The sequence below is a fragment of the Castor canadensis genome, chromosome 4 (assembly GCF_047511655.1).
Source record: "Castor canadensis chromosome 4, mCasCan1.hap1v2, whole genome shotgun sequence".
Classification (NCBI taxonomy): Eukaryota; Metazoa; Chordata; class Mammalia; order Rodentia; family Castoridae; genus Castor; species Castor canadensis.
Genome location: NC_133389.1, coordinates 76,022,484 through 76,166,662, shown reverse-complemented (window position 1 = coordinate 76,166,662; position 144,179 = coordinate 76,022,484). Strand labels below are relative to the sequence as shown.

Here is a 144,179-nt window from a genome sequence, read left to right as displayed (position 1 = left end):
CTGGCTCCAAGTGGCAAAAGCAAGTCCACCTGAGACCAGCACAGTCACACAGTCCAGCCCAGCCAAGACCAGCCAGCCCTCACCTGTTCCTAAAATGCAGAAACCAGCAGAGCTACTCTCCTAGAGTTGCCCCAGGGCCCAACAGCACCACTGACACTGGGTTGATACCAGAGCCAAACAGCTTACCCACCAGCTCAAGCCAACCAGCCCAAACCATCCAAGCCCCAAGTAACCACAAACTTGCTGTCAATAAAACTGAGCTGGTTGGTGAGATGGACAAAGCCTTGGGTCTCAACACAGGTCTCAGCTTCAAGAGCTCAGGTGACTCTTAAAGAAAGCTCCATTGTCATCTTATAGCCCCAAGAGCATCTCCAAACAGCAGTGTCCTGAAGGACTTCTGTGTCATTAAACATTTCCCTCCATTCAGGAAGAACTTGAAAATCCTGATTGCCTTGCTCATAGTTGGATGGCACATGTTTAAATGTGAAAAGTGGACATTCCATTTACTTCTTCCTTATTTTTCAAAAGAGAAATTACAGAAGTTGAAATCCTCAGTAGAGCCTTCCAGGGCCATCACCCACCCTTTCCATGCAAATCCAATACACATCAAGGAGGTGCTGAGGGTTCTGTGGCCCTTGTGGCCAGGAGGGGGCCACCAGTGCTGCAGAATGGTAAGCTGATCCATGAGTTTAAGGGACATCAACCAGTATTGACAGCCTACAAATTCTCCAAAACCTTCCCAAACCCTGAATGGGTTAGAGGTGTGCAATACATTGATTCCTCAGGACAGCTGGCCAGGGCCTAGGGTGGCTAAAGAACTAAGCTCTCATCTCAGCCTCCAGCAACCTGTCCTTGTCCCTGGGGTTGGAGTCATGTGAAATTTATGAGTCTGTGATGTGGCTATATGAGTAAGGTTTGGCAGTATCTTTCACCATACTAGTCCCTCTTCTCCACCTCCTCTAAGGTCTTGCCTAACACATCTCAGTCACGGACTCTGGGCCGCGGAGGGTCTACAAATAGCATGAGATTTTCATCACCTTGGTCCTGCAGAGGCTGTGCTAGGAGCAGTCAGCTGTGCAGGGGATGCTGGACTGGAGCAGAGCCCAGCGGACTGTGTGGAAGATGACAGAAGAAGGAAAGAATAAACTAATGAAGCCATACTCCACAAGACAAAATCTCTCATAATTTTTTTTATGGTACTGGGGTTTGAACTCAGGGTCTCACACTTGCTAGGCAGGCACTCTACCACTTGAGCCACTGTTCCAGCCCTTTTCTGTGTGTGCATGTATTGGATATTTTCAAGATAGGGACCCGTGAACTATTTGCCCAGGCTGGCTTCAAACTGCCATTCTCCTGATCTCTGCATCCTGAGTAAGCAGAGATTATAGGTGCCTAGAAAGGCTAAATCACTTGAGGACAGTGGTATTGCTTTGGGGGGTGTATTTTAAATCTCCCTTGAAACTAGCTGGTCATGAGCATCCTGTTAGATGATTTGGAAGGTGTAAAAAGGAGGCTCTTCCATGGATCAACAGGGTGGGTAGAACAAGACCAGCCCTTCCTGCCAAAGTCCTATCCCATCCCAAAAGCCATCCCTCTTTCCTCAGGTCACACTCTGAGTTTCAAAAACACTGCTTTGCACTGGAACTGCCAGGTTTTAGGACGTTCATATATCAATCTTCTCTTTTTAGAATGATCAGGTGTTTCCTATCTGCCATATTCTTACTGAGGCTAAGCATCTTCTACTGATAAACCACTGTGAATTATTCATTCATACCCTTTGCCTGGTTTTTAAAAATTCTTCTACCTCCTCTACCTCTTATGTGACATTTCATAAAAATAAATTTTCCATATCGTCATGGTTGTTTTTCTAAACTTTGGATTTTGAAAACATTCCAGTGTACGGGGAACTTGAAGTGATAGTGCAATGACATCCCTCCACCTGTCATCTGGAATCGCTCACTGTTGACAGAGTAGCTTTATCTTGTACCACATTTACTCACACACACATTGTTTTTCTGAACCATTTGAAAGAAAGTTTATCATCATAGTGCTTTACCCTTAAATACTTCAGAATGCATCTCTTAAAAATAAGAATGTTCTCCAACATAGTCCTACTACTGCTATCACACTAGAAAAATTAATAATGATTTCATAATATGTACCACCCAAATTTAAAATTTCCTAGCATTTCCCAAAAAATGTCTTAAAGGTGAGAGTATCTGGCTGTGAGTAGAAAGAGAGAAGAGGATATGAAGAAAAAGAAACAGGCTATAGGTCAAATTCTGGAAGGCCTTACAAATCAGGGAGTTTTGAACTTATTCCAAGGGTCAGGGGGAGCCCATTTTGGGGGTTGGAGAGAAGGTAAGATCAGAGGTAAGGAACTGCACTTCGAAATCAGTCTAAATGACGTAGGCTGAGCTCTTCACATAGAGAAGCCATGAGGATACAGGAGGGACAGCTGCAGATTAGAAGTTCATCCCACAGGAACTCACAATTTCTGAGCTCCCCAATTCCTCATTCCCAGAGAGTACTAAGAGCATCCCTATTCATATCTGTCTTTAGGAAGCACTACAAATTCTCCAGCCAAAAACATCCCAACCTTTGACCCTGAATGGGTTACAAGTGTGACAATACATTAACTTCTCATTCTGCAGGGTAGTTGACCAGGGGCTTGGGTGGCCAGAGGGCCAAGCCATCAGCTCAGCCTCCAGCAGCCTATCCTTATCCCTGGGGATGGAGTCAGGTAAAATTGATCAGAGTCTGTCATGTCATCTTATGAGCCAGGTTTGGTGGTATCTTTCATTGCACTTCACTGTTAAGTTTCTGGCTTCCCCAGGCCCATGGTAGAGTGTGGCCAGCCCAGGCGTCCAGTTCACAGGCTGACAGGGCTGCTCAAATAGCATTGCCATTGCTGTGAGGTAAACTCCAAGTAGCCTGGCGAAGGTCATGGGTTCATTCTCACATTAAAAGCACAGTTCTTGCTGGTGGAGTGGCTCAAGTGGTAGAGCGCCCACCTAGCAAGCATGAGGCCAAGTTCAAACCCCAGTACTGCCAAAAAAAGTTGAAATCTCAGTTCTTCCCAAGAAAAAGAGACCTGTTAGGGGTATAAAAGGTGTTTGCCTGCATGGGCCAGATTAACACTGTGCGGGGTACTAGTTGTGTAAAACAGCAGAAAGGATTCTGCACTGCAGAGTTTGTGGCTCCTGCCCAGAATTAACTAACTCCATTGAGGTAGAATCCAGCTTACCTATGGCTCTGATGTGAGATTAGCCATATCACCTTGACTATGGTGTGAGAAGTGGCACTAGAAAATGCTAACGTTAACATTAAAATCCTTTCTAACCCCTTGGTTGAAAACTTTTTTTTTTCTTTTCAAAATCTAGATCAGTTTATGTCATATGAAAAGTGCACAAAGAAGTTTTCAAAGCTATTTACAAAGACACCATTTCTAACAGTGACAAGGTATAACAAGAAAGAAATACAACATGGAGGAGCAGGAAAGCATTTTTTTAAATAGAAAGAAAGTAGTTCTTTTTTTTTTATCTTTTTTTTTCTTTTATTATTCATATGTGCATACAAGGCTTGGTTCATTTCTCCCCCCTGCCCCCACCCCCTTCCTTACCACCCACTCCGCCCCCTCCCTCTCCCCTCCCCTCAATACCCAGCAGAAACTATTTTGCCCTTATTTCTAATTTTGTTGTAGAGAGAGTATAAGCAATAATAGGAAGGAACAAGGCTTTTGCTGGTTGAGATAAGGATAGCTATACAGAGCATTGACTCACATTGATTTCCTGTGCGTGGGTGTTACCTTCTAGGTTAATTCTTTTTGATCTAACCTTTTCTCTAGTACCTGTTCCCCTTTTCCTATTGGCCTCAGTTGCTTTAAGGTATCTGCTTTAGTTTCTCTGCATTAAGGGCAACAAATGCTAAAAAGAATATATTTGCCAAAAGACAAAATTACAATGATTTAGTCTAAGAATTTTAATTGGCCTTATTTTTTGATTCTAGAATCAGATAATACTTTGTTCCATAAAATAGGATAGGTGTTATTTTTCTTATTGTGATTACTGGAGTTTGAACTCAGGGCCTTGTGCTTGCTAGGCAGGCGCTCTACCACTTGAGCCTCTCCACCAACCCTGTTTTGGGTTGGATATTTTCGAGATAGGGTCTTGTGATCTATTTGCCCGGGGCTGGCTTCAAACCAAGATCCTCCTGATCTCTGCCTCCAAAATAGCTAGGATTATAGGCATGAGCCACTGGGTGCCTGGCAGAATATGTGTTCTGATAGTCTGAGTAAAAAAGACTGGTTTGATAGACAGCAAGTGCTTTAAAGAGCAGAAACAAAAAACAGAAAGAGGACTGGTCATTTCCAAGTTCCTCCAAAGTGAGGACAGGGAAACACGAATAGAAAATTAACTGATTAGATAACATGGGGTAACTTCCAGGTACTTTTTTGGGTAAAGATTAGAACTGATGGAATTTCATTATTAAGCCCACTGAATCTGGCCTATTTGAGGACTGTGGTTGTTTTCTTCTAATACCGATTTCATATAAAGAGCTTAGTTTCAGCTTGGTGATAACGAAACTTTGGCATGAGTGGATCCATTTTGGTTTCTAGCCTGGTCTGTACAGGAGCTTAATCCAAAGCAATGGACTCCTGTGGCTTTTATATAACACACTGTCATTTTCTTTTTTGGTATTACTTTATTAAGTATTTGTTGTTGGGGGGTGGGATGAGGAGGGTTGTACCTCTCTAGTTATAATGTGCAGTTTTGTAGGTCCCAATATACATTTTGGAATTGTTCTCCAAAAGCTAGTACCATCACATAGACATATTCTAGTGTGTGTGATCCATATCACCTGACTTGCCATCACCTTGACAGGACCGGGCATCACCATCCTTCAAACATCAGCGCATTAGAGAGGACACACAGTTGTCTGTTCAGTGTTTGTTTTGCATTTCTTTGATGACCAGCGACACATAACCATAGAGCAGGAAGTGACTGTCAAGAAATACTTAGGCTTCCTGAATGTTTGCTACCATTCAAAAATTGACAGCGAAGATAGAAGATGCAAAAGGCAAATTTCTAAGTTCCTCGCTAACTCACCAGGAAAAATTAGAGCTCCTGAGAGGTCATCTTCTATATTCAGATGGACCCTTTCTCCCAATATGAATCACATGAAAAACGTAGCAAAGTGAAGAAAAAGCCATCATTTGAATGCAATGTAGGCCTAAAATTTCTCACAGCAAGTACAGGAGGGACAAACAACTCTGGCTTCCTCCTGCTTTCACTCTTGGCAACCAAACTTCACTGGAGATTTTTCAAGTTCTTGAGCCAAGCATATTTTTCCTCCCACACTTTGCTTAAAGTGTAATTCCACCAAGAAGGGCATCACAGCATGGCAAAGAAAGTCCTGGCGTTTAAGAGATGCATGCTGAAGCATTTAAAAAAGTGACACATGCCTGCAGTTGACTTTTGTATGGGGCAAACACACACACATACCCACGCAGATGCATGCTTGTGAACACACAGCCATTCATGTACTCACAGGTACCCAGTGTGGAGAAGACATTAAGCAGATGTGGCCAAAAGTTAACAAGCAGTGGCGCTAGGTGAGGGAGAGGCAGGTGTTGGTTGTTCTATTCTTTTACTTTTCTGCAGGCTTGGAGTTTTTAAAATTAAAGTAACAGGGAAAAGAAAATCTGAATCCTTCAGCTCTCGGGTGGTGTCTATCAATGGAAGCTGGGCTTAAGCACCATCCTCCTGTGTCTTCCTGGGCCACCCACCTTCCAGGGCCATCCACCTTCCAGAGCCTCCCAAGGCTGCAACTGTTGAGCAGTCAAAATGTTGCTCATGAGGCAGGACATCCAAGGCCCTTCAGACTCCAGTCCCCTCTGCATCCCAGCACCATGCAAACCCTATCCCCTGTTGGTGGCTTCCTGGGGGCTGCAGAGGACTCCCCTAGAGTGGCTGGAGGAGCCCTGCACACTGGCCACCCTCGGTCCTGGCCCAGGATGGCTGAGTGATCAGCGCCACCTAGCGGTAGGACAGCAGCAAGCCTGCCCATCCCTCTCCAGACCCCACTGCACTGTGGCCTGAGAAGGAGCAGGTGGCATAGGCAAGCAGACAGCATGAAGTAGGAACTCAATAAATGCCAGTGAATGCATGAGTGGCACGGGTTCAAACAGAGACCAGAAAGTTTACATCACTATGGTTTTGAGAAACCCATTTGACCTCTGGAAAATGGAGGTAACGACAGCATTTTGGGTGTTGGACGTGCAAGTTCATGGGTGACAGACCCAGAAAAAGGCAGCCTTCCCTCAGCAGGGGTATCAGAGAAGCTCCAGAGATGGTGACCTTTGTGCAGGACCCCTCTCCTGCAGGGGAGAAGGGAAGGTAGAAAGTGAGGTGTCAATGCCCTAATTTCAAAGACTCAGGTGCAAGGACAAGATGGGCCCAGAGTGGGGGAAAGGAGCCTTGTCCTCATTTCTACACCAAACCTGGCAGAGCATTACTGAGACAGAGATGGTGTCACTTTCCAGACTGTGGTGAGTCACGGTCCTAAAGAAGGGTCCAGAGAACAGTGACTCCCAGAGCTCTGCCTACAAACTAGGGTGAACTGGGAGGCCCAGCAGGGAGGGGCAAATGCAAGCAGTTAGGGAGACTGAGCAAAGGAACGTGGGGGATAAGTGTCAAGGAACAAAGGAGGGGAGCTGGGAAGGGATGCAGCACTGAGTTTGGCAGCCTTTTACCAATGATACACAAACAGGATCCTGTCATAACTATGGACAGCCCAACGCCAGCCAAGGGGTTTCATATTTGAGTTAACCAAACAAGGATACAAAGATGATCCAGCAGGCAGAACCACAGGCTCAAACCAGCAAAAATAAGGTCAGGTAGAAACAAATAAAAAGCCCAAGATTCAGGATGCAGTCCCTACATGTGGAAAATAGGCGCTGGATTTTTCTCAAACTCTACTGCATCCAGCTCTGATGTCATGCTCTGACTCTTAGATGCTTAATCTCACTCACCATGAGGAAGAGAAGGTGTGCAAGTCCATCCATGCATGCAGAGCATGGTGACTATGGTTTATAATACTGGATGTGGACTTGAAATTTGCTAAGAGAGTAGATCTAAAGCACCTTCACCACAAAAAATAAAATGTAACTATGTGAGGTGGGAGATGTGTTAATTATCTTGATTGTGGCTCACTCCTGTAATCTCAGCTACTTAGGAGATGGAGATAGGAGGATCCGGGTTTGAGGCCAGGCAAAAACAAAGACCTTATCTAAAAAAATAACTAAAAACAAAAGAACAGAGAAGTGTGGTTCAAGTGGTAGAGTTCAATGTCCAGAGTTCAATGGCCTAGCAAGCTCAATGTCCAGAATTCAAACCCCAGAACCATCAAAAAATTTTTAATTTAATGCAGTACTCACCTCACTATATGTGAATATGTACACTTTGAATTTTCAAAGTATTCCTCAATAAAATTGGGGAGAAGGCTCATGCTCTTAAGCAATCTTTCCATCCTATAAATTATCCTAACTTGTTAAACTAAAGCAATGTAGTCAGGAAGGGCAGTTAGGGCCTGTCATATGGAATTCTTAAGCAATATAAATCATAGGCACCCACAAAGGTGTTGCCCAGCTCTCCCTGGGTCATCCTGTAGAAAAGATTACATGGCCAAATACATTTGGAAAAGTTTCAACTTTTAGAGATTTCAAAGGATGTTAGCATATTAAAGGCTCTGAGAAGTCACAGTGAAGAAACTTGACTGTTCCCAAAATGTTTCTGACTTTGGATAACTTTGATATACACCAGATTTTGAAGACTTTGAAGGAAGAATATAAAATATCTCATTAGTAATCTTTACACTGATTACATATTGAAATGATTATATTTGGATATACTAGGTTACATAAAATGTATCATTAAAATTAATTTAGCTATTTCTTTGTACTTCTGGTTTCATTTTTTTGAGACAGAATCTCTGTATCCCAAATTAACCTCAAACTCCCAATCTTCCTGAATCAACCTCCCAAATGCTGGAATTACAGGCATGTGTCATCACACTGGGCTTATCTGTACTTTTTTAACGTGCTAATAAAGCTTTGAATTGCATGTGTGGTTCACATTTTGTTTCTGTTGGATAGCACTATCCCTCTCCCTCAGGATCTAGTAGATAGTAGAAGCATCACAACATTGTCATTTTTAAGATAACTATGATGGATGTCTTTATTTCTGGAAATCCACCCAATCCAGGCTTCTCTACCTCAGCTTTAGCATAGTGAACTGCAAGTGGAAAAAAAAAAATCACAGTCCAGTGCAAATGTGGCACAAGCCTGAGAATGCTGGTGTTAAATTATTTTAAAAAAGAAAGAGAGAAAAGATAGGTCTCTCCTCAGAGAAGTGTGCGATGTCAAGGGGCCTACAGAGGACCCAAAATTAAAGCCACCCCAGCTGACCCCTTATGAGCATTGCCCCCCTCGTGCAGATAGGCCAACCGGGCACTGTGCTAGACAGCTTTCTATCACTGACAAATCAACCTACAGGAGGAAAGGTTTAGTGTGGCTCATGGTTTCAGATGTTTTAGTCCATGGTCACTTGACCCACTACCTTTGGATCTGTGGTGGCACTGTACATCTTGGCAGGAACACAAGACTGAGGAGGCCTACTTACCTGGTGGTGGCACAGAAGCAAAGAGAGAAGCAGGAGGGGCTGAGATTACCATATCCCCTTAAGACCACGCCCCCAATGACCTAACTTCCTCTTTCTAAGCCTCACCTCCTAAAGGTTTCACCACCTTCCAATAGCAGACTGAATGCCATCTCTTGAACACATGTCCTTTGGGGGACATTTATCCCAACCAGGACAGGGGCCACTGCTCCTGGAGCCTGATAAAGGGAAATTGCTGGTCCAGGTTAAGAGTAGGTGGTCAGGGAGGCATCAAATGGCTCATTCCTATCCCCCAATTCCATCCCAGCCTCACTCACTGTGAAGGACTGAAGGACAGACTGCGGGACTGAAGGACAGACTGTGGGAAGTCCCAAAAGGGCGATAAGTGGTCAAGGAGACACTTCTCCTCCCTAAGAAATGCCTGTTTGCATTTGAAAGGCATCTCCACCCTTAGGCAATGCAAACTAGGCTATAAAACCCACTCCCCACCCTGACCTACGGGATCACCAGTTTCCGGGTCCCCCTGCATTTTCCAATATGCAGTCTTTCTCCTCTCTTTTCTCCAACTAAATTCTCTGCAAATAAAATCTTCCCGACCTCTGCTGTTAGAGTCTGTGCTTTCATTCTCAGAGCAGGCTCAAGAACCCTGAGCATCTGAAATTCCTGCGCCTGTCATCCGTGCATTAACTGGGTTAGGTGGCACCTGACCAGAGGCTGGCTACCAATCTGTGGCATTGCCTGCTGGGAAAAAGATGAGTGTGATTTAGTGTCTGTTCTCAGATACAAGACTTGGAACAGGGAATCACGGAACAAAGAATTTGGCTGATCACTGTTCATTCCAGGTCTCTGCACCTTTAGAATTTTCCTAATGTTATTCATGGTGGTTACCTTGGGCCACAGCTGACAGTTTATGCTAATAAGGTGACTCAGGATCGGTCTGGTCACATTTGAAAGACCAACAATCATCAGCCTGACCAGAGATTGAGTCACATGGACAATGGAGACCCCAATAAAACTCTGGACAACAAGGATCAGGTGAGCTTCCCTGTCCAGCAAAACTGCGTATTATCATACACTGACATGCTGGGAGATGTATGCCTGGGGAGGATGAATCCTCATCTTTGGGGTGCCTTGACCTCATGCCAATGCATCTGTCTGTCCCTTCAGGTCTGGTTTGTATCTTTTTTCTTTAAGTGAACCAACTGTCAATTTATTGGCATCATTAATTTATGAACAGACAGGTAAATCCCCCCAAGAAGAGAGATAATTTCAATCTGCCATAACTTGCTCATAGTCCTCACTTTGAAAACATAGCATTTCTTGCTTTGGTGGGGTGGATTATTCCTTTTTCACTTTCACAATTCTTATGCTGCTGCCAGAAGTCTTCTCGGCATTTGCTTTGAATTCTGTCTTCAGTGCATCCCTCACTGCCTTTGCACAGATATGGGAATATCAGATGTAGCTGAATCCAGCCTGTCTCTAGTACACCCCCATGGTGCCTCCAGTTCGATGTGTTGGGCTGGATCGTGAGGAAGCTGCATAAGGGGCCTAGCCCGGTTTGTGTCCTTGTGTTAAATAAAACTGCAGTCCTTCCTGCTGTGGTTTCCTGAGTTCTGTGAGTCGTTCTAGAAAATGAAGGAACCTGAGGGGTGGTGGGAATCTGAAGGGAGGGTGGATTGGGGACTCCCCTCGCCCAGATCCCTCCTCCCCATGGCTGGGTCTGAAGGAAGGGCAGCCTAATGGCTGACTATGCTTCAGCCTGTGGAGTTTGGCCCCACTGGTCATTGGTAGCAGAAGTCAGTGTTTGCCAACCCAGCTGTGCAGATTCTCCTGCTACAGCTTCCCCACGGCAGAGCTGTGGGGGTGGTGTGTGCTCAGGAACCCCGTGCTCCTCTGGAATCATCTATTTATGGAAATGGTTTCTACACCCTGGAGGAGGGTGAAATTCATCTCTCTAATTTCCACCAAAGGCTGAAACATCTTTTGTTTTTGTTTTCTTCTTTAAAATAATCTTATTTTAGGGGGCTGGAGGCATGACTCAGGAAGTAAAGCAGCTGCCTAGCAAAATCAAGGCCCTGAGTTCAAACCCCAGTCCTGCCAAAAAAACAACAAAACAAACAAAAAAAGCTTATGTTTTAGTTTGACCATATTTTCTTGCCCACAGATGACAATTTGGAACATCCCCAGGGTCCCTTGGGGAGTCATCTTAAGGTCACATGCCAACAGCAGCCCACTGTCATAATAGACCCAAGCCACCTACAACAATTATGACTCAGGCGTAGGGTGTGGGAGAGGTGGGTACCAGAAGGGACTGCTGAAGCCACATGGTAATCCTAGGTTTTCACTAAGCATGTAATTTAAAAATCCATGTGTGGTGATATTAACACCACTGCCTACTACACATCTGACACTCAAAAGCCCATGCTGGGCCCTTAGGGAGCACTCACCTTTGGTCATGGGGGCTGGGGGTGACTTGTGGGGCTCTTTCCTCCTAAATTAGCCTCCAGCCAAAGCCAGACTGGCTCAGGTAGAGTCTGAGATGAAAGGAGCCAGTAGGGGGCTCTGGGAAGGTTTTTATTATGTAACAGCCAAAACAAAACAGATGCACAGCTGGTGCTCTGGGTCAGGTCCTTGTGTCACACCAACCAGCCCTGTTCAGAGCTTACCTGCCCTGCTTAAATCTGTCTGTCCCCAGACATGTCTTGTGTCTTGTGTGAGAGACTGGGGCTGCTCTCCTCACTCTGCATCCTGAAAGTACTGACAGAAAATATTGGTGGACTGGGAAGGAGAAAAGCAATGGAGGAACCCAAACAAAAGAGGCCTGGGATGAATGACATTAGGAAACATTCTCAAGCGAAGTCTGGCCCAAATACGGTGGACAGAGGTATGAAAACCCTTGCATTACAAAACACCTAAAAATGTAAGAGGCGCTCAAACTGCTTTTGCTTAAAAGTACTGACTCCTTACTTGGGCCCATAAATTAACTAAAAACGGGAGAACCTTGGCATCCGTGCCTCTATTTTGTATCTGTCTTTGCTCTAAAGCCATTCTCTTTGCAGTCACTTTTCAATCACCTTGGATTCCAGAAAGGACAGACTGATAATATCTTTATGATAAGGGACTGAAACTTCCCATAAGGAACAGTGGAGACTTGCAGGGCAGACCACCCCTCCAAAAGAGGACACTTTCCTGTAATGATGAGGCTGCACCCTGGAGCAGGAATATTCATCTCATGGGACCAGATTGCTCCCCTCAAGTGATGACAGCGATAACATCTTCTCTAGATGCTTCTCGGGGACCCTTGGACTGAGATAATGGCCAATCAGAACACACCTGTGACCGGGACTGCTTAACTATGCATTCCTTTGTCCCCTGCTCCCAGTTATTTTGTCTACTTAAACCTATAACTCATGCCTATACCCCAAAGATGGCTGAAGATGAGCCGAGTGTTCACTCTGCCTCTTCCCACGGCATGTCCCGGCCATGCATTAAACCTCCTTTCTCTGCCTTCACCATGCTTCTTTATTTGGCATTTAGGGGGCAGTGGCCAGACCTGGCATATGGAACCTCAGGAGTTTGGGCCTTGGGTCCAAACTCCAGCTTTGTATATCTGAATAAAATTAAGTGTCCTTTCAAATGAGTGGATGAGTTCACAGAAAAGAAAGGAAGGCTAGAGAGCGTGTTAGTTTTCTATCACCACCATAACAAATGCCTCCAAACTTATTGGCTTACCACAACACAAATTCAGTTCCTTACAGTTCTGGAGGGCAAAAGTGTAATGTTAGTGTCACTGGCTGCATTCCCTCAGGGAGAATCTGTCGCTATAGAATTTTCTGATTGTAGAAGCCCCTCGTAGTCCTTAGCTGTGCCCCTTCCTCCAGCTGCAAGGCCAGCAACATTGCATCCCCAGCTGCTCTCATGTAGGTGCTGCCTTCATCCCCTCTTTTCCCCTCCCTTCCGTACGTAGGGACCTTTGTGATGGCATTGGTCGCACTCAGATAAGGCAGGGTACTCATCCAGTCTTAAAGTCAACTGATGAGTAACTATAATTTCATCTATAGGCTTAATTCCCCTTTTCTGTGCCAAAGGAGATCTAGAGAATTCTCCAAAGACTAGGATGTGGAAGTCCTAGGGGTGGGAGGGGATGACCCTTCCTACCAGAGGGGTTTTGAAGAAACCAAGAGTTTTAAAGAAATTTCCCAGAAGGTCACTCAAAAGAGATGAAGAGACGAAAATTTCTGAAAGAAAAGATAAGGTATATGGAATGAGAAAATCAACTTATGTTTAGTATAAGCTCCTGTAAGAGAACATAGAGAGAGAAGAAAAGCAATATCCAAGATAATGACAGAGAACTTTCCAGAACCGATAAAGGACATGAATCTTCCCATACAGAAATACAGGGAGCATAATAAACTGTAAGTCAGATAAGTAAAAATAATGAAATTGGAGAACTTCAAAATCAAGGACACGGATAGCCAGAGAGAAAATGACAGAGTGCCTACAAGATAAAAAGAGACTGACGTCACACTTCCTGATAGCAATAACCAACTCCTACAGACAACAGACTAATATCTTCAAAGTTCTAAGAGAAAAAGCCCAACACACTGGGGTTTCTTAGCCAATCAACATTGTGATTTTGATTTTACAAATGGATGGGTTTCACTATGACGCTTCCATACAGGCAAACATCATGCATTGGTCATGTCCACTTCCTCCCGCCCTCCCTGCTGTCTCCCCACTTGTCCCTTTGCCCTTCCCTACTAGTCCCTCTTTCACTTTCAGGCCATCTTTGTTGTTGCTGTATTGTGTTGTTTTGTTAGTTTCCACATATCAGGAAAAAACATGTGATACTTGTCTTTGTGTGTCTTGCATAATATGGCAATCTCCAATTACATCCATTTTCTTATAAACAACATAATTTCATTATATTCCATAGTGAATTATACCACATTTTCTTTATCTATTCATATGTTGACAGAACTGTAGGTTTTCTGTTTTTGTTTCTTCTCAGAAGACCGTAATTTCTGTATGTCTTTGTTTAAATCGTTTTTACATTTACTCACATGTGTATACATTATTTGTGTCACCATTCCCCCCTCCCTCTGCTTCTGGGCAGAACTTGTTCCACCATCCTGTTCTCTGATTTTGTTGAAAGAGAAAACATAGGAGATAATAAGAAAGACATAGCATTTTTGCTAGTTTGAGATAAAGATAGTTATACAGAGAGATTCCTGGCATTGTTTCCATGCACTTGTGTATTGCAACTCACAACACAGAGCTGTCATCTCTGCCAGACAACTTCACTACTTCCTGGTCACCTTCCCATAGTGGCCTCTGTCAGTTTAAGATTACTTTATTTACTCCTCTACAGTGGGCCCATCAACCACTTTGAAGTTTTAGGTTTCCTTCCCTTTCCCTATTCCTTCTGTATGTATTCTCCCCTTAGCGTGTGACCCATGTCCAATATTACTGCATTTGTTTTAGATCTAAAGTCCACATATGAGGGAGAACATGTGATTTTTGGCCTTCTGAACCTGGCTAATCTCGCTTAGGATGAGATGGTGTTCTCCAATTCCATCCATTTACTTGCAAATGAGGAACCAGAGGTTTATTCCATAACTTGATTATTGTGAACAGGCCACAATAAATATGAGTGTGCAGATATCTGTATTATATGCTGACTTTATAATATAGTTTCATACGCAACTAAATTACTCAGGAATGGGAGTGATTTCCAGGTCTAGCTAAAACAAAGAAAACCAGGGGACAGAAGGATATGCTTTTAAATGATACCTGAATTAAGATTAGCAACACAGTGGGATTAAGATCACAGAATTAAGATCAGCAACATAGTGGGAAATTCTATAGGACTGCTCAGTTTCTTCAACAAATCAAATGAATTATAAGGAATTAGATAGAGACCGAGAAGAGAGAGAATACAAGATCTGTAAGAAGTGCAACAGTCCATCAAAAGGAGAAAGTACAATAATGGTATGGAGGGAATAATGACGGAGGAGATTCCATTTTGATGGGGGAGACATTTTAGAAGCAGACATCTGAAGGAGCATGAGAAACAACAGGTTTCTCAGAGGAATAACAGGCCTTTTATCAAGATAACAGAATGCAGCTGCAAAATGTGGGTGGTGGGCCCCAAGGCCAGGATGAGCTGACCAGACCTTTTTGGAATGTTCTGTTCTGTAAGGATGGGGACAGGCAGGTGGCTGGGTTCAGTGGGGCGTTGACTAGGCACCAACCAATCACAAACATAGTTTCAAGGTAGAGTAGTTGGAACCAAGCCAGGCAGAGCCCTATTGCACTCCTAGACTTCAGCTATTCTACAGCATAGCTTTTCCTAAATCCTCCCACATGGGAGCTTTGCTGTCTTTTCAATAAACTTTGTACTTGCTTCACTCAGATCCTGGTCCAGCATCTTCAATCATCAACTTCATTAGGACATAAACTCAGGCTCAGCAATCCAGTATCAATGGGAAAGGAATGCACACCAATAAAGTTGTAGTAACCAAACTAATGTCAGATAAAAATAGACTTAAAGGCAAAGTATCTAGAGGGATAAGGAGAGTCACTCTATAGTGATAAATGGGATGATTCACCAAGAAGATACATCACCAAGAAGATACAGCAATACTTTACTTGGATACACCTATAACATGGCCTTGAAATATATTAAGCAAAAGTTGATTATTCTACAAGTATAGTAGCAACTGTTTTTTCGGGAAGTTTGTCAAGGCAGAATAAAGTAGGAAGAAAGAGTAGATGGGAAGAGAATCTCTTCCTGCTTGACACACAACAGATAGGAGCAGAGAGGCTCAAAATGGTGGTCCTTGCCCTAGGCATACTTGTACCTTTTGAGCTGGGGGATTCCAGCTTGAACCCTTACCTAGACACGTGGTCACATCACTACCTCATCAACTTCCTAATGTCTGTACTGGGAACTTTTAACACACCTTTCTTCATAACTGGTAGGCATAGGAGCTCTACACCCAATAATTGGAGGATACTCATCCTTCACAAGCCCATGTGCACATTTTCAAAACTTAACCCTGCATGAGACACAAAGCAAATTTCAAAGAATCAGCATTAGATGGACACGATGCTATTAAATTAGGCATTTACATGAGAGAAAGGTCATGTCGCTAGGAAACATGACAATAGGTGAGGGGATGCATTCCCCTCTGGCTCTCAACGACGGCTATCAAAAACTGCCACCCCTCCAAATCCTCACACTGCCCATTCTAGGGAGTGCTCTGAACCTTGACGGCAGCCTGGCACAGTGGCTGGTTCCCAGGGTGTGCCTGACTTGTCCCTAGACCAGCCCCACAGGCTTGCTGGAGGGCTGTTGAAGAAATACAAACCAACGCAGGACTATGGGAAGAACCAGCAGAGGCAGCCAAGCTGTCTCATTTCAGCTAGAACCTCAAAGGCTATGAATGAAACAGATGGTGGTGAGTTCCCCAGTTCTCCCTCACCACTCCCATCCTTTAGGGCTGCATCCCCCAGGCTGAGTGAGAGAAGCCTCCAGAGCCAATAAGAGAAGAAGCCTGACCTCTGACACCTGGTGTGTGGGGTACTGAAGCTAGAGTACAACCTATACCTGAAGGAGCTCACATAAAAGATAGGGCACAGTCCATGGGTGGGGACAAAGTAGCAGACTACATAGGAAGAACAGATGAGAGGATTTGCCCAAGAAGAGAGCTTGGAGGAGCCTGGGACCCTGGATGCCCCAGGGCTGTAGGGTTGGTTGTAAAAAAATCACCTGGAGGGGATGCACTGCCTGTTTGGGGGAAGTAGGTTAAAAGCTCTCTGTTTAGGACAACCCCAGAATATCAGTTAAGGGACCCCTTTCTCATCTTCAGAGAAGCCAGGAGCCCGTGGTGGGCATCAGGTGGAATGGAGGAAAGGCAGGAAACAAAGGAAATGTCAGCATCACCCCCATTCCACTGCAGGCTACCAGCCTCAGGCCACCCTAAACTGAGGAAGGAGAGATGCAGGGCATTAAGTGAAGTACTGAGTGCATTTATTTGCACTGGACAGAATGTTTTCATTATTAGTTTAATAATGAGAGTGCAATGGTGACTGAAAGTCACTGGAGAATTTTTTTATTTTCTAGAAGTGACCAAAGATGTTTTGGAAGCTGTCCAAGGTTTCTTCCAAAGTGAGGGAGCAGCCATATAGGCTACAAAAGACTATAAACAGGTCTTCATGGTTTCCCATCTGCTCCCCACACACTCTTCCCAGTGACTAGTGATTCTGACCCAGTAGACAACTGTGACTGGCCAACTCAGCAACCAATTGAATGACTCACAGAAATGTGAATCTTGGCCCCTGCAGGCTAAGTCCTGGGACAGCATTTCCTGATGTTTGGCTATTCTTTCAGTTGAAAGAATGACCCAGTACTCTCTGGCAGGTCCCTCTTGACTAAAACGGGCCAGTCTGTTGCTGATGGTCATGCCTACCGTGGCTGTGAGGAGTGCCACAGAGGGGCACCATTCTGAGTACTTCCAGGTGTTGGTCCCACACTCTTACCTGTGTCCTGGGCCTCACTGATAACCTCTGGCCAGTCTCTGAGACCTGGCCAGAGGCTAAGCCCTTTTCTTTGACCAGCACATTTTTTAAATGAAATTTGAAAAGCTCCAGGCAAAGAGCACCCTAGCAAGCTCCCCCACCTCACCTTATGTCTGACCCACCCCAATCACCTGCTTGGTTCGCAGGGCCTGGCCCTAGGTCTCCTTTCCTCACTACTATCTCTGGATTTGTCCTCTGCCTTTCCGTCTCACCTGCAAAGGCCAGCAGATTCCTTTCTCTGTTTCTTATTTGTGCAAGATAAATATTACCTGCTGATTGAATATTTGATAAGACTTACCAATAAAACTTGTAGGTCTGGAACATGTTGAGTGTAGGGATTTGGTTTTTTTTTTTTTCCATTCACTCTACCTTAGGTCTACTCTTTTTCCTTCAAGTCAAATTGGGTAATATGTTTTTCTGGCAAATTGTATGTTTTATCCAAATGCTATTGTTTGGATCTAGAATGTCCCCCAGATGCTCATGTCAACAGCTCAGTCCTCAGTTCATGTAGTATTGGGAGTTGGTGGAACCATTCAGAGGTGGGCCCTAGTGGGAGGTATGCAGGTCATCAGAGGTGTGACCTCAAAGCAGATTGTGGAACCCAAGACCCTCCCTTTTTCTCCTTTTGTCTTTGCAACCATGAGATGAACAGCTTTGCTCTAGCCATGGTATGCTGCCCCAGGCCCAAAAACAACAAGGCCTGTCAATGTGGAGGTTTGGACAGGAACCTCAAAAACTGTGAGCCAAAATGAACCTGTCCTTTTTTTTGTGGTACCAGAGTTTGAGCTCAGGACCTCTGCCTGAGCCACACCCCCAGCCCTTTTTTCTTTAGTTTATTTTGACATAGGATGTCATACTTTTGGTCAGAGCTGGCCTCAGACCGCATCCCTCCTACCACCACCTTCTCAGTAGCTGGGATTAGAGACTTGGGTCCACAACACCAACCTTATTCTTTGAGATGGGGTCATGTGAACTTTTTGCCCAGGCTGGCCTCCCAGGTAGCTAGGATTACAGACTTGAACCAGCACCTCACCAAACATCCCATTTCTAACCCTCTCCCATTCTCCACCTTCTGAGAGCACCCCAACTGACTCCTCTTGCTCTTGGATGTCTCCCCAACTCACTAGGCAGTCAGAGCAGGAGGTTGTGAGCCCCACAACGCTGATTAACACCTCCCAATAAAAATATTTCTGACTGTCAACACATAGCTGTGGAACATACAGCAACATTTAGGGGAGCTAAGACCATCCTCAAAACACTTCCCAAGGCAAGTGCTTAGGAAAGGTGCCCAGAGAACAGCACCAGCTTCCATTCTTCGGTACAGACTCTGTGCATTGACTAGTTCTAATTCTCATGCCCTTATGAGACAGGGGTTTGGCCCTTTTAATGGATGCAGTAAAAGACTCAGGGTGGCTGAGATGGCTGCCCAAGGTCCCAGGCCAGTGAAGGACAGACCTGGGATTAGTGTCCATTTGCCCTGAGTTCCCTACACAATACCTTGAATTTCCCTTCACATTGAACCTGACAGGGCCTGGCCCAGGGGCAGCTGTGCCACCCATATTCCAACATGGTGGATGGCCACTTGAAACTGCCAGCCCCACCCCAGCAGAACCTTGCTGATTACCTGTGCTTCCCAAACATGACCAGCCTGGGCTAGGGCTGCTGTGCCCATACCTCCTGTGCCTCCTCCCTGAGCAGGAGCCTCTCACCCTCTCTTGCCATCACTATATCACCAGGCCAGGCAATCAGGAACCCCTCCCTTTTTCCAGCTGGCCAGGTTTCTGTGTCTCTTATGCTCCTCATGCCATCTCCCCTAAAGGTGCTAATCCCTTAGTGCTATACCCAGAGCTCTCTGTGATCCTGGATGAAGGCCCCTGCATGACATGGAGAGAATGCTAGGAGTCCAGACATCTGGATGTCATACTGCACCTGCACTGTGGCAAGTAGCTCCCACTTTGAGACTCAGTTCCCTCATCAGTTAAATGGGGATGGGGAAGCCAGCAAGGTCCACAGAGACCCAGGAAGGATGCTCCCCCTACTCTTCCTCTCCCTGCCCCCCTCACCAATGCAGCTGCTGAGAAGATGATTCAAGCCCTTCAGGAACCCTCTAGAGGAGAGCCTGTGCTTCCTCATGGCAGGACTTGGGGAGGGGGCTCAGGCTGCAGAATTATCTGCTTTGATTTTGAACAGTGACTTTCCAGAGCAGTCAGACCACACAGTCCACCAACTTGTTCCTAAAGTCCCATCTTCATAAATAAATGCAGAAGAAAAGGCCACCTGGGGATCTTCGATAAGGACAGACTGGAGAAGATTTCTGATGCTACCCCACCCCATGACCCTGCCCCGCCCCCAGGGCCACCAAACCCACACCCTTGGGAATCAGATACCAGCCAATAGCCAGGTCTTCATGGATAAATGGATTTTTCCCTGGTAGCACTGGAAAGGGACCGATGGGCAGGAGTGGATGGTGACTTTTAAAATATTTTGTTAAACATTTAGAAATCTGGATATAGTGCCATTTCCATTAAAAACTCTAAAAAGTAACACATAGTACAGTTTCAGTGAAAATATTCTGTAAAGACGTTTGTGGCCTCTAAAGACAGCGTTACTGGTGAGTATCCTAAAGAATGTGGGAAAAATCTCAAGGTCAAAAACGTTTGCAAAATACAAAACATAGCTTTAATATGCTACTTTCTTCCCAAGAGGGAAATTTTCATTTCTGAAATTTTATGTGACCACAGGACTACTTTATCAAAGAATAATTCATAGGACTTAAGAGCTCCTGAGATAAATTTTGAGAAATGATACTTCAGCTCTTGGATTGTCCTGGAGAAACAAACCTAAGAAAACTTTGACTCATGCCAGTAAATCACATAGCTGACTACTTCTTCTTCTTTTTTTCTCTTTCTTTTTTTCTAAGTATGCTATAGGTTGAGGATGAAATACAAATTGAAGTTATTATCATCAAATCAGGTTTGAAAGAATTTAGTGTATACTATGGGAAATCACCTTTGCTCTTTGTCACAGAGAAATGCTGTGTTTGGGGTCCCTGAACCACAGAAGGGAAGGAAATTTCACTGATTATCTAATCCCACTTCCCACCACAACCATCCTCCCACTCAAGACAGCCCATGTCTCTCTTACTTCAGCTTTTCCAATTGTCACTATAGCCCTGAACAGGAGTAAGTGAGCCTTACTGTGGAATCCACACCAGTAGGACATTCACACAAGGACCACAGGATTCTGTAAACAAGTCTGGTAATTAGCCAAATAGCCAGTGTTTTCCTGACAAATCAGTCTTCCTCTGCCTTATCTCCAGAGAACAGAGTCAAAGGTAATGATCTCCAAACATACTGGAAACCCTTGATAAACCAATTGGCTAAAGCAGGAACAGTGTGACATGACAATGAATGTTCATAAAACAGAAGAGCTTTTCTGCCAGTCTGACAAGAGCAGAGAGGAAAGAAAGATAGTTTTGAACATTCTCTTCGTAAACAGTTCAGTCACTGAGGGTAGCTGGAGATTTGTTATGATAAAAAGTCAGATTTAGTTGGGTGTGGAGGGGTTGTCAGGGAAATGTCAATGGGTATGGGGGGGTCATGCAAAGGCCAATGAGTACAAAATTTAATTGAAGGAGGAATAAGTACTGGTGTTCTATTGCACAGCAAGAGGACTATAATTAACAATATTGTCTATTTCAAAATAGCTAAAAGATAGGATTTTAAATGTTCTCACCACAAAGAAATAAATATTTGAGCTAATTACCATGATTTGATCATTCCACATTGTATACTTGTGCTGAAATATCACATCATATCCTACAAATGTATATTCTATAATTATTTGTCAATTAAAAATAAGGTAGAGAATTAGAGGCATAAAGAACACATCTGGTTAACTTGAATTTGGGTGAGCACTTTACCTGAAGAGAGCTCTGACCAGCAGGATGTTGGGGAACATCAGCTGGAGTTGGAACATGCCTTTCCCCAGGTTCCTAACTGTCTCCTGGTACACCCTGCCAGGATACACACTGCCCAGGATGACGTGAACACCATCTGATAAGAGAAACTGCCAGACACAGACACATTGGTGACTGAAACCAAAGGTTTGCACACCAGTCAGCATCAGATATGATGGCCCTCAAGAACCAGAATAAGGACACAATCATATCAGGAAATTCTATCATTACACTTGATATGTTACCCAACCAAAATATTTTTTTCTTAATTCATGCCAGAAAAACCATTTTTGGGAAGTAACGTCAACTCTTTGATTCAAGTCGTTTGTCGTGAAGAGCCATAGGAACAACCATTTTTAAAATATTCAAGAACATGGCTCCTCTACAGGGGAGTCTGAGGGATGCAGAGGACGGTGGTCAAGCCTGCAAGTTCTACCTGGAATTTTGTGTGATCTTCTTTGCAGAGGTGACCCAGTTTTTGCTAGAAAGGGCCTGAGTCTGCCCATGAAGGCCTTCATGGAACTATCTGACCTCTGGCTTCCCACAGGCCCAAGATGGCTGGGCTCAGCCTGCTCTGGCTCCCCTCATCTAGAGACTGGGAGTGTTCAAAGGATTACTAGTCAGCCATTGTTCCCATCACTTACCACATAAAGTTTTCATATAATCAGTGAGTTATTCATCTGTGCAAAGCAGTCTCATCTCTTTTTTTGAGACAGGGTTCCAATATGTAGCCCAGGCTGAGCTTGAGCTTGTGATCCTCCTGTTACCAGTGGGAAATCTCAGAAGACACTGATCAAGAAGATCTCAAGTCCTTGGCATCCAAAACACAGAGTTGGACAGAGACACACAGATTGCAATATAGCAGCAGAGTTTTATTGAGTGTGAGAGAGGCCACCTGTTCCCCATGACCTGGTTTGGGTACTTTCTCTAAACTTCCTCACTCAGCCTCCTGAGTGCTGAGATTACAGATATTTACCACCATGCCCAGCTTATCATTTTAACATATCACTTCATTTCCAATTATTGAGAATAATTTTATTTTATTCTCCTATATCCCAAGATTTCCACTGAAATCTATAGTATCATCTATGTGACTGTATTTCACTTTCTTATAAATAACAAAATCCCACAGAATTGCCCTTTATTTCATCTAAAAAAATCAAATTTAATTAGATCATATTGGAGCTGGAGATGTGGCTCAGTGGTGGAGTGCTTACCTAGCATGCACAAGGCTCTGGGTTCAATCTCCAGCACTTTAAAAAATAAAAATGAACAGACCATATTGATATCATTTTTGTGTAATAGGTATTACATGTTTATAGAAATAGACACCCCTGTAATCTATAATAGTAGTGTGAGTATCTTCCTTATAAAAGAAGGATGCTGCCTATTAACAGAACAGAAACATTCTATTAAAATAATATTCTTATAGGAAAACAAAATGTGGTATACAACAGACTACTACTCAGTAGTAGAATAGATAATAAAATAATGAATAATAAAATACTATTATATGATACCACCTGGATGAATATAAAAGTCACTGTGCTGAGAGAAGGAAGCCAGATTCAAAAGAATGCATACTCTATAGTTCTTTTGATATATATTTTTAGAAAAATGTGGTGGTTTCAAAAATTATTGCATCTGTCAACAATCTGTAGCAAATTATACAGTTAAAATAGTTTGTTTAGGTATAAGTTATACTGAATTAAAGCTAATATTTTTAGTGGCACTGGAAGAAGGGCCTGCACTTCTACTTGAGCCATGCCTCCATCCCTCTAAAGTTGATTTTGAAAAGTGAGTATGAAGTCATAAGTATCTGTCTACTGGTTTCCATACTTGGATGCTGAAAGAGAACAGGTCCCATCTCAACTCCACTTCACTGTGATGCTCCTAGTTACCACCAGGGGATAAGGCACAAGTGCACCCAGATTGGCTGTGAGTGACAGTTCAAGTGGTGACAATTTAAGCAAATTCATCACATTCATATAGTCAATTAGAAGTGTCATTGATGGGCTGGGTGCATGGCTCAAGAAGTAAAGCACTTGCCTAGCAAGCACAAGGCCCTGAGTTCAAAACCCATATAAACATACACTATATATCCATATCTAGTTATAGATATACAGTCTATATACAGACCATATATATATGAGGTCTCTATATATACATATACATATGTATAGATACATACATAAAAGATGTATATGGGAGATTCAAAGATGGTTGCTAGAGGGAGGGAGCAGAAAGCATGCCTCCTGAAGTAAAATCTTGGAGAGACACTGGAAATACACCTTACAGGAAAAACCACTGAGAAGAGGCAAAACTTTTACCCCTCCACACCTCCAGCCTGCGCATAGCATTCCCACTTCACGTTAAATGGAGAAACCAGGAGGGCTCCCACACTGCCGCTGACAGCAGTGCCCAGATGGCTTGGGAAGATGCGGACCACAAGGTGAGTTAAGCAACATGCGGTACTCCCACAGACAACCCTGGGCCAGATCAGCATAGCCCCCTGGACAGACCGACCTCCACCAGGGAAAAAAGAAAAAAAACTGAATAATAAGCACAATCAACAAAAAAGACACATAGCAAAGAGGGCGGGGTGCCCTGAGCACTGAAGAGAGGAGGAGGGGAAATCCCTCACAACAAGCCAGCTGGAGAAGGCCGGAGCGGCAGCACACACCCAGCAACCAGAAGTGGGAAAGCTTGTAAAAGCGACAGAGGGAGGAAAACTCCACAGGAGAGGGGGGAGGACCCACTTCCCACGTGAGCTGTAAACAAACACGCAGGTCTGAGAAGGCAGGTGCAGTGTCACCTCCCCCAGTGTGCTTGGAAAGGGGAAAGCTTGTAGCACTGGCATCGTGCCCAGGAGAACTCTAAGTAAACAAAGCCTGCAGGGCCAGGTGAGTGCTAAGCTCACCCCAGAGATCTGCATAAATAAAGCCTCCAGCAACAGCAAGCTGACAGCAGCAGACAGGTGAGCCACAGCCACAGATAGCCATCCACAGACCTGTCTCCAGACTTTTTTTTTTTTTCTCTCTCCCTACCTTTGATGAGAAAACAACTGAACTACACTTGCATGCTGAAAAACTTACTGAAACTGTATTGCATTTGAACTTGGGACACTTTGGGGTTTTTTTTTTTTTTTGCTTTTGCTGTTTTGTTTTGTTTTTAGTTTTTGTTCCCCTTTGATGAGACAACAATAGAACTACTTTCGAGACACCGTCTCCAGGATTGGAGGCTGAGGGACGAACACCAAAATTATTAAGACTGAAACTTTATTGCATTTGAACTTGGAGATTTATATATATTTATATAAATATAAATATATATATACATATTTTTTTCTTTTATTTATTTTTTATTTTCAATCCTCTTTCTGTCTCTTTAATGCCTGTTCAGCTTACTGTTGATTAGTACACTATCTCTCCCTGTGAATATCTTTGAAACTTTTTTTGTTGTTTGTTATGGATTTTATTCTACTTGTTTATTTGTTTTTACCTTTTTCTTTAACTTCTTTGCTTTCCATCTCCTCTCACCCTTCCATTCTAAATATCACCATTGTTATTATTACAAGCTAGAAAATACTTAATTGCACACAGTACAGGGACAATAACAACACCAAGGGCAATGACGGGAAGACAGAAAAAACAGGGAAACCAGTTTCCCCACAGCAAAAAATTAGTACAGGAACCAGAGGGGAATGAAGAAAACAGATACTCAGATCCAGACTCCAACAAAATGAAGATAAACTATGCCAAAGAACCCAATGAAGCCGACAAGAACAATCTAAAAGAAGAAATACTACATGTAATCAATGAGAATTTTATAGAGATGAAACTGGATAGGGTCAACCAGAATGTACAGGAGACACTCAAGACAACAAAAATAAAGAATTTAAAAAAGCACAAGAAGAAATAAAAGAAACCATAGAAGCACTGTATAAACACCAAAGTGAAATGAAGAACATGATTAACAAAGAGATAAATGAACTCAGGACAAAAATAGACAACATTAAAGAGGAAATGACCCAGGATATGGAAAACCTCAGAAAAAAGAATGAAACAGAACTGCAAAACAAAATGGAAGGCCAATCCAGCAGAATAGAGCAAACAGAAGACAGAATCTCAGAATTCAAAGATGAAATGGTAATTCAAGGAAAAAACAAAGAACTATTAGTTAAACAACTCAAGACCTGTGGAAAAAAAATGCAAGAACTCACCGACTCCATCAAAAGACCAGACCTGAGAATCATGGGCATTGAAGAAGGAGAAGAGTGCAAGCAAAGGGAATGCGTAATATATTCAACAAAATAATAACAGAAAATTTCACAATCTAGAGAAATCTATTCCCATAGATTCCCATAGATGCAAGAGGCCTCCAGAACACCAAACAGACCAGATCAAAAGGAACAACCCCATGGCATATCATCATTAAAACAAGTTCAGAAACTAAGGAAAGAATATTGAAGGCTATAAGAGAGAAAAAACAAGTAACATACAAAGATAAACCCATCAAAATCACAGCAGACTTCTCAACAGAAACATTAAAAGCAAGAAGAGCTTGGGGTGAGATCTTCTGGGCACTGAATGAAAATAACTTCAACCCCAGGATACTCTACCCAGCAAAACTATCATTCAAAATAGATGGAGCAATAAAAGTCTTCCATGATAAGCAGAAACTAAAACAATATGTGACCACAAAGCCACCACTACAAAAGATCCTTCAAGGGATTCTGCACACAGAAAGTGAAACCCAACATAACCATGAAAGGGCAGGCAGCACCAAACTACAGGAAAAGAAAAAGCTAGAAAGTAGAGAGTAACCTCAATTTAGGTACACACAATCAAACCTTCAAACAAGTAAGACAATTAAATGACAGGAATCACCACATACCTATCAGTACTAACACTTAATGTTAATGGACTTAATTCCCCATCAAAAGGCACCGTTTGACGAAATGGATTAAAAAGGAAGATCCAACAATTTGTTGCTTACAGGAGGCCCATCTCACTGACAGAAATAAGCATAGGGTTAGGATGAAAGGCTGGAAGAAGATTTACCAAGCCAATGGCCCCTGAAAACAGGCAGGAGTAGCAATACTTATCTCTGACAAAGTAGACTTCAAACCTACATTGATCAAACGAGATAAAGAAGGACATTACATACTAATAAAAGGGGAAACAGACCAAAAGGAAATAACAGTTATCAACCTATATGCACCCAATGTCAATGCACCCAATTTCATCATACATACCATGAAGGACCTAAAGGCATATATTAACTCCAACACAATGGTGTGGGAGACTTCAACACACCATTATCATCAATAGATAGGTCATCCAAACAAAAAATCAATAAAGAAATCCTAGATCTAAAATACACAATAGATCAAATGGACCTAGTTGATGTCTACAGAACATTTCATCCAACTTCTACACAATATACATTCTTCTCAGCAGCCCACAGAACCTTCTCCAAAATAGATCATATCCTAGGGCACAAAGCAAGCCTCAGCAAATGTAAGACAACAGAAATTATACCATGCATTCTATCTGATCACAATGCAATAAAACTAGAACTCAACAACAAAAGTAAAGACAAAAAACATACAAACAGCTGGAAACTGAATAACTCAGTACTTAATGAACAATGGGTCACTGATGAAATAAAAGAGGAAATTAAAAAGTTCCTGGAAGTCAATGAAAATGAAAAGACAACCTACCGGAACCTATGGGACACAGCAAAGGCAGTCCTGACAGGAAAGTTTATAGCCATGAGTGCATATATTAAAAAGACTGAAAGATCCCAAATCAATGACCTAATGATACATCTCAAACTCCTAGAAAAACAAGAACAAGCAAATCCCAAAACAAATAGGAGAAAAATAATAAAAATAAGAGCTTAAATCAATGAAATAGAAACCAAAAAATCCATACAAAGAATCAATGAAACAAAAAGTTGTTTCTTTGAAAAAATAAACAAGATCGACAGACCCCTGGTAAACCTGACTAAAATGAGGAGAGAAAAAACCCAAATTAATAGAATCAGGAATGCAAAAGGGGAGATATCAACAAACACCATGGAAGTCCAGAAAATCATCAGAGACTATTTTGAGAACCTATATTCAAATAAATTTGAAAATCTTAAACAAATGGACAGATTTCTAGATACATATGATCATCCAAAACTGAACCAAGAAGATATTAATCACCTGAATAGATCTGTAACACAAAATGAAATTGAAGCAGGAATCAAGAATATCCCCAAAAAGAAAAGTTCAGGACTTGATGGATTCTCTGCTGAATTCTATCAGACCTTTAAAGAAGAACTGATACCAACCCTCCTTAAACTGTTCCACGAAATAGAAAGGGAAGGAAAACTGTCTAACACGTTTTATGAAGCCAGTATTACACTTATCCCAAAACCAGGCAAAGACACCTCCAAAAAGGAGAACTATAGGCCAATCTCCTTAATGAACATTGATGCAAAAATCCTCAACAAAATAATGGCAAAACAAATTCAACAACACATCAAAAAGATCATTCACCACAACCAAGTAGGCTGCATCAAAAGGAATGCAAAGGTGGTTCAACTTACGAAGATCAATAAATGTAATAAACCACATTAACAGAAGCAAAGACAAAAACCACTTGATCATCTCAATAGATGCAGAAGAAGCCTTTGATAAGATCCAACACCATTTCATGATAAAAGCTCTAAGAAAACTAGGAATAGAAGGAAAGTATCTCAACATTATAAAAGCTATGTATGACAAACCTACAGCCAGCATTATACTTAACAGAGAAAAACTGAAACCATTCTCTCTAAAATCAGGAACTAGACAAGGATGCTCACTATCTCTACTCCTATTCAACATAGTACTGGGATTCCTAGCCAGAGCAATTAGGCAAGGAGGAATAAAAGGAATACAAATAGGTAAAGAAACTGTCAAAATATCCCTATTTGCAGATGATCTGACCCTATACCTTAAAGACCCAAAAAACTCTACTCAAAAGCTCCTAGACACAATAGCTATAGCAAGGTAGCAGGATATAAAATCAACATAGAAAAATCATTAGCATTTCTATACACTAATAATGAACAAACTGAGAAAGAAGACATGAAAACAATTCCATTTACAATAGCCTCAAAAAAAATCAAATACCTACCTGTAAACTAACAAAAGATGTGAATGACCTCTACAAGGAAAACTATAAACTTCTGAAGAAAGAGATTGAGGAAGACTATAAAAAGTGGAGAGATCTCCCATGCTTATGGATTGGTAGAATCAACATAGTAAAAATGTCTATACTCCCAAAAGTAATCTACATGTTTAATGCAATTCCCATCAAAATTCCAATGACATTCATTAAAGAGATTGAAAAATCTGCCGTTAAATTTATATGGAAACACAAGAGGTCACAAACAGCCAAGGCAATACTCAGTCAAAAGAACAATGCAGGAGGTATCACGATACCTGACTTCAAACTATATTACAAAGCAATAACAATAAAAACAGCATGGTACTGGCACAAAAACAGACATGAAGACCAGTGGAACAGAATAGAGGACCCAGATATGAAGCCACACAACTATAACCAACTTGTCTTTGACAAAGGTGCTAAAAATATATGATGGAGAAATAGCAGCCTCTTCAACAAAAACTGCTGGGAAAACTGGGTAGCAGTCTGCAAAAAACTGATACTAGATCCATGTATATCACCCTATACCAATATTAACTCAAAATGGATCAAAGATCTTAATATCAGACCCAAAACTCTAAAGTTGGTATAGGAAAGAGTAGGAAATACTCTGGAGTTAGTAGGTATAGGTAAGAATTTTCTCAATGGAACCCCAGAAGCATAGCAACTAAGAGATAGCATAGATAAATGGGATTTCATAAAACTAAAAAGCTTCTGCTCAACAAAAGAAATGGTCTCTAAACTGAAGAGAACACACACAGAATGGGAGAAAATATTTGCAGCTACACATCAAAGGACTGATAACCAGAATATATAGGGAACTTAAAAAACTAAATTCTCCCCAAATTAATGAACCAATAAAGAAATGGGCAAGCAAACTAAACAGAACTTTCTCAAAAGAAGAAATTCAAATGGCCAAAAAACACATGAAAAAATGCTCACCATCTCTAGCAATAAAGGAAATGCAAATTAAAACCACACTAAGATTCCACCTCACCCCTGTTAGAATAGCCATCATCAGCAACACCAACGACAACAGGTGTTGGCGAGAATGTGGGGAAAAAGGAACCCTCTTACACTGCTGGTGGGAATATGAACTAGTACAACCACTCTGGAAAAAAATTTGGATGCTACGTAAAAAGCTAAACATTGATCTACCATATGATCCAGCAATACCACTCGGGGATATACCCAAAAGACTGTGACACAGGTTACTCCAGAGGCGCCTGCACACCCATGTTTATTGTAGCACTATTCACAATAGCCAAGTTATGGAAACAGCCAAGATGCCCCACTACTGACGAATGGATTAAGAAAATGTTGTATTTATACACAATCGAATTTTACGCAGCCATGAAGAACGAAATGTTATCATTCACTGGTAAATGGATGGAATTGGAGAACATCATTCTGAGTGAGGTTAGCCTGGCCCAAAAGACCAAAAATGGTTTCGTTCTCCCTCATATGCAGACATTAGATCAAGGACAAACACAACAAGGGGATTGGACTTTGAGCACATGATAAAAGCAAGAGCACACAAAGGAGGTATGAAGATAGGTAAGACACCTAAAAAACCAGATAGCATTTGTTGGCCTCAACACAGAGAAATTAAAGCAGATACCTTAAAAGCAACTGAGGCCAATAGGAGAAGGGGACCAGGATCTAGACAAAAGGTTAGATCAAAAAGAATTAACCTAGAAGGTAACACACATGCACAGGAAATCAATGCGAGTCAACTCCCTGTATAGCTATCCTTATCTCAACTAGCAAAAACCCTTGTTCCTTCCTATTATTGCTTATACTCTCTCTACAACAAAATTAGAGATAAGGGCAAAATAGTTTCTGCCCGGTAGCGAGGGTGTGGAGGGGGAGAGAGGGAGTGAGGGGAGGCATAAGGGAGGGGGTAGGGAGAGGGGTGAGAAATGACCCAAACATTGTATGCACATATGAATAAAAATAAATAAATAAAATGTGTATAATACATAATATGTATATATCATATATATGTATATTTGTATAATTTACCTTGTATCAATTCAAGTCTTTTGTTTTGTTCTTGCAAAACATCCAGAAGAATAGTTTGCACTGTTTTTTGCTTTTACACGTTTAAGTGACATTATAATAAAAATAAGTTGATCCTTTTTTTTCTTTCTTTCTTTAAAATAGAGCTCTGTGCCTTATTCAAGGTTGAGCAGCACTCGTTTCAAGGCAAAACTTGAACTGACAAGCTTGACTGCTGAGTTTTCCCACTGCTCAGTGAATCCAGTGACCCCTCTCTGCCGTTAAGAGACAGTGAGACCAGGTGTTCCCTGAAGTGCTTTGCAAACAGTATAGCATGGTAAAACCTTGTTCGTACTTTCCAGCCACCCCATCAGAAGCACCCGCTCCAGCTCAGCACTCCCCTGCCTTCCTGCCAGAGACTTCATCTGACTGATTTGTCTTCTACTTGGTGCTTTCAGCATGAGCCTACATTTTTCTCTTTCACCACTTCCTTTCAGCAAATTAAATAACTGCTCTGGGGCTGGGGCTGGAGCTCAGTGGTAAAACGCTTGGTCAACATGTGTGAAAAATAACAAATAAATAGCCAGGTTCCCATGGCTTCTGCCTTAATCCTAGCTACTCAGGAGAAAGGTCAAAAAGATCAAGATAGGAAACCAATCCTGGGCAAATAGTTCTCAAGACCCTATCTTGAAAAAAACGCAACACAAAAAAGGACTGGCAGAGTGGCTCAAGTGGTAGAGTACCTGCCTAGTGAGCATGAGGCCCTGAGCTCAAACACAATGCCACCAGAAATAAAACAAGAGATAGAAATTGCTCTACACTTACGCTCATGTGTATCATTTTTCTGAAATATATATAACATATTAGACATGTTTTTGGAAGAAACTTGACTCCTCAGCTCCTGACCTGAGCCAAGAAACCACATTAACAACCCAGAGCACACCCTCCACACTCTGCATACATGACAGACTATGTACATGCACAGAGGTGGGGTGGAGCAGTGCCCTTGTGTCTTTCTGTCGGGAACAGGGCACACTCTCTACTGCATCTTTGTTTCTCACTTAACAGCATGTAGGATTCCCTCCAAGTCAATGGGCAGAGCTGCTTCATTCAACTACACTAATGGATTCTATTCACTAGGACTCATTTGACATGTCTACACATGTGCACACACACGTTCATAACTCAGGTTTTTGGTTTAAAGTTATCCTGGTTGTATAAAACAAATTCCATAACCAGGCATATTTTAAATGATAAATAATAGTGTTTTTAATGTTATTAGGAAACAGCAGACAAAATGCTTACAAACCAGGAATGATTTTCAGCTTTAAAACTTCATTACTTAATGTGTGTGATGACAGAATTGTGGTCAATGCCTTTCACAGAATTCATTGTGTACTTTAGTTTTGCATTTTATGTTAGATGTAGCTCCTCCTGGGGACCTTTACCATGGAGGCAGGCCTTCGGCTAGCACAGGTGTCCCTTGGTATCCAAAGGGATTATTTCCAGGACCCTCCATGGATACCAAAGCCCAGGATGATAAAACAATGGTGTAGCATTTGCATAGAACCTACATACCTCCCCCATATTCTTTCAGTCATCTAACCCAATGTAAATACTATGCAAAAAAGCTGTTTATACGGTATTATTTAGGAAATCATGGCAAGGAAAAGGTGGTATAGTGTTCAGTACATGTTAACTGGAGATTTGTGTAGGACCAAGAGCCTTCACCAACCTTGCTGGCTTAGGTAAGTGATTAGCCAGAGAAAGGGTCAGAGCTCTAGGTTTTTATCTCACAAAGCTGAAGAATGAACTTCACAGACAAAGAAGGGTGAGCATAGAGATAGTAAAGCTTAGTAAATCTTTACTTAGTAAAGGAAGGGAGGGGTCCTGAGGGGGTTACCAGAGAAGTGACATGGTCTGAGGTTTTTATCCATTTTCTCCAGAGTGCTGTTCAATCTCTATGCTAATTAGGTGTGCAGAAAGCAGCATTCTTGTTGGCTGTTTCCTAATCCTCATACTGTCCTTATTCTGGTCCATTCTTTTTTTGTTTCCACTTTTAAAGTTATAGGGAGGTAGGTCATAATGGAGGTTTCCAGGGCCCTTCTTTTTCATACAGATGCAGTTTCTTTCACTGTCCCCCATCCCCGCCCCCCTTGGTTGGAGCTGCAGGTATGGCACCCTCAGATATGAAGGGCCCACCACATAAACATATATGGTGTGCTTAAAGTATCTGCTTTGCAGGTAAACACTCCCATTGGAGTATGAGGAAAGGGGAGCAGTGGTTCATTTATTGAGACACCAGGACCCACAGGTTCATCGAGCAGACACTGGCCAGCAGCACCTCCAGCATGAACAACTGGCTAAAGAAGAGTTTGTGAGAAGTTCCCTCTTACCGTCGCCTCAGTGTATTTGGTACCATATTTGGTGCTCAACTGGTCAACATGAATTTGGGCTCTTTGAAAACATTTCTTCTGAAAGAAGTTTGGGTTGAAAGAAATTTACAGTATTGAGTAGCTTAACTAAACCAGAGACAGGTGACAGAGGCTAAGGATCCCCAGATTTACCTTTTGACAACCTTGGGCTTTGTTCATAACCTCCTGTCTACCCAGGTGAAAAAGGTAAAGACAAGTAGACATTTCTCCCTTTCTGAAAATAAACTAGAAGTTATATACAAATATTTGCTTTAATATTTGCTTTACTAATCCAATAATCAAAGTTATTCATACAATATAGAGCTATAAGTATATGCAAATTCCAGACGGGTGCAGTGGCTCAAGCCTGTAATCCTAGCTACATGGGAGGCAGAGACTGGGAGGATCAAGGTTTGAGGCCAGTCCAGGAGATTCCATATCAACCAATGACTGGATGCAGTGGAGCACATCTGTCATTACAGCTGGGCCAGGAAACACAAATAGGAGGATTGCTATCCAGGCCCACCTGGGCCTAAAGCAAGACCCTGCCTCAAAAACAACCCATGAGGGCTGGGGATGTAGCTCAAGTGATAGTGTGCCTGCTTAGCAACCTGTTTAGCAAGTGTGAAGCCCTGAGTTCAAACCCCAGTACTGCCAAAAAAAAAAAATCCTTTTTTTTGCTTCCAAAAAAGATAACGAACCAAGGAATGGAAAAGGCCATGTGTTATTATCTGGGATGCTAACAGACAATAGAAGCATGTAACCTTTAAAAGACATGTCTTTCAATGTTAGCATTGTTTTAAAAACACATTTTTCTAAACATTTTGGCATTTATATTCTTTTTTGGAAATATCTTATAGTAAGTTTTTTAGCCAAATAAGAAAATTAATTTCCTTACTTTGTGTTTTGTTTGTTTTGAACAAAAATTGTTCTTCCTAGCTTGCTTTCACCAAGTAAAACACAAATCAATTTGCATCTTTCCAAAAGCTGCAACTGACAATGTTCAAATGAATGCACTTGGGCCTAAAACTCTCCACATTTTAGGTGCTGACAGATTTATTAGATTATAGACATGACCTCCCATGGAGATTTACTTGCATGTGTCACTGCTAGCACAGTTAAGAATTGTAAGATGAAAGATCAGTTGTATTACTTGTGGTCACATCCCACATGCCTTTTTGCCTATTTGAGAAACAGATGGGAAACTTATGAGCACAAATAACACCACAAAACGCCTGCCATAACCACCCACTGTCCAAGTAAGTTAGATATGCAAAAAGCACTACAGTCAGGCTAAGGCAGGATAGGTCAGGGGAAATGAGGCATGGGAAACAATAGCCAGGAACTCAGAGATAAACACTATTAATACTTAATTTGATTAAAAGCACAAGGCACTATTTTCTTTGATTGAAGCCTCACGTGTCCTTAACAAGCTGTGACATTTAGTAAAAAGATAAAAGGGGGGTGGGCGGGGGCGCGCCAAGCAGCTGTCTCCTTCTGACCTTGCCCACTTGCTCAACTAGTGTGCTCTGGGAACAGAGCAAGGGTATCTTAAAGAAACACTTATCCTGGGGGAACAGCTGGGAGAATGACTCCTCTGGGCACAAAAAAGTGTTTACAAAGAAAAGTACTTATCCCAAGGATGGACATGTGTGTGTGTGTGTGTGTGTGTGTGTGTGTGTGTGTTTGTGTGTGTGTGTCACTGAAGTTTGAACTCAGGGCCTCACACTCCACCAGCCCATTTTTGTGATAGGTTCTTTTCAAGACAGGGTCTATTGAACTATTTGCAGGGGACTGGCTTCGAACCTTGATCTTCCCGATCTCTGCCTCCAGAGTAGCTAGGATTACAGGCATGAGCCATCTGTGCCCAACTCCATGAAATTTTTAACAGGAGTAACTACATCATCTGCAAACATATGTCCCTATCATTCCAATGTAAGTGACTTTTTCACATCTTATTGCACTGGCTAGAGGCTCCAGTACATTGCCAAACAAGAGGTAGTGAGAATGACCATACTCACTGTTTGGGAAGGGGAGAGCATCCCATCTTTCAACATTAAATAATTTTTGTTTTGCTCTCATTTTCTGCTTTGATTTTTAACTCCTTTGTGTGGTTTGTTTCATGTTTGGTTTTTGTTTTTTTTAACTTGAGATCACCCTACCTTATTCTACCAAGTACTGGGATTATAACATGTACTAGGCCAGACATCTAGTTCCTTAAATTGGAAGCTGAGGTCATTGGCTTGAGATGTCTCTTCTTTTCTAACATAGTTTAATGCTGTATGTTTCCCTTTAAGTACTGCATTGGTTGTGTCCCTAAATTTTGCTGTTGGTTTTATTGTGTATTATGGTCAGTCAGCCACAAAAGGAGACAGGGGAAAGGCTCAGGAAAAGTTTGTTGTACTCATAGGTCCTAGAAACAGGTGGTATGGCCTGTCATATAGGGCCACACAGGGAAGCCACAGGATGGTCAGTCTGCAGAAGCAGGTGGGGAAAACCCAGACTAGGGCTTTCACCGAGGCTTCCTTAGGAAAGGATGGCAGTTCAGGGTAAACTTTTTAGGACTGTATACTGTGAATAATTTTGTTGAGTTCTAAGCTACAAGAATAAGCCCTCCATGCTAACACTTAACACTGGATGATTAAGGAGAAGAATATTGCTTTCTGTGGTAAATGGACAAGATACAGGTGTGGTTCTGGATTGGTTAGTGTGTATCAAAGATGTGCTGCTCTCTGGGTTCTGGCTATCTCAAAGAAATGGGCACCACAACAGATGCAGTCTGTCACACCAGGAAGTACAGGCTTTAAAATGCAGAAACTCACAAAATACAGTAAACAAAAAACTATAAACAATAAACTTTTAATTTTCACTTAATTCAAAACTACTTCCTTTTTGATTTTTCCATTTTCTTTAGAACTGTTTTACTTAGTTTCTGTATTAGGGTTCTCTAGAGAAACAGAATCATTGGAATACATAAAGTCATTTCTGAGATTGGCTCACATGCTTATAGAAATTGAGAACTCCCACAATCTGCCATGTGCAAGCAGAAAAGCCAGTGGTGTAGTTCCAGTTAAAGCCTGAAAGCCCGAGAATCAAAAAACCAATGGTGTAAGTCCTAGTATGTCTCTGAAGGTCTGAAAACCAAAAGTATTATGTCCAAGGGCAGAAGTCAGAAGTCCCAGCTCAAGCAAAGACAATGAGTTCACCCTCTGTCTTTTGGTTTATGTGGGCCTCAACCAATTGGAATGATACCCACCCACATCGGTGGAGGCAACCTTCTCTTCTTACTCAACTGATTGAAATGTCCATCTCGCCTAGACACGTCCTAAAATATCTTACCAGCTATCTGGGCATCTCTTAGCTTAGTCAAATTCACACATAAAATTAACCAACTTATTTTCCAAGTATTTGGGGGTTTCCCAGTCTTATTTTACCAATGTTTAGGTTAATTCTACTTGGTCACAGTTTATATGATTTGAATCCTTTTAAAGTTATTGGAACTTGTTATATGGTTGATTCTATCTTGGCAAATGATCTGTGTGTACTCGTGAAAAAATGCTGATTGTGCTGTTATGTGATGGAAAGTTCTATAAATGTAAACTATGTCATTGGTTGGTATTATTCAACTTTGCCATATCTTTACTGATTCTGCTCTTATTATTCTAGAAATCTATAGAAAAAGCTACCATAATAAGTGACTTTAGCATGGCTGTAGAATGCAATACTGATAAATAAAAGTGGATTATATTTTTATACACTCGGCAACAAACATTCAAAATAAGAAACAAAAAGGAACAAAAAACAATTGCCAGCTTGGTACATTTTATTTGAAAGGATTATTGCAGTGGTATATTATTTCAGTAGGTAGACTACATGGCTTTACCACAGCATTAGGCAAAGGGTCAGTGGAGTGGCTCAAGTGGTAAAGTGCCTGCCAAGCAAGCATGAGGCCCTGAGTTCAAACCCCAGTACTGGGGGAAAGGGGTGGGGGAGAAGGGAAATGGGTTTACTGTAGACAGAGGAAATAAGGGTGCCAGGAAATGGAATGAAATGGGTTGCCATGGTCAGACAGATCATATGATTTACCCTGAATCTAGTCTATTTTCAGGAGGGGTATAAGAAGAAGTGGGCCAAAGTTGAAGGGTCTGGGGGAAAGAAGAAAACCTTACCCAATGTTTGGCTTATTCACAAGTATTTTGTGAACAAGAGGAAACAAGCACTTTAGCTAATCATTTATTAAGTTAAAAAATGACTGGAAGGTCTGGGAATGGCCTTGTGTTGGGTAAACAAGGGGAACATCTGAGTCTTACCACAAAAGAAAGGGTGGCTCTTTGCAATAAGCTGTTTTCCACAGGAAAGGATGGAGGACTCTTTAACTACTGATTATTAATTGACTTCAGTGTTAGGGATGGAACCCAGACCTTGTACACACTATGTACATCCTCTACCACTGAGCACACTCCGAGCCCCATAAATGCCCCTACTTTCCTGGACCACAGAGTTCAGGTACAATTCAACACTGTTAGTGCTCAAGGAACAAACAGTGAGCAAAAGAACAAGAAATGTCAAACTATAGAATGTGTGTAGTGTTGTTTGACAAAGTATCTCAAGTTCAACGGTGTGACAGATGGGACTGAAAATAAAATGGTTATGTTCAAGCGTCAACATCTGGGTGCCCATCAGAGTCAAGTGGTAGGCAAGTGCGAAGCGCTTGGGTCTGGCTACTCAGGGCCCTTTCCTCCTAGCAGGTGCGCTGCTCACATCTTCTGTGGTCTACACTGAGCATGGCAGCACTAACTGCTGACCAGACTCTGAGTGTGTCTGCCATCAAAGGTCAGCTCAGAGAAGTGGAATACAGGGAGGATGGCTCTTGTATCAGAAACTGCAGAGCCAAAGAGATGCTCTTTGCCACACACAGGGTCTGTGACTGCTTCATAGAGCAGTAGTTTGGTTGTGCTTGCACAGAGATGGTATGCTGCTGCCTAGCACTGAGTGGTAGGGGCAGGCAAGGAGACTGCATTTAACTTGAAGAAGTCAACCTTCTCCAGGCGAGTGCCATTTCCCATTAGGACAAAACAAGCCTCTTCCTCAGAAGAGGGCAAACCTCACTGGCTAATGCTCTGTGCATACCTACTTTGCCTTCCCCCCCCCCCCCCCCCCGATACTGGGGTTTGAACTCAGGGCCTACATCTGAGCCACTCTGCCAGCTCTCTCTTAGGTACTTGGGGGGCTAAGATCGAAAGGATCATGGTTCAAGCCCAGCCCAGCAAAAAGTTCACGAGACCCCCATCTCAACCAACAGCTGATGTGTTGACATGTGGCTGTCATCTCACAGACATAGGAAGTGTAAAATAGAGGCCCACGCTGGCCTGGGCAAAGAGCAAGATCTTACCTCCAAAATGACCAGAGCAAAAATGGATGGCTCAAGCAGTAGAACATCTGCTTAGCAATCACATGGTCCTGAGCTCAATACCCTAGTAGCACCAAAAAAAAAAAAAACCCTTCTTTCTTGGGGTATCTTCCCAATAACTGTCTTATTGCTCTGGGTCTGCTACAAAGTAGGACTCTGATGGAGACTGGCCATGGAGACATAATCCATGCTGTGACAAGCAGAAAAACACTTCCATAACAAAGAGTGCCCAAATATTCCATTTTTATTCATAGAACATCAAGATAAATATGCCTTATAGTACAAATTCTTATATACAGGATAATATAGTGGAATGATCCACTCCCCAGCAGTTTGAAAAGATCAGAAAAATAGTTATCACCTTCTATTTTAAAGCCTGGATAAGTCATGAAGGTAAAACCAAACTCCTAATGTTGATTTTATTCAACACAGTCACAGTCAACAGATTTTGGGTCTAGGCTGGTTTGGCCAATGCTACGTATAAGCAAGTACACAGATGTAAAGAGACATTGCCACGTTGAGAAATCCCTTTCCAATGCCAAGCAGCCAATATTCAACAAAGGAACCTGGGTGGGCATCACTTCCTAAAGCGCTTGAAAAGTGGGTGCACGTGCTTAGTTGAAGTCTTGCTCCGTGACGAGTGGTACTCCATGTACACGGTGTCATCAGCCCCAGACATGGAGCTCATGGTGCCAAAGCGCCTGGATGCCTGCTGGGGATGGGGAGAACTCAGCCAGAAGTCAGTTTCCAAGGGAAAAAGACTCCCAATTCAATAAATTTCTTAGTTTTAAGTAACTTCTTCAGATCACTTACTATGTCTCAGGCATTGTTCTAAAAGCATTTTACCTCATCCAACCTTCACAACCATTACAACCCTTGTCTTACAAAAGGGAAAAGAAAACTGAGGCACAGAGAGATTAAGCAACTTGACCAAAATCACAGGTCCTAAGGAGATGAGACTTGAACACACACCACACTCTGCCCAGGCAGCCTGCTAGGTAGAAAGAGCCTAGGGTTACCCATTTGCACCAGGTGAAATAACTTCAAAATACTATTCATGCCAGAAACTAGTCACAGCCACTGTGAGCCCAACTGTGTCTAACAATATGTATATAATAAGGGACACGCACCAAAAGGTTAACAGGGGTTGTTTCTACTATTATTCTCTTCTCCACACTTTTGTTTTCAAAGTTTTTCCAAAAATCCCACAGACCCAGGAGTGTGTGTGTGTGTGTGTGTGTGTGTGTGTGTGTGTGTGTGTGTGTCTGTCTGTCTGTCTGTCTGTCTAAAAAATCCATCCTTTGGGAGCACTGACACCTGGACCCTCACCCACTCACTCACCTGGCTGGACCTGGAGCCAAATTCTCCTGCCACCACCTCCTCTTCAGCATCCAGGTCAGTGGCTGCCAGGACTTTCTGCAGGAGCTGCTGCTGCTCCTCTTTTGTGGAAAATGCCAACTCTTCCTCTTCCATGCCAGCAAGCTTTGTGATCACCTGCAAGAACAAAAGCAGATGTGTCCCCTTTTGTTCCCTCCCCTTAGCCTCATTCTGCCTTCTTTTGGGTCCACTTATTCTGGGCACTTTTCTCCTGCTGGCCAAGTGGCTAACAATAGAGAGCTCCTCTCTGGCATTCCAGAGACCAGCATCAGAAGCCACCTTCAACAGGGAACTTGCCTAGTAACTCAAGACAGAGATTAAGGAATTCCAGAGGAATCTGCTCCCAACACGCAGAATCTATTCACATCCAGAAAATCAACAGAAACTTTAATGACAAACACTTCCTCATCCTGCACCAGGGAAGGAAGTGAAACAAACAGAAAGGCTCAGGCTATGCTCTTTGACGAGGACCCTCTACCTGACTGTTTGATGTCCTGGGATTACAGCAGGGATGAGTACATTGTTAATGGTAGGATGTGGAGAGTTTACTGGCCAGATTTTTTCTAAAAGGGCAAGATAACTGCATGGTGGAGACAGTTTTCATTTCTATGGAAAAGCCTGAGTTGATTTTGTAAAGGACTCCTCCCAACAATTCCAATTCTCATTATGTTAATTAAAGGAAAACTGCTATAGTTAAGGATCTGACTGAATTCTTTGGGTAGCCAAAAATCTGAAGCACAGACAACAGGAACCTCTACCCTGGCCTGACCACTCCAGGCTATGACCCTGGAAACTTAACAGCAGCTACACTGGGCAAAGGCAGCCAAGAGACACCATATGCATGGGCCTTTCTGTCAGGTTTGCCTTTCAAAGAACTCAAGAGCACCCATTCTGTATTGATCCTCTCTTTGCCTCTACAGGGACTCAAAAGTATGAGTACAGCACAGATTCAGACACATAAGCAAAAAGTCATGATGCAACTCCTCCAAAAAATGGCTCAAAACTCAAGTGTCTTGCCTTCTAACCCAGAATAAGAGGTCTGAAAAGCGCCACTGCCTCTGGCTAAAAGAGCAGAGGACAGACAAACCCTATCCTCTAAGGCTAATAGTGGGAACTCTCATCAATGAGCAGAGACAAAACAATGAAAATGTATTTAAAGAGGCGGCACAGTCTTTTGCAAATCAAGAGCCTGAAAACTAGGGCTAGTGTTCAGATTCCATCCCCACCACTGTAAAAGCAAACAAACAAGCAAACAAAACACCCTGGGAACCTGATGCTCTAGTGATGTCCTGTTAGATCACAGGGGAATTTTCCCCCTGCTTCCAGAACCCTCCACCCATCTCCTACAAATAAAAGCCCTTTAAGACATTAAATCCTGACACAACAGCTGAGGATGTAGCTTCGTGGTAGAGCACTTGCCTAGCATCCACAAGGCCCTGGGTTCAATCCCCAGCACTGAAACAAAAAAAAAAATTCTCAAATATCCTGACACAAAGTAAATATATGTGGCAACAGGAAAGAAAGCAAACGCTTCAGATAATGAAACTTTGCTAAAGCTTTAGAATTTCCCAAGTTACTCAAAGACCTCATTTCTAGTACAGGATGGCTCTGCTGTCTGGGTAACACAGGTCTTACCAGTTGAGAAGGGAAGAGCTCTCCTAGCCAACTGGAGTGGCCCCCTGAGAAAGGAATTCTAAAGGTCTCAGACTCACAAGTGATGGCCACAGGGCTGTGGCACCTGCCAGGTCAGCACACTGCACACCAATAGCTAGCGCTGTCCCCAGCAATTCAGAGAGACACAGGAGTCTGTGATAAGGCCTCTAATTTCAGTTCTCTCTGTCTGTCTGAGGTTTGTCTCAGGTTGTTGCCTCCACTTTGCCTAGAGGCCAGAGTACCAAAAAGGTCTTGGTTGTAGTCTTAAGAGAGGCCAAATGGATACATACCTTAAAGCTATAACCTTGATCTACCAAGAATCTCTGCCGCTTGGTAGAGTAAGCCATTTCCTGTGTGTCCTGGGAAACCAGTGAATAGAAGAAGGCATTGTACTCTTCTGCAACCATCCCTGCAGGGAAAAGGGAAAAGAAAGGATAAAAACACCATCACTATTAGAATGCCAGGAGCTAAGGGTTCCTGACTCAAAAGCAAACATTGCAGTTGGGAAAGCTCTACAATCAGGGCTTGATCACCCTGACTTTGCACAGGACTTCATCAAAATTAAAGTCTTCATATCAAGAAAGTGAAGAGAAGGGACTGGGGGTATACCTTAGTGGTACAGTACTTGCCTAGCGTATGCATGGGCCTGAGTTTGATCCCCAGCACCAAAAAGAAAAGAGGGGACAGGAGGGGAAGGGAAGCAGAGGGAAGAGGGATGGGGGGGTTAGGGTTTCTTTTAGGGGGTGATGGTTGAACAATTGTGTGAATATACTAAAAACCGCTGAGATATACATTGATTCATTATTTATTTTGGGGGGCAGTACTGGAGTTTGAACTCAGGGCCTCACACTTGCTAGGAAGGTGCTACACTATCTAAGTCATTCCACCGCCCCCACCAAGCCCTTTATGCTTTAGTTGTTTTTCAGGTAGGGTGCTGTGTTTTGCCTGGGTCCAGCCTTGAGCATAACCCTCCTACATAGCAGGCAGGCTCTCCCATGCTCCAACCATCCTGTTGGTTGAGATGTGGGCTTTATTCACTCTTTGCCTGGGCTGACCTTGCACTTCAATTCTCCCAATCACTGAAGCTGGGATTACAGATGTGAGATACCACACCCAACCCTAGAACTGTGCATTTTAACTAGAATGATTATTTGATTATTTGTTACTTTAGTAACCTCAACAGAACTGCTTTAAAATAAAGAAAACAACTCAGAGATAAAACCTCTGGAACTGGGAGCATTATTACAGAAAGCAGGACAGAAATGTGTCCTGAAAGACCTGATCCTTTGGGAAAATATAAATATTTCTTTCAAACAGTTCAGATGTCTGTAGGTTAATCATCTGAATACTGCCTCTGAATTCAATTGTTTGGCTTCTAAGAACTCAGAGATACAAAGAAAGGGGCCCGATATCTCATGCTAAATAGTATTTTGAGTAAAAAAAAAAAAAAAATACAATTTTGATCAAATCCAAAGAAGTTCTCAAATTAGATTTGTTTCTTTTTTTGTGTGGCAAAGAATAAGGAAGAAGAAATGAATTATTCACATTTTCTGTCAGTTTATAAAAGCTATAATCTATCCAGCAGCCTACTACATTCCACGTTACATAAGCTCTTTCCACAACAGTCCTGCAAGATAGGGGTGTCTCTCTCACTTGGGATGGGAAGAACAAGACTCAGGGCAAAGAACCTGTCCATGTCATACAACTAGTCCACCATACAAACAAACCCACGCTATTTCAACTACTTGCCCTGCCTCCATGGTAAATATAATAAACTATCTGCCTCAAACATACTTGAATACAGTATAATTTCAAGGCTGGTGGAGTGACTCTCAAGTAGTAGAGCACCTGTGTAGGAAGCATGAGGCCCTGAGTTCAACCCCCAATGCTAAAAAAGAAACCCACAGTATGATTCCAACAAAGGCTGCTTGCCACTTTCAAACATCCTACCAATTCAGATGCTTCCTGGTTCAATAAGCAAATTCCTAGAGGCAGGACCTGTGTGTCCTTGTCTTAGGATGTACTAGGCCTTAATAGGAGAGGCATGTCCATCTCTGAGCAGCAAAGCCAGTCCCTACCATGCACCCCACTGAAGTGTGGACCCTTTTGCTGTGGTTAAGAAGGCACAGGAATCCCCACACCCCCTCAGTCAAAGCCTGTGCAACACTGTGACCACTTCCTCAAGTTTTGAGGGAACTCTACAAAGGGCAATGCTCTTTGCAGGCTGGGAGTGGTGTATCCATTCCATGGCTGCCCAAGCAGGTTCTGCCAAACCCTTTCTTCCTCTTGACTAGAAATCCTGGGCAGCCTCTAGATACTACACTTCCACTGGTGGCCCTTTTGTACACCGTAAGCACTGCTGTTCTGAGCTGCCTCTTATTATCTATCAACAAAACTGCTCAGTGCAGAGCATACCCCTGTGAATTCCAGGACACTGCCACAAAAAACCCCCAAAGGCATGAGAAGTAATGAGACCATAAGACTTCAAGTCCTTTCAGGGACCCTTCCCTTCAGGGTCTCCCCAACCCTGTGGACAAAGGTCACCCTCACTAAACACACCAGTGGCTCATCCCGCCTTCTTCCTGACTGAAGTGGTTCCAGATTGGCCTCCCATCTGTCCACAGCAGCAGGGAAAAGGATGCCTTTACCTTTTTTAGCTCGGAGCACCCGCCCTAGCCTCTGGGCCTCCTGCCGCCTGGAGCCACCATGGGATGAGATCTGAATGAGGACATTTGCCTCTGGCAGGTCAAACGATGTGTCACCTACCTACAGAATTAAGCAGTTGTGAGTTTGGAAGGTTTTTATATATGAGACAAAAAGAGACCAAAAAAAAAAAAAAACAATCAACTTGGCCCATAATTTAAACTTCATGATTTTTGTGTGCTGGGGGTGGACCCAAGGCCTTGGGCTTGCTAAGTATGCACTCTAACACTGAGCTACCTCCCTAGTCCTGGCCTAGAATTTAAACAGGCTTTAAAGATAATTTAGAAAAACACTCTCTTCTCCCTACCTAGGATGGAGGACTGCAGAAAGGCTTCTCTAGGACCCAGGTGAGTTCTAAGAGCCACCCAAAAGAATCACCGCCATCACGAACCCACAGTCATCACCACAACTCGGCAATGCAAGGGTAACACAGACTCACTTCAGTAATTATTTTCATTCTTTTTTTTTTCTGGCTATAGAAATAGGTTTGAACAATTTCTTATCTGATGATCACTGAGACCAGCTGCACACTGGTGGGCTGTATTCTGCAAAGTGCCACTACTTTGAACCGGATCCTCAGTTTGGGGGCTCAGACCATGGAGGTGTCCAGACACAGACATGAAGGTCTACTGTTTATTTGCCCAGCTACAACTGCCATCACTGCTTCTCGGCTTCAGGTCTCTTTTCATCTGAATGACTTCTAAACCATCAGGCCACATTTTCGGTAGCAGAATAAAGCTATCTCAGAGCTGGGCCTGCTGGAGTATGTATCAGCACTGCCCATGCACCATTACAGCACACCAGGGGCTAGGACGGAGGCTACAACACACAGCATCCCCGGCTCCAAACAGAACCTCATCCAAGTATCTTCTTTTGCCACTGCAGGAAATGAACTTTAGTTCCTTTTGTAAAGGAAATACAACTTAAATTCCTACACACTAAAAAAAAGAAGTAAGAAAACCTCAGTCAAGCAAAGAGCCTTGACAGATGATCCAGAGCAGGTGAAAATCCTAAACCTCCCTCGTTTCACACACAGGTAGTACCTACCCCAGTCCCTGCTCCCACAGTTAAGACATGTAGGAATGAAAATGTACATGAAAAGTCCTTTGAAAAACCTAAGTTCACCATCCAGAAATCAAGAGTTTATGTCCCAGGCCTCAGGAGTACTCAGAACCACATCCCTACCCCACAGCCCACACAAACCTTGGATATAAAGATGGTGTTGATTTTGGGGTTGTGCTTGAAATTTTGGAGAATTTGCATCCTTTCTCCCTGGGATGTAGGCCCATAGATATAAGGTCTATAAAAGAATAAAACTGTTTTAAAACCACAGAATCACTCCTCAATTTTTGTGAAAGCATCACAGAGGGAAATAGAGAGCCCAAGCATTATTCTGTCTCAGAAGAAGCCGTCATGCAGCCTGACAATTGCACTGGTTACCACCCCATAGCACCCAGAAAGGCTATTTCCCTTGCCTTCTGCCTTAAAACATCAGTGCTCAGTTTCTGTAGCTTTCCACTGACCCTAACCACAGCAATGACAATTATGGTAACAAGGACAGATATCAGGTATCCAGAGCCCACCTATACCAAACACAGAGTTAGGTACAACATTAAAAAAAAAAATCCTGCCAGTTCCTGTAAAAAGCAGGTTTCCTGTTCCCAGTGTATACATAAAAAAGTAAAAGCCACCTCAGAGGGTAGAGCACAGGTGTGGCTATCCCACAGAATCCAGAGCAATCAACATTCATTAAGGGCTCAGGACTCACTGCTTTGGCTTTTCCATGCAATGCTACCCAATGCTATGATAACCAAAGGGACACAGGTGTGTGTGCCTATAGCAAACCCCTTACCTGTGGGGATGTAAGGCAGGCCTAGGACAGCTAGGCTGATGGCCTCTGGGCAGTCTAGCCACAAGCTGCCTTTCATGGCACCTCACAATCCCACCATTTTCTACACATCATACTGGGGAAAAGGTTGGGAAGTCACACTCATCAAAATAGCCTTTTTTTTTTTTTTTTTTAACGACACTCTGGATTTTAGGGGGTCTTTTTCAATTCCCCTATCACCAGAAAAAACTACTCACATGAGTTTCAGAAGACTTCTTTCATATGGAAAATGAAACAGAAAGATAACCATCCTCCAGGAAAAGAACCTAACACTTGTTGTACACATATAAAATATCAGGCACAAAATCCTCTATGGTAACTGGGAGTAGCTCCATTCGACCAAGGAGAAAAAATGGAGGATGGGGGAGGGGGAGTGGCTCACAGCACTAAACTTTCCTGAGTTCACACGGTTCTGAAGAGGAGGAACTGGGACCCAAAGGAGCTGACTTCAAAGATGATGCTCTGCCACTGCCCCATACTACTACATAACCATAACAGTCTCTCCTACAATGTACTTTGGTGGCAACCATTCCTTTTTTATCAAAGAGGAACCAAAAGCATGGAGTCTCCCCCTACACAAACCAGGGCTAAGAATGGACCAAGGCCTAGTATCCACAATAATATTTCAAAAATACAAGGCAAAATACTTCCTACATTTAAAGGCCAGAAGTACAAAACAAAAGATTATAAGCAAAAACCCTAATTATCATTCCACTACATAAGACAGTTACTTGAAGTCAGTTGTTTTTCCCTGTGTTAGGCTGGCTCAATGTTCATAGTGCCAAGCAAATTAACATCCCTGCCCAAGCAGATGCTCAGGAAGCTGCAGCCAAGAACAAGTCTCAGGTATTCCAAATGCAGTGGGGAACCACTTGTGGAGGCTCCAGAAAGAATCTGGATGGCATTGCAGGGGCAAATAAGGAGAGAAGATGGTTGCTAAATACCACAAAATAAATATGCGCACTGTCTTGTTACCGTGCTTGAATCAACACTGATGTGACAGTACAGAACTAAAAGGACACATACCCACAAAAAAGCAGAAGACATAACAGCTTCCCTTTTGGAAGCTGAAAAGCAGATGGATGCAGGCATAGTAACTGTGCTAGTAGACTAGAGAAAGCAGATGCCTAAGCTGGCTAGAGGACAAGCAAATACAGAGCAAGCCCATTTTCTCTGCAGAATAGAGAGGTTCAAGAAGTCATCCCCAGGTGCACTGGGAGGCGGGGTGGTAGGCAGGATGGCAGACAGCAGGCCTTGCAGTGGGTGTGTGAAGAACAGAGACCCCAATTCCCGCAGCAGGCATGGCTCCTCCCACCAAGCAGGAACCTGGAGGCTAGGATCTGAGCAAGGAAAGTCTGCAGAGCTGAGGACAGAGACAAGGCTAAAAGTGAAGCAGGGAAGGGAAGTTCATCCTTAATGCCAGCAGCACCCCACAAACTCTGACGCTCCACTACCACTTGCTGGTACCCAGCAGACTGGAAAATTCCTCTCTGGAGAAAAGTCTGGCCCAAGAGATAGGACCTAGAGATACTAACATTTGGCAATCCCATGACAAAACAGCCTGATTACCCTATAGAGGTCCACAGGTCAGCAAGTAGGCTAACCTACACTGAAAGGCCTTTCAGCTTTTTAGTGACTAACTCAAACTGCAGTCACAAAGTACCAAAATTCAGGAGGACTCTAAAGACAGGTTAAAACCATCAAAGCAAAAACCCTGACAAAAAGAGAGACAATATAAGGAATAGAACGAAACTTCAAAAGCTTTCGCAGCTTCAGAGAAGACATTGGATTTACAACAAGAAGTTATTAAGAAAGAACACTAAGGCTGGTGGAGTGGCTCAAGTGGTAAGAGTGCCTACCTCACAAGTCTGAGGCCCTGAGTTCAAACTCGCATGGGAGAAAAAAAAAGGAAAAAGGAGGGAGGGAGGGAAGGAGGAAGGAAGGACACTACATGGCTCCACCAGATTAACAGTGAATATTAGTTCAGTTTAACTTTAAATATGTGTTATTGTGCTACCACCATTTTGGGAGATGTAGGGGGAGAGAGAACTAGCAGTAGAGAATGGTATATGTAACAAAGATAAATGCTCAACTCTCACTGTAGGAAGTTAACAGACAATTTCTATAATTGATAACCCAAAAATTGCTGCATAAGCTATTAGTTAAAAACAAGAAGGAAAACAAGAGCTGAAAGTAGCTGCCTTTACAGAATAGGGCAGGCAAATAAGGGCAGGGAATTGCTATTTTTCATAGTTCCTCAATGTTAATTGTGATGAAAAGGGAAATCTTTTCTAAATGTAAAAAGGTACAATTGAAGACAATCCAGAAAGTTAATCTTTTTGCGCCTCTGTTTTCCCATCTGTAGAACAGGAACAATACCTTATATGGCTGAAGTAAGGATTGACTAAAACGTTTGTATAATACTCCTAGAACACAGCTTACTTAAGAGAAACTAGTCTACATTCTTCTTCCCCATCTACCCCCATGAAAAGAGTAAGACCTGTCTCCAACTAAAAAACAAAGGATCCTGCCTTCTGCCACACAGCACCTGGAAGCCCTGTGTCACTGGGAGAGGAAATACAGACCCCTTCTTCCTGGCTTGGCAGGCAAGGTACCACTGCCAGAGTTCTAAGCACAGGTGGGGCTATAGGTTGGTGAGGATGCTGGGTGAGCAGTTCTTGAGAAGCACAGTCCAGATGCTGATCCACACCCAAGATGCTGGCTCGGCCATCTTGTTTTTCTAGCCCCTGGACAATAAAGCCTAGACTGGACTCTACCCTCAGTTCTCACTCAGCCTGAAACTCTTGATGCCAAACTCTACCTGCCTTTGGCACCCAGATTTGAGGTGGTGCCCCACCTAGCCCAGCATGACTCACTGACCCTGCTCTGTTCTTTTTTCTTTTTTGGCAGCCCTGGGGTTTGAACTCAGGGCTTCATACTTGCTACCACTCTATCAGCCCTTTTTGTGTTGTGTATTTCTGAGATAGGGTGTTGCAAACTATTTGTCCAGGCTGACTTTGAACCTCGATCCTTCTGATCTCTGCCTCCCAAGTAGCTAGGATTACAGATATGGGCCACTGGCGTCTGGCTCCCACCCCCTTTTCTACATGTTCTAACCTCTGACTCTGACCACCTGCTCCTCTGTCTTGCCTGGTTCCTAGAACCAGGGAAAGAGAAACAGACCTTTAGATTCCAAGACACTCCTGAGAGCTGTGACAAAGAAACAAGCACCTTCTGTACTCTCAATGGCCTGAAGGAAACTCCAATTTTTCAATTCTTACTTGTTCAGCCGAATGGCATATTCCTTTAAGGCAAACACATTGTCAGCAAAGACAATAATCTTGTCGTTCCTCCTTTCATGAAACCTGATAAGAAACTGGCAAGCTCTGAACTTGTTGGGGTTCATGGTGTACAGCAAGATTCGTTTCTTGGTTTTGATTGCCACATACTCCCGGTAAAACTCAGGAGACATCGGGCACCAAACCTAGGATGCAATAAGAATCAGGAGTCATTTTGCAAGTTTAAGCACCGCATAATCTGAAACTTTTAAAGCTCTTTCACTTAGCAAAATTAGCTTTTAAAAAACTTAAAGCAAAATTTTATCTAAATGCAGTAGTCCTCCCTTATCCATGGTTTCATTTCCCCATGGTCATCTGTGTCTGAAAGTATTAAATAGAAAATCCCAGAAACAGTCCATAAAGTTTAACTTTCACTTTGTTCTGAGTAAGATAATGAAATGTTGGGCAAATCTAGTCCATTCTGCCCAAGATATGAATCATCCTTTTGTCCAATACATCCATGCTGTACACACTAGCTGCCCATTAGTCATTTAGTAGCCACCTTAATTGTCAGACCAACTGCCCCAGTACCACAGTGCTTCAGCTTAAGTAATCCTTAATCTACTTAATAATCCCCCAAAGGACAAAGAAGACTGATGCTGTCAATTTAAATATGCCAAAGAGAAGCCACCAAGTGCTTCTTTTAAGTGAAAAAGTGAAAGTTCTTGACTTACTAGAAAAGAAAAAAAAATCTCATGGCTGAGGTGGCTAAGTCCTATGGTAAATACGACTCTTCTAACTGTCAAATTGTGAAGGAAAAAGAACATCATACTAATCTTACTGCCACACCTCACAGTGCAAAAGTCACAGCCACAGTGCATGGCAAGTGCTCAATTAAGATGGAAAAGACACTAAGTTACAGGAATTAGGACTAACTGAGGTGTCTGATATCTACTGGGGGTCTTGCAAGGAATCCTTGGCAGACGGGGGGAAATACTGTAAACTGAATGTGGCTCAGAGAGAACAGTGGAGGTGAGGAAGAGTGACATTCCTTGGAATAAAATGTCAAACAATATCAAAAAGGATGGGGGTGGGTAAAAGAATCAAAACGGAATAAAATAGAACCAAATCTAACTAAATTGCAAAGGCATATCATAACCACATAGAAGGGGCTGGGGAGAACTAAAGCAGGGAATTTTTCTTTTTCTCAGGTGGCACTGAGGATCAGACCTATAGTCCCCCGTAAGATCAGCAAGCAGTCTACCACTGAGCTACATCCCCAACCCCCAAGTAACTTTTCTTATACAGCTAAAATGCAGTATTTGAACTATGTACCCTCAGGCCACAGACAAAAAGAACTGCAATCAGATACCGAACTTGTTTTGTTTTTCATACTAGTATAGATTAGCAATTCTGAAGCTCTTTTTTTTTGATACTCTAGGACTAAGCAAATAAGTACATCATAATTAATGGAAGCCAAGATTCTCACTACTTGAGAAAGGAATTGCAAATCTCACTATCTGAGAAAAGATTACTAATATGGATAGAGGGAGAGTTGTGGCATTGAATTATATTGAAGGTATTACCACAAACTCATGGTTTTTAGTATACATAAACAAAAAAATGTATTTTTATGTATACATGTACACACACACACACACACACACACACACACACACACACACACACACACACACCCTTCCAAGCTCTGTCTACCGAGTAAGCCTGACAATGACATCCTTAGTTCCAAACACGCTTAGCAACCAGATCTTTGTTTTTACTGCCGTGGGCCCAGGGCTCCTTGGAGAAATGGTTGAAGCCAGGCCCAGCAAAGAGAAGGTGCCATATGAAGCTGAAATATCTTGCTGCAGTAAAAAGCAAGGACAAGGAACAAGGGAGAAATGTCAAACAGAGACAGGAAGGGGGTCCCACTGGCTAATCTGGGATAATTTGAGCATCCAGATAAAAACAATACAACACTCCTGAGGGCTCTTCCATGCTACTGACAAGCTGCAGGAAGCTCAGGCAAGCATACTGATGTGCCATGAACGCTAAAGGTTTTAAGGCTGTGCACAGAGGAAAAGGAACCTGTGGGAGCTTCACACTAGCACAGGACACAAAGCCTATTCTGACAGCTTCTGAGTGTTTGGTTGTGACCAGCGCCACCTTCTGTGCATCATCACAGACCACTTCTTGCCACCACTGCAGAATTATTGGTCACCAATGTATGCCAAACACAAGTTGAGCTCAAATCCATAGGTGTTGCTGTTACTACATTTTCAGGTACCCTCTGGGTCACATCCTACTGTCTGACTTCATTAGAGTTTCTAGTTCTTTATAACCAAAGCAATTCTTTTTTCACAGTAAAATCTTTAAAATCCTACATTTCACCAAATATGAAACACAAATGGTCTATAACATGTCATCAGTAAATAGGAAAATACAAATTCAGACAATAAAAGGGATACTGTTTTACTTACAAGGTTAACAAAACTTAAAAGAAAAAAATTACTATTAGGTGATAATGGAGGACATAAATAAATAAACAAGGAGATGTGGAATAATGCCATTTACCCCTGATTACTGAAACACCTATTCTGGAAACAGCTTTAACCTGATTGTCCACACATTCAATCTAGCAATGCTCTTCCTAGGTTTGTCTGACAGGCAGTGGCTTTCACACAAGTCACTTACATCACAAAGAAAATACACACACACACGTACACACAAACACACATTTATGAAACAAATATTATACCCTTATTACATATTATGCCTTCTAGTAGATTCTATTCTCTGATGGCCCAGTAAAGTGATCTCGGCACCTTACTACTATGGGGTCACAGTTCCATAATAGTGAGTAACACTGCTTTAGAAAAACCTGTACATGTGGGGCACAGTGGCTCACACCTGTAATCCCAACTACTTGAGAGATGGATATAGAGAGGATTCAGGTTTGAGGTCAGCCCAAGAAAAGAGTTTAGCAAGACCCCACCTTAAACAATAAAAAGCTGGGTGTGAATGGAATTTTATGCAGCCAAGAAGAAGAACGAAATGTTATCATTCGCTGGTAAATGGATGGAATTGGAGAACATCATTCTGAGTGAGGTTAGCCTCGCCCAAAAGACCAAAAATCGTATGTTCTCCCTCATATGTGGACATTAGATCAAGGGCAAACACAATGGGATTGGACTTTGAGCACATGATAAAAGCGAGAGCACACAAGAGAGGGGTGAGGATAGGTAAGACACCTAAAAAGCTAGCATTTGTTGCCCTTAATGCAGAGAAACTAAAGCAGATACCTTAAAAGCAACTGAGGCCAATAGGAAAAGGGGACCAGGAACTAGAGAAAAGGTTAGATCAAAAAGAATTAACCTAGAAGGTAACACACACACACAGGAAATCAATGTGAGTCAATGCCCTGTATAGCTATTCTTATCTCAACCAGCAAAACCCCTTGTTCCTTCCTATTATTGCTTATACTCTCTCTACAACAAAATTAGAAATAAGGGCAAAATAGTTTCTGCAGGGTATTGAGGGGGTGAGGGGGAGAGGGAGGGGGCAGAGTGGGTGGTAAGGGAGGGGGTGGGGGCAGGGGGGGAGAAATGACCCAAGCCTTGTATGCACATATGAATAATAAAAGAAAAAAAAAAAAAGCTGGGTGTGGTGGTGAACACCTGTCATTCCAGCTATGTGGGAAGCATAAATAGGATGCAGTCCAAGCATACAAGTGAGACCCTATTCAAAAAATAACTAAAAAAAAATAGGGTGGGCAGTATGTTCAAGTGGTAACAGCGTCTGCCTAGCAAGCATAAGGCCCTGAGTTCAAAACCCAGTGCTGCCAAAAAGAAAAACAAGAGAAGACAAAAGCCATAGAGGAATATATACAACCTAATTCCACTCGCACATTTTTCAATCAGGCAAACCTATAATGAGGGAATATACATAAAAGATAATAAAGAAGTGAAAGAGTGACAAACACAAAGTGTCATGATGGCATGAACATTATGGAACCTGACAGGTGGGAAAGGAGATCAAGTAAAAAGGAACAGAAAGTCTCACCTTTCTCCAAGAGGCCCCATCCCTGCCCTTCAGGACAGAGGCCACCCCACTTTAGTCACTGAATGACAATCACTTTAAAGTGTTAGAATTTGGTTGTTCCTTCTAAGAAAACTTACCTTTGAGCATGGATTTTAATACTACCTGTATAGTTAGTTATTCACTCAAGAACAATATATGATCGAGGCCACACTCTGCCTCCTTGGGGCTTCGACAGAGATTGTCCTCAGTGGTTGCACATGCAGGACTCTCCAAGGACCCCTCAGATGGAGGGTGGGCAGAACACCCAGGAGTTCACTCACAGAAGGAGAGCTGAATGGACTGCATTAGTCTCCTGATTTCACCACTGACTGACTGTGACTGGTGCACCCCACCAGGGTGACTAAAGGTACTACACAAAGCAGTGGTAGTTTAGCCCAGGTTCTGACCTATACCTCTCCCTTGCCTGCAGAAGTCCCTCACTTAGATGCCCGCCCAGCTGGGCCCAGCTACCTCGGCACACTGGACTTTGGCAATATAACCGTTGTTCTGCAGCTCCATCCAGTTGGCTTCATATAGCTTCGGCCCGATCAGAAAATTTAAGTCAACGATTTTGTCATCTTCCCGGACGAGGGTTGCTGTCAAACCCAGCTTGCAGTGGGCCTGCACAATGGTGAGCACCCGTCGGAACATCTTGGCTGGGGGAACAATAGGAGCATTCACACCGTCACTTTCTGAACGACAAGGGTATCGCAGACAGCCTTGTAACTAAGCATTGGCCTGGGACACTACATGGGTTAACCCTCAGCATGAGATCACAGGAGCCAGGTACTGGACAAGAATGACAAAGCAAGAATTCTTACAATTACTTTTAGACCTATTCAAAAGATGAAAAGGGCAATGAGGAAGAAAAGACTTCAGAGAAGCTCCAAGTTAGCAAACCCAAGCACTCTCTTCTCAACAGCTATCAGAAATACAGACGGCAATGTGAAACATGATCTGCCACAGCATCATTAAGTTCTAAATTATACAAAGAATTCACTCAGCTGGATAACTTGAGGGGAGACACAGCTCTGCCCTGAGTCCTACCATCTTCCCAGCAAGCAGGAAGAAAACAGAATCCAAGGGAGCAGTGTTCAACCCTAAGAAGCCCTGCCCACTTCAAGAAACGCCCCTCTCCAAATATGAATCCCCTCTCCAAATACTTTACTTCCTTTTTCTGCCTTTGTATTGAATACTGTAGCTTTTCTGATATATCAAATAAAACAACCACATAGATGGATATGAGATGTTTGTTTATTTATTTATGGCAGCACTGGGGTTTGAACTCAGGCCTCACACTTGCTAGGTGGGCACTCAAGTCACTCTACCAGCCTAGAGGAATTCATTTTAAAGGACTCAATTTACACATTTCCACAGGCACACCCCTTAAAATTTCTACTACTGTAAACGAAGGTTAAAACACTTTGAGCCATGGGGTTGGGGTTGTAGCTCAGTGGAAGAGTATGTTTAACATGCATGAGGATGAATCCCAGCACTAACTCCTATCACCCCCAACACCCAAGCAAGTTCAAATCATGTATATCATGCAACATTTTGTATACATACCATTTGCAACACAGTAAAAAAACCCACACAAAACAGACACAAACAAACAAACAAAAAGCCAGTGTCAAGATTATCTAAGCAAGGACTATGCTGGTTCAAAAAAAAAAAAAAAAACACCAGCAAAGAATCCCAGGTCAGACTTCCCCTGTTAAGGAGGACATGGAAGTCAAAGTAATGGCAACACAAGCCTAATGTGCGCCCTAGGAGGCAGCACTAGGGGACAAGCACAAGCTAGGACTGTGGGCACTCCATGGTGTCTGCAAACCAGTCACATCCCTCCATTCCATACTCCTATGGCCATAACTGTCCCAGGTAAATTAACACACACAAGGACACGACACTTTTATTCAGGCACACACCTGCAGGACCTCCTGGAACAGAAAATGGAGCACTTCAGCATCCAGAGTCTCTCTCCTGATTCCTCTGTAATACCAATCCTCGCTCTCCCTCCATGAAACTACCACTACTCCGGCTTCCATCATCTGTCCTCTTCTTGAACTTCATATAAATGAAGTCACAGTATGTACATTTTGTGTGTGGCCTATGTCACCTGACATTATGTCACAGTTATCATTCCAACACTTACTTATGTGATTCTTCAACTTTCCCTCCTACTTTGTCTCCAAAGTCCAGTGCCTGGACTTAGAAGGTGCTCAATAATAAATTACTTGCTAAAATAATAAAACTAGTGCAGTGCCTAGCACATAGAAAGCACTCAATATATGCAAGTATTATAACACAAAATTTCTTATTAATAAAATGACCAAACAGGGCTCCTTTTAAAAGATCTGTACAAGAACACAGCAGTCTCTATCTTCTGAGATCTCAAAGATGTAGCATTCTACCTAATTCAATGTGGTAAATGTTGAATGGTCAGAAAACTTACTGATTTACTAGCATTTCCTTAACATTAGCTCTTTGGGCAGGTATGGTTAGGCCTCAAGGCTTATGGAGTCCATTCTCTGTTGTTATAACAAAATCACTGAGGCTAAGTACTTTTTAAAGAAAAGAGTTTTATTTAACTGAGTTTCGGAGACTGAAAGTTTGGTGGCCCCATCTGTTTGGGCTCTGGTAAGGGCCGCAAGGCAGACAGCATCACACTGGCTGGTAGGAACATGTACAGAACAGATTCCATGTCAAGATAAGAAGCGAGAGGAATTCCAAAGCCAGGAGTGCTTTTTTTGTTGGGGAGCACTGGGTTTGAACACAGGGCCTCACACTTACTAGGCTGGCACTCTTATTACTTAAGCCACTTGGCCAACCCTTTTTTTGGAATGGGTTTTTGAGATAGGTCTCAAGAACAATTTGCTTGGGGCTGGCTTCAAATCTCAATCCTCCTGAACTCTGCCTCCTGAGAAGCTAGGTTTACAGGCATGTGGCAGGCTTGCTCTTTTTTTAACAACTTGCTCTTGCAGGAACTAACTGGGGAGATCACCTGAGAACTACATTAATCCCTTGTGAGGATACTGCCTCTATGACTTAATCACCTTCCAATAGGACCCACCTCTTAAAGGTCCCAGCACCTCTCAACACCTCTGCATTGGGGAACAAGGTTCCTGCTCATGAACCCTTGAGGGATACACTCAAACCATATTCAAACCATAACAGAGGCCTGAACTCAAAATCTGTTTCCACTCTTCTATTCAACCAAAGATGAACTGACATAGTAAACCCAACAAGAGACACATAACACATACCATGAGCTATATCTTCATCGTCAGATATTGGATTCCAAGTCTGTGCTGCCACTTCCCCAGAGCTAGGGTTTAGGTTAAAGAACATCAGCATATGCGAAACATACTGGGGGAGGAAGGAGAAAGCCTCAGCCCTCCCAAGCGTCACAGTCTCCAACTGAACTGCTAAGTAATTCCAAACTCAAGTGCAAGAAGCAATTCTCAATTTTCAATCCTAGCAGAGCCAGTACTCACACTCTTAATCTTTTTTTCTTTGAGCTTAGTTTGTAAATTACTACAGTGAAAGTGACTTTTGTGAGAAATACGGGATCAGTTCTATTAATTTTAAGGAGAATGATGGAGGGGTGAATTCAACTATGATACATTGTAAGAACTTTGCGTAAATGTCACAATGTACTCCCAGTTGGAGCGAGCTTTTTCTCGCTCTGTTACCACTGAACCTAACTGGGGCTAACTGAGGGCAATGGGAGATACAGAAAGGACAAAAAACAGACAGACAGACATTCATGCGGAAAGTTGGGCAGGTGTGTTTGGCGCTCAGATGGAGATGCACAACAGCCTTATTGCTTATTTTCTCTTATTCTTTAAGGCTTTACTTCTAAAGTCTTTCTTTAAAACCTTGCTTCTAAATTCTTTTCTGTTCTTTAAAGTCTCTTTCCTTAGACTTGCACTGTCCCAGGTTTTCTCTCAGCTTTTCTTTAGCATAATCTCTCTTAAAGTCTCTTTCCTTAGACTTGCACTGTCCCAGGTTTTCTCTCAGCTTTTCTTTAGCATAATCTCTCTTAAAGTCTCTTTCCTTAGACTTGCACTGTCCCGTTTTCTCTTAGCTTTTCTTTAGCATAATCGCTCTTAAAGTCTTTGCCCTCAGACTTGCACTGTCCCATGTTCCCTTTAAAGCCTCAGTGCTCAGACCTGCAAACAGCAGCAACCGCATCTAAAAACTGCATTAGCGTAACTCTTAAAGTCCATGTCCTTAGACTTGCACTGTCCCATGTTCTCTTTAGCTTTTCTTTAGCTCAGCTTTTTGGAAGCCTATGTATAAAGTTCTCGGAGTAGACTTGCATAGTCCCATGTTCCCTTTAATCTCTCTTAAAAAGTCTGCCCTCAGACTTGCAGATAAACAACAGCAGCCTATGTATGAAGATATGGATGCAGAAAGCTACTCTGGTGGAGACACAGCAGCCAGCAGCAGCATCAGCCAATCAAACTCCCCCATCAAAAGGCTTTGCAGTCCTCCTTCAGGGAGTCTTTTATACCCAGTGGTAAACAGTTCTAGGGGAGGGGCGTGACATTGTAACAAGAGAAACCTGCAATCTGGCTTCTCTGAATGTAAACAACTTAAGAAAAGTAGCTTCCCTGCATCCTGCACTCTTCTGCAGCTGGGGCCAGGACAAACTCAGCCTGCTGATTATTGGGCACAGCTGTGCTTATGTAGGCTTCTAATAATCCACTCCCCATATCCAGTACAATGATATAATTAAAAAAAAACAAACGAAAACCTTAGCATCATCCTTGATTTCTCCCTTTCTCTTTGATCTCACATTCGACCTTTCAGCTGAACCTTTATGATCTCACAGGTCAGGTTACCTATATCCTTACTTCATTCTCACTAGGTCAAGCCTCTTGTTGGGATCCCACAAATACACTCATCTTACTGCTCCTATCATGCTTCCACTGAAGCACAACACCGCAACCAGGGTGATCTCAGGTCACCCTCTGCTCCATCCTTCAGATGGCGTCCCATCAACAGCTCCATCCTGCTCCAATCTTGACTACTCTCTCTGAGCTCTCCTCTGGCCGCATTGTGGCCTTGTGTTGTCTGAACATGCCAAGTACTTTTCTTACCACATGGGTCTGTGCCCTGTTGTTTTCCACTTGAATGACAACTAATCTTTACCTGGCCTGCTGTGAACATCTTTAGGTATCTTCAGACATCCATAAATGCTAAGTTCTCATTACACAGAAAGAACCAGATGTCGGGGGCATTTTCACAGTATTTTGAATGTTCTATGTAAAAAGTCTTACATTTCATTTTGTTCACAGCAATCCTCTAAATCTGCTTTGTCAAGAAAAGTTTGCCTAGCCAGGCATGCTAACTCATATCCATAGCTCCAGCTACTCAAGAAGACTGAGGATCATTTAAGCCCAGGAGTTCAAGAGCAGACTGGCAACATAGTGAAACACCAAATTTTATTGTAGCAATAAACTATTGCAAAACAAACTACTGATGAATGTTCTAATATGAATGAACTATTATGCAAAATGAAAAAAGCCAGACAAAAGAAAATACAAGATTCTGTTTATATGAAAAATTCTAGAAAAGGTTTATCTATAGACAGAAAGCAATTCAGAAGTTGTTTGAGACTAGAAAGGAAAACAGGGATTGACTGCAAATGGGTAATGGAGATGTTCTAAAATTAGATCAACGGTTCTGTCCTCTACTTCACTGAAAAGTGAGTGTTAAGCATAAGGTTGAGTTCAAACCCCAACACTGCCAAAAACAAGAAAGAAAAATGGCTCAAGTGGTACAGTGTTTACCTAAAACTAGGTCATGGTAAGGATTGCACAGTTCCACAAATTTATTAAAACTCACTGGATTATATACACTTACAAGGAGTGATTTTACGGCACATAACTTATATCAGTAAGTTATTTTTAAGGAAAAGGTCTGGGCTGGTGGAGTGGCTCAAGTGGTAGAGAACCTACCTAGCATGCACAAGGTCCTGAGTTCAACCCCCAGTACCACGCCCTCCCCCTCCCCCCACCCCCTGCGAAAAAGAAAAAGGTCTGCCTATAAGAATTGGAGAAGTAGGAATATTCTCTAAGAAATAACACTATTGCAAGGGATAAGCAGTCCTCCTGGCTCAGTTTCACAGGAATAAAAAAATGAGTTAAGGGTAAATTGAGCGCAACAATAAGACAGACGGAGAATGGGGAAAAAATATGTTCTGAGCTAGTGGCTAAAGAAGTACCACCCCACCCACATTTATGAATTATTTACAAGCTTTACCCAACAAGTCTTGCTAGCCAGTTGGGTAGCTACACAGACGTCCCTATCCAACCCAACAACTGAACATCAGTTTCCATCTCTACAACAGCTCAGTTTCAACCTACCTACCTGGAATGGTATGCACTTCATCCAGGATCATGAGGCCCCACTCTTGGGTTTTGAGCCACTCCATGACTCGCTCAGCCTCCCAGGACCTTTTGGTAGTGTGGCCCAGCATGGAGTAAGTACTAATGGCAATGGAGCAGCCTATGGGCTTGTCTTTGGCATCTGAAGTGAAGCGGCATATCTGGCTGTCGTCGATGGTGGACCACATCTTGAACTGAGCTTTCCACTGCTCCACAGACACAGCCGAGTTACCAAGCACAAGACACCGTTTTCTGACAGTGCATGCAGCAGTCACACCAACCAAGGACTTCCCAGCACCTACAAGAAACCAAGAGAAGATCATACCCAACACCAGGTTGAAATGAAGTATAGGAACAGGCAAAATGATTCAATAGCACAGCAATCTGGGCAAAGTCCTTACAACAGTCATCACAGCTGACATTTATGAGGACCTTACTCATCAGCTTACTTTCTTCCTTATAAAGGAGATATGCCCACTTCACACAAATATATGAGAATTAGCAGGTGCCAGGCCTTTCTGAAGCTCCTTACATGCATCCCCTTTAAATGGCGAAATCTCAAAGCTATCATTTCAAAGATGGAAAAACTAGAGTGAAGAACACCCTGTTCATGGCCATAAGACACTTATGCTGGGCACAGCATGCCTAGCTTACAGCCTGTAAAGGAGGGACTTAGCAAATGACAGCTTTTAATTGACATAGCAAACAGGGCTCAGAGATACACTAAGTGTCCATACCACAGGCAAAGACAGAGAAGATGAAATTCCAGGTGCTTCTGAATTTACTACCATTCACCATCTGAAGATGAAGATAAAAATCAAACTGCACAACATTGATTCTTCCTTTCCCATCAAAATAACACAAAAAGCTTAAAAAAAAAAAAACGAATCTGGAAGAACCCCAACCCTGGCGAGTGTATCCAGAGTGAGGCCCCCAGATAAATCTGTTGTGACCTCTGGTTGAGAACCTAGACAAGAACCTGACATTTAGGATGAGTGAGGTTGGACAGGTGCCAGGAGAGCTGCTGCGGCTGCTTTTTTCTCAACTTTGCACACTATCATAAGCCATCCAGAAACAAAATTCCTGGGTTAAGGAGCCTCCAAATTCACACCTCACTGGACTGATTTCAAAGAGCAAGAACCAAACCCTTATGTCCAACAGCACCCCCACTAGCATCCACTACCCATTCCACATGCTGCTCTGGTGTTTTTTTGTTTTTGTTTTGGCAGTTCTGGGATTTGAACTCAAGCACACTTGCTAGGCAGTGTCCTTTACCACTTTAGCCACTACTCCACCACAATGCTCTAGTTTTCTCCACCCAAGACTTAACATATTGCTTAACATATTGCTTAGGTGACCTATTTATGGTCAGTCTCTACCCCAGGTAATGAGCTTCATCATACCCCTGGTGCCTTGACAGGGGCTGCATAATAAATATTTGTCAGGGAGTTACCTGACCTCAGCCATCCCCTGACAAAATGAAAGGGAAAGCAGGAGGCAGCTACCTGGCCACCTTCTTCACTCAGGCTCCACTTACCACAAGGAAGAACAATGACTCCTGAACGGGCACGCCCATTCCCAAACATCTTCCGCAGGCTCTTCTCCTGATAGGGTCTGAGGACAGCTGTGGGTTTTAGGTCAATGTTGATATCGGGGTTGACAGAATCATTCCGGAAGTCATACTCTGCCAACAGAGGATACTCCAGGTGGATGCAACGTTTCTGAAGTTCCTCAATCATTTCCTGGGGAGTCATCATGAAGGTTTTATCATCCTAACACCAAAGTGTGCTCAAAAGCAACATATATTTTAAGGGGCCCAATGATCAAAAACTGGTATTTTATCTAGACAAATACAATTTCAGATCTTGCTTGCTGACAACTAGCTTAAAGCACAGAAAAGCAACATAAGCTACCAACACTATCAAAGTAAACTTCAATCAGAACCAAAATGGACTCTTGGACACTGTTTCTTGTATCCTCCAGGAGCTTGTGGAGATCAATCTTCCCAGCCTGAGGAAAAACATGTGGAGTCTAAATCCATCAAAAGGAATGATGTAACAGCAGACACCGAAAAGGACAACTAACTGAGGACCAACAAAGACCCCTTCCTCTCACACAGATTAGAGGGAGCTAGCACAAGGCTAATCTAGCTTTTGACACCCACTGAGTGAAGGAACCACAGACAGTACATCCACTAACCTGCTTGACTTCAAAGGATACTGTTTGTGTCTCTTCTTCTTCCTCCTCATCCTTGTCCATCTGCTCATAAAAGTCAAACAGATCTGTGGGAATTTCAGATTTAGCCTGTGGATCTGTCACCTGGGAAGTGGAAGGACCACCACCACTTTCTGCAGTCTTAGAAATCTGTAAGAAAAAGGTAGGAGCTGGACGTGCATACAACATTTAACTCTGTTGTTAATAAGCAAGAACTGAAGCTGCAAGGGCTACTAGATTGCCAGCATTAAAGAGCTGAATTTCTAAATGCCTGGCCACCCAGGTGACCCACAAGTTCACACACCGCAGATTTGCTAGTGAAAGTCTCTGTAATGAGCTCAGTGGCTTCCCCCTCAGCATTTCTCAGTCGGCATTCCCGGATCACAGAGTCTTGAAGAAGATGCTGGATGACATCGGGGTGGGAGCTTTCAACAAAGTACCTACAAGTGGGGAGGAAGGAAGTGCCTACTGACCAACACATTTCCAGATGACTCCATTACTTACTCCATTAGATGGTCTGAAACAGTAGCCTCACAATGACCTTCCCCACTCCTTCACTCTATCAGTGCTATGAGCTATAGACCATGAAATAACATACAAGAGTTGTGACCAAGTCCCAACTTTGAAAACAAGTCAGCAGGGTGTGAGCCAAGTTCTGCGGCTAGAGGAAACACAGTGGCTAGTAAATGAGTTTTCTGCTGGGGCCACATCTTTTGTTCCTCTTATGTGCTTCAGGGAAGTGAGGTGTTGATGCAGAGGAGACAATCAATAAAAGCTAGTTCCAGCCCACAGCCTTTTTTCCCACCTGTTGTGCAGAGGGTTAAAATGCCTGGAGGCCGGCCTATCACAGAATCTCTTACCTATTGTGTTTCAGGACCAGCTTGACTTTTCCATAGCTGACAGTACACAACTGCAATTAGACACAACACCAAACAGGCAAAATTAGCAGTGAGCAGCTGACTCAGAACACACCTACTGCTGGTCGTATCTTACCATCTACCAACCAAGTGAAAAGTTTTTACTTTAGGAAAACTCAATGTGTAGTCCTAAAGCAGTCACATCTGCTCAAATGGAACTTTTTCCACTGGCCTCTGCTTTTCAGGAGCAAAATCTTCCTCCTGTCTGGCCTCTTAACTTAAAAAACAGATCTGGAGGCTCATTCTGCCACACTAGATCACTATAGCTCCCGGCACAGTGCACACGGAGCGCATGCTTAGTAATCATTTGTTGCATAAATAAAACGCAAAACCTCCTGGATTCCCACCAATGTTCCTAGCCTTCCAACTAAAATGTAATCTTCTCACCTCTTCCCTTCTGGTGAATCAACCCAGGACTATTGAGTAACATCCCTAATCCTTTTTTTTAAATTTTATTTTGAGACAAGGTCTTGCTAAGTTGCCTAGGTTGGCCTCAGCTTCATGTTTCTCCTGCCTCAGCCTCCCAAGTAGCTGGGATTATAGGTGAGCTGGATCCCAGGTAATTCGGTTTCTGTGAGGGCTTCTGGCTTATAGATGGCCACTTTCCCACTGTTTGCTCCCATAACAGGGACTCAAGGAGAGCTCTCTGTAGTCTCCAAATAAGGATATTAATCCAATTAGATGAAGGTCTCACTCTTCTGACTTCAATCTTACCATGCAGAGTCATATTGAGGATTTGGGTTTCAATATATAAATTCTGGGAGAACATGGATCACAACACCACTCATTTTAGGCTACTTTCCCAATAACCTTGGCCAGAATGGATCTGAATTAGTACCCCTTCTGTATTACTACCTGTGGTTGGAAGCAGCTCATAGGAAGCATAGGCCCCATCCACAAAACAATGCTGCTTTTGGACTAGTAATTGGGGTGATCAGTTACTATGCTACCCACTGGAGATTTTATATACATATATATCACCTGTCCCTTTTTTTTTTTTTTTTGGTGGTACTGGGGTGTGAATTCAGGACTTTAAGCTTGCTATGCAGGTACTCTACCACTTGAGCCACGCATCCAGTCCTTTTCCTGTGGTTATTTTGGAGATAGGGTCTCACTTTTTTCCCCAGGCTGGCCTGAACTATAATCCTCTTATTTTACTCTTGTTTCCATTGCTGGGATGACAGGTGTGTGCCACCAAATCCAGTTTTTTTCCACTGAGAATGGGCTTTCGTGAACTGTTTTTGCTCAGGCCAGCCAGGAACTGCAATCTTCCTGATCTCATCCTCCCGAAAAGCTAGAATTACAGGTGTGAGCCACTGGTGCCCAGCAACCCACTATCCATCACATTACCAAGGCAAGCAGAACTGCTAACCTCAACCCCACTCACCTTAATAAACTGAATAATTCCATCAGGTACTCCAGTTTTGCTGAGCTTTCTGAGGTATTCAGTGATATCACTAGTTTGCAGCCCAACACTGACAGCTGCATACAGGGAATACGCAGTTAGTTTGTATTCATGCACATGGGTGGGTCGGCACACTGGCTCTGCAATAGCCACCAGGAAGTCTTGAGCATATCTGTAAACTGGAGAGAAGGCTTCCAAGAAGATATGGCCATCAGGAGCCTAAGAAACACCAATTGGGCACAACAGGCAAGCAAAGTAATGAGGTGTGAAGACACCTCCCCCATATCATTACCGAAAACAAATAACCTACCTAACCCCAGACACATTTTTGGAACCATTCCTTAGACAACTATGTGTCCAATTTAATCAGAGACAGAAAAGTAGGAAAAAAATGAATTTCCAAAGGTATTATCTGTTTCCCACTGTTCTGTATAGGCAAGTCTTCCTCACCTTAAAAGCTATCCTTAGACTGATTATCTTTTGGCTAGATCTCAACTGAGTATAGAACATCAATTATTTTAAGTTTGCAAGCTAACCAACTATATGTCGGCATTAATTTTAAAAAGGAGGAAATAAATTATAACATAATAAATGCTGTTTTCTGGGCAGATAAAAGGTTTTCAACCTGAGGTAGAGTTAGGGAGAAAGTGGGCATAAAAAGAAGAGTTACAGATGTAGAAAGCCCACGTCTGGCCAGCACATGTGTGCACAGGTATTCCAACGTATGGTTGTATGTATGAAAGCTATCTCTCCCAGCTGGTGCTGAGGGCAGTAACCCTAATTTGGGGGAAGGGGGAACAGAGCGGAAGGGGAGGGTTGAGAATGCCCAAGGTTTAGCGGCCGCTCTAGACTTTGGGTTCAGCCTCCCTTCTTTTTAACATCCTGGGTTTGTGTTTCACTCTCCTGCAATGTTTTAAAAATCTGAACTTTCAGATACCTTGTCAAACCATACTCATCCCCTGACTGAGCTGAGATTAAATGCAAATTTGGTCCAAAAAAACAGCCTGTGCCCCTCTGCTTTGGCTCAGCCTCAGCCGAGTTCAGAGGAGAGCAGTGGAACTGCTCCAAGTGCTCGGGCCTACTTGGCTGAGGACAGCTTACCACCCAGAGGGGCCTGGAGGTGTGGTCGTCCTTCAGCGGCATCTGCAGCCTGTAGTCCTTGGCTCCATATTCATCCACTTTGGTGCCGGACTCATCCACCTGCTTCCCGGCCGCCGAGGGCACGGCCTCCTGAGAGTAGTTCCCAGGGGCGTCGTCTTCATCTTCCTCTTCATCCTCGTAGTGCCTCTTCTTGGACTTCTTCTTGTCTGCGGATAAGGATACAGAACTAAGCACCGCCAAGAACTTACGGTTCCTTCCACACTGCCTGGCGGCATTTCGCGAGTCTGGCAGCAGTGCATTCCACTGCGCTACGAGCACCTAGGTAAAAGCCGTTAGCATCCCGCCAGGGTCTCAGCCACCTTCCACAGGCCCCAATATCTCCCCCGCCCTGAGGTCCCACGAGCCGGGTGGTCGCGTGGGGAAAAGCCCAGCTCCGACACGGAGCGGCGGAGATGGGGCACAAGATGCAGGGAGGCCACCGCGCGCCCACTCACCGCGGTCCGCCCGGTCTCTTTTGCCCATGACAACGACAGCAGCACGCTACAAGTACAGGCGGCACCGCCACCCAGCGCAGCGACTGCTCTGAGGAACTTCCGGATCACACCGGAAACTCAGCACCCCACCGGAAGTTCCGCCTCTGAACTGTAGGCCCGAAAAGGGAGGGGCGAGGCGAGGACGGCGGCTCAGTTCCCAGTGTTATCGTTCGTGTTCCTCTATCATCCCTCTGTCTTTGGGCAGGCTGCGTTAGTCGCTAGAGTAAGACACTGAACAAGTTAAAGGCCTTGGCCTCCAGGAGCATAAGTTTTTATTTTTATTTTTTGAGGGTATTGGGGTTTGAAGTAAGGGCTTCGGGCTTGCAAAGCGCTACTGCTTGGGTCCCACCTCCAGTCCATTTTGCTCTGGTTGTTTTGGAGATGGGGGTCTCTAGAACTATTTGCCCGGGCTGGCCTTTAACCATGATCCTCCCAATCTCAGCCTTCTAAGTAGTTAGGATTGCAGATGTGAGCCACCTGTACTGGCTTTTTTTTTTTTTTTTTTTAATTTTTTGGGACAGGGTCTCGCAATTGTAGTCCACGTCGGTCTTCAACTGGCCTCCGCTTCCTGAGCGCTGGGATTACAGACTTGTGGCGCTTACATTCTAAAGGAGTGCGGTGGGCAATAAACGAATATGGTGTTAATGTGCTCTGAGGGAAAGTAAAACGGCCCAGAGTGACAGTGCCATTCTTAATAAAGTGAACCAAGATCTGAGGAAAGAGGCAAGGTCCCGTGTCAACATCCAAGCAGAGCGCACAATGTGAGGTGCACGTGGAAAGCGGTGTGGCTGAGAGGTGGCGGAGAGAGCGCCACGCAAAATAAGCAGAGCAGTGATTCTCAAAGTCGGGCCTCTGGCTGCATCAACACCATCTGAAAATTGGTTAAAACAGGTTGCAAAAGGCAAATGCAAAGTACCAGCCAGGGTTCAAAAGAGCTAAGGACTCTCCCTCTGGACATCCCCTTATCCCCACCTTGGTCCTAGTAACATTAACTGCTGTGTTGCAGGTAGACTTCACAAAGTCAAGGGTAGCTATTTTCTCGGTCTAGTTGAGAATCCACAGGATTTACCCCAAGGTAAAGGTGATGGAAAGTAGTTTTATTCTGAACATATTTTGACCATGGAATGGATGGGATTTGCTGACAGATTTTACATGGGAAGGGAAAAAAAAAAAAAGAGTAACTCCCAAGATTTTTGGCCTGAGCAACTACTAACATGATGTGTCTTAGGGAAGGTAGATTTGGGCAATGATTCTGGACATCGCAAACATGAGGGGCTACAATAGTCTGCTCAGTTTTCCATAACAAGATACCACAGACTGCATGACTTTAGCAGCAGAAATAAATTTTCTCACAGTTCTGGAAACTGCTAAGTCCAAGAATAAGGTCCAGCAGGATTCAGTTCCTAGTGAGGGCCTGCTTCCTGGCTTGCAGCACCTTGCTGTGCCTTCGCCTGGCATCTTTTCCTCTTCTGAGAACGTGAGCCATGTTCTCAGCTTTATGACATCTTTCAAGCTCTGTCACTACTTACAGGCCCTGTTTTCAAACACAATGAAATTGAGGGTTAGGCCTTCAACATTTGAATTCTGGGGAGGATGCAATTCAATCTAAAGCAGAGGCCTATTAGACAAATTTGTCAAGAAGGATGTGAGATGTGAGTCTGAAGTTCAGAGACCTAGAAATACAAATTTGGAAATTGTCAACATATCTATGATATAGAACACATTGAGGTCAACTAGGGAATGAACACAAGAAGGAAAAAAGCCCAAAGGCTGGTGACATTTCACAGTGCAAAGGCTGGGAGATGAAGGAGACTTGGACAACACCAGCTGAGGAGCAGTCAGCGAGACAGTAAACTCAGGAGCACTGAAGTCCTGATTTCATTCCAGTTCCTAGTAGAAGAGTTCAGCTGTGTAAAATGCTCCTGATCAACTGGGCAGATTGAAGACTGACTCAGCCACAAGATTTTCAATGTAGAGATCAATTCTCAGCAGAATGACATCAGTAAATTGAAAGTTTGTTGGTCTCTGGTGTAGGTGAATTTCACAGATTCAAAAGGCAGAGAGGCCACACTTTTAAAACTGGTTTTTATGGTGGGCATTCAAAGCTACAATCCCAGCCCTCAGAAGAGGAAATAAAACATCAAATAAATTGTTCTGCAAGAAGAAAACAGAACTTGAAGATTTCAGTAATTCTGAACCTGTCCACATTAAAGAAAAAAGTAAGAAAGCATGCTGTGGGGCAAACATGTATGCGTATGACTGCACAGCCACTTCCAAAAAGTTAGCTGTGTGGTTTACACAGCAATAACCATCTCAATAGAAACACTTTGACAGTTTGGGCTGGTGGAGTGGCTCAAGTGGTAGAATGCCTGCCTAGCAAGTGCAAGATCTGGAGTTCAACCCCCAGCTTCTCACCCCTGCCCCCTCCCCAAAAAAACCCATGAGTTTGGATTGAAAGCTACAGAGATGCAATAAAATTAACACTGTTGGACTTCTGGGATTCCACAAGCAGGAAGAGAATGGATAGAGCTCCATGGCTGTGAACATGTATTATTATTCAGAAAAAGGGAAGAAAGACTGAGGGCAGTTCAGAGGCCAGTGGGGCTGCTTTATTCACCCCAGACCTGAAAGGGAAAGGCCCCGGATGACAATCACTCTTGCATCCTTGGGCCATTCTGTGGGGAAAGGACTGCCAGCCCAAGGGCTCTAAGGATATTGAGCCATTGAGGATTATCCCCAAGCCTTAAAATCTAATGTTAATTTGCCCTGCTAGGTTTCAGCCTTACTTAGGATTTTAAAGTCTTTCTCCTTTCCATTTCTCCCTTTCAGAAAGGGAATGTCTATTCTCTGCCTGTTCCAGGGAGAAATGGAAAGCATTTCTCACAGGTGAAAAGGTTTTCAGTCCAGCATGAATCATATTCAGAGCCTCACCCATAACTGATTTGATTTAGATGGTGAGATTTGAGCTGATGTATAAATGATGTTGGACCTAAGAGCTGAGGCTGAAATGACAAGACTTTTGCAAGTGCTGAGACAAGCTGAACATATTTTGCATGTGGGAAGGGTATGAAATGTAAGGGACCAGATGACAAACTGCTGTGGGTTTTCATGGATGTCCCATCCACTGAAAAGGTATTTTGAAGTCTTAACCCTTGTACCTCAGAATAGACATTTTTTGGAAAGACAGTCTTTTACAAAGGTTATCAAGTTAAAATGAGGACCTGAGGTAGTCTTTAATCCAATGCCTGGTGTCCTTGCAATAAGGGGCATACATACTGAGGGATAGATGCATGCCGAGGAAGAACATCATGTGAAGATGGAAACAAAGGCTGGAATGATGCTGTCCCAAGTCAAAGAATGTTTAGAACTACTAGAAGTTGGAAGAGGCAAGGGAAGATCCCCTATCAGCTTTAGGAGCATGGCCAAGTGAACACCTTGATTTCAGACTTCAAGAACCCAAAACTGTGAGAGGATCAATCTCTGTTGTTATAAGCCATCCGGTTTGTGATACTTTGTTATGATAACCCCTATCAGTTGGACATCTAGTTTCAATTGGGGCTTTTATATGTGTATCTTACCACATTCACAATCATTTCCACAGGATTGATCCCTGTATTATAAAATTGTTGAGTCAGAAGACATACAAGATTCCTAGGTTTTGGTTTGCATTGAGTCGCCCTCCATATGAAAGTATGAACTTATCTCCACACTGTGTGAGACCATTTCTCATACTCAGTAGGTAAGACAGTAGGTTTTTGTTTGTTCAGTCACCACTAAGTTTCATGTGGGCAGTCATGATGTTCAGACAGAGATACACTAGATTAAGCTGGGTACAACACTCTAGGCTTAGATACTGAGAAGATTCAGTTCAGTTTCAATGTTAGTATGGGCTTTCTTTTCCTAGAAAGTAATCAACTCAAGCAAGAGGAGACACATCCGTGAACATACCGTCCAAGACAACCAATCACAGTGGAAATAAATATCAGCTTTATTAACACTCAAAGTGTCATCCATTTATATTCATTCCATAGTCCAGAAGGTTACTTATAGTAAGCCTTTGCACCACTACCTTTGCAAAAAAATGAACATGTAAGAAAAAGCAATTTTCATTGTGCTACTTATTGCAGGCCTTCATGCATGGTAAGTCTAAACAAAGATGTGTGCCAACAATATACAAATTTCCATATAAACAAAATCATTGATCATTAACAAAATATAAACATGGGGTTTTTTATATTAGATTTAAAAAAAAAAAAGCTATTTACCAGCAGGAAAAAACAGGTACATAGAAATTATAAAACTCAAGAAATTTTATACATTTTTACAAGCACAATTTTGAACAAACAACACAAACTCAAAATGTGCATGATGTGTGGCACACAGCACACTGTATCTGGCTTCTGGCATGTTCTAATCACATGGTTCCTCTTAAAAAGCGTAGTGACATGACATTCAACCTCAACAGTGGACTTTACTCCTAACACAAGTAATTTTACATGGTACTGCATATTAAAAACAAAGTTTTCTTTAAATACAGTAACATCAGATTGGAAACCTAATTTCCAATTATTTTTCTGCCAGTTATTTTTAAAACACACAGTACGGTAATAAAGACACAGCAATGTATGTTTGGACATTTCTAACCCAATTTTATAGTCAATTACAGAGAATCACAATATGCCAATGTATTGTTTTATAAACCCAGTCTGACAGTGCCCAGTAAGGGAAAAGATAATAATAGAAAAGTCTTTTGGGGGTAAAATAATGAAAATATTCAAAAACAACAGAACAGGCCTACAGCAACTGGAGATATGAAAATTATGACATCTCTTCAAAATAATTTAGTTTCTCAAATTTTTTCATAGCTCTGAGAATTCAAAGACCATGTTAGTGGATAGTATGTTTTTGCTACCACCTAAAACCTATTTTTTTATTTGAATTTCACAGAATTGTCAAAAGAGAATTCAATGTTTTTCCTTGCAAGAGTAATTGAACTGAGCTTTATGTAAAATTTGCATCCAATTCTGGAAATACTAATACATCTTGAATGGTTAAAAACAAAATTAAAAAAATATTTTTGATCAGCCAGCTGAAAATATATTCATATAGTAAATAATCTCTCAGAAAGCTTTTATATATATTTAATTATCCTAACTAAATAGTACCCTTATAAAACAAGTTCATAAAATGTAAAAATGAAATGAAAATAAGAATTTACTGGGATATATACATATGCCTATCAACAGAAAAAGACATCTACACACACACATCCCCTGATACAGAGTTACAAAGCATACTTTCAACTTAGTAATGAATTTTAGAATACATTATAAAATTAGAAAGTAATGTTGAACTCCTGAGTTCTTCAATAAAGATAGAACCATAGACAAGTATACTTTGTAAAAGCAAGAAGGTCCATTTAAGTCAGTCTTAGCAGTGCAGTAACTGATGGCTACATCTTGAAAGAAGTTCACACACAGAGACACAGACAGTAGTTCAATGCACGCATTCATGATGCTCATACACTCAACAATTATTGGTCAGAGTAGTAAATCAGTGTACAAATTAAACATCTCTAAAAATGTGCAAAAAAGTCAACCTTGATAGGAAACAAAAAAATCTTTGTACATAATTATAAACTGCCCAGCATTCAACTGAGATTAAAAACATTTATTTGAGAAAACAATAGGTTAAATATAGAGAATTTAATGTCTACATTAAAAAATGTACATTAAGTCAAAGGGTAAATTTACAAATTAATACTCATAACTTGCAACAATTAGAGTTTATTTTCAAATTTATCCAAGTTTACTTTTATTTACAATGAATAAAAAGAACCATGTGAAATGTATGAGATGTCCAGACATTAAAAGTATTTTTGGTACTAATTTTTTATAATATTTCAGAATGCAGGGTAGCAAATTTTAAAACCAACAGTAATAGAAAAAATGTAAACCTTTACTAATTAAAATTGTATTAAAACAATTACTTGTGTTTAAAGAAGTATTCTTATTCCTAGCCACTGTACTTTTAATTAAAAAGGGTATATTGCAAGGGTTTGGCCCACCTTCTTTGCCCATAAGCCTTTTCAGCTCAAATGTTTCTCCTTGTCCTCTTTCCTTATTCCAGGTGGGAAAGTCTTTGGAAAAATGAGAATATGTCGAATCCATTCTGGAGTCTATCTAAGTACCTAATAAAGTTTAAGATGGTAATTACTCATCTCTCCCTGCTAAGTAATCTAAGCTAAAGTCATTACTAGTTACATACGATTTCTAAAAAGAAGTTCTACAAATATATAAATAACACAAAAAAGTGCTTTTCAGGATAGTCATAAACTTTACTCTTCTCAATTGGCATTAAGAGATTCAGATCTCCTTAACTGGGGACAAATTCTGCACACACACTAAAGAACAGACACTTCCTTATGTTCCAAAATGTCTATGGCACAAGCAGACATCAGTCCATAGCCTATATTTCTTCACAGCACTGCTAAAATGCCCCTCAAGTCAAACATAAGCTTGTAAATGTTAAGACACTAGGAAGAAAATACGCCACCAACCCCAGGCATCAGACTTCTACACCTATCTACATGCATCAATGGTGAAGTGACGTTAGTAAGATTGGCACGTGTACAAGCTAAAGTTTGTAATGTCTATGTAGCTCCACAATAGTTGAAGTAAATTCTGCATGTCTAAATGCAGACACTGAGCACCTGTCCTTGTCCTTGAAGGATAGATGGGGATATAAATTCTACTAGTATCTGTTTTATTATTTGTACACTATTAGCTTACAAGTGGGCAGATGTAACAGGGCTACTCATTTTGGCTATGTGTGGTGCAGGGAATATAAAAGCTTTGGTTTAAAGTGATTCTGATAATACACACTGTGATACAAACAAGAAGTCATCAGGCAGAGGGACTAATAGCATTCACTGGTTTAATGCCTTTGCTATTATTGACAAAAATACCGTATGACTGTCAATTAAAATGCACAAGTATGAAAAATATGAATTGTATAACAGACTGTATATAGGCAATGGATACAATTTATTCTTTTCTTTATTGTAACTATGATTCCTCCCTCGCCTACCCCGAAGTTCAACCTTGACCACCCTCACTAACTCTGCAAAAAGAAATCTCTAGGTTCCTCTCGAGAGCTCTTTACCATCTATCTACAGCTCTGAAAGGTGAGAATAAGAGATAGGTGGTCTGATACGTCCCACACCTGTTAGGGAATCCTGTCCAGATCATAGCAGACAGAGGTCAAAGCAATGCTAAAGATGACTATGAAGTAGGAACAGTGGCTTCACAGCACACCTTCCCTACCAACCAAAAAAAGAGGTATAAAAAGAATTTTCTTTTGAATACTTGGTAAGCCAAGGAAGCTTGTTTAGCTAATGTCTGGCAGAATTTCTATTCCAAAAGTTCATGAAGAACTATCTAAGATCAATTACTTTCTGTTTAATAATTATATAGCTCATTATTCTACACACAAACACACAAATTGAATTTTAGTCTACTTTTAGCAACCAAGAACTTGGCAATTTACAATAAATACCTTTATTAAACAATCCTTTGTACTAGCTACTTAATGGAAAATTATTGGCGTTCCTACTTAGGATGATTACTTTCATCCATTGTCAGTAGGTCATACCTTTCTGAGTTGTTCCTCTAAGAAGAGAGACTGATCTAATTGAACATTCATACCTTTCCTCCTTTCCTCCTTCCCACCTACTCCAATTCCTAACAGCCCCACCCCCCAAACACACACAATTCACAGAAGAGTAAACTAGAGTATTAATCAAATGTTAAAGACTAAGGATTAGAATTCACTATCCCTGGATTTCTTGCTCATTGTTCTACATCTCATTGCCTCAACACACATAAATCATTTAAATGAACATTTTAGGGCAAAAACAACCACTGTGGCTCTGCTATGAACATCATAACAGAACCACTGTATTACCAAGAACTTGAACAATCCCAATGTAATTGAAAATCAAGTAGCAACCCAGAAAACAATTTGCTATGTAATGTCTCCTTAGAATGAGAATACCTCTTTCTATACTTATTTTGGGAATTCATGTCTAGTGGAAAAAATACTCTACCACAGACAAATGCTAATGTTTCTCTTCTAACATTTAAAAAAAAAAAGAGGTAGAAAAGAATAGGAGGAGTAAGCAGGCATTAAGAAACATTTAAGGGCCAATACGCAGTCTAAGGCCAAATGAACTCTTGAAGCCTACAGATTTTGGAAAAATCTTCATTGTGTTGGGTAACAAGAATTAGTAATATAAAATAAAATTAAGGCATACAGAGAAAAAGGCACTACAAAAAATTAACAATTGCTTTTCCTTAATATTTAAGTAATTTAAAAATTCAAATAAATATGAACATGACATTTAAAACAAATGCCAAACAATAAAAACAATATGGTCTCTAGAGTTCTATTTCTAGCAAATGTTTTAGATATTTCCACAATTTAAACCAAAGGAAAATATTTTTTCTCTTAAAAGAAGTAGCTGGAAAAAAACACTGTATTGTAGATAAAAGGTCCCTATTACTTGGGACTATTTGAGTAGAGGCTGTGTTTTGTAGTAAGATGGGGTCCTGAGAGAGAGGCTATCTGACCTGCAGTGCGGGTCCCTACAACTTGGGGATACTTTTATTCTAATCCCTGTTGTTAATGACTTTTCAGTTTATAACAGTCAATGATTACCCAAAAATGCTTTCTCCTTATTTCATTAGGAAACATAACATTTTAAAATATCACTGCTGAACTCTGACTTAGGGTATGCCACAAAGTAACTAACTGCTCATCTTCCTCCTAGACTGTGACCTCCTCAAGGATTTTAATTTAGCATCTAACATAGTAAGTAACAATTATTGAATAAGGAAATGAAAGCTATTCACACTGTTTTAAAGAAAATGGATAGACTTGTATTCTGATAATTACATATCAAATCTTTTATCAAGCTATTGGTTTCTAGATCCCAAATGAAATCGCTGACACAGAACTCTGCCATGGGACAAGGAGTCTGTCTCTAGCTTGGTTGTCCTGCCAAACTGTTCCAATTTGATTTTATTTTCTTAGTGATTTCTCATATCTTATAACAACTCCATCTCACAAACAGTACAGATCAGACCTGACCTATGTCAGAGCTTAGCCACAGAAATCTATTCTAAAGAAGTACTTTCACCCTTTTAACATAGCTTCTATTGGGAATAAAGACCCTCAAATGAAAGCCAATTCAATTTATTCTAGTATGAAAATTTTAATTTCTCTTTTATAGTTAGTTCAGCATGTGCATTAATATTCAGTCTCTCATACACAATATGTAAAGGTAACCGCCTTTTAAAACTTTCTAAGGCAATAGTCTTAGTCATTTTTTAAGTTAGAAACATGTTTTGTAAAGAAGGAAAAGTGCAGAAAATTTTCAAGATATTCATTCTGAAATTTTCAAAGTCTGTATACATTTAAATACATTTTAAAGAATTACTAATCCATGAAAATTTCCATTAATCCTTGTAATATTTTCCAATCCTTTTATTTGACACACTTTGCAACAAACATAAAAGGTCTTCTATTTGGTCCAATCCTAAGTCATGCCTCTTTGAATCTCTCAAGGCCTACGTAGAAAGATTATTTGCTAAAAAAGCACATATAAGACTGCTAGTGAATCTCCCCCCAGCACCAAAAAGTCTGCTACTGTCAAAGCAGAATGCATTTTAAAGGCACAAAGTCAGCAGTCTGGCCATTTTTCAGCCTTAGCAAAGAAATGTTACAGTATAGAAGAATTGGTTGTGCATTTAAAAAACAAAATACACTTAAGAGTCATCTTAAAAAATTCAAATTTCATTTGTTAATCCATACGGTTATTAGAAAGAAGAAAAAAATGGAGTGTAATATTTAACTTCCTCTCATAATAGTGCTTGTTTTCAAAAAGTTTCTTTTTTTAAGTTTACTTTTGGTCTTTTCATGCCCCCACCCCTGCTTCAAGCTTTTTTTGTTCTAGAAGATTTTATATATATTAACTTTTATTGTGATTTTTTTGGTACCTTCACAACTTGTTTGAAATAAATTCACATCACATTTTATATAATAACTCTGTAAACTATTAAGTCTATTTTTAAGTCTTGACATAAAGAACATTACTTTCCTGTAGCTAGTAATATTTTCAGTAATGCAAAGGTGTTCTGCAGCAGTGTTAAAGTAGTAGTTTCTTTTCAGGTGCCTTTGTTGTCCACAGCATTTAGAAAAGGAGGAGAAGACCGAAAAAAGGGAACAATTTTGCTTTGAATCCCATAGTCTCTCCAAATTTCTCTCTGAAGAGCATTTGCCTCATATTCTGCACTGCTGGTTACCCTGACAGACCAAAACTGAGTCAAAGGGAAATCACAACCACACAAGACAAAGAAACAAAAGGAAAACCCCCCTGGTCTAGACACCATGATCTTGCTCAAGTAGAAAAGAAGCCCTCACTCATAAAAGATGAAGAAATTATAATAGATCCACACACTTAAGAGATTATATTTCTAGTACAAGATTTACCAAGGCAGAAGGGACCAAATTCTTGTTCTTCTTTACAGAGTATGGGAGAAACATTAACTAATTTTATGGTTTGACTTTCAGACTAGTTAGTGGAATTTCAAATATTCTTACAGGGAATGCCAGGTAGGAAGAACCTTGATATGGTATACCCAGATCTACCTAACTTCAGAAACAAAGTACTTTAAGAATCCCTAAATAAGCACACTTTGTGGCAAAAAAATCAAACCCTAGTCCCTTATGAATCCCATGAAAGGCATCACGTTTAGGGCCTCCTGGAACTATTATCTTCTAGACCTTTAAAAGTAAAGTACTTAGCACTTGGCTTTAATATGTTGAAATATCTGCAAGTAGCCAAATAACTAATGCCCTCATCTTTTTCAGTAGCATAAATGCATTAGAGATAGCGGGATCTTCCTCCGCTGTCTTTTTCCATTTAATGTCCTTGCTCTTAGTAGATACCTCATATTGGAAATACGTGGCAGTGATTTAACCTTCTTGCTGGTAGTAAACACTTTGTTTTCATATGCTTTTCTCTGCCCATAATTATGAACTGACTTTTAAGGAAAGAACAGATATAGATGCTGAGTTCAAAAGGCTCAGTGTTCAAATTCATCTTGTTTCTAAAATGGAAGAGTTACTGATGTGGGTGCAATTGCAGCTGGCAAGAAAGGGAGTGACTGCTATTTGCTGTTTGTTGAAATTATTCGCCCCTTACTTGAAGTAGTGGTGCCTGCTCTTATGAAACCTTCATATTGCAGTACATATTTTCTCTCTCAAATATATGCTTTTTTTGCATTTACTGCTTTGTAAGTGGCTGCTTTCTGTTTACAACTGGGACTGGCCTTTGTATCAGGGTTTCTCAACGGAGGCACTTTTGACATTTGAGGCAGGAGAATTCTTTGGGAGTGCCATCCTTTGTGATATAAAGCAGCTTCCTGGCCTCTGCCCACTAAGGTACCAGCAGTATTTTCCTAGCTATGACAAGCGAAAGTGTCTTCAGGTATTGCCAAATGCCAAGTGAAGTGAAATTCCCAAGCCACCACTGACAATCTCACTATATCACATGGTGTCTGTTTTTCTGAGGTGCTTTAGTATTCTGAGGTCCCAAGATCAAGGGTTTCATCTCAAGACACTGACTTTAACACATGGGGGACCCATGACTAAACTCTTAGTTCCTGAAGACTGTTACTTATGAGAAAGAAGGGGCTACAAATAAAAAGATAGTATGCATGATTTTTGTTATTTCTCAATTCCCTTAATTTTGGTGCTTCCCCCTCAAGTAAAGAACATAGTTTAAAGTACAGTAAACAACCCTTGGATTTTTTTTTTCTTAATTTCTATTTATTGGCAAATGTGGTCTCTTCTGCTCATACATTTAATGAGAGCAATCTTTTATCTTTTAGTTGGATTTACTCACTGACTTCCCCTATCTGCTTTTAAATAAAATACTTTTTTTTTTAAAGCAGAAAGCTAGCCCTCAAGGTTTATAGATTCCAGTAATATGGATCTGTTATAGTGTAGTTGATATTATACTGATTAGGATTAAAAATAAACATACTTCTTAGAGATCTGTATCTTCTATCAAGATTCCTACTGAGCAAAAAGCTTGGTAGACAGAGGTTAGGATCTAAAGAATACAGATACAAGGAGGAACCTATATTCTTTAAGTTAAGTACCTACCCTAAACTCAAGTTTAGGGCTCAACTCTATAAATGAGGATCTATTTTAAATACTATCACTAAAAACTACAAATTGTACATCATTTTCTTCTCCTTATCTTCCATGTCTCCCTGTCACCACCAATATGTCAGTGATATAGGGAAAGACACTACAATCTTTATGTATTCCAAATGATTTGTTTGTACTAAAAAGAGTGACTATGTACTAAAGTGCTTTATCTCTCTGAACCACATCAGTACATTATAAAAATTAAAAAAGAAAAAAATAAAAGGAAGTTTCAAGTTCTTGTAAGGGAAAAAAAAGATTAAATATAAAAAATTTATGTTACTATTATTATTAAACAAATTTAAACAAGAATCAAGAGAAATACTTTCCCTCTTGTCTTTTTGTCCCCATCTCTCTTTTTTATAGAAGGAAAGTGCAGTCAGAGAGAAGGTGAGTCAACAGGTGTGAGCTGGGTGGTGGCACAGGAGCGGTTACCGGCTGCTAGTGATAGTGCACAAACGTGTGCCGTAGGAGCTCATCAGCCGACGGCCTCAGTTTGGCCTCTACAAAAATCCTTTTGAGGAAGTCTCGAGTATAATCTGAGACATGAGGTGGCAGCTTTGGGTTTGTTGGCTGAGTGGCAATCTTAAAGATGGCAGCCATTGCTTCAAATTCAGCCCAAGGTGGCTTTTCAGTTAGCATTTCTACTACAGTACATGCTACACTCCTACAAAGAAATAAAAAGGAATACGTTACATAAGCAATCAGGAAAGAAAGCTTGTTAGCTAGAAACATGAGAATCAGGAATGAAATCCACATACATTTAAATATGACTTAACTTCAAATTTGAAGTTTCACTAAAAGGCTGTAATTTTTTTAAGGTTATAATTACATAAAACTATCATTTAAACATAAAAATCACTAACTGGCCATGGTATGTCACATGTCTATAAATCAGCTGAGGCAGGAGGATCTCAAGTTTGAGGCCAGCCTGGGCTACACAGTGAGTTCAAGGTGAGCCTAGATAATGTAAAAAGACACTGTCTCAAAAAATAAATAAATAACAATATATAACTTAATTACTATCAAAACCTATAAGGCTAGGCAAAGAACATGATTCATTTTATTGTTTTTGTATTCTTTTTTTTTTTTTTTTTTTGTGGTACTGGGGTATAACTCAGGGCCTAAACCTTGAGCCACTATACCAGCCCTTATTTATGATGGGATTTTTTTTGAGATAGGGTCTCATGAAGTATTTTTGTTGGGGCTGGCTTCTAACCGGGATCCTCCTGAGCTCTGCCTCCTGAGTAGCAAGGATTACAGACGTGAACCACCAGTGCCCAGCTCTACAGTATTTTAACTTAATGTTAAAAATATTTTTTGTCTTCATCTTACAAAGAATATGAGCATTAGCAGCATTACATGAAATGAGATATAATCAGCAGAATTTGATAGCTGGCCACCAGTGGCTCACTCCTAAAATCCTAGCTATTGAGAGGCTAAGGTCAGGAGGATTATGGTTTGAGGCCAGCTTGGGCAAATAGATCCACAGACCCTAACTCCAAAATATCCAGAGCAAAACAGACCAAAGGTATGGCTCAAGTGGCAGAGCTGCCTACTTTGCAAGTGTGAAGCTGTGCATTCAAACCCCAGTCCATCAAATAAATAAATAAATAAATAAATAACTGTTTCCCTTTCAAGTCCCAAAAATGAAAGTCTATTACAATTTTTATTTTCCTGGGTGGGAAGTAGGAAATGGCCATTTTTTTGTACTGGGGTTTGAACTCAGGGCCTACACCTTGAGCCACTCCAGGAGCCCTTTTCTTGTGTGTGTGTGATGGGTTTTTTCGAGATAGGATCTCAGGAACTATTTGCTGGGGTTGGCTTTGAACCTCAATCCTCCTGATCTCTGCCTCCTGAATACCTCGGATTATAGGTGTGAGCCACCAGCACCAGGCCCATATTTTTTATCTAACTTAAAATTATTAAGTAATTATTGATTAAATGAATTTAAGACACTAACAATGAAGATTACTTTTAAAGTTCTTCAGAGAAATAAGATAGCTTTGTAATGCTGAGGTTTGCAAGACAAAATTCTTCTTGAAGAACAGAAAACATACTATTACGTATTTAGTCAATTAAAAGCCCCAAACATAGCATAATTAAAGTGCTAATCTTTATCATTTGTTATCTTATTTCAAAAGTACAAAAAATCATTTATCTGGTTCAGTAATTTCAAACCTGTGTAAAATACTAGGAAGGCAGGTAAGTTTTCAAACAAATCTCACATCAAAACCTACCAGATATCTGCTTTTCTGCCATAACCTTCTCCACTGATGACTTCAGGGCTCATCCAGTATGGTGTGCCTGTGACAGACTTCATTCCTGTGCCTGAGAGACAGATGGTCTGAAGCCGTTTGCTGGCCCCAAAATCTCCTAGTTTGACATTGCCTGTTGAATCTCGAAGGATATTTGCACCTAAAAATAAGGAATACTCTAATTATATTAATTTTACCGGCATTAGGGAATATATAACATAAAAGAACTGTGCAGAGACTTGCTTAGTAGAATCTTTGTTCCCCAAACTAGGCTGCTTTTCATCTGCTAGCAGACCCGCTCAGTACTGTGTGGTGTATATGCTTCCAAACCTAAGAAGGTTCTCCCACTGAGAAGGATAGGGCATGGCGGAGGAGGTGAAAAGAGGAGAAAGGGGAAACGGCTAACAGTGAAGCCTCGAGGAGGCACCAAGAAAACACGGCAGGCTCATGACCCCAGTGTTTCCTTGTAAAAGCAAGAAGTCACAGATAAAGATTATTTCCCTGAGAAGACAGCTTCTCCTGAGGGACTTCCAACCTTCATAATAGAAACTTCTAGCATTTTTCTCCTGCTATTACTTACGTATTTAGTTTCCCCATATTTTAAACTTTTTAATACAATTTGTCTTATATGAATTTTACTTGTCAATTTCTATCCATATTTTGAATGTCTTTTTAAGTAAGCATTGCACCTTTCATCTGTTTTTAAATTTCACTTTTTTAGAACTTTTTAGACAGTTTCATACAGAATTACCACAAAGATATGAGTGTTTCCACAGAGCCCTATCCTCACTTTCTCCTATTATTAGTGTCATCTATTAGTAAGGTACATTTGTCACAATTAATGAGCCAACATTGACATAGTTTTTTTTTTGTTTTTAGGTGGTGCTGGGGTTTGAACTCAGGACCTCAGATGTGCTAGGCAGGCATGCTACCGGTTGAGCCACTCCACTAGCCCAACACATTGTTATTAACTGAAGTCCACACTTTGTTCAGATTTCCCCTGTCCTTTATCTGTCCCAGGATCCCATCTCGCATCCCACACTACATTTAGCCATCACATCTCCATAGACTTCTCTTAGGTGTGACAGTTTCTCAGACTTCCCTTCTTTGTGATGGCAGGGTCTTGCTACAATAGCAAACTAGCCTTGAACTTGTAATCTTCCTGCCTCGGCCTCCCAAGTGCTGGAATTACAAGCATGCATCATCTCAGCTTTCCTTTTGTGCAGTACTAGAGATTAAATCCAGGACCACCCACATCCTAGCCAAATGCTCTACCACTTCAGCCATGCCCCCAGTCCTACACCCTTATTTTTTTCAATGATCTCTATGAAGGAGAGAAAAATCGACATTACAGACTAGAGAGAATATAAACTCTCCATCCCCACCATGAACTTCTGTTCTCCCAACAATTCCCCAGCCTCATCAATGACAGTTCTCCAAAGTCACTCTTCAGAGAAGAGTCTAGGATCCTTCTCTGCACACATTAAACCTAAATGTGCCACTATACCAGTAATCCTCTAAAAGGATTCTGGGATGGGTAAAATGACACACACCTGTAAACCCAGCTACTTGGGAGGCAGAGATTGGGAGGATTGCAGTTCAAGGCCAGACCAGGCAAAAGTTATCAAGACTCCATTTCAACAAAAAACCTGGGCATGGTGGCACATGCCTGTCATCCCAGTTACATGGGAGGCATAAATAGGACTGTGGTCCAGGCCAGCCCAGGCAAAAATCATGAGATCCTACCTGAAAAATAACTAGAGCAAAAAAGGCTGGGGGCATGGCTCAAGTAGTAGAGTGCCTGCTTACCAAATCTGAGGCTCTGAGTTCAAACTCCAGTACAGAAAGGAAGAGAGAGAGAGGGCAGGGGAGAAAGAGAGAGAGAGAGAGAGAGAGAGAGAGAGAGAGAGAGAGAGAGAGGGAGAGAGAGAGAGAGAGAGAGAGAGAGAGAGAGAGAGGGAGAGCGAGCGAGCAAGCACGCTACTCAGCCTCCTGATTACACTGGCTTATAAGCCAGTTTGTACTTGCTACAAGCAGGAAAGGAATACAAATAAGGTCCGTACACTGAGACTCATTGATATATCTTTTAAGCCTTTCCAAATCTAAAATTCTCTTTCAATCTTTTTTCTTTACAATTATGAAGAAACTGCTGTTGCCTATAGCTTTCTCATGGTCTAGATATTGCTAACTGCGTCCCAAGGAGTCATTTTAACATGCTCATCTGTTCTAATACATACATATATTCTATATTTTGTATATCCTATAATTTGGCAGCTGCACCTGAAGTTCAAATTTGGGGGGGGAGAGAAAACAAAATTAGATAGATGATGCTGTATTCTAGATTGTACACGTTAGTGGTGTCCACAGCTATTGCTATTATTTCACTGTTGGTTGTAAAACATGCTATATCATCATTCCTTCTTCATCTGTTAGACCAAACACTTCTGAAAGGATAAGTGTCCCTTCATCTACTATTTGACCTTCAGTAGTATAGACAATAACAGAAAGACAGAATGGGGAGCAAGTTTTAGAAATGATCAGTTGGCCCCTAGCAACAATGATAAATTCATTTTTATCCTGTTCCATTATGAACTCATAAGTTTAAAGTTACAACCAATCAACTATCTTTCCTTCCCCTTTTCCAATTAAAAGGTATTCATGAAATGGGTGGCAAAGTGGTAGAGCACCTACCTAGCAAATACTATATCCACACGTGCGTGCGCGCGCGCGCACACACACACACACACACACACACACACACACACACAAAGTTGTTCATAGAAGTTGGAGAATATAGAATAAGTAAAAAGTACATAGTAGAACTTGTTTAGGTTTTTTTTGTTTTTTCTTTTTTTTGTTTTTCTGTTTGTTTTGGTGGCACTGGAACTTGAACTCAGGGCCTCACACTTGCTAAGCAGGCACTCTATCTCTTGAGCCACTCCACTCCACCAACCCTTTTTTGTGTTACATCCCTTTTCTAGATAGGACCTCTTAAACTGTTTGCCCAGATCCAGGCCTGAACCTAGATCTTCCTGATCTCTGCTTCCTTAGGAGCTAGGGTTACAGGCATAAAGCCATCAGTGCCCAGCTAGAACATCCCCTTTTATATCTTACTTTTCTGACTTATCAATATGATTTCCTTATAATGTTGTTAAGTCATCCCTTCATTTGAACAAGGTAGTTAGTTCATCACTCTTTCTAGCAAGGTTGGAAAATGGTCCATGCAGAGGGTGGCTTCCTCACATTCCTTTGCTTTGTCTCGTTATGAGGCTCAAGAAGAAATTGGCTTGAACAGAGATTATTCCTAATCATAAAACTTCTCTATGAGTTTAATAAACTATCAGGGTTTGTACTTAACAAATGAGGTCTGCCTGAGATAAGTAGGCCATAGGCTGTGTCCCCATCCTCTCAGACTCACTAATAAGCCCCATTCTAGTACAGGTGATCTGGCTCAGGCACTCTGCATATGTGACCATCACTGGAAACTGGTTTGGAATGTTCTCCTTGGCCTAATAGCACCACAGTCAGGATATGCCACACCACAAGGAAGAAGCAAAAGCCTGGTGACTCAAAAGCATCCCAAGGAAGATCAATGAATACTATACATAAACATTTAAATTTATTTTTTTTAAGTGATTTGTAAAATTGGGGTCACACTGAGTTTGTACAGAATCAGACCTCCAGTGAAGCTGCACAGTACAGAGTCTTAAGCACTTTCCAATTTTACAATTCTCACCACTCACTTTGTGTCACTTATCTGATTCCTGAAAACAGCTGAGTTTTTAGTTTAAAAAGTAAGTTTAACCGAATTAGAATGCATCAAACTCAGTCTAGCACTCTTTTCATCCCTTTTTTTTTGGCAGTACTGGGGTTTGAACTTAGGGCTTCACACTTGCAAAGCAAGCACTCTTTGAGCCATGCCTCCAGTCCATTTTCCTCTGGTTGTTTTGGAGATGGAGTCTCATGAACTAATTGCTCAGGCTGGCCTCAAACCACAATTCTCCTGATCTCAACCTGCCTAGTAGTTAAGATTACAGATGTGAGCCACCAGTGCCTGGCTCCTCCCTCCTTATTCTTTCCCTAGTCACATCCATTCCTGAGACTTTAAATGTGATCGCAACATAAAGTATGCCATCATTATTGCTAACTTTTGAGTACTTTCAAGGTACCAATGTTTTAAGCATATTACATGCATTAACTAATTTAATTCTAGGCAGGTGGTCTACTGCTTGAGCCACGCCTCCAGCCCTAAACTAATTTAATTCTTACAAGAATATTAAAGTTGGATACGAGTATACTCTCATTTAAGAATAAAGATTCTATCCAGCATCACCAAAAAACAAAAAGAAAGAAAGACGAAAAGGAAAGGAAAGGAAAAGAATGAGGAACTAAGGTACTGAAAGATTAACTTGTCCAAGAGTACAATTAGTGACAGATGAAGTCCAAATCTGAATCCAGCTGTCTGATAGCAGAGTCCTTACTCTCCTATTTTCAATCCTGTATTCTAATACCTATGCAATATGGATGAAAACACAGTCTCATTTGCATGGTCTTTTGACTCTTACTGATTGTTTAAACCTCCACAATGGAGCAACTCATTTGTCAAGACCTGAACACTGGGACTTATCTGATGGAACACTGAGAGAGAGAGTCCATGAGAAAGCAAGAGAACTGTTTCTCTATGGTATTTTAGAGGAATATGCATTAACTTAAATGTTAAATGCCTTAACCATATCACTTATGTCATTCACATTCACAAAGAACTGTGTACTTAGTAAAAAGTACCTCTTGACTTACCTTTGATATCTCTATGAACAATCATGTTACTATGTAAATAATGGACACCCTCCAAAATCTGACGGGTATATTTTCTAGTCACATTCTCAGTAAGAGCTCCATAAGCTTTTAATTGGTCCTTAATTGAACCCTAGGATAAAAGAAAACAGCAAAAACTATTATTTGAAATGGAAACCGCATTAAATTTTTATTTTTAAGGACGTCCTAGTTGGTTAACTGGGAGGCTATAACTGGAAAGGGCATGAATTTTCTGTAATGAGCATTAATATTCCCTTATTTTTCCAGCACAGGTAATAGCAAAATAAACATAGTTTTCCTTTATTCATATTACTTCTGTAAAATAAATATCTACAAGAGGGGGCAGGAGGCAGGGGGAAGAAATGGCTCATATGAATAAATGAACAAACAAAAAAAATCTACAAGATTATCAAGTCTTAACACTTCAATATTTTCAAGGCCTTAAATACATTTCCCAATTTGTTTTATAAAGAGAATTTTTAAAAACTAATTTACACTGGAAACAGGATCTTTGAAATTATAAAAGGGGTAAAAAAAAACCCAATGAGTAGCAATCATGTCACTATGAACAATTGTTCAAGATGCTAAGAAAAGTCACTGTTACTTTGTGACACTGAAAAGGTTCAGAACATTACTATCAGGTATCAATCCACAGTTTTATTGGGCCTATCATAAGCTCAAACTGCAACCTTCTACCTTCTATATAGAACTCTCATCAGCTGACCCCATAAAGACCCATAAATCAAACTCCTTTTTCTAGCATTTTTGGTTAAGTTATGGGAATGACTATAACCTTTTTCTAGCTTTTTTAGCATTACAGTCTACATCACATTTCAAGGATACTTACAACTCACAGAATACTTTGCATACGAAGAGGTGTACCATGAACCACCTGTTCTCTGCTTTCATAAACTGAAGCTACCCAACAGCCTCAAGTTAGTTAGTTTTTGTTCGTTCATCCTCTCTCTCAACAGGGTTTTGCAATGTTTACCAAGCTAGCCTTGAACCTGCTATGTGGTCAACCATCCTCCTGCCAGCATATTAAAGGTGTGTGCTATCATACCCAGCCAGAACAACTGTCTTGGTCTATACATCATGTAAAAATGGACTGTTGTGGACAAAAGGAGAATTAATTAAAGGACATAACAACTATCTGTGATATACAGTGCTGGACAGGATCATGTTTGGACCAATCAGCTACAATGGACATATTTAAGGCATTTAGGGAAATCTGATGATGGGATTACTCTGATGTCTGTAACCTACTTTAGGACATTTCAATCTTAGTGAGTTTAAAAATACAAAGCTACATGAAGAGGACAGGAAATATTACCCAGCTCATCTAATTTAAAACTCTTCCAAATGTCCTTAGGTAGGGTTTGCATTTTATAGTGCCACTTTTTGTTATCTTTCTTTCCTCCATTGACTTTTAAATAGAATGCCAATTTCAAAAAGATGTAAGAACTTACCCCTGGCATATATTCCATAAAGATAGAAAGTGTCTTTTCCTGGGGATCCCTCAGACAGCCATAATACTGAACAATTCGCTCATGCAACAAGTTTTTCAACAACTGAATTTCGCACTCAAGTGCATTTACTTCCTGAAAGACAGATCTCATTAACTGTCTTTACAACACCATTAATAAAAGCAAAATATTATCACTTCATGGTCTACCACAGTAAATTCATTCTGAAATGTTTACTGCCCAGAGAACATTTTAATGTCTCTAACCAGTACTTTTTTTTTTTTTTTTTTTTTTTTGGCAGTTCTGGGGTTTGAACAACAGTACTTTTTTTTTTTTTTTTTAACAGTCCTGGAATGTATGCTAAAATAAGTCTAAATCAGACTAAGATTACAAATAAAATACTAAAAAAGAAGCACCCACAGTACAAAGCAGATAGACATTTAATCATCTAGTTGTTTTGCAAATAATTTGTATTAAGGAAAAACCAAAAATTCTACTGCATATTATTTTTTTTGTAAGTAAATATGCTTCTGGTAATGTCACAAAGTAATCTGTTCAATGATTTTTACCTTGCTGGTCTCAGGGCTATCGGGGTCAAATTGAACTTGCTTCACAGCCAATTCTCTTCCTGTATCAACATCGTAACAGAGGTAGACCCTGCCAAAGGCTCCTTGGCCAAGCAGTTTGCCCAATCTCCAGTTGGTTGGAGCTCGAGGTGCTGAAAAAAAATACCGTCTTAAAATGAAATAGTCAGATAGTACATGAACAGTTACGGACCTACATAGTAAGATCTTAAATTGAACATTCTTGGATATAAGGAAAAATCATGACTACCTAAATTCATCATGGCCACTATCTTTCTTTGAATTCAAAGAATTCTTCTTAGAATTTGAAGAATTCTTAGAATTGAAGAATTCTTCTAAGAATTCTAAACTTAAATCAGGTTTATTTCCCCACAATTCATTTTTTAAGCAAGATTTTCTTTTCCTGATTACAATGAGCTAGCTTCTTTTACTCAATATAAGATGCCACAGATTGAGTGTAAGATGCACTTACAATTTGCACAGAATCCTCTATTCTGCTTCCCCTATGCAAGTTAACAAACACCAGAAATTTACTGCTGAGGAAGGGTAAGTTTAGAGAGACCCTCCCTTTCTGAGAATCAGACAAACAAGAAAGGCCAAAAGCCAAGGGTAGAGCAGGACTACTGACAAAATCTAAAAACAATGTATCTTTAGATTAATTTGAGGTCCATGGTGCACAGGGACCATAACAATAACAAAACCAAAATCCAGATAAAACTGTGGACGAAACTGACTCAAAACTCCACAAAAACGCCCAGGTGGTGCCTATTTATAGGCGTAAGTCTATTTCCCTCAGTCTCCATTATCCTATACATGTCTGACATTCAATGTAAAATTATAAGACACAAAACAGCAGAGGGAGAGAGACAGAAGAGGGGCTGGAGGAGTGGCTCAAGTGGTAGAGCACTTGCCTAGCAAGTGTGAAGCCCTGAGTTCAAACCCCATTACTGCCAAAAAAAAAGGAGAGAGAGAGAAGAAAGGAAAAGAAGGAGGGAGAGAGGGAGGGAGGAAGGGAATCAACACAACCAGACTCAAAAGACTTAGGCAGAAAACATAAAACTATAATAAAGATGTTAAAGGTTCTGGGCTGTAGAATGGCTCAAGGCGTAAAGCATCTGCCTAGCGAGTATGAGGCCCCAAGTTCAAACACAATACAACAACAACAAAAATTTTAAAATAAAGGAAAAAGAAAAAGCTAAAGGTTATAATGAAAAAGGTGGACAACATGAATGAACAGATGGAAAATTTCAACAGATATGAAAAGAGTCAAATAGAAATGCTTGAAATAAAAAATAAGTAATTCCTTTAACAGGATCATGAATAGACTCAGCAGACCTGAGGTGGAAAAAACATCAATGAACACAGAAACAGATCAACAGAAATTTCTCAAACTGATGATGGAGGGGGTAGGAGGTGGAGACAGAGAAGATGAATGAACAGAGGTGTAGAACAATTATCAAAATAGGCAATTGGAATCCCAAAAGAAAAAGAATGAATGGGGTAGAAAAAATACTTGAAGAGATAATGACTGAGAATTTTTCATAGACAAACAAACTATAATAAATCAGGAAACAACAATCGATAATCTCACAAATATCTTCAGACACATCATAGTCAAACTGTTGGAAATCCAAGAGAAAATCCTAAAAGGAACTAGAGGGAGCAAAGAGCATACTATTTATAGAACAATGAAAAAAGAATTAAAAGAAATTTCTTCTCTGAAAGAACGTAAGCCAGAAGACAATGGAGAGATAACTTTAAAGTACTGAAATTAAAGCTGGCATACCCCTGTAATCCCAGCACTCAGGAAGTGAAGGCAAGAGGATTGTGAATTTGAGGCCAGCCTGGGCTACACAGTGAGTGAGTTCAAGGCCAGCATAGGCAATGCAGTATGAGACTCTATCTCAAAAAAAATAACAAAATTCTGAAACCTTAAAAAAAAAAAAAAACTATGCCCAGAAGTCAATACCAAGAAAAAAATATCAAAAATGAAGGAGTAATACCTTTTTAAATAAATAAAAGCTGAAAATTTATTACCAGTACACTTGTATTATAAGAAAGACTAAATGCAATTCTTTAAGCAAAAGCAATTTGATACTTAACTGAATCTTGGATCTACATAAACAAACATCTACAGAAATAAGCCAGGCACAGGTGACTCATGACTATAATCCTAGCTACTCAGGTGAAAGAAATCAGGAGGATCAAGGTTCAAAGCCAGCCCGGACAAATAGTTTTCGAGACCCTATCTCGAAAAAACCCATCACATAAAAGGGCTAGCAGAGTGGCTCAAGGTGTAGGCCCTGAGTTCAAACCCCAGTACCGCAAAAAAAAAAAAAAAAATCTACAGAAATAGATAAACTAAAGACATACAAAAGGTTTTCCTTTCTTATTTTCAATCACTTTAAAAGACAGCTGTCTAAAGCAAAAATAATGGCAGTGTGGTGTGGAGCCATAGGTGTGAAAGTAAGACAGCACTAGTGCAAAAGGGAAAAAATGAGATCATGTAATTTGGGGGTTTTAACAGTAAACCTTCCTTTATTATACACCATTAGATGATGCAAATTTGCAGCAGTGAGTATCTTTGAGCATGAATCTTTGAAGGCATTGTCTGCGTGTAAAACCCAAACATTTTGTAGTCCTAATTCCACCATTTCAAATAAGATATCCCCTACGTCAGCAAAAAAGCTACTCCCCATTTTCAGAATATGCCATGGTCTCTGGTACATGTCATCTCCTTAGCCAGTGAATTTCTATCCACACTTAGATCTAGACTAAATGTTACACTGTAATTTCCATCTATCAATCTCCCTACTAGACTATGACTTAGAGGTTATGTTTAAAATCTCAGCGCTAGGTACCCCACAGGGACATGGGGAATGCAGTGGCTGAGAATAACTAGTTAGTAATAATTTTCTTAACAAAGTCAAGGACACACAATTAGCTAAAGTAATTAGTAGTAATATCATGCTTATACCTGACATTCCAGACACTTTTAGAAATATCATTACCTCTTTTGAGGTATTTGTCTCTCCCTGAGGACTAACTTGCTATTTAATATTATTACTATTATAAAACTCTATGAAGGTTCTGCTATACATTTCGCCATGACATTTCTATTACTTACAACGGCTGGGTGGGCTGATGTCCATTACAGTCAAAGTAGGATTGTCTATGTCACTTCCCCTTCTTCTTACTCGACTGTCTTCATACTCTGGGGTAAAGATGCTGCTCCCACTACTAGTACTTAAGGAGTGATCAGTAGGACTGAAACTCACAGGAGACCGGAAACTGGTGCCCTGGGTCCTTCTAGCTCTTGGAAACGTTTTACGACCTACAAAATGAAAACAGAATTACTTTACTCCTCTTATTAACATACTTCACGTTTAAAGTACTTAAAATCTTTAACATAGAAAATGAAAATTTGGGGAGAGGGAGAGGGCGGGGAAAGGGGGCAGAAATGACCCAAACAATGTATGCACATGTGAATAAACCAAAAAAAAAAAAAGAAAACAGAAATTTGCTCTGAAACTAGGCTAAGAAGTTGAATTTACAATGGCTACTGGGGGGCGGGGAAACTAGTATCTGAATACATATTTGAATAATTTGAAATAAAATGAAAATGCACATACTAACATACACACACACAAATGAAAACTACAGATAGAAGTCCTTCACATTTGGATAGAAAGAGAAAAAAAATATTTTCATTTTTAGTTTTAAATAAATATAGAACAAAAATTGGAAAGTTTAGAGGTAACTTTTTTTCTTAAAGGGATACTGAAAATATGAATTTCGTCACTAAAGAGTTAATTTTCTAATTAGTATCACTTTACAATTACTCCTTTTAATAGAAACACAAGTATTACAAGTCAACACAAAGCTAAAATGTTGTTATGGTTTTAGTATGACCCAATTTCCACAAAAAGTTTTTTGCTGGGTGGCATCTGAGTTTGAACTCAGGGCCTAATGCTTGCTAGGCAGGAGTTCTGTTGTTTGAGCCATGTGTCTAACCTAAAATGATTTTTTGTTTAAGAAAAAAAAAAAAAAAAAAAAAAAAAAACAACCCAGAGAGTAAAGTGGTTCAAGAGCGATTGTTTCTAACAGGACCGTGAAAACATGTTTGTTTTTACTGTATTTGAGAACGTAACCTGTTCCTGCAGCAGGTCTAAACGCCACTAACTCACCATCATTATACTCTTGATGATGATATGAAACATGGTACCTCCTTGGATATGTTCCTCCTTTCCCAAATTTCTCAAAGATAGGATTATCGTAGTCTGTTAAAACATGTAACAAAATTAAGTTAAAAAAAATCCAAGTATTTTTAATGATGAAAAGCACATTTACAAATTTTTATTATTTTACAAAAAGCTCACTCAGCCCCAGCCAAAATATTATCCTATGATATAAATATTTAAACATGTAGAATTTATAGTCTAACCTGAAAACTCCTGATGATTATCTGGGTAGCTCTGTGCCCTAGGCATTCGTGATTTTGGATAGCTCTCTCTATAAATAGAAAATGAAACATTAATAAAGTATGTAAATAAAATTTTAAAAATCTTTAAGTAATCTCTGTATCTTATATGTATGTGTGTATATGTGTATGCATATATAGAAGTTCCCTCTGAAATATTAACATAATTACATAATTACATAAAAGGGACACTTCTTTTTAAACTTATTTGGCACCTGTGTACAAAATATTATATAAAATTAGCCTACTGAGCAGCATGGCAATGTTACAAAATACAATGATGTATTTTGGTGTTTACAACTCCTGAGTCCAAGCTCTGTGTAACCTTGGCAAATCATTTTTTGTAGAATGTCTATGCATCTATAAAAAGGACGTGATAATTTACAACTCATCCAATGCATGTAAGTCAAGTGTTCAGGATGGAGCACGCCAAATAGCAAGTACTCAATATGTACCTTGAGGTAGACACTGACAGATGGGTGTTTCATACAGATGGATAAGAAAAGTAAATGTAAATTCCCAAGCAGTATTAGTTATCTTTTCAAATTTTGCTTTCATAAAGCAATTCCAGAGGAGATTAAAGAGGTAAAGATTTTAATACTAACTTCATGCTACCAGTGAATATCAAGAATAATATCCCACGGAGAACCAGGAGGGGGCTCACTTGTAACAAAAAATTCAGATGCAAACTTCTTCACATTCGTGAACATCTATTTCACAAAAGTACTTAAAATTTTTCAAATGTCAATCAACAAGCTGGGCCACTGTTACCAAGAATGTAAATTATTTTCAATCTGGTATCAGAATGAAAATAATCCTGAACAGGTGAAGCAAATCAAGAAAGCTTCAAAACCGAACATATTAATGAAAAATTAGAAAAGTTTCACTAGCATAGTTTTTAAAGTGAACATACATAAATTCTAAGTTTGCATTTGCCTTCAAATATACAATTTTGGCAACCAGAGATACTCAAAATATTATAATCAGATACGTTTTACCAATAAAAATACCAAGTTCCATGAGGTTAAGGGATTTACCCACAAAATGGAAAACTTCCTTTGCTGTAAGAATAAACAAGTATCAATTCACTACATTCTTCTGAACATGGACTAAAAGAATTACTGGTAATCCTGCACACTGTGTGTATGCACTAAAAAGACAAATCTACAATCCACGTTACCCATCCAAAGGACTATCGAGTGATGGACAACTTCCTGAGCCAGAATTTTCAGGACTGCTTAAAGATAATGGATCCAGCATCTAGGAAAAGAAACATTTTCACCATGGTTCAGTCTGATAGAAGGAAAAGTTACTTAAAAAAAAAACCCTTGCATCACTGAAATCAAAATTAACATAAACCTCACCCATTTTAAGTGTATAATTCAATGGTTCTTGATATCCTGTGAATTGTACAATCCTCACCATAATTTTACAATACTGTCAGAACTCCAAAAGAAACCTCATAGTCAACAGAAGTCACTCTCCAGAATTACTCATTTTTAAACATCCTACATAGGTAAACAAGAACTTCAAAATTTCCTAAGAGAAAAATATACTATATCCTATTAGTCAAATAATTAAAAGCTAAACTATTTCATATAACTTTGCTTACTGACAACTGAACAATGGCTCCATTCAACTAAGATTGATAACAAAGTGACTACTACCATTACCAGAAAATATAAACTACTGCAGTAGTGTGAGCATCCAGTGCAAAGATAAGGAGCTAAATAAAAGCAACTCCATGGAAACATTTTAATACTACAAACTTCAAGAACTTTTTAAAATCACAGATAGTCCACACACCTGAGCCTCATAAAGTTAAATATTTGTAATTTTACTCTATCTTTCAAGTGTTCATTCAAAAACTCTGAATGTTAGTTAATCCCAGAATTTTTTTAATGCATTCATTCATTCATTCGTTCATGCATTCACTGATGGATGAACAATGTAAGAAAAGCTGCCTTAGGGCTAGCAGAGTGGCTCAAGTGGCAGAGCACCTGCCTAGCAAACTCAAGGACCTGAGTTCAAACCCCAGTACCTCAGAAAAAAAAAAAAAAGACAGAAAAAGAAAAGCTGCCTTATCTCAGCATTTTTCTTTACATATCAACACATAAAGGCACATGTAAATTAATGGGCATTTTTCTTTTTTTACTATTTGTTTCATTTAAGAAGGACAATATGGGTGTGCTCTGGCAAGTTTAAAAAAAAAAAAAAAGGACACTATGGGATTGGAAGAGGTAAAGCACACTCACATACACACATGCACACACCCCAGGTACCTGCCAAATCCCACTGATCCTGACCGATATACATTTAAATAAAATGACAAACAACATCGAACTTTGGCTTACTTGGTCCATGCTCTCTGGAATGAACTCTCCTTCACTGTTGATGCTAGTGAACGACCCATTCCGGGCAACATGGTGTAATTCATCTGGAATGTATCCTGGGGGAGGGGAACTTCTATCTCTATTAGTGGGACCTCAAAGGAGAAAAATTAAATGATTTTATCAGTATCATCAAGGAATTCAATTTTTGTTTTATATGTGTTTGTTTGTAAAACTTCAAACGTTTTTCTACCCTTTCTAAATCTCATCCTACCATAATTATTAACCTCACTGTACTATTCATTTATACTCATTAAGTACCAGTTCTTTTGAGTGCTGATAACTGCCCCATAGGCTGATGATACACTATAGAATCTTAAGATAAATGCCATTGTATCTGAACGTCCAGAAGTAACTTGGACATGTTAGTTTTCAACATAATTTGTGGGCAACACCATGATGTAGTGGAAGACTAAGAGCTCTGGAATCACAGCTCAGTTTATTTTCTACCATCACTATTATTATTGGTGGCTCTGGAGTTTGAACTCAGGGCCAATGCCTGAAAGGCAGTAGCTGTACCATGGGAACCAGGCCTCCAGTCTTCAGGGCTCAGTTTAAATCCCAGTTGCAGGTATTTGCCAGCTGAATGTCTCTGGCAGTTGCCCAATCATGAACCTGTTTCTCCAACCATACTCATGAGACTACATCCCTTCTTTGCAAGGATGTTGGAATACCAAAATCATTCACAATGCATGATTTTACATGTGCTCTGCACATATGGCTCCACAGTATTGTTTCCATTCCCTCTTTCTAACCCTCAAGTGAGATTACTTTTTAATCATTTAGCACCATTAGGGTATAAATCTGGAATCCTGGATCTACCTTATTTTGGGTTACTTAAAATTAGGCTTTGTGGCAACCCATAATTCTGAAAATAAAATTTCTTCATAGTTTAGAAAAATGGAGAATATGGCATTCATTTAAGATAGTTCATTTAATTATTCATAATTATTCTGAGTCAATAACCCACCTTATTTTTTTCCTGGTTCTGTGGAAATGATACTTTGTTTATTGACACAGTTTGCCCTCCTCCTTCTAATTTTTTTTAAATTAAACTATAAAACAGATATGGGGAAGTTGTATAAGCATTTAATTTCTATTTAAAGCAAAAAAAGCTTCAGCTTTATGCAAAGAGCTCATTCAGGATCTGTAACCACTATAGTTACAATGATCACATATTTGTACTAACATTTTTACTCCTTCCATATACCCTTGTTTACAAAAGATCAATCTATTCAGCTACTAAAAGGAAACAGGGAAGAAAACAAACTATGAAAACTTCCTCATCTCATTACTTGCCAACTCATTTTTCTTAGCTTTTCTTAGTAATGGACATGCTAATGCACTCTTGGCAATTCTAGACAATTATGCTGACACCAAAGTCCAATAACAAGAATATTTATTGATAGATAAGACTGAGATATTCAATTCAAATCTGAATTCAAAATGTCAATTTAACTAGTGCATTTATCTTGCTCTGTCTAACATAACTGAAGTGAATTAACTTTTTATTTTACCATGATCAGTTCTATAAAGAAAGAAATGTATAATTAATAGTGGTCTTGTGCTTTCCACTTTGAAAAGCAAAATGTACTTTGTAAATTTTCTTTCAATTTGAAGCTAAAATCCCATGATTTAAAGATAAGGAGAGCCAGGCATGATGGTGCACGCCTGCAATCCCAGCACTCAGGAGGCATAGGTGGAAGGATCACGAGTTCAAGGCCATCCTAGGCTACATATCAAGGCCAAGGCCCTGCCTACAGAAAAAAAAAAGACGACAAATTTGTCAGTTTCAGATTATGGGTCACAGAGCTAGAATTTGAATTCAAGTTTCCCAAATGTTCTTTCACCAAATTTTTTAATTGTACCAAAATATATCTAAATGAGGACAGGTCATTTTTATTTTATTTGTGCACCATCTTTACTGCTCACATCCCTAGCACTTCTGAAACCAAAAGTAAGGTTTATGTGAGACAGTACATTTTAAAAAAGAATGGCCTTAAAATAGCTTCTTCTGGAAACCAAAAGAGAAGATGAACAGTTGTTCTGGTGGCTCACATGCCAACTTAATCTTTTCTTTCATTATTAATGATCCTCTTCTGGAAGACTGGATTGTTTGGATTCCCAACTACATTTCCCACTTTGTCACACTCTCCTGCTTCCTTCCTACCCACCTGTTTCTCTTCCTCTTCTACTTTTCCCCTTCAAATCCAACCCTCATACATCATCTCATGGGCTTTTCAGTGGTACTGGGATTTTTGAACTCAAGGCCTCATGCTTGCCAGACAAGCACTTCACTGCTTAAGTCATGCCCCTAACTCCCTAACCTCCCTGCTTTGTTTTTCGCTTTAGTTACTTTTTGTATAGGGTCTCACATTTTGCCAAGGCCAGCGTTGGATCACCATCTCCTTACCTACACATCTGTGTAGTTGAGATTACAGGCATGTTATCACCATGCTGTCTCACTGCTATATTTAATGACCATATCCTCTGCCCTGCCTGCTATAAACATTTATACCAGTGGTTTTGTGAGCAACGAAAAGCTCTTTATCTTATAAAACTGTGATTATTAATCTTTTATACAAATTGAAGACACATAACGCTGGGAAGTTGGGAGCTCTTCTGCCTAGCCCATGTCTTGCTGATGAGAGCATTACATGGCACAAAGCATTTTTTATTTCTTTATATCATAAGCTTAACTATAGCAATGCATTATTGATAGCAAGGAAAAGCTGAATACTAAGAAAGTAATACTAAAGCACAGTCTGGAAATTCTCAGCAATCTTTGATAGCATTTTGGCAGTAACTGAAACCCTAGAGAGAGACTTAGGAACTTAAGAGTCTAGACTATTAATTTTAATGTCTTAGAATTATTTTAACTTTTCCCCCCTAGATCCTATTTATTAAAGTTTTACTTGAGTTTTTTAATCACAGTAATACCCTAGGTATATAAAGAATTTAAATTGGAGATTGCTAATCCTATAATATGTGTAATTAATTTCCAAAGAACATCAGATATTAGAAAGTAGTTAGATAAATTACAGAGTATAGCAATGGGGACTATTTATAAGAAAGATGTTTCCATATTGTCCTACATTAAAAGATAGGGAAGAAATTGAGAAATAGCCCATTTTATGATTGAGACTAGCTTTCTTACCTATTATAGAAAGCCGCTTTTTCCTCTCTGCTCCAAATACTGTGTTATCCAAATCTTCTAGTGACGGCAGTGGTTCTGAGTTAGTAGCCTATGAAGGAAAAAGGACAACTGATGCTTCCCTTTCAGGGTTTTAAGTACAGTTCTCCCCCCATCAAATGCAACCTAGCTATTCTATATTGTTACTAGGTCTTATCAAATCTACTATTAGAAATTTTAATCCTGCCAGGAGCACTGGTACATGTCTATAGTCCCAGGCACTTGGGAGGCTGAGGCAGGAAGATCATTTGAGCCCAGGAGTTTAAGGGTAGCCTGGGCAACAAAGTGAGATTATGTATCCAAAAAAAAAGACATTTTAATCCTAACATAATTCTTCCTGAGTTGCCAGTTTCTATTAGTTTCATATATACAATATACGGTTCTTATTTGTAATTATGAGTATGGTTTTTAGGAACAAGGATATTAAAGGCTAGCAATTAAAGTATGTAAATTTAATCATATTGAAAATTATATAATTATAGAACATAACTGATTCATATACAGCTTTTACCAATCTTCTAATCCTTACTTGAAAAACAACTCAGTTCATACCTGTGTACTTCCGTTTATTACAAGTAATATCTTGAGGCTCTTCATATGAATACTACGATCAAGCAGTTCCACTGCTTTGTCCAAGTCATCTTGGGTAGTTAACGGAATTACCAACTGAACAAAAAGAAACATAAGGAATCACGCAGGCATCTCACCAGGTCAGGGTATTTATGAGCATCTCCATTTCTAGGGAATTGTAAATCTCAAAATACCTTGTTCTTTGTTATGATAAATAATGTGTAAATAGCATATAAATCTAATTTTGTTCTCCCCATTCTACCATCATTGAAATCTTAAACTGAACAGTTAATTTTATGAATCATTACACTCTTTTAATAAATATTTAAAGATTAATTTTCTATCACCAGACATGGTGGCTGAAGCCTATAATTCTAGTTTCTTGGGAGACTGGGATTGGGAGGATCATGGTTCAAGGGCAGCTCTGGCAAAAAGTTTTAAAGTTCCCATCTCAGTGGAAAAAGGCTAGGTGTGGTGGTAAGTGCTTGTTATCCCAGTGACAGCAGGAAGATTAAATAGGAGGATTACTGTCAAACCACTCACAAGCACAAAGCTCTGAGTTCAAACCCCAGTACTGCTAAAAGAAAAAAAAAGTCAACTTTCACCAGGACATGGTGACTTATGGCTATAATCCCAGCTACCTGGGAGGCAGAAATCAGGAGACTCACAGTTTGAGGCCAGCCCAGGCAAAAGAGTTCCAGAGACCCCATCTCAACCAATACTTGCTGGACAGGGGCACCTCTCATTCCAGCTATACAAGAAACATAAAACGAAGAGACCCTATCTCAAAAACAACCAAAGCAAAAGGGCTGGAGGTGTGGCTCAGGTAGTAGAGCAACTGCCCAGTAACCTTGAGGCCCTGTGCTCAAAACCATATACTATAATAACGACAACAAAGCCAACTTCGCAGCTTAAGAACCCTTATCAGTAATATCAAAGTATATTCTATTTCATTGGAGAGGGACAGAGTAAAAACAAATGAAAATATGCCACACCTGTTAACTAGTCCTAATAAGCACAGTATATGAGCCATTTAAACCTAAAGCTGACTTGGCTTGGGGATCTCTGCAGTATAAATTCCCTGAGGACAAGGACTCCCACTCCAGCAAAGCACAGCAAAGAGCAGACACTTGGCAAATGTCGCCTAAGTCCCAAAGCAGGAGAACTCAAGCTGCACCCAACCTCATTAGCTGATATGATGGGTACTCACTGCAGATTTCTTCATGAAAAAAAACTATTTTTTTTTTGAAGAAAGGTTGCTAAGAACAAATACAAACCAGCATTAATCATTAATGTGAATTCCATCATACACTCACATTTTACTCTGTACTTACAATTTTACCCACAATTTCTGTTTGTAGCTAATTTTGTTATTACTGTAAGTTATCACTAAGTAGGCTCTTCTTTCTCTGTGAAAATTTTATCTAATAAAAGAAAAATTATTAACTATTGAGTATCATACAAGAAGCCTGCTCTATGCTAGCAGCTGAAAATCTGTACACAAAAATAAAGTGCCCAGATAGGGCTGGGCAAGAACATGTGTTTCTGGCCAATTGAAAATTCATATTTGAAAAACAAAATTTCAAAATATTACTATAGTATGCTACTCATCACTTTGCTCAGAGATAGTAATTGTTTAGGAAAATATTTTCACCTCTGAGCTTTAAGTGGTTTCTTTAGGTAGGCATTGCTTGCTACATTAGCATTTAATTTGGCTTTCAATTAACAACTCATTTAAAATATTATTTTCAAATGTGTTATTTGCACAATGCTTTAATTTTTTTTCCCCTGTAGCACTAGAGTTTAACCTCAGGGCTTCTGTGTTTGGGGGCAGGTGCTCCACCACTTGAGCCACTCCTCTGGCCCTTTCTGCTCTGGTACTTTGGAGACAGGGTCTCACTTTTTTGCCCAGGCCAGTCTGGACCACAATCTTCTTATTTTATACTTCCCTGAAGTCACTGGGATGACAGGCATGCCCACCATGCCCAGTTTTTTTTCCCACTGAAATGAGGGTTGGGGGAAGTCCTCACAAACTGGCCTGGAACCACAATCTCACTGATGTCAGCATCCTAAGTAGCTAGGATTATGGACATGAGTCACAGGTGTCCCGCTATGCTTTAACACTGCTTTTCACTTGTTTCTTCTGTGAAGTTTTACACCAAGCTCTCCATTGTCACTCCATCCCCACTGGCACCTTTCCTACTTCTGATACATACAGGACTTTTCTGTCTCAGCATCTCTGTATGCACTGCTCTTAAGATGTTCTCTCCCCCAGTGTTCTTCCTCTGAAACTCTGCAGGGTTGTCTTTTCATATGAAAGTCTCATTATGAGTTTCAGCTAGTTCTTCCTTAATACCACAAATAGGACACTTAGTGCACTTGCTTTTATTCATTATCACAATACTTTATTTCTTCAAAGAACTTCATATATTTAAACATCTCATTTATTAATTCTGTTTCTACAAGTCTATGAAGCCTACCCCAGGAGGAGCCATAATTCATAAGCCACAGCATTGAGAAGATAAAACACCCAACCAATTAAATTGTCTTACAAATGTTAAGATCTCAAGAACTGCAAAAATCCTCAGAATGCATTACTAATTTTACAGATTACAAACGGATATACACAGATATACCAAGAACACAGTGCTCCTCAGTGTACTGACTCCCAAAAATAAGCTTATAGATCTAATTGTATCCTATCCAACACTAATAATCGTTCTGCCTTTAATTAAACTGACTACCAAAGTCCTATGGACCATACCAAGTATAGTCTGGCAGGAAAAGAAAGTTCATCCATAAAGTACACAGAGTAAAATTAACACATATAAAAGCAAACTTCCAAGTAACACATATATTTCTTCCTAGTATAGATTCTTACTCAATTATTTGCATAGTAGCATCTTCCATTATTTTCCACAATGGAAAAAAATCCATTTTAATCAAATAAAGTTTATAAATTTACCTGTGATATTTTATTCCCCTAAGACAGCATGTTCTTAAAGTCACTAAATAAAAACACAACACTCCTACATGAACACACTAACTTTCCAAACTAAAGACCACTAAAAATTAAACTGTGCATGTTTACCTCATTGTTGGTATAATGGAGATCCATAGACTGTCCAAAGGCAATTTTAGCCTTAGACCTCAGATCTTCTAGTTTAAGGGGTCTGGGGAACTGAAGAATTCTACATAAACAGAATTTTTAAATACTTTATTTTTTTAGGCATAAACAGTCTACTAACAACATTTATCTCGTTAGAGGCAAAATTAGTAAAAAGTTGTGTAGCGTTCATTTTTGGTCAAGTGCCCAAATTTTCAGCACAAAATTCTGTTCTATCCTAATTAAAAATTTAAAAAGGAAATTGTCAAAACTTCCTGCAGTTTTTAATTTGCACTGAAACTGTCTAAGGTAAAACATGTACTGAGGAAAGTGATTAAATTTATCTATGTGACATATGCACAATAGAATGTAATGAAACTGTTGAAAGGAATAAAGTTGTCCTTTGGGATAACTTTTCAAATTCTCATTTCTATATCCTTACCAACTTAACATGTTTTAGTGCATATATTGTGTAAAAAAATCTCTAAAATATTTTACAAGGATTAAAATATCAAAATGAAACAAAATTATAGTATTTTTCCCCCTATTTCCCAAAGGACTGGCCTACACTGTCCCAAAGAACATGCACTAAAATTTGGAGAGCACCATGTCGACTGTAACCTCCATGGGGGCGAACCCATATCTGCTTTGCTCACTTATATGCCTTAGGACTTAGCATGTAGTAAGTACTCAATACACAGGACTAGTGAATGAAAACATTGGGGAAATATCTATAATCTCAAATAAGGAAATAAACTGGACAATTCTGTTATATCTAGTTTATTCCATTTTTTCCCAATATTTCTGGCGAAATTTATTTACACCTTCAAGTTATATGACTTGTGGGCTGGTAGAGTGGCTTAAGTGGTAGAACGCCTGCGTAGCAAGCATGAGGTCCTGAGTTCAAACCCCAATACCGGCCAAAAAAAATAGGCCTTGTGAGTCATTTTAAAGTCCTTAGGACTAATAGACTTTTTATTACATAAGTATAATGGGACACTACAGGAATGAAATTTCATCTTTTCTAACTCTTATTAGGTCTTGTCAGCAATTTTGTTTGTCAGCTCTCACCACCACTTCTGTACCAAGTTATAGAGAGCAAGTATAAGGAAGGCTCTGCTCAGTAATTTACAGCCACCATTCCAACTCACCTTCCTCAACATTACTAATGAAGTACATGTCATAGCCTTGAGGTTTTTGAGAATAACCAAAATTATAAACATTAAGTCTGCATACAGAAATCATCATAGCATCTGAAGGAATAACACAATTATAATAAATATATTTAATTTCTACTGAGTAAAAAACAAAAGTAAATGGCAAAATTTAAAGGGTGCATTATACTGTGGCCTTATTTATTTCCTAATATTGGAAAATATAGGAGAAACACTAATCGTTTCTAATGATCATCCTGAATTTTTTTTGGCAGTAATAAGGTTTGAAGTCAGGGCCTTGTGCTTACTGGTGGCTCTACGACTTGAGCCAGCCCACTAGCCTTATTAGCCTGAATTTTGACAGATTCTATTTATTTTAAATCTGAACACATGCCACACATTATACCAAGGACTACTCCATTCTCAATTTATCTGTCATGAAACTACATTCAAATCTGGAAAGAATCTTCAATAGTTCAACTGGAATATACATTTTATTAAATAACTTAATTAATATGTAGTATATTGATATTGGTATGTAATGTATTTTATTAAATAACTTAATTAATATGTATTATTTCCTTGCTTACCTTTTTTCTCCTCTATGTTCAAATTTCACTCGGACATCATTCTGTAATGAAATGACAAAGTCGTTCAGAGATCAGATAAAATTTTCTAGAATTTCTAAATCATCTCTTTTTCTTAGCCACTAATTTACTATACAGCAGAAGGGAAGGGAGATTTTATTTTCAATGCCAGCTCCAATCAATTGAGTGACTGACAAAAAGCAGGGTTGAAAATTATGTTCTTGCATCTGGGCTCAATGCGAAAGAGTACAAGGTCTATTAGTGAAGGCATCATAGGTAAGAGACATTTGCTGATCCTGCTATAAGGAAATATAGATTATCATACCAGGGTCCCCCCTTGTCTACAGAATAAACGTTCTAAGATGAAGATGATATTTTTTGTATGTCCTTGAGAACTTTCACCTCTTCTCTTAAAGGAAGCATTTTAAAGCTCTCTTGTGCATATCTGAATTGCCAGCATCACTGCTCTTGTGCAATAGAGCCATTATTAAGTAAAATGTGGATTACTTGAACATAAGCACTACAGTACCATAACAAAGTCAATCTCATGACTAAAATAGCTATTAAGTGACTTCTGGATGGGTAGCATATACAATGTGGATATAATGGACAAAGGGATATAATTTATGAGCTAGGCAGGACAGAGAAGAACAATGTAAAATTTCATCACCTACTCAGAAAGGCACAAAATGTAAAACTTATAAATTGTTTACTTCTGGAATTTTCTATCTGTTATTTTCAGACTTCAGTTGACCACAGATAACGGAAACTCTGGAAAGTAAAACCACGGATAAGGGAAGACTAATATATATCTACTTTTCATTTTGGGTATCCCAAACTAATTTCATTTACAAGAATCAAAATTAGCCTCATTTGCAAATATCCAGAATAGTTTATTTTAAGGAAAAAAAAAAAGCTAATTGCTTCTTTTTAAGTACTTGAACAGATGAGATATCAGCTTTGGTAAGCAGTTACCACATTAAATGAAATTCTAACTTTTTTAAATGCACACTCTTATGGGAAAATGTATAATACAGAATATTTGATACAAAAGTGTAAAAGCTAAATACATTAAACAAATCCTCTATAAGATCATGTTATTAAAGGAAAATAATTCACAGAGCAACAAAATATACTTAAACAAATACCTGTTTTTTTGGTGACGAAGACTTGGCTTTTCTGGTTTCCTGTAAGGATAATGCTGGTCGACTGGCCTTATGAAGGACAGCCAAATCTTGCATGATTGAGTTTAAAGCTTGCTGATCATCTAGATATTTTTTAAAGAACACATACACAGAATTGTAATTTCAACATAAAATTATTGTAAAAACCAGACAAAATTTATAATGGACTTGTAATGTGAAATGTATTAATGCAAAAATGTCTCTGTAACATTTTAATGCTTATATTTTCCATGAAATATAATGTGTTATTTAAAAATTGAAGACAAAAAATACTGTGAAGACAAATAACAATTAAATTGCATTAGACTGAAGCTCTAAGGGGTTATTAGTCTAGGGGTTCACATATGAGACAAAGATGAGATAAAGTCATTCTGATTTTGTAATGATTTAACATCCTAGAATAAGAGTCAAACAGCCCTATTATAACAAATTCTTTTCTATGACTCCTAACCAAAACATCAATAAGACATCTAAAATCTTAAAAAAACAAATGAGGAAAAAATGAATGACTTTTATAAATACCATCACCAATTAGCATTTATATTCAAAGTACAGACTTCATTTAGAGTTTTTTTTCTGTCATCAATACTTAGAGTACGTAAAAGCTCCCTCTTTTACTGGTCTACTGATATTTGGAATGGTTCTCTTAAACTTTTTTGTTGTTGTTGTTTTTTCTGCTTGTTTTTAGGGGTACTGGGGTTTGAACTCAGGACCTCACGTTTTCGAGGCCAGTGCTCTACAACTTGAGCCACTCTGCCAGCCCATCTCTTAAACTTCTTCACCATAAGATTTGACAAAACTACAAACAGGTAACAAAAAACTTAGCAACAATGGTCAGTAAAAATTTAAAAGGTAACAATCTAAGAAAAATTAATTACACAGAAAAAGTACTGGGTCTGGAAAGCTGAAAGGATCATGAACGTTTGGGTTTTTCCACATGTGTGAAAGATTTCATTTTAAAACTATAAGCATGGGTCTCTCAGTAATGACAACTATAATCTACCTGTAAGACTTTAGAGACAACTGATCTTCACTGGCTAATCAATTCTACTAATGATTTAACAATTAGCAAATAAAAAAAGCAAGACTTTACAATGTACATTTTAAAACATAGCCATTTTGGTGAGCAGTAACTGTACTACTGGAACAGTAGAAATTAAAAGGAACTATATCCTTAAGAGAAATCATTAAAAACAACGTGGCAATTCAGTACTCTTTCACACATACAAGTGGTAGAAAAAAATGTGATAAAGACAAACATGGGCAAGTAAATGTCAGAGTGAGAATACTGGGAACAATCTAAGTTTAAAAACTTAGCATCAGCCGGGCACTGGTAGCTCACGCCTGTAATCCTAGCTACTCAGGAGGCAGAGATCAGGAGGACTGGATCGAAGTCAGCCCCAGCAAATAAGTTCGTGAGACTCTATCTTGAAAAGAACCTTCATTTAACAACAACAACAAAAAAAGCCTGGTGGACTGCACATCCATGTTTATTGCGGCACTATTCACAATAGCCAAGTTATGGAAACAGCCAAGATGCCCCAGCACTGACAAATGGATTAAGAAAATGTGGTATCTATACACAATGGAATTTTATGCAGCCATGAAGAAGAACGAAATGTTATCATTCGCTGGTAAATGGATGGAATTGGAGAACATCATTCTGAGTGAGGTTAGCCTGGCCCAAAAGACCAAAAATCGTATGTTCTCTCTCATATGTGGACATTAGATCAAGGCCAAACACAACAAGGGGATTGGACTATGAGCACATGATAAAAGCAAGAGCACACAAGGGAGGGGTGAGGATAGGTAAGACACCTAAAAAACTAGCTAGCATTTGTTGCCCTTAACGCAGAGAAACTAAAGCAGATACCTTAAAGCAATTGAGGCCAATAGGAAAAGGGGAACAGGTACTAGAGAAAAGGTTAGATCAAAAAGAACTAACCAAGAAGGTAACACCCACGCACAGGAAATCAATATGAGTCAATGCCCTGTATAGCTATCCTTATCTCAACCAGCAAAACCCCTTGTTCCTTCCTATTATTGCTTATACTCTCTCTACAACAAAATTAGAGATAAGGGCAAAATAGTTTCTGCTGGGTATTGAGGGGGGGCAGCGGGAGGGGGCGGAGCGGGTGGTAAGGGAGGGGGTGGGGGCAGGGGGGAGAAATGAACCAAGCCTTGTATGCACATATGAATAATAAAAGAAAAATGAAAAAAAAAAGCTGGTGGAGGGGCTCAAGGGATAGGCCTTAAATTCAAGCCCCAGTACCAAAAAAAAAAAAAAACCAAAGCAAACTCAGCATCTAACATCTCAGTCCACTTTTCCCTATTCAGGATAGGGCAGGTCCATAGGCTCCATTTTTTCCTAGTGTCTCCCTGTCTAATCCCTTCCACAGGATAGAACCCTAACACTAAGGAGAAAAGGTGGGGGTGGTAAAGAGGAAAGCAAACAGATCTATAAATTGAATACCCATAATCCATTCCTATATGTCAATCTCCCTTTAAATTAAACATATTATATCACAGGATTTTCATTAAGAGTTGTTAAACATATCCCTGAGCATCAGTGATTTGTTGCTCTACTTAGCTGTAAAACATTATGATTTATTTTGCTCTGGTCGTTAGACTCTAAACCAATCACAGTACATCTAAACAATTTATTTTGAATGTCCCTGTGTTCTGCAGAAAATGGTCATTCTGAAACTGTAATAATTTACATAAAAGTGCTTTAATTGAAAATTTATTTAGCAAATATATCTAAACAATACATAAATCTGCTATACCATAAATTATCCATATAAAAAAAGTTTATCATAACACATAGAGATAATTTTTTTCTTTCTCATCCTATTCTTTAATGATAACTGGAAAATGTTTTTGGTTTGAACTCACCCATCATGGCAATGAGCTCTACAACTTGGTAATTAGGATAATGGTTCTCCCATCAGCATTCTTTATTGCCTTAGAAGATAGAAAGACAAAACAAATAAAAAGAACCGTTAAGAGGCAGCCATAAAAAAGAAAATTAGTGTAAGTAACATGAATGACAGATACTACATCATAAACATTTTACATGTTTTTACTTTATATTGGAAACTGGTATGTAACACCTTTCCCTAACACACCAAAATTTCAGACTCCCAGAAGAAAAGCAGGTGTTCAGCCTAAATCACAGTGTTTCTACAAGTAGCTTAGATACAATGAGCCATTACCACAGTTAACAGTCAGGAAGGTAAAATCTAAGTGCACAAGTGCCAGCCAAAGGCTAACTTTGAAAGCAGTCCTTTTTAAGGATAAGTAGCCTGGCCTGTAACATTAATTCTTTTCTACGTAAATAGCAATAGCAAATTAATACATTGGTTTAAAGAAAATTGCATGAAGGACTGTATGCTGGACATGTAGTATATAATGATAAAACTTGTATAACAATAATTACACAAAAGAAACAGGAAAGACAACTATATAAAAGAAAAGTGTTTGTATACTACCAGAATTACATTGGTGTTACCCAAACTACATTGTCGATGAGTTTTAAAGATGTTAACTGTAATCCCAAGGTCAACCACAAGTAAAAAATAGCAAAATAATAAGAATTAAAATAGTACACCAGAAAATGTTTATTTAATACAAAAGGCAGTAATGGCAAAATACAAGAACAAGAAGACACAATGCATGTAGAACACATAGAAAATGGCAGATATAAACGAATTTATGGGCAATTGCATTAAATATAAACAGAATAACAAAAAGGCAAAGATTAAGCCTGTACAAGCCTGTAATCCTAGCTACTCAGGAAGTAGAAACTGGAAAGACTGTAGTTCAAGGCAACCCAGGGAAAAATTTCATGAGATTCCCCCCATCTCAACCAATAAAAATTGGGCATGATGGTGCACGTCAGTCATCCCAACTATTCAGGAAGTGTAAATAGGAGGACCATGGTCCAGGATGACTGGGGCATAAATACAAGCAAAAAGGGATGGGTCCATGGCTCAAGTGACACCTACCAAACAAGTGCAAGGCCCTGAGTTCAAACCCCAGTACCGCCTCCCCTGAAAAGGGCAGAGATTAGCACAATAAATTTTTTAAAACAACCATCTATCTGTTGTCTATAACTGACAGATTGTAGATGCAAATACAAAATAGGATGTAAGTAAAAGGATGGAAAAAGATATACTATGCAAATGGTTGCTGAAAGAGAGCTAGAATGACTATATTAATTATCAGACTAAATAGGTTATAATAAAACATTTGTTATTTATTGACAATGGGAATTTTATAATAAAAAACGGCACACACACCAACAAGATACAGAATTTATATACATTTATGCTCCTAAACAATAGTCTTAAAACACATGAAGCAAAAACTGAGAAGACTTAAGAAAAAATCCAGTAATACAAATATAAGAGTTAGACTTCAATGTACCATTTTTAATAACAGACAGGACAGAAAAAGTGAAGAAACTGAAGATCTGGACAACACTACAAAACTACTGGATTTGAGCTGGGTATAGTTGTATATGCCTATAATCCCTGCACCCAGGAAGCTAAGGCAAGAAGAATGCAAGTTCAAGGTGTGAGTAGGCTACATAGTAAGTTCAAGGCTAGCCTGGGCTACACAGTGAGAATGTTTCAAAAATGAATAAATAAATAAAAGTAAAGCTACTTTTTTTAAGGGGGGGGGGTGGTACTGGGGTTGAACTCAGGGCCTCACTTTCACTAGGCAGTCACTCTACCACTTGAATCATGCCTCCAGCCCTACGACTACACTTAATAGACATATAAAAGCATCCAACCTCTGAACAGAATACATATTATTTTCAAATACATGCAAAACATTTTCCAGAACAGACCATATACTAGGCAAGAAAACAAGTCTCAATAAATACACCAAAAATCACCCAATGTGTGTTTCCCCTCCCAAGAGTACAATGAAATTGGAAAATTCACAAATACATACAAATTAAACCTCATATTCAAAAAGAATGGGTATGTCAAAAAGAAGTCATGAGGGAAGTCAGAGATAAACAAAACCAAAATTTAATGGATTCATCCAAAGTAGAGATGAAATCTGTAACTATAAATGTCTATATTAAACACACACACACACACACATGAAAGAGGCTGGAGGAGTGACTGAAGTGGTAGAGCACCTGCCTAGAAAGCAGAAAGCCCTGAGTTCAAACTCCTATATCACCAAGAAGGGGAGAGAGGGAGGGATCAAAGGAGGATAAGAGGGCTGTGCATGGTGGTACACACCTATAATTCTAGCTACTTGGGAGATGTAGGTAGGAAGATCATGGTCTGAAGTCAGCCAGAGCAAAAGCTTAAAAATTAAAGTAAAACAGACTGGGGTTAGTATGGCTCAAGTAGTGTAGCACTTGCCTAGCAAGCATGAAGCCCCGAGTTCAAACCTAGTACTGTCAAGGAAAAGAAAAAAAATCCCAGAATCAATTTCCATCTTAATACAGTAGAAAAAGAACTTAAGCCCAAAGCAAACTAAAGAAACAATACAGAATTAAATGGAAAGAAACTGATTAGAAAATAGAATTACCACAAAAAACAAACAAAAAAACATCAATGAAACAAAAACTGCTCTTGGAAAAGATTAACAAAACTTAAGAAAAGAAGACAGAGCTGGAGGTATGGCTCAAGTGGTAGAGCACCTGCTCGACAAGTATGAGACCCTAAGTTCAAACTCCAGTACCACCAAAAATAAATAAACAAGAAGAAGAGAAGACACAAATAACTACACTAAGAAACTAACAGACCTGAAAAAAAAAAAAAAAAGAAAAAAAGCAGATTTAATTAGAAATGAAAAACCTTAAGCTCTGGATCAGAGATCTTCAAAAAGTTAAAGAATTAACAAAATTGTTACAGAAATATAAAAGAAACACTTCTCAATTCATTCTGAATCCAGTGTTATTGTGATATAAAAACTAGACAAAGACATCACAAGGGAAAAAAAACTGTAGATCAATATCCTTTATAAAAACAGATGTAAAAAGAAATGAGATTAAACACCACGAACATGTGAGATATATTCAACAAAAGCAAAGAAAATTCTATATAAAATTCAATCAATGTAAAAAAATCAATATAATAAAACACATTAATAGAACAAAGAACAAAAACCATATAATCATCTCAATAGAAACCAAAAATACATGTCCCAAAATTCAACTCACTTTAATATTCAAAAGATAATAAACAGAAGGGAAGATCCTCAAGTTAACAGAATGGCATCTATGAAACATCTAAAATTAACATCATACTTACTTGTTTTATATTCATTTTTAATCAGTTGTATTTCCATATATTAACAATGAGCAATGTGGAAATTGAATTAAGAAATCAATTCCAGTTACAATAGCACTAAAGAGAGTAAGTACTTAGAAATAGACTAAAATAAATGAAAAACTTGCATGTGAAAACTACAAAATACTGTTGAATTAAAGTAGACTTAAAAATACAGAAAGATATCCCATGTTTATGAATGGGAAAACATTTTTAAGACAGCCATACTCCCAAAGTGATCTGTAGATTAAATGTGATCTCTTATCAAAATTCCAACGGTCTCTTTTTGGAGAACTGAAAAAGTTGGTCCTCAAATTCCTAGGGAACTACAATAGGCCCTGAGTAGCCAAAACGATATGGATAAAGAAAAGTTGGAGGGCTCATACTTCCTAGCTTCACAGCTTATTACAAAACTATATATCAAAATGGTGTCAAAATGGCACAGGAAAGACATCAATGGAATAGAACTCAGTAGTCCAGAAATAATCCTGAATATGTATGCTCAACTGATTTTTGAAAAATGTACCAAGACAATTCAATGAGGAATAGTCTCTAACAAATGGTGCTTTATGACTGGATATTCACATGCCAAAGCATGAAGTTGGACCCATTTTTCACATGATTCACAATACACAAAGACTAAGTCAAATTATATCAAAGTCCTAAATGTAAGAGCTAATTTAATAAAGGTCTCACAAGGGAACCAATGTGTTTATCTTGTTGACCTCAGATTAGGCAACAAAAAAAAAAAAATAAAACAGACTTCATCAAAATTAAAATTTTTGTTCGTCAAAGGACATTATCCAGATAGTATAAAAGGCAACTCACGGAATGGGAGAAAATATTTACAAATTATGCATCTGATAAGGATCCAGTATCCAGAATATGTAATTATAACTAAATAATAATGAGACAATCCAATCATAAGATAGGCAAAGGATTTCAACTGAAATTTCACCAAAAGAGATTCACAAGTGGCCAAGTTTAGCACTTGAGAAGATTCTCCATATATCTGTCATCAATGAAATGTAAATCAAAACCAGTGATGCATTATTTCACACCCAGTAGGATGGATATAATCAAAAAGACAGTAAGTAGTGGTGTAGATGTGGAAAAAGAGGAACCATAGGAATCACTATTTCCCCTACTACACATATACCCAAAAGACCTAAAAACATAAAAAAACCTTCAAATTAGTATTCAATGCAGCATTAACTTTAAAAGCCAAGGAAGTGGAAACCCAAATGTCTATCAGTTGACAATTAAACAACATGTGGCGTATCTATACAATGAAATATGATTCAGTCATTAATATTTAGCTCCTCAACCTTGGACTTCCTAACATGCAGAAATAAATTTCTTTAAAATTAAATGGACGAAGATGGGGGGTGGGGTGGGGAGCATGAAGGAAGGACATAAGGGTGGGAGAGAGGAAAGAAATAACTGAAGTGGACTATTTGCCCAGCAAGAGGATCGACAGCCTCAGCTCCAGTCACAACAGCTACCTACAATTTCAGGTTCAGTATTATCAGATAAGATTTTTCAAAAAGCTCAAAATCTACTTTTTAATGTTAGAGTTTCCCATTTTCAAACATTATCAACTAATCTAAATGTTTACAAAAAGTCTCTTCTCTTTTAATGCTACCACCTGGAAACCACTGACCTATCTATTATAGTAACTCAACTGGAGGGTAACAAACTAATTCAACATTACCACAGCTTTAAGCTCTTTTTTTTCTTTTTTCTTTTCCTTCTCTCCCTCCTTTCCTCCATTCTTCCTTCCTCCTCTCTTCCTCCTCTCATTTTTTGAGACAAAGTCAAACTACATAGCCCAGGGTAGCCTCAAAACTGTAATCCTCCTGCCTCAGTCTCTCCAAATGCTGAGATTACAGATATGTGCCAACACACCTGGCTTTAATTTCTTTTTAGTTGCAACATCATTTTAAAATGTCAAGTAACATAAAAGGGTCAGCAGAGAAGAAATTAAAATACTATGACATCAAATATGAAAATGTTCCTTTCATCACCTGAGCAGTACCATTTCTAGGAATAACCACTATGTTGCCTCAATTTTTAGGACACTTTGTGTTTGAGACAGGGTCTCACCATGTGGCTGAGGCTGGCCTCAACTCACTATGTAGTTCAGGCTGGCCTTGAACTTGTGATCCTCCTGCCTCTGCCTCCCTAGTGCTGGGATAATAGGTGTGCACCACCAGGCCTGGTTAGTTCTTAGGGCTTTTTCTCCTGCTCGCACTTTCGCTCACTCTTGCTCGCGCGCACTCTCTCTCTCTCTCAATTCCCCCCCTTCTCCCAAAACTCAACCTAAGCACCATGAGAAAACCACTGTCAAAATGGAATATGATACAGTCATGAAATAGCTGATCAATATTCCTCAAAACGATCTATAACAACAAGAAGTCTGAGAAACTGTCGCAATCCAGGACATGAAACTAAATGTAATGTAGTATCCTGAATGGGAAAAGATGAAAACCCACAATGAATAACACTGTCAACGAAGAAAAAAAAAACAAACTTGATAAAAAACAAATAATTTCACTAGGAGTAGTGAGGGCAACAGACCAGCTAGGAATTTAGTAGGAAGAACCCAGGAAATGAAAGAGCTGTAAATGAGGTAGAAAAACTGGCAGGAAAATCCTTGGCTGGCAGGAAAACTGTGGGCATGTGTAAGAAGAGCTAAGAGGGGCAGGTACAAAGTAAAAATTGAGACATGCTTGGAAATTGCCTTAAATTTGCATTCTCCAATTCATACCCATCCATGGTTGAAGCCTTACAAGCTTTAGGTATTTGAGAACTACTTCAGTCACTGACTGAAGTCACAGGGACAACCCATAGGAAGCCTGGTTTAAAAAAAAAAGTGGAAAAACAACCAACCAAAATAACTAAGCAAACACAGCAGCAGCCAAACAAGCATGGAAAATAACATATTCTGCAGATCAAGAAGAAATTAGTTTAAAAAAAAAAATCCAGGAAAAGAAATCAAGACTCTAGAGTTGCTATATAATCTGTCTAGTTCTAAAACATTAGTTAAGTTTAAAAATTATGAGGCATATAAAGAAAAAGTATATAACCCATACCCAAGATAAAGCAGTTATCAGAAACTTAACTCTGAATAGGCTCAGATATTAGATTAACAAAGATTTCAAAGCAACTATCATAAATATATTTAAAAGAATTAAAGGAAAATCTGATGAAGATGATATCACAAATAGGGAACCTCAATGGAGAAACAGAAAAACAACTAAAGTAAATTCTAGAACTGAAAAGCACAATATCCAAGTATAAGATGTATTTTTTGGGTAGATTCAACACTAAATTTGAGATTACAGAAGAAGAAATCAAGCCAGGCTCACGCCTGCAATCCTAGCTACTCAGGAGGCAGAGATCAGGAGGATTGTGGTTTGAAGCCAGCCCAGGCAAACACTTCACAAGACCCTATCTCAAAAAAAAAAACCATCACAAAAAAGGGTTGTGGAGTGGCTCAGTGTAGGCCTTGTGTTCAAACCCCAGTACTGCAAAAAAAAAAAAAGAAGAAGAAAAAAAAAAGAAACATGTGACTAACAGCAGCAAGCTAATTTACACACACACACATAAGACAGTCTATCCAATACACACTCTTCTTCAATACTCATAGAACAACATTCACCAAGACAGACCTGGGACTTAAAATAAATGTCAATACATTTAAATGAATTGAAATCACATAACATATGTTCTCTGACTATAACAGAAACAACCTAGAAACAAGTAACAGGAAACTCTCTATAAACATTTAGAAATTAAACAGTATCTTCTACATAATACAGGGGCCCTGGGTTCAAAACCCAGTACCACAAAAAAAGAAACTTTTGAATTAAAATACATAGAACTGAATGGAAGCACAACATATGAAATTATGAATATGAAAAATGCACATAAAGTAGTGCTAAGAAAAAAATACAGCACCATGGTGTGTTGCTGCTAGTCCCTTCCCCCAACAGATGTCCCAATTAATGTGTCTGGACTCTCGCAAATACAAAAAGGAATAAAGCAAGAATGGAATGAACCCTGTGGCACTGGACTGGGACTAGAGGCATCGTTATGAAATCATGGTTCTTAGTATGTACAGATAAAGAAACAGATGCAGATGTATGTGAGTTTAGATTTATACACATTTTATAGCTTTGTCCACTGAGAGAACCTGGGAGTAGTAACACCCTACTCACAGCAGGTATACTTTTGTCTACCTCATGCCAGACAGTAGTTTCTAAACACTAATACCTACTACTAAGAGAAACCACGGTGTACCTGCAATAGGGATGATTTCCAGGTACGAAGCAGCTAACTACAAAATGAGCCAGGAACATCTTACTGAGTCAAAAAGAAAGTACACAGAGACTCACAAGAGTGTGTCAAAAAGACACAAGAACAGCTAGAAGGGGCTTCCACTAGCCAAATATGAGCTAATTCAAGCATCAAAATAATGATGAATGACAGTCCAGTGAGTAAAAAAGGAAACCAACAAGGCCATACAGACATAAACAAATGAACCAATACGGGGGGAAGAGAAAGCTTTTTCTTATACATAAAATGTCCACTAAGAAATTATAATAGTGATAAAATTAGAATGATCACCATCTTGCAATCATCAATAGTAATAATTCAGGCAGGGTGTGGTGGTACATGCCTATAATACTAGCCCTGGAGAGGCTAATACAGGAGGACTGCGAATTCCAGGCTAGTCCAAGCAACATGGTGAGACTCTGTCTCAAAAAAAAAAAAAAAAAGGTAGTAATTCAGTGTAAGTCCAGTCAAAAACAAATCAATAAGTGAAAATACAGTAACTAATTATAACTAATAGGTGAAAATATAGTGAGGAATGGGTTACTTAAGGCTCAGATACCCTTTCCAAAAATACTCATTAATGGCACAGGAAAAGAAAAAGAATACCTGGGCTAGGGAGGTAGCTCAGTGGTAGGGCACTTGCCTAGCATGTGCATGGCCCTGGGTTGTACCCCAAGCACCACTACCAAAAGAGAAGAGACAGAGAGACAACACCCCTTTTTGTATAGAAACCCATCTTAGACAAATGATCCATGTTAAGATTACTAGTAATGGCAAATTAAAATCATACATTACCAAAGAGAGAGCACTGAAAGAATACCACATCACCTCTGATAGTCCTACCTAAAACACACAACCTGAATTGAATCATGAGGAAGCATTACACAAGCCCCAATTGAGGAATATTCCAAGAATGAATTGCCCTGTAAACCTCAAAATTGTCAAAATGATGAACATCAAGGAAACATTAAGGAACTGTTGTAGATTGAAAGATAACAAAGAAACACAATAATTAAATGCAAAAATATGTTCAGAGATTAAATTATTTTGCTAAAAAGGACTATAAGCAAAACTTGAATGGGTTCTGTGGAGTAGATGATACTATTCTACCAATGTTACCATCCCTGAAGATACTGAAGAAAAAATACTTCCCAACTCATTCCGTGACTCCAAAACAAAGACACAACAAGAAAACAAAACCAAATACGAATATTCCTTATCTTAAGTGCAAATTCCAAACTAAATTTTAGCAAGTTGAATTTAACAATAACTAAAAAAGACACTATATAATGGCCAATGGCAGTTTATTCCAGGAACAGAGGATTGCTTTACACTGAAAAAAACAATGTGAATCACATTAGTAAAATAAGGAAAAATCACACAAATCGTATCAATAGAGAAAATGCATATGACAAAAATCAGACATCTATTCCTATTTTAAATAACAATTTTTAGCAAACTAAGTCAGAAGGAACCTTCCTCAACTTGATATGGGCATCTAAGAAAGATTTATACCCAACATCTTTTTCAATGATGAAAGACTGGATGGATGCTTTCCTCTTTTTTTTTTTTATTTTTGCTGTACTGGCGTTTGAACTCAGGGCCTACACTTTGAGCCACTCCACCAGCCCTATTTTTGTGATGGGTTTTTTCAAGATAGGTTCTTGTGAACTATTTGCCCAGGCTGGCTTCAAACTGTGATTTCCTGGATCTCTGCCTGCTGAGTAGCTAAGATTATAGGTGTAAACTACTAGGGCCCAGCTGGATGCTCTCCTCTTAAGATCAAAACAAACAAACAAAAACCTTGCAAGTGACAAAGGTGCCAAAATAATTTAATGAAGAAAGAATAGTACTTCAACAAATGGTGCTAAGACAGCCACAAGCAAAAAAATAAGGTTGAATCCCTATCTTGCACCAAAAACAAAAAGTGACTCAAAATGGATTAAAGACCTAGTTACACAGCTAAAGCTACAAAACTCAGAAGAAAATATGAAAATAATTCTGTGACCTTAGGCTAAGCAACAATTTGTCAGATATGACACCAAGATATATAAATTAGACCTCATCAAATAGACTTTGTGCTTCAAAGGAAGCTATCAAGAAAGTAAAAGACTGACTAGAAAGCATGAGGTCCTGAGTTCAAAGTCCACTAACACACACACACACAAAAAAAAGAAAGTAAAAGAAAAATTCACAGAATGAAAAAACTTTGCAAAGCAGATACTGCATAAGGAAATTATACCTAGAAGATATAAAACAACCTTTACAATTCAATAACAAAAAGACACCCCTTTTCTTAAGAATACAAAGGATAGATGTCTATGTCTTCAAAGCAGACATATATATATAGTCGATAAGCACATGACAAGATGCTCAACCTAATTAGTTACTAGTAAAATATGAACCCAAACCAAAATGAGATACTACTTCACATCTGGCTATAATCAAAGATAGAAAATAACAAGTATTGACAAGGATATAGAAAAATTGGAACCCTCAAACACTGCTGATAGAACTACAAAAATGGATCAGTTTGGAAAAATCTGGCAGTTCCTCAAAAGTTAAACATAGAGTTCTCATATGATCCAGCAATTCTGCTATCTCCCAAATTAAAAACATATGTCCTCACAAAAAAGGTATTTAAATGTTCATAGCAGTATTATTCATATTAGGAATGAATTAATATGAAGGTGGCACATCCATAAAATAGAATATTATTCTGCTATAAGAAGTAAGAGATTACTGATAAATCAGATGTGGATAAACTGACACTACACTATCCAGAAGAAGTTGTTTACAAAAGACATACATTATATGATTACATATTATGTGAAATGCCCAGAATAGGCAAAACTATAGAACAAGAAAGTATGTCAGTGGTTGTATAGGGCCAGTCAACACCAGAGGTTTGAAGGGTGAGGGGTAGAAGGTACAAAGTATCTTCTTAGTGTGATGCAATGTCCTAAAAATTGTGATGATGGCATGTGAATTGTATCTCAATAAAACTATCACAAAAACAACAATAAAAAAAGGAGATGTTCAGTTTCATCCATTCAAACACATTGTACTGGTGGTTCTAGCCAGTTCAATTAATGAAGAAAAAGAAATTAAAGGCATCCAGATTAGAAAAAGTAAAACAATCTTTACTCACAGATATCATCTGTGAAGAAATCCTACAGATCATGCAGAAATTACTAAAATTAGGAAGTGAACTGAGGAAAGTTGGAGGACCAAATCAATACACAAAAACTGACTGGATTTCTATATACTAACAAGAAGAAAATGAATCTTTTAAAATGTTATTTACAGAGCTGGCAGAGTGGCTCAAGCTGTAGTGCACCTGCTGAGCAAGCATGAGGCCCTGAGTTCAAACCCCAGTATTGCAAATAAATGTCATTTACAATAACATCAGAAATTATGAAATACTTAAAGACAAAGTTGACAAAAGAGTTGAAGCTCTGTAACTTAAAAGCTTGAAAACACTGCTGAGAGAAATTTAAAGATCTATAAACTGCCAGGTACCAGTGGCTCACTCCTGTAATCCTAACTACTTGGGAAAGTGGTATTAGAAGGATCACAATTTGAGGCCAGCCTGAGCAAATAGTTCACAAGACCCCATCTCTAAAATAGTCAGAGCAAAATGGAATGCAGGTGTGGCTCAAGTATAGAGCACATCCTTTATAAGCATAAAGCCCTGAGTTCAAACCTCAGTCCCACCCACCCGCCCAAAAAAAGACCTATAAAAGTGAAACAAACATTTTCATGGATCAGAATACTGTTGTCACTCCAAATTGACAAACAGATTCAACGAAATCACAATAAGTATCCGGACAGGCTATTTTATAAAAACAGAAGAATGTAAAATTTATATGGAAATGCAAAGGATGGAGAAATTCTAAAACAATTTTTGAAAAACAAGTTGGAGACTTATATTACCTAACTCCAAGAGTCACTATAAAGCTGTAACAATCAAGGCATGTGGTCCTGACATAAAGATAAATATGGGCAATGGAACAGCACAGATTATTTAGAAACAAGACCCATATGACACAGTCAATTGATTTTTTTTAAAAAGGTGCTAGAGTTATGCAGCAGGCATAGGTAATGCAAAGTTGCCAAAACATGGAACCAACCAAGATGTCTTTCAGTAGGTGAATGGATAAACAATATTCCATTCTATGAAAGAACTCTGTGATTGATGCTTCTTCAACCTACTATGAACAGTTTTAGACTTAGAAACACTCCTTATGTTCATAAGGCACATCATACAATGGAGTATTTTTCAGGAAACAAAAAAGAAACAAGCTATTATGCCACAAAAAGACATGGAGGAACTTCTGATGCTTATTGCTTGTGAAAGCAACCAATCTCAAATGGCTACATATTGTATGATTCCAACTATGCACCATTCAGAAACATTGAAAGATCAGTGGTAGGAGGGATGGGAGTTAAAAACAAAACAAAACAGTGGGAGAACTGGGGATGTGGCTTAGTGGCAGTGCACCTGCCTAGCATGTGTAAGACCCTCAAGTCAATCCCTAGCACTGTGATGATGATGATGACAAAACATAGGACATCTGTATTCAGAGAGAAGAATCTTTAAAAACTATCTTAGGCCAGGCATGGTGGTACACGCCTGTAAACCACAGCACTCAGAAGAAAATCAGTGGCTGTCAGGCTTTCAGAGGAAGGGTATAAGGGAGGGATGAACAGGTAGACCACAGTGCACTTTTAGGTCAGTGAAAAAAACCTATGAAAACCTACATCACAAAACCACCAATGTTCTTAGCAGATTCATTTGTAATCACCCCAAACTGGAAACCCAAATGTCCATTGCTGGGTAAACTGTTAAACAAATCTGTGGTCTATCTATACAATGGAATAAAAATACTCAGCAATAAGAAAGAATGAACTACTGATCCATGCGAACAATAGAGACAAATGAATGCAGGGTCTGGGGTGTGGCTCAATGGTACAGCACATGCATGGATGCATGAGGCCCCTATGTTCAATTTCCAGCTCCAAAAAAATTCTTATTATTATTATGCTGAGTGAAAGAAACCAGACTCTCCCCCACCCCCCAAAATAGGAGCATATATATACTGTCTGTCTCTATTTATATAAAATTCTAGAAAATGCAAGCTAATTTCTGATAACAGGAAGCAAATCATTGGGAACAATGGATAGCAGTGGGTTGTAAAAAAGCCTGAGCAACCTTCTGGAGGTGACAGAAGCTCACTACCTGAAGATGCATGTGGTTTGCACAGGTAAATACAAATATCAAAATTTAATAAAATGTATACTTTACATGTAAAGTTTGTTGTATACAAATTATATAAATCGTTATAAGAAAATTAATTCCTTAATGCTACTAGCTCCACAACTCTAACCACTGACTTGAGGCTAACTCATGAACAGTTATCACAAGTTTTGCTACCTTACAGGCAGTTTGCTTTTGATTTTTAAAAAAGACATTAGCTAAACTGGTGATCCCTTTATTTGGCAGACTGTAAATGAATTCATACTTCTTAAATATCAAATCAGACTAGGAACCAGTGGCTCACACCTGTAATCCTAGTTACTCAGGAGGATAACAATTTGAAGCCAGCCACAGCAAATAGTTCATGAGATCTTATCTTGAAAAAACCCTTCATAAAAAAAGAGCTGGTCGAGTAGCTCAAGGTGTAGGCCCTGAGTTCAAACCCCAGTACTGCCAAAAAAAAAAAAAAATCAAATCAGGAGGAGTGGCTCAGTAGTGGTAGAGCACCTACTTACCTCACAAAATCACATCTGCCTTCATTGGTTAGATACATCCTAACTGCACATGTTAAAAGTACCTGAAGCTGACAGAATGGCTCTACCACATGGTAGAGCAGAGCACCTGCCTTGCAAGTGTGAGGCCATGTGTTCAAACCCCAGTGCCACAAACAAAAAAAAGTACCTGAAGACAATTTCAAAGTATTTCCTTCTCTATTAATATTGGTCACCTCTGGCTGAAAAGAACTGGGTGGTGGGGGTAAAGAAGTCTCAAGAACTCTCATTGTATATCTTTTATAAAAAACACTTTGAGCTCTCTACCATATTATCTACTCTAAATCATATAAAATTCAAATTTAAAGAGATTTTTAACGTTTCCAAAACACCTAAAGCAGTAATATACATAATAGCAACAATACATAGATAGCCTCCTGGAATGAGTAAAGGCAGTAAAACTTTGGTAGATGCAATAAATTTGCTTAAGTTTTAATAACTTAATAGCCATACCTCATCTGTAATCTCCAACTGGCTGAATGATCATACTCAGATAAAGTGGTATCATTTGTAAATAGGCCTGCTCATCCTCAGAAAGGCAGGGAAAAATCTAATTTTCATCTATGGTCCTGATAATCATTACATGTAGGATATATTGCTTTCTGTCTCTTATCAAGTCTGTAAAGATTTATAATTCCTTTTATTGATATTTCAGAAGAATATGTAATTTATTTGGCAAATCAAATTTGAGTTTTTACATTTTATTAGCATGCATATTGTTATAGAACATGAAAATGTTCAAAACTTGACAGTAGTTGGGCTGTTACAAACTGATGTCCTGAATATGAAATAAAGATAGAAGAGGCTATATCTCAGGTTTGCTTTAAATGTTGAATAACACATTCACGCATACACACACACACCATACCCGACAGAGAACAGGAGTTAATAAATTTCAGTTGCCTTCTCTTTTTCCAAACAGTTCAGGGTTAAAGACATATTAAACTCTAGCAAATTCTGATTTTCTCCTTTTTTAGGTATTACACAGGAAAAAAAAAAACTATTTTTAATTCATAACATTCCTTCTTACTCATCCCCATTTCCTCTCTCAATGTGTCATGATCCCCACCAAAATAAAGACAGCAAGCATAGTTGTTAGGAGCTTAGATTGTGGAACCAAACTGCTTGGGTTTGAAATATGCATCTGCCATCTACCAGGTGTGTGACCTTAGGCAAATAACTTAATATATATCTCTTTGCTTAGTTTCCTATGTATAATATGGAGATTATACATAGTAATCTCCAGATTACTATGGGAAATCAAAGAAGTTAGTATTTGTAAAGTGCTTAGAAATTTGGCATATAGTAATAATTATGAAAATGTTTGTTAAGCAAAATTATGTTTTGGTACGGTTTTGAATGTGTCCTCAAAAAAACATGTCTTGAAAACTTAATCCCCAATACAACAGTATTAAAGTGGTGGAAATTTTGAGAGGTGATTAAGCCATGAAGGCTCTGCCTTCATGAAGAGAGTAATACTAATAATAAAAGTCCATCTATTGCTCTGTCTGCCCATATAATGTTTTCCACCATGTTACAAGTGGTGGAAACAAAGGCCCTCACCAGACACAACCCCTTGGCCTGGACTTCCCAACCTCCAGAACTGTAAGAAACAAATCCCAGTTCTTTATAAAGTACCCAGTCTATGGCATGCTGTTAGAGAAGCACAAAACAAAGACATATACTTAGGAGGCCCTCCTCCTTTTAGTTCTTAAACCATACTGAGAATGCTGAAGAATTTGTTGTATGCTTACAAATCTTAATTTTTCTACATTTTATGATATTACCTTAGAGGAGAAGGATAGCTCCTCTTAAATCAGTACTCTAACAAATTTAGGATCTTTAAAAAACTGTCAAATCACTTTCGGCTGATATATATGGTATATGAATCCTGACTGTTGTCTCCAAGTGTTTCTATCAGACAGAAGGAAAAAAGCTATTCATCAAAATGGTTTACTAAAAACACTCAGATGTTCATTGCCAGCAATTATAAAATGGCTCTCAGTGTCTGTTTCCTCCTCTGTAAAATGGAGATAACTATTTTACAGTTTGTATGATTACTGTAAGAATAAAAAGAATTATTATTTATAATGCATTTAAAGAATCAGAGCATAATGAACACACACATACACACACAAAGCTAACAATTATGAAGTTCAGCATTTGAACCCAATCTTGTTCAGAACCCACTCTTAATAACTATTTTACTGCTACTCATTCACTTATCTGTTTGTTCCACCAATACTTAACACATGCATACTGTCTACCAATATGCTGATTTCCTGAATTTAAAAATGACAGTCTGGGGGTGTGGCTCAAGTGGTAGACCACTTGCCTAGCAAGCATGAGGCCCTGGATTCAACCCTCACTACAGGAAAAAAGAAAAAATTAATGTTTTTAAAAAAATTCTAGCCAGGCACTGGTGGCTCACACCTGTAATCCTAACTACTCAGGAGGCAGAGATCAGGAAGATCGCAGTTTGAAACCAGCCCAGGCAAACAGCTCGTGAGACCCTATCTCGAAAAAACCCTTCCCAAAAAAAGGGCTGGTAAAATGGCTGAAAGTGTAGGCCCTGAATTCAAACCCCAGTAACTCAAAAAAAAAAAAAAAATCTAAAAACCTTTCTAAACTTAATAGTGTAAACAATACTTATGCCTAAATTACTGGGATAATAAAACAATGACAAGGGCTGCCATTAAAATAGGTTTATATTGAGCACACACATATTTTGCTGAGCAGTTTAATACTTTCTATTGTTTATCATATAAATGACAACTCCCAAATAATATCAAATACAGTTCTGCTCAATCAAAACTCAGGACATGCTAAAACCTCAAATTCTAATAAAAACCCCAAGGCTAATCAAGTCTTACCAAATCAATCCACTTCAATCCATGCTCAGTGGTTGTAGCTGTCTTCATTATGTAAGCTCCTTGAAGGCAGGAAACATTATTTATATAACTTGCATACCTTTATTCTCCTGAAGTATCTAGGAGCACTTTGCACATAGCTAGCTCATCAACAAACACCTTAAATAAACAAACCTCAAATTTCACTCTTGTTACCACCATAAATAATACCTGCTTTCCCAAGGACTTGTTGCATCCTACTTCCTAGGCCGTGGTTTCTACCATTCCCTGAATACCCCTAACTCTCCTCTTTGGCAATCGTTACTCCTAACATGCACCTTGAAACAGATTATTCAAGGAACTGGCTCAAATTAGCTTCACTGCCACTCTGAGCACTTTGCATCCCATTTCTAGGTATGGTCTCCCAACGATCCAATTTGGAATTTATTTTTTGGCCAAACTAAGGCTTTTGTCGATTTATATCTAGCTTTCATTGGGCTAACTGATACCTAGACATACTTCATTCCTGAAAGACCCATAGTACAATTTTTCATTACTACTTAAACACAGTTTCAATATTTGAATATTATGCTCCTACTAATCATTTTACATTTATAATGCATTTTTAGATTATCTATACTATTTTATATTAAATATTCCTATGTCTACTTTGTAAATATTTCGGTTTCACACTCATTTTTATGTATGTAGGGAAAGCCATACATTCCAGTTTGCTAAAGACAGTTCTGGTTTGGTATTTTTTTAACTTAGGATAATTAAAAAAAAAACACTTTGAGGTATGGCTGATGTGCAAAAAGCTATACATAGTTAATGTGTAATAAGACAAATGACCAGAGCTCAGTATAAGTATACAACCATGAAACCAATATATGCCCAAAATAATTATTAGAACAGCTCCTTTCACATTCAAAAGTATCCTAGTTTGCCTAATACATTATGTGGTCACCTATATGTCTGTCTCACCCACCAGAATGAAGCTCTATGATCACTGAAATAATGATTATTATCTGTTTATCTTCAGTGCTATAATAGGGAAGTAGTCAAACATTCTGGTAATAATTTATGTGACCTAAAACTAGATTACAAATTGCTTACTTACTCATATTCTTGGACACTACATAGATTTTCAACAAACGTTCAATGAACTTTAAGAGTAAAACAGTAGCCAGGCCTGATGGCACACACCTGTAATCCTGGCCCTTGGGAGGCTGAGGCAGGAGAATCACAAATTTAGGGCTAGTCTGGGCTGCATTTGAGTTCGTGGCCAGCATGGACTACGTAGTGACAGCCTATCTCACAAAACAAAAAGATTACCACCAATCTTTATGTGAGAAACTTCTAAAAGATATACTTCAAAAAGGAAGGAAAGTGATTCCAAAAGAACATAAGATAAAAAGAAGTTGGTAACTGTAGCAAACTTAAGCAAATATTATTTACATAAAACAAAAAAAAGGCTTAATTTTGGGAAATGATAGGAACAGGGTAGATTTACAATCTTTGAACAACTATAGCACATAAAAGGGAATGATTGCATTATTCATCCACAGTGTTCCCAGAAATAACTTCTGGAAACTTGTCCCTTCTACTGCCTCCCTCCAAATACCCACCTGATTACAGACAGTGTCAAATCAGTAAATGTGCGTCCATATCCTTGGCCGTAACTGATGGGTCAGAGGTAGACAATTAACCCAAGCAAGATTAAACATCAACAAAATCTAGAAATTACAAATAGATAACCAAAAGAAGCAAAGAATAGGAGCCAACAGGTAGCTATGCTATGAAAGGCTGCATGTGTCCTGCTGATGCCTACCTTTTGTCTCTGTGCTGTCCGAAGTGCTTTTTTCTACTTGTCCAAAACATTTTAAGGACCTAGTTCAAGTCTCCCTATCCTCTTCATTTAGTCATCTTTCAATCTATAAATGATAGTAGAAAAGAATTATCATCTATGCACTGTCAGACAGCATATTAGACATTTCACATCCTGTATCACTTAACCCTTACACTGGAATGACAGCACTTACAATCTATTTTATCATGGCAAAGAGTCATCTTTCTTAAAGGGTATTATCTCATAAAACAGCTTCCTAACCATAGTTATGCTCCATATGTTTACATGTGGTCTCTGCAACTAGACTGCAATATCACCAAATATGAGAACTACATATTATATTCTTATCTCCACTGTTCTTTCCACCTCTCCCTCTCCTTCCGAAATGTACCCTTTGGCTGCACGCTAGTGGCTAACACCTGTAATCCTAGCTACTCGGGAGGCAGAGATCAGGAGGACTGTGGTTTGAAGCCAACCCAGGTAAGTTTGCAAGACCCTATCTCAAAAAAAAACCCTTCATAAAAAAAAAAAAAAAAGGGAAGGGGAGGAGGCTTGTGGAGTGGCTCAAGGTGTAAACCCTGAGTTCAAGCCCCAGCAGCACAAAAAAAAGACAAAACGTACCCTATGTCTTGAGCTCTTCTCTTTACTACCATAATTAATACCAATTATTACTGATAATAAAAGCTACTGTTTATAATGGTTTGCATTGTCCTGGTAGTCTGCTAAGTGATTTAAGCATTTCATTTATCTTCACAACAACTCCATAAGGTAAATATAATCTCCCTACTTCACGGAAGGGGAAACAAATAAGGAAAACTTAAGCAACTTGCTCTTTCAGATGAGTATGGGCCAGGTCTATAAAATGTCACAGTCGATCTCACAATGTTAAAATGCCCCATTGTATTTTTTTTTCTCTCAGCTACTATGGTAGTTTTCACTGTGTCAACCTGGTTAAATTCAGACATTACCTAAAATCCTATTCAAGGGTAGAGCTGGCCAAAAGAGAAAATTATCTAATGATCATAGTCAGAGATGCAGAGATGCCAGCAAATTCTTCCGTATCTCTGCTTTCCCCTGTTCTGCACACAGCAGTTTTTCCTGATTGCCAACCCTGTTTGCCAAGCAACAACTTCAGATCCAACATCAAAAGCTTGACTGAGGACCATGGAAGAGGTAACCGTGCAGAAGTGACAGCTCTCTAGACTTTCTCCACACAGCTCCAATGTGTGGCCCCACTCCAGCAGCTGCGCATGTTTGGCTTCTAGACTCACCTAACAAACTTGCCCACTGCACCACTGTTTCAGAAAAGCTTGTTAGTGACTTTTGTCTGATCTGCCCTTACATACTTCTGGTTTCTGAGTTCTCACACAATTGTGTACAGTCTTACTCCATTCCTAAATCCCTCATTCCATGATATCATAGCTCTACTTCCTTGACTGAACTCTTAAATGATACAAATACTCAATCCTTCTCCCAAACATTATACAATCTTATCCTGTGATTTGAGAAAAGGTAGATTAGTTATGTATTCTAAAATTATGCAATGTATACTAAAATTTCATACCATAGTGATTGGTTGTTGGCTAATTTGCCCAGAGTAGGAAGGTTTACTCAGGCATGACCCTGAGGAATTTCTTGCACCTGGAGGTAGTATCCTTCATGAATGAACATATAACGTGACCAAAACTAAACTTTTTTTGTTTTAAGCCACTGAGATTCACAGCCTATTCAGAATAAGTCTAAAACTTAATAAAAATCACACTGAAAATTCCTACTTTTTATTTTACTCCAGAAACTTCAGCATCAGTTTTCTAACCATGTATATTAAACTCCCAAATTAGTTCTCCTAGAGTGAACACATTTTCCATACTATTTATTTAAAGTAGACAAATATGTTCTCATTCTACTGAAAAATAGATATGATACATACAAATGCATCACTCAGGCTTACTCAAGTATTGATCAGAACTCTATGACAAGTGAGGGGTATGAAGAATATGAGGGTTTAAAAAAAAAAAAAGATGGTCCAAACCAGAAAATTCCAGTGTACACATTTACACAAAAAATGCTATATGATGAGAACATGTAAGCCATGTGGAAGCAGCAAGAGGGTTTGGAAGCAACTAAAGGAGCCACATAAAATCCCAACTCCACCCACTGTGTGACTCGATAAGATCCTTCGCACTGCTGAGCCTCAGTTTCTTCATCTGTAAAATCAGGATATGACCTACCATGGTTACTGTGAAGTTTAAAACTGAAGTGAGAGCAGGGAGTGTAGCTCAGCAGTAAAGAACTTGTAATAATCAGTTAATTAAATATTAATTAAACCAATGAGATTGTGATGTGGAAAGAAAGGGAAATGAATGAAAGGGAAGTCAATCGGGTTTAAGGCCTTGGGGATCAAAAAAAGTGAAGTTTCCGAAATATGGGAGACACTCAAATATTCTCTATCCTTCCAAGTTACAGTCTGAAACTGACAAAAGACATGCCTTTATGAAACAGGAACAGAAAGTCAAAGGAGACCCAGCTGAGGTACAAAACAAGAATGATGGAGATTAAGGATTACCAAAGTAACTGAAATATTTTATTTTATCACTTTTACATTTAACAATTGATATTTAAACGTAGAATTAAAATACTCATGAAATGTAAAATGTTTTAACTGGTCTTGGAGGATGGTAAAGAACAGAACTGTTGATATGTATGCAGGTCAAACCTGAGAAGCTCTACTAAAATGCAAAGGAAAATAACAAAGGAAGACACTGAGAATGAAGATCTAACCTAAAACTATTTACATTCCAAAGAAACCAGAACACAAAGATAAAACACAGGCATTCAAAACAGACAAAAAACACAAGGAGGCTGAAACGAAATAGAGACAACATGACTACGCAGCCTTTATATGCATCTTGCAAAGACACTAGAAGGCAAGATAATATCTTCTCTTTTCCAATCTCCTTAACAAACAAATGTGGCATATTCACCAACTCTCCATTCTCTCTCCATAAAGCCTTCCAATAAATTACTGAACACGCACCACTAGTTAAGCTTATTTTTTTAGTAAAACCAGCACTTTTGCTCCCATCAAGTCATCAAGAATTAGTAGGTTTATGCACTTGTATATAATCACTTAAATAGTAAGTAAACCAATGAGACTGTATGTGAAAAGAAAATTGGTTTTTTCATAGAAAGGAAGTCAAATAATAAGAAAGACTCTAGCAAGATTCAAAGGCTAGATACTTAAAAACGAAAACTTATTAAATTAAGTACTAGTAATATATCAACTGTGAAAGATTAGGGGTAAACTGGCGCTAGTGGCTCACACCTATCTATAATCCTACCTTGTCAGGAGGCAAAGATCAGGACAATCTTGGTTCAAAGCCAGTCCTGGATGAATAGTTCATGAGATCCTATCTTGAAAATAACCACCACAAAAAAAGGGTTGGTGGAATGATTCAAGGTTTATAGGCCCTGAGTTCAAACCCTAGGTACCACAAAAAGAAAAAAAAAAAGATTGGGGGGGAAAAAATCATACAACTCTAGATGGATCATATACTCATACTGCTTTACATTTATGCTTTTTAAAGCAAAATAAAGCAGGTAGATGGCTCAAGAAGAAGAGCACCTACCTAGCAAGCTTGAGGCCCTGAGTTCAAACCCCAGGACCACCCAAAAAAAAAAAAAAAAAACAGCCTAAAGCAAAATACTTAAGGCAAAATATTTTTATTCCCCTGATATTAATTTTTATTAAACTGAATACCACCAGTCCTAACCATATTAAATAAGACAGCTTCTATGTACGTCACAATAGACATGATTGGTGAGGATTGTGTAGATTTTAATAACTGTTTATGGGTTATTTGGACACTTTTATGCTAGGCACTAACCTGAACACATAATCCTATTTAAATCTCTTAACAAATCTATGAACTAGTTACTATTATCCCTATTTTACAGACAAGAAAAATGAAACTTAAACAGTAGCACCAAGGTTCACATTCAGGTCTGATTCCCAAGCTCATATTCTTGGCTATTTACAACCTCCATTTTCTTATCCTTGCTATATTTTTACATTTTTTCAGTAACTATAGTAAGGACAAACAATTAATGTATAGGGTTCGTTAACTTAGTTCAAAAAAAGCCTACTCGCCAAGGCCTTCTGGAGGCACCTTCCGCACCCTTGTACATAGTACATACTCAATGAATGACAAGATCTATTACTTTGGTAACGCAAGTTCAATATTCTCACTGTCCTAACAAAAGCAGGGAGGCAGCATGTTAAAAGCACAGATCGTGGAGCAAGACTGAGTTCAAGCCTAGCTTCACCACAGACAAATTCCCTATTGCCCCTGAGACTCAGCTCCTTCTCTGGAATGGAAGCATAATAACACTAATTCACTGGCTTGGTGTAGAGATAAAATGAATTAAATTCTTTAAATCAGTGCCTACAATGTAGAAAAATGTCAGTTCACTAAATAAAATAAATGAGAAAAAGGAGACAAAACTCAGGAAATTTAGAAGAAAACTTTTAAATAGTGATGTTCATATGTATCATCTTTCAAGTAATCTTACAACACTGTCAGGGAAAGCAAAAGTATTTTTATTTCTATATATATAACATCCTTATTTACAAGATGATTTTTTTTTTTTTTGGTAGGACTGCAGTTTGAACTCTGGGCCTCATGCTTGCGAGGCAGGCGTTCTACCACTTGAGCCACTCCGCCAGCCCCTTATTACAACAGAGATGTGTGGAAAAACCTCCTGTAAACTGTTTTATGAGTTAAATCATATTTTAAATTAAAGAATTATTAATTATGGAAATCCTATTACCATATTTTCTTTAAAACAATCACCTAATAAATGTCAATTAATTGAGAAATAAATTCAATTTGACATTACATGTATTTATATCTGGCTTAATAAAAATGTGGTCCACCTCTAGATATAATTAGCACAACACATCAGAAATTCATTAATTCAGCCAAGTGCTAGAGGCTCACACCTTTAAACCTAGCTACTTGGGAGGCTGAGATCAGTAGGATCTTGGTTCCAGGCCAGTCCAGGCACAGAGTTCAGGAGAAACCATCTCCAAAACATCCAAACCAAAATGGACTGGAGGTGTGGCTCAAGCAGCAAAGCACCTGCTTTGTAAGCACAAAGCCCTGAGTTCAAACCTCATCCCCACCCCCCAAAAATCATTAATTCATTCTTTATTCATAAACATTTACTAATACAATCACTATTGATAGTTTTTAATTTTTTTTCTTGGTGCTGGGAATAAAACCCAGTGCCTGATGTATTCAATGCATATGCCCTATGGCTGAGCTACAATACACACCCAATCAATATCTGTAATTCTTCAATTCAGTACTCCCACAATTACAACACAAACGTTTTTATACATCCACCGTTCCTTTGTATTTCTTTTCATTCCTGTGCAACAAATGTAGACTTGAGAAAATTTTAAACACTTGATCAGAGTATAGGAAAAGAGAGGCACTGAATTTTTTCCCATTTTTCTCAAGTCAGGTTTCATTTCAAATTCATAACAAGAGATACCTTGAGTTCAGCATTAAAAATCTTAAAAATCCATAAAGCAGATTCTAATTAATGTAGTTGCATTGGATATTTTACAATTTCTGTACTTTTGCTTCCAATTATAGATCAACAAGAGATTATAAACAATGAAATCCAAAAGTTAGCCAGACAAAGATCAGCAATAGATGCTGCAACTATTAAGTGAAGGATGACTGAAGAACAGGCTAATATCACTGTGCTAATTTATCACAGCCCAGATTACTTTCTAATTGCAGTGGGGACAAAAGACCTTATCTTAACTCCCCTCAACCAAGTAAGAAAGCATAACATCAGAAATATATAGGGACTAGATTGTATGTGTCTCCTGACTGGAGCCAACAGGAAGTACACAGAGGGCATCACTTATTAGGTATTCTTGTCCCCAGTGTTTAATTTGAAACTAATCAATCCTTTAAACCTAGTTTACAGTTAACAGCTATTAAAAGGCAGAATAGAGAAAAAGCTAAATGACACCATGAAGGGAAAATCTCCAGAAGGAGAATCATTTTACAAGACAACTGTCATCTTGACCTCTTTTAAAAAAATATGTATCAATGTCATTTTAAAAGGAGGGAGGAGGTAAAGTCTGCTCTAGATTAGAACAATCAAAGGCAGTGAATAAAGTTTGAAGGAATCCTGGTTTAGTAGCAGAGGCTGTACAAAGCCATAAAAGACCTTTCAGTACAAATGAGAGAGATTTAAATATGGATGGATGTTAGAGTACACTAAGGAATTATCACTCCTAAGAAAATGAACAATAATGGTATTTTACCTATGTAAGAAAATGTCTTTTTCTTTAAGAGATGCATACTAACATGTTTAGAGAGAAAGTGTTATAATGCTAACAGCTTATTTTCAAAAGGTTCAGTCAAAAATGTACACATATTTACAGAAAGAAAAAGGCAAGATAAAATGTTGAGTCTAGAAAACTATATGGCTGTTTGCTATTACAGATTTTCTATACTCTTGAAATTGTTTCATAATAAAAGTGGGAGGGGGGGTTAGAGAGCACCAATTCTACCTGAAAGCAAAACTGTAAGAAATGTGGAGTACTAAACATGATTTCATTTTAAGACAACACCTAGGAAATACAGGTTTACCCTTTGGTAGCAGCAAAGTAAACCACAGTGGAAAGCTCTACCTAAAAATACTGCTTAAAAGATAAAAGACTATAATGTAAAAGAATTATTAGAATTATTTAAGATAAGCATTTAATAGCTAGTGCTCTCAGAACAGACACATAGAAAGCATGATTAACCATCCTGTGACCATACCATATTCAACCAAAATCAACATATGTTTATATTTTAATAAACAACAAATGAATCTGTAAACCATCCTCCGGTTAACTCTGTAATGTGATCCTTTCCCTACAGACATTACAAAGACATTCAACTGCATAATTTCTTCAACTTGATAATATACTAGTGAAATTATAGCACCAATAGTTTCCTAAACACTTGCAACTGTGTGAAGCTTCAATTACTTGAGGAACTTATCAGCATTTTCTTCTCTAAAGAGCTCCGTAGTTAAAGAAATAGTGGAGTGAGATGCTAAAATGAGAATTTACAGTTAGCTTAAAAGCCAACTTCTAACATGGAAAATAAAAATCACACCATCGGAAGATAATTTTCTGCAATATTCTACACATTAAATTTGACATTAAACTAAGAATATTGCATAAGACAATGCAAAATTACTAAGTGTGTTGACATTGCCACATACTCCAGCAACAAATTTTGCAATAAGGAAATCTCAAGCAAATAACCCAACTGTGAGTTCCCTGTATACGTCAAAAACAAACTGCAAAAGAAAAATGGTAACTTCTCAAGAAATACGCAGTTTTACCAAATATATTTCTTCTTTTTCGCAAGAGGGGAAATTTTTTTCTGTTCAGTCCTACCACATAAAAGTTGTTAAGGTGCCTGGAGTCACCTTTTTACAATTAATGTTTCTGAAAATCAAGAAAATGATTGGGCAAAACTGCAGCGAAACACATCCGACAGTCTCCACCAGGGAAAAGTAAACTACCTAGGGTTCAGAATTTACACCCAGCAAGAAACTATCCACCAGTCTCCTTTTCCTCACAGGCTTATTTCTGCAAGATGAGGAAAGACGAGACATCTGCGTAGGCATGTGAACCAGGCTTCCTCGAAGGCTAGCTGCATGATCTTGGGCAAGTGTCTTCATCTCTCTGAGCCTCAATTTCTCATCTGTAAAATGGGGAGGCAACGCAGCCACCTCACTAGGCCGGTAAGATGAAACGAGACAATGCACGACCACTACCGGGCGCACCGTAAGTGTCAGGTAAAGCTCCACAGAGAGCTCACTCCTCGCTCACCATACTGTGACAGCGCAAAGACCAGCACTGGGCGCTTCATCCCCAGAATCAGGGACAACCTTCCGACTAACATCTCACGAGTACGCGTCCGACACACAGCCCAACAGGCCAGCAGCCTACCGCGTCCTGACCTGGGCTTCAGCACCGGACGCCGGGGCCCGAGGGCCGCCCTCCCGGCGCCAGGCGATCACCCGGCGAAATCCCCGCCCCGGAGCGGCGCCCCATCGCGGCCGCCCCTTCCCCGCGCCGGGCTGCGGCCCCCGCCACGCTCACACACTCGCAAGCTCGCACTCACTTACCGGCCGCTCCTCGGGTCTCAGGGAGCCGCAGGCCGAGGAGGGGCCGCCGCCGAGCTCGCCCCTCCGCCCCCGCGCGGCCTGTCACCGCGGCCCCGGATACGGGAGCCCGCGGAGCCCCCGGGGCCGGAGGGGCGCACGAGGAGCCGGGCGCAGGCCGGGGGCCAGGCCCGACCTCCCTTCACATGGAGCCCAGGCCCCGCGGGGTAGCTCGCTCGCGGGCCGCCGCGGCCGGCCGGGGCCTCTCAGCGCCCCTCGGTACTTCTCTCCGCCCCTCGGTACTTCTCGCCGCTACAGCACTGAGGCCCGCGGGGAGCTGAGCAGGAAAGGAGGAAGCCGCGAGCCGGCGCCGCTGGAGGCCGGAGAAGAGGCGGGAGCGGGGACCCGGGACGTCCGCGTCGTCGTCCTCGTTCTCGCAGCCGCCGGTCGCGCGACCCCCGAACGCCGCGCCCAGCGGCCGTACCACCCGCGTCAGGCACCGCCGCCGAGGGCAGCCCGGCAGTCACTACACACCGACCTGTGACGTCGGGCGTAGGGTGGCGCAGGCCACGGCCGCCCGCTCGTGCGCGCGCAGCCCTCTGCCCGCCGGGAGTGGAACCCGCCGCGGGCGCGCGCCGGGCTGCGGAGAGCGTGTCGGCGCCTGCGCAGTGGCCGCTGCACCCACGCACATGGGACGCGGGGTTCCCAGTGCTGGCTCGGCCTGCGCGCCGCTCCGCCCCTGGCTCGCGTACAGCTGCAGTCTGCGGGCGCGGGCACGGGCACGGGCACGCGCGCCGGGGGTCCTCCGGCGTTTGCGCTTGCGCTTGCGCCCAGGTCCCGACGTCCGTGGAGCCGGACCCGGGGTTCCCCTTGTACCGCCGCGGTGCGGAGAGGGACAGTGACAGACTCCGAGTCCACGGCAAGTTGTTGTTAAGGCGAAGAGCCATCTGCCGCTTACTTTGAGGCTCGGATTTCAGAATTCTTTCCCAAAGGACTTCGGAGATTTGTAGGTTTGCCACCTAACCTTAAACCAGCCCACTGGAGACTGCCCAAGTTTTATGCATTCTCTGCTTAGTTCTTCTCACCATTCCAGGTTGGCACAGCAAGTATTACTTCTCCCAGAGATGAGTTGATACTCCCCCATCTAAAAAAAAAAAAAAAAGCTAGTGGCAGAATCTCAAACCCCAATCTCTTTTACGGAGTCCGTTCGCTTCCCATTACCCATAGGCAAACTAATCGGTTTGTCCCCGGAGGCCCTCTGCGGTGTGACTAGCCTGCACCCAGACGGTTTTATCCACTCCGATCCAAAAAGCATCCTTCTGTCCCCTCCCCCTTTCCTCTAATATCCCTTTCAACTTCCTGTTACTACTCTTCCCTGTGATACTTCTACTTGTTTTCTCCGTGTAATCTGGATCTACCACTTCCGGCTTAAACCAGACCGCATTTCCACTCCAGCACTACCAATGAGAGAGACAGCACACATCGCATGGGGCCCAGAGGTAAGGAATTGCCCCAACTCCGGGGCTAAAGCCATTGAGGAAGCAGGACTGAGGAGGAGGGTGTTGTGTAATATCAAAATATCGGTGTTCCCTCTCAGGAATTTTTATTACAGACTCACTAACTGATATCGACCGCACAGGAACAAGGAAGGATGTGTACCTCAAAAATACTGAGCCAGCCGGGCACTGGTGGTTCACTTCTATAATCCTCGCTGCTCAGGAGGCAGAGATCAGGAGGATCTAGGTTCAAAGCTAGCCCCGTGGAAATAGTCCCCAAGACCCTATCTTGAAAAAAAACATCACAAAAAAGGGCTGGTGCACTGGCTCAAGGGTAAGCGTGCCTGCTCAGCAAACATGAGGCTCTGAGTTCAAGTATCACCAAAAGAAAAAAGAATACTAGACTAAGTGGGAAGTCAATTTGCCCCCAGTCGTTTAAAAACTGGAAGACTTTTAAGTTTACATATGCATAAAATCTCAAGGTTAACATTTCTTTTGGTTCTAACATTTAAGTTCTGTATGCCACTGAAAGGAGGGTCTCAGAATCCTTAAAGATTGTGTGTGTTATTGGTAATTGAACCCAGGGCTCAGACTCATGCTAAGCAGGTGCTCCACCACTGAGCTATACCCCCAGCTAGGATACAGCTTAAATCTTAAACTTCTCCCTTGTTCTCTGTAGTTTCCGACCTGACCACATAGCAGGCATTCAATAAATGGGTATTTGTTTACCAAATAATTGAGGGATAGGTTTTTCCTCATGCTTCTGCTCATTCCTCCACTCCCTGTCCTTACCTGCTACACCTGGGGACTTTATTCACTTCTGGATTTCTTAGAAACCTCTCTCACATATATTTACAGTAGCTATCCTTTCTTTTACCCAACTCTCTTTTTATATTGGTGACTTTTCCTCTTGCTTAGATACTAGATCTCTAATGTTCTTGGTTGTTTTAGTATATTCAATTACAAAGTAGTGATCTTAGGTCTTTTTCTTGACAAAACTTTCATTCAGTGATAAAATGACCTAGTCCCCACCTCTCAGGGACTCAGAATCTTGCGAGGAAGGCAGACACATATAAAAGATAATTATAACATGGAGCAGCTTGCACTGTGGCAGAGCTGTGTATCAGGTGTCATAGCAGTGGACTGGATGATGGCAGAGGTGTCTCTGGGGAAGTGAGAATCACCTTCAGATAGGAAGCATAGTATGTGAGTCTTCTGTGCTGCATGATAAAGTAACAAACTATCACAGATTGCCAGGTGTGGTGGTACACATCTGTAATCCCAGCTACTCAGGAGGCCGAGGTGGGAGGATGGAGAGTTTGAGGCCCGCCTAGGAAGCATAGTAAGACCCCACCTCAAAAAAAGAAAAAAATTCCACAGACTTAGCAACTTCAAATAACACCTGTTAATTAGCTCACAGTACTGTAGGTAAGAAGTGTCCACAGGGACACTGCCGGATCTCTCCTCAGGATATCACAAGATCGAAACAAAAATATCAGCTGGGGTCAGTTCTCATGTGGAGGCCCTGGGAAAGATCATCTTCTAAGCACTCTTGGTTTTGGCAGAATTCAGTTGCTTGTGATTGTAGGATTAAGACCCCATTTCCTGGGCCTGCATTTGGCTCCATGAGGCCACCCAAATTCCTCCATCCTTAAAGCCAAAAACAGAGAATTTCTTGCATATTGAATTCCCCTCCTTCACCAAATCTCTGTCTGACTTCCTTTTTTGCTACCAGTCAGAGAAAACTGTGCTTTTAAAGAGTTCATATGATTCGATCAGGCCTATCTGGATAATCGTCTATTAAAGTCAACTGAGTCACAGCACTTAGCCTGATTACAGGAGTCAAATCCATTATATTCTTGGTACTGAAGATTATGTGGGCCATGAGCACCAGCAGGCAGGGGTCTTCAAGGACATCTTAGAACCCTGCCTGCCACTCATGAGCAGAAGCCCCAATGGGAATTGGTGTTTATTGGAAGAAATAAGGATGGAGGGTTGGGTATTCCAGGCAGAGGGAATCAGGTGCATACAAGCTTGAAAGTATAAGAGAATATGCCTGCCTGGGAGTGGCCAGAGCTGCTGGCCACTGGGTTTGAGGAGAGATTCGAGCAGTGGTTCACCCAGAGAAAGAAGAGCACCATGAAGAGATCACCAAAGAAGGGTGTTAACAGCAGGCTAAAGGACAGTGGGCTGGGCAATGAAGGTGGAAACCAGTGGTGACCATGACATGAGCATCTGCTGGGATACATGGACTGCTATGTGTAAGTCACCTGACCCAAAGCAGCTTAAACAATAAGGTTTATTTTCTCATGTAATAAAAATCCAATTGATGGGTCCAAGATTACTTTTGGGTGTGAATTGACATCTCTCGAGTCAAAAGATGGCTGCCTCAAGCCGGGTATAGTGACTCACACCTATAATCCTACCTCCTCCGGAGGTGGAGATAGGGACAATCGTAGTTCAAGGCCAGCCCCAGCAAAAAGTTATTGAGACTCCATCTCAACCAATAAAAAGCTGGGCATGGTGGTTCACAGCTGTGGTCCCAGCCACACAGGACCATTTCCTGGGCATAAAAGCGAGACCCTATTCAAAAAATAGCAAAAGCAAAAAGGGCTGGAGGTGTGGCTCAAGTGTTAGAGCACCTGCCTAACAAACACAAGGCCCTGAATTCCACCCACAGTATTGCCAGAAAAGAAAAGGATGGGGAAAAAAAAAAAGATGGCCATTTCAGCTCCAAATGTCATCATTACCTCCTAACTCAGGAGGGTAGACTGGGTACCTCCTACCCAATCTCAATCTCTCTCTCTCTCTCTGGTTTGTTTGTTTGTTTCCCCTTTGATTTTTTGTGGTGCTGGGGAGCAAGCCAGGGCCTCATGCATGCTAAGCAAGCACGGTACCACTGAGCTACACCCCAATGCCTTTTCTTGTTTAGTTTTGTTTTGTTTTGTTTAGAGACAGGTTCTCACTATGTAGCCAGATAGCCTGTAACTCATCATTCATTTGTCTTAGCCTAATGAATATTGGGATTACAGGCATGTACCACCTGTACACAGCCTCTTGGGTTTCTTTTGAATAAACTTTTTTATTTTAGAACAGGTTTAAATTGATAGAAAAATTGGTAAGATAGTACAAAGTATTCCTATATGTTCTCACATCCAGTTTCTCTTATTACTGTACTAAGGTCCTACATTAGTATGGTTCATTTTTTAAAATAAATGAGTGCTTCAGTTTGGATCAAAAATGTCCTCCAAAGGCCCATGTGCTGCTCCCCAGCTTGGCATTATTGGAAGGTGATAGAACCTTTAGAAAGTGGGACTGTTGTGGGGAGTCTTTGGGTCTTTGAGGACATGCCCTCAAAGGGTATTGTAGTATTCCATACCTTTCCTCTTGTCTGTTCTGCTTCCTGGCCATGATGTGGGTCATTGTGCTCCACTCCTGCCATGGTGTCTTTTCACAGGTCTAAAACATTGAGACTAACCGCCCAGGGACTGAAACCAAAATAAACTTTTCTCTTTTTAAGTTGATTATCTCTGGTATTTGTTACAGTAACAGGAAGTGGACGAGCACAGTGAACCAGTAGACTTAAACCAAGTGTGTACTTTATTCATAGTTCCTCAATATTTGCCTAATACCATTTTCCCTTCCAGGATACCACATTATATTTACTCATCAAGTCTCCTTAGTGTCCCCTTAGCTATGACTTCCCTTGCTTTTGATGACCTTCACAGTTCTGAGGAGTACTAGTTGGAATATTTTTTGTAGAATATTCTCAGTTGTGATTCATCTGATGTTTTCCCCACCATTAGACTCAGGTTGAGTTGGGGAAGAAGAGCACAGAAGGAAAGAACCATTTCCATCATATCTTATCAAGGGAACTCTCTTAGGCAGTTGCATGCTTCTAGAACAAAATGCTACTGTTATGGTTTGAATATGAAATGTCGCCACAGGCTTGTGTGGTAAAGCCTAGGTCCCCAACCAATTGTGCTACATTGAGAGGTTCTGGAAACTTTGGTGGAGGGCTAACTGGGGGAAGTAGGTCACTGCAGTGGGGGAAGGGGTGGTCCTTGGGAACATCTTGTCCCTGGCCCCTTCTTGCCTCCCTGTCTCTTGCCTACTGTCCACCATGAGTTGAAGATGCTCCTCATCACGTGCTCTCACAGCCAAGTGTTCATGCCCAACTGCACAAGCTGCACTCTCTGAAACTGTGAGCCAAAATAAATGTTTCCTCCTTTAAGTTGTTTATGTCAGGTATTTTAGTCATAGCAGCAAGACAAGTAACAAATACAACCACAGGCTGGGTAGTTTATAAAGAAAGAAATTTTATTTCTCACAGTTATGGAGACTGGGAAGACCAAGGTCAAGGGGCTGGCATCTATTGAGGGCCATCTGGCATCATCTCTCGGTGGAAGGGTGAAAGGAGGGAAAGAAAAAAACACAGAGGTGCACAGGAGGGAGTCAAACTTGCCCTTCTATTTCATTTATTTTTTATTCTTTTATAAAGAACCTACTCCCATAATAACAGCATTAACTCACTCATAAGGGCTCTACCTACACACCTCTTAAAGACCCAACCTCACAACACGTTGGCGCTGGGTTTCTACCTCATGGGCTTGGGGGGAGCAACTTCAACCACAGCAATTACATACTGTTGACATTTTTGGTGTTTATGATCACCTGGTAGCACATATCAGATGTTACCACTGTAAAATTACTCTTCTTTCTTTCTATACCCTTTGCACAGAAGTCACTATAGAGTAGGGAGTTATGTTCCACCCTCTTGCATGCAAAGTATCTACATAAATTACCTGGAATTCTCTTGCCTGGGAGATTGGTCTCTTCTCTCTCATTTACTGAGCTACTCACTCATGCATGTTTACATAGAGTCACGGATACTTATTTTGTGCTTTGGCTGTAATCTAGTACTGCATTATTTTGTCATTCCAAATTTATTCCAGGTCAGGCCATTAGGAGCCCTTTCAGTTGGCTTCAGTGCTCCTTGTACAAACCCCAATCATTGCAGGCTTTTGATTTTTTTTACTTTTGAGCACTTTGTTCAAAGCCCATCGTGAATAATTCCTGCCCCAGTCCTAGACTGAGCCATTTCTCCTACAGACCCTGATTACTCTTATTGGAAAGGGTAATGGAAACCAAGATTTGAGGCTGGATGTGAGCCTCTTCAGTAAGAACAGCCTTTCTCATTAGCCTTCCCCCCCTTCCAGCTGACTGACTGACCCTTTCTTTTGTTTTTGCAACAGAGTTGGCTAGGTGGTCTTTGCAGCAATATCTGCTAATTGTGCCCCCAAGTTAATTCTCTCTTTTCATTGTAATCAAATTTTAGCTGGGCATATACACCTTCTATAATAAAGAGTTCGTTCCCTTGCAGCTAAATGTGGTCAGGCGACTAAGTACTGGCTGAGGTGGACGTGTTCATCCACAAACATTCCTTGAGAATTCCTTCCATAAAGGCTATTGCTTTTGTCGCATCTTCACCCCACCCCATGCAAGAATACCTGACGGCCACCTTAGAAAATAAGGACAAGAGGCCACACACAGGAATGGTGAGTCTGGAAGTAGAACTCTCTCCCCAGTCGCCCATAGGGCTTTGTACTTTCACCTGACAGAGAAGTAAATGGCTGTCCCTGGTAGCTGAACCTATTTGAAAAAGCATCTCATTGGCTGAATTTGAGTCACATGGATGTGCCTCTGTAGGAGTCAGGAGTCCCATGTGAGGTCACAACTGAGGCTGGGCACACTACCTTACGACTGAGGGATGAGTGACTGTTGCATAGCAGCCAACACTGTCTATCCTGGGAAGTACATGAAGAGGGGGACTTGGGGAACCAGACTGGGACACCTGTATGCTATTTTGTATTATTGATCTACAGAAAATCTATTAGGATTATCTCCAGGGAAGATGGGGTAGAGATCTACTTTGTTGTTACAAGTAATGTTGTTGCAAAACATTAGTAAGATAAATCAGACAAAAAGACTACAGCTCTTCCATAGTCAAAGAAAAGTCATTTCTGGAAGTTCTACTGTTTGGAATGCACAGGAAGTTTTCTGAGTGTGTGCCACGGTTTGGATGCGGTTTGTCTCTTCCAAAACGCATGTTGAAATCTAATCGCCAGTGTAGCAGTATTGCGAGATGGCAGAGCCTTTTAATGGAGTGTGGGTGTTGGGGATGCCACCTTCATGAAGGGAGTAGTATAGCTCCCTCCAGAGCGGGGTAGTTAGCATGACAGCAGGTTGTTAATAAGGATTCAGCCACCTTTGTCTCCTCTCTCTCACACGTGCCCATGTGCCATTCCACGAGGCCTTGCAAAAGCTGAGCAGATACTAGTACCATGCTCTTGGACTTCCAAGCCTCCAGGACCATGAGCCAAAGCTCTTATATTAATAAATTGTTCTGAATTTTATTATAGCAATGGAAAATAGACTAAGACCAAAACTCAGTAACAAGGAGTAGGATTGTTGCTGTTAAAATTCCTGAAACCAGGAATCATGCCTGTAATCCTAGCTACTTGGGAGGTTAAAATCAGGAGGACTGAGGTTCAAGGCCAGCCCTGGCAACTAGTTTGGGAGACCCCATCTCCAAAATAACCATAGCAAAATGGACTGGAGGCATGACTCAAGCAGTAGAGTGCCTGCTTTGCAAGTGCGAAGCCCTGAGTTCAAATCCCAGTCCCACCAAAACAACAGTAATAATAAAATAAAATATCTGAAGACATGGAAATGACTTTAGAGCTGGGAAATGGGCAGAAGTTGAAAAGAGTTTGGAGGAACAGGTTGGGGATGCCTAGAACACTCTTAAGTGGAGCATCAAGGACAATTCAGCTGCAGGCTCAGCAGACAAGACCAGGAAGGTCTGGCACTTCTTAGCCATTACTTCAGTGGTCCTGACAGAACGTTGGTAGAAGTATAACTGATGACAGATGATGACCCACATGGAAATAAGGAATAACTTACTGGGAACTGGAGTTCAAGTCATCCTCATTAAACAGTTGCAAAAAAAAAAAACTTAGCTGCATTGTGTCTAGATGCCCGAGGGCTTTATGGAAATCGGAACTTAAGGCTGATGAACTAGGATTGCTGGCATAAGGAATTTCTAAGCAAAATATAGAAGGGGCTTATGTGGTCACTTTTAACCACTTATGCTGAGCTACAAGAACAAAGGAATGACCTAAAGATGGGATTTATAATGAAAAGGGAAGCAGAGTGTAAAGTTTCAAGTTTGCAGCCTGACCATGTTAGGAGTGAGGAAGCATGTTCCACAGAGAGTGCTGAGAGGGTTTCCAAACTAGCACTTGTTAAAGAGATTGGCGAACACAGGAGCCAGTGCTGTTCATGGGGTCAGTACCCTCAAGGCTGCTCTTCAGGAATGATCAAGCCTTAAGGGCAGAAAAGGCTCACTGCTTGGGGCTACCATCGGGCACTGTGCCCCAAATTCCAGTGTAGCACTTGTGCCTTTCATGACTCAGGCAGCCCCAGGTGTGGTGCAGGCCATAGGCCTTGGTGTCTACACCCATATGGGCTGATTCTGCAGGTGGACAAAATGCAAGGGCTGTGGGGGCATGGTGGCCTCCAGACAGATGTAAAGGATGTTCTGGGTGGGGGGACACAACATGACACACCACATAGTCTTCACTGGAAAAATGCCCAGTGGAGGTGTAGGAGGAAGACTACCACTGAGACCCCAGAATGCTTGCACCTGTAGTGGGGTGCAATACCCACCTGGAAAACCATAGGCACCAGTGTGCAGCTTCAACCCAAGAGAGCAGTAAGGTGGGCCAAGCCCAGCAAAAGTCACCAGGCAGAATTGCCTGAGGCCTTGGAGGCCCAACCCCTGCCGCAGTGTCCAGAAGACATAACGTGGACTGAAGGACTCTCTGTCAGCTTGAAGACTCCCTGTCTACCCTCCTGGGTTTTAGACTTGCTTTGGGCTGATTAGTCCTCTCTTCCTTTTGGAGGAGGAATAATCACAGTGTCACTGTAGATTACTTGATTTGGTTTCACAGGCTCACAGATGAGGCCTTGGACTTTGGACTTTTGAGTTCGTGCTAGAATGAGTTAAGACTTTGGAACTGTTGGGATGGAACAATTGTACTTTGCATTGTGAGAAGAAGATGAGGCCAGGGAAAGGATATTATGGTTTGGAATGTGTTTTGTCACTGACAAAACTCATGTTGAAATTTAATTGTCAGTGCAACAGTACTGAGAGGTAGGTGGGTCTTTAGGAGGTACTTGTGTCATTTGGGCCCCACCCTCATGGAGTGATTAACGTGGTCCCTCCAGCAGTTTGTTACATGGCATACTCTCCTCCACCATGAGGCCCTAACCAGAAGCCAAACAGATGCTGGCACCATGCTCTTGGACTTTCCAACCTCTAGGACCATAAGCCAAAGTAAGCCTCATTTCTTTATAAATTGCTTCATCTCAGTTATTCTGTTATAGCAACAGAGAACACTGTGGGAAGAGGTAATATGACAAGATTTCTAACAGAGAATCGTCTTGAATTTTGTGTGTTCTTGATTATTTATGTTTCTTTCATCAGTTACTAGTACTTAAATTTTTAGTTTAAAATGATTTGTTATGTATTTTCCATTATGTTAAACATATTTATAATAGAAAACAAAAGAAAAGAAAAATTCTCATCCTTTCTGTACTTTGATTTCTGATCTCTTTGTTGTGCTGGTATTTTTTATTTTTAGTTACCTTGTCAGGTAGTTGTAATCTGTCCTATATGTGCAATTTTGTGTCATCCTTTTTTACTTAATACAGCATAAGTAGTCTCACTTATCTTCCCTTATACTTAAACATAATTTGAATAACTGGAATATGTATTTAAATTTTTATCTTTGTTCTGAGTTTTTAAGTGAAAGCTATACATAAAATGGACATAGAGATCATGACACCTTCTTGGCTGCTGGAGAATGCAGCGGAGACAGGTTTCTTTTTGCTCTTAATATTTGAGCAGGAGAGAGACCACACAAGTATCAGTGCCAACTCAAATCTGAAAGGTGAAACACACACTTGCTCCAAGTAAGTCCTTTATACACTCTCTGAGTCCTTGTCACAGAGTTACCTAAATTTGCTGACTTTCATGATACAATGCAAAGGAATATTATAGACTATTGTTGAACCCAAGGATTCTTAAATTAAGTGACTTACCTGAATTAATGCATTCTAAGCCTTTAGAGTCAAAGAGGGGCTTTTTTTTTTTTTTAACCATACTGGGGTTTGAACTCAGAGCCTATACCTTGAGGTACCCCACCAGCCCTTTTTGTGGGATGGGTCTTTTCAAGATAGGGTCTCACGAATTATTTGCCTGGGCTGGCTTCGAACCACAATCTTCCTTTGAACTCTGCTAGGATTACAGGTGTGAACCACCGGCGCCCCTCTAAAGATGGGCTTTTAAAGCATCAAGTCATAAACAGGGATAGCCCCACATCTTAGAAGCTGGCTGTTCACTTGGGGCTGCCCAGTGT

At 40.1% G+C, this 144,179-nt stretch overlaps 3 protein-coding genes across 10 annotated transcripts; all 3 read right to left on the bottom strand.

Annotated features, from left to right (window-relative positions):
• Window positions 1-10,012: 10,012 nt before the first annotated feature.
• Window positions 10,013-10,172, bottom strand: LOC109699108 (ATP synthase F(1) complex subunit epsilon, mitochondrial-like). The gene is given in 1 exon segment (XM_020183653.2): window positions 10,013-10,172. A coding segment is annotated over 1 exon segment (156 nt). The 3' UTR covers window positions 10,013-10,016.
• Window positions 10,173-38,475: 28,303 nt separating this feature from the next.
• Window positions 38,476-65,868, bottom strand: Ercc3 (ERCC excision repair 3, TFIIH core complex helicase subunit). 2 transcript variants are annotated; one of them, XM_020183663.2, is made up of 15 exons: window positions 65,755-65,868; window positions 65,261-65,466; window positions 64,142-64,378; window positions 62,698-62,747; window positions 62,142-62,277; window positions 61,823-61,987; window positions 61,161-61,365; window positions 59,607-59,921; window positions 53,700-53,884; window positions 49,152-49,354; window positions 45,186-45,282; window positions 43,928-44,045; window positions 41,570-41,688; window positions 39,591-39,743; window positions 38,476-38,961 (listed from the first exon to the last, which is right to left on the bottom strand). In XM_020183663.2, exons 1-15 carry the CDS (start codon window positions 65,780-65,782, stop codon window positions 38,827-38,829), a joined length of 2,352 nt encoding a protein of 783 aa, XP_020039252.1. In that variant the 5' UTR covers window positions 65,783-65,868; the 3' UTR covers window positions 38,476-38,826. The 2 variants fall into 2 exon arrangements, with proteins under 2 accessions (XP_020039252.1, XP_020039253.1); XM_020183664.2 differs by having other exon boundaries at window positions 38,476-38,958.
• A 3,889-nt stretch (window positions 65,869-69,757) lies between these two features.
• On the bottom strand, window positions 69,758-133,356 carry Map3k2 (mitogen-activated protein kinase kinase kinase 2). Of its 7 annotated transcripts, XM_020183669.2 has the most exons (20): window positions 124,988-133,111; window positions 124,785-124,838; window positions 124,363-124,466; window positions 123,181-123,239; window positions 106,752-106,820; window positions 103,821-103,939; window positions 102,676-102,716; window positions 100,917-101,016; window positions 97,808-97,921; window positions 97,220-97,307; window positions 94,027-94,157; window positions 92,853-92,932; window positions 91,637-91,704; window positions 91,380-91,472; window positions 90,320-90,526; window positions 87,178-87,326; window positions 86,612-86,743; window positions 85,125-85,254; window positions 80,310-80,487; window positions 69,758-78,736 (listed from the first exon to the last, which is right to left on the bottom strand). In XM_020183669.2, the coding sequence occupies exons 5-20, from the start codon at window positions 106,756-106,758 to the stop codon at window positions 78,511-78,513; spliced, it is 1,863 nt and encodes a 620-aa protein (XP_020039258.1). In that variant the 5' UTR covers window positions 106,759-106,820; window positions 123,181-123,239; window positions 124,363-124,466; window positions 124,785-124,838; window positions 124,988-133,111; the 3' UTR covers window positions 69,758-78,510. The 7 variants fall into 7 exon arrangements, with proteins under 7 accessions (XP_020039258.1, XP_020039256.1, XP_020039260.1 ...); XM_020183667.2 differs by having other exon boundaries at window positions 124,363-124,838; XM_020183671.2 differs by lacking the exon at window positions 124,785-124,838.
• Window positions 133,357-144,179: the final 10,823 nt, after the last annotated feature.

Bases quoted from the DNA above. Each gene is read 5' to 3' on its own strand.
- Ercc3 (XM_020183663.2), bottom strand. From the start codon at position 65,782: ATGGGCAAAAGAGACCGGGCGGACCGCG. The intron at 62,748-64,141 runs GTGAGTGGGGTT...GTCTAATTGCAG, and splicing joins GAATTATTCAGTTTATTAAG to TTGTGTACTGTCAGCTATGG. The intron at 39,744-41,569 runs GTATGTATCCAT...TTGTTCTTGCAG, and splicing joins ATCAAGGTTATAGCTTTAAG to GTGATCACAAAGCTTGCTGG.
- Map3k2 (XM_020183665.2), bottom strand. The intron at 97,922-100,916 runs GTAAACATGCAC...CTTTTTGTTCAG, and splicing joins TCCATTATACCAACAATGAG to TTGGTAATTCCGTTAACTAC. The intron at 91,473-91,636 runs GTTAGACTATAA...ATGTTTTAACAG, and splicing joins TAATCATCAGGAGTTTTCAG to ACTACGATAATCCTATCTTT.